A 144179-nucleotide genomic window follows, 5' to 3' on the forward strand; every position below is an offset into this window, starting at 1 on the left:
ACGGGACGATAAACTTGAAAGTCTGTGAATCTCCTTGAGAGCTAGTCTTTCTCCTTTGGTCTATTTTTAGTCTTGAGTGAATTGAAGATACACTGATAAGATTCAGTGTATGGCAAAACCCACTACAATATTGTAAAGTAATTAGCCTCCAACTAATAAAAATACATAAAAAAATAATAGTAAAAAAGATTCTCTAAGAAAATAAATGATCATAAATGAAGAATGAACTGACTCTTTGCGACCTCATGGACTATATAGTCCACCAGACTCCTCTATCCATGGAATTCTCTAGGCAAGAATACTGGAGTGAGTAGCCATTCCCTTCTCCAGGGGATCTTTCCCACCCAGGGATCAAACTTGGGTATCCTGCATTGCAGACAGATTCTTTACCATCCGATACACCCGTGAAGTCCAATATGAATATATATATATATATGTGTGTGTGTGTGTATTATAATAATCTAGTTAGGTATTAAAATGCAATCAGCATTGGGGAGGGGGGAGTGTTACTCTGGCACTGAGAAAAAAATAGTGTCCCTGAAGTTAAAAGACAGGAGTGTGAGATGATTGCTAGTTCTTCTATATTGAAGAAGTCACTTAATCATCAGTAGGCCTCAGCTTCCTTAACTGAAAAATGTGCTGCATTGTACTAAATAGACTATAAGTTATCCTTCATTTCTGAATTTAGATTTTAAGTCAACTAAGAGGCTAAGTAATGTAATATCTCTTGAAGCTTCTGTCTGTTGTTTTTATGTTCTGGCACCTTAGCTCTTGTGGAAAGAGCTTTCCACAGGGAGTTGTCTAGATTCTTTTTAATCAGTCAAATGTGCATTGTCAGTATTTTCTATAACCAACAGAATTCAGGTATCTCAAATTCTACTAGGTTTATTGGCTAAATGTAATTTTTATGCCCAAACTATCACCTAACTACTTAGATCCAAATAGTTTGTATAAAGCTGGCATTTATATATGAAGATATTTTATATTTTAAAAGACTTAAGGTAAATCAATTAATATTTTTTAAAAAGTCTATTAGAGTGGCCTTCCTTGGTGGCTCAGTGGTAAAGAATCTGCTTGCAATGCTGGAGACTCGAGTTTGATCCCTGGGTCAGGAAGATCCCCCGAAGAAGGAAATGGCAACCCACTCCAATATTCTTGCCTGGAAAATCCCAAGGACAGAGGAGCCTGGCTGGACACAGTCCATGGGGTTGCAAAGAGTTGGATATGGCTTAGTAATTAAACAACATCTACTACTTACAGTAAATCAATGCACTAAATTTTGTAAAACATGAAAAATAGCTTCTGCCCCCAAAGAATTTAGCTTATCAATACACACACACACACAAAGATAAATTCTAATGAAAGGGATAAATTGATTACAATGGTAAATGGCAGAGAAGGAACACTAGAAAATGAGTTACATGTCCTTTCAAGACTCTTGACTCTAACAAATACCATATCCTCTCTCTCAACCTCACTCAATTCATATGTAAGGCTGATGTAACACCTGCCTGATTCTCATGGATTTATAAAATTTTCACTTTGTACTAGATACCTTACTATATCTTAATAATAAACAAAAATGAATAAGACTAGTTTAACTCATTGAAGAAAGTGTTAGCTGCTTGGCAACTAACACACAGAAAGTGTGTCCGACTCTGCAACCCCACAGACTCTAGCCCACCAGGCTCCTCTGTCCATGGAACTCTCCAGGCAAGAATATTGGAGTGGGTAGCCATTCCCTTCTCCAGGGGATCTTCCCCACCCGGGGATCAAACCTGGGTCTCTTGCATTGCAGGCAGATTCTTTACCATCTGAGCCACCAGGGAAGTCCAACACATTGAGGAGTTCACAGGTAAGTATAGGTTAATATACATGAAAACAAAGTTAATACAATGTGATTAGCACTATTCTTGAGCATATCTAAAGGAAGAGCAAAGATTTACTTCTTCCCTCCTAAACTGTGGTAATTTCCTCTAATTCAGGGGTGATGCAATATAAAATATACAGTATCGCTTTTGAAATATTTTGCCAAAAGCATTAAAATCTAATCAAGTATTTTAGATCTAAATTTAAACTCACAAGAAATGACAAATTAAACGAGATCACACGAAAACATTCAGAGAAGTTCAGAAGCTGGTCATTCTAAGGGAAAATTGGCTTGATCTCTTCAACAAGTCAATGTCATTAAAAATTAAAAAATGATCAGTACTCAAATATTAAAAAAGACTTAAAAGACATAACAACCACACCACTATGAGGTCCTTGATTTGTACAAACCATCTCTAAATATAATAGAGACAAAAAAGGAAACCTTAAGATGGATTTGGTATTATGAAAATCATGATCTTCTATTTTACATTAAAATACAGAAGAAAAAAATGAGTAAAGCCATTATAGCAAAATGCTAACAACTGATAAAACAATGTTCTAGTATAATATTTTTTCTAAATTTCTGTATCTGAAAATTATTATAATAGTTAAACATGAAAGATTAAAAAGTAAATAAGACAACAGATTTGAAATCACTTTGTAAACTTTAAAACTATAGATAAAGAGATTTTTTAAAAGACTATTAGATAAAGAAGGAATAGTTCTTTCTCAAGCATAGGTACTACTTTGTACCACATGCTAAGACTGGCCACCACAGAGATCCATCCAATGCCTCTAGAAATAGAAGCTAGGAGCAGTAGCATGGATTCTCAGATCCTGATCTTCTTAATACCTCCCTTAATGCCAAGGTGACCTTGATTAAATGCTCAGTTGCTCAGTGGGGTCCAACTCTTTATGGCCCTATGGACTGTGGTCCACTAGGCTCCTTTGTCTATGGAATTTTCCAGGCAAGAATACTGGAGTGGGTTGCCATTGCCTGCTCCAGGGTATCTTCCTGACCCAGGGATCAAACCCACCTCTCTTACATCTCCTCCATTAGCAGACAGATTCTTTACCACTAGCACAACCTGGGAAACCCCAACCTTGACATAAATTCAAGACAACTGTCTTCTTGATGAGGTAGGCTAAAGCAATATGTGCTTATCCAAGAAGAACCAGAAAGCCTGTAACCACTGCAACATGAGAGTAACTGGTGAGTTTTCCTTTTTGCAGAGCGGCAGGATTTGACACCCGAAGCAGAGGTTTGAAACCATGGATGATTGCCCTTCTCACTGTACTGTTACTGACAGTGGTGGTTGTGGCTATCGGTCTTCTGGTTCACTTCTTAGTCTCTGGTAGGTAAAATTATGGATTTCGCTCAGTTTGATTCATTTTTTTCTGTAAAGCTTCATTGTACATATGCAAATTTAATTCCATCCAAAAATAATGTACTTTCACTAGTAAATGTCCACATTTTGAATTGTTTAATTTATTCAATCATTTCATCACCGACTGTCTATTATGTTTGAGTATTTTTCAGGGCACCAAGAAATAGCATTAAGCAAAGTAGATAAATTTCTCACCTCCTTGGAGCTCACAATCTAGTATTCTTTTGAGCATCTACACAAAAGATCAAAATATTAATTGTCTAAAATTTACCAATAATCATAGCAAACTCTAATCATTCATATATATGCAAGTTTTGATGAATTGGTGATTAAAATTGGCTTTTTAACTCAGTATTTTCTGTCTATTAGCATTTCTAGAGAAAAACAAATACATGTTTAATGAGATAATGAACTTTGAAATGATTAATACACTACAAGTGTGATGCAATATGATTACTTATTTTTACAGAAAAAAAGTACTCTTTCAAAAACAATATCCAGGGATTATTTTTTTATTACCAGATATATTTATAATTCCACAAAAATTCATTTCAGAATTCTCTTTATATTTTATAACTCTGCAGAATGCAAAAGCATTTTGGATAAATGCCCACAATGTCAATCTCCCACAGATATATGTGATTAAAAGAACTAGTTTTTACTGGAATGGACTTATCTGTTGTCATCTTCCCCAGACTTGGTGGAACAGTGAAGATTCTTTTAGGAACTTTACAGGGCTTCTAAAAGCATAGTTCTGAGCCTCATATAATAACCCTATCCATAGTTTACACCAATGGCAAAAGATTCTCAGGTCAGTTCACTTAACATATAGAAGCCCCTTCACTATGAGTATAATGTTCAATTATAAGATGGACCATGTAGATTAGTTATTGGAGAGGCCAAAAAAAAAGCGCTACCAAGTCCAGAGATGTCCCTCGGAGACAGACCATCCTGAGGCCCCCTTTCTTAACTAGATCCATGGCTCCCTAAGGAGAGAGGAGCTCTGTGTTTCTCCATTCTCTGTCTTGAACTCTGCAGGTTTCTTGCCCACTGGTACCAAACTCCTAAGATTACCATGCTCCTCAGGAGTCAAAGTTTTCTTACCTTTCCTGAGGGACAAGCAGAGATCTGACTGATTCATTCCTATTACACACTCTTCTCACCTCCAGCCTCAGACCGTCTTTTCCCTGCCTTTCTTTTCACATCTTTCTTAGTGTCCCTTGGTCTTCCATTACAGATCAAAATTTACAAAAATACTCATTTACCTCTACTTTCAGTAGGGTATAAGGTGGTATACATTTCACCTCAGCAAGAAGCAATATAGTAATTAAATATACCACCTCTAGAGCTACACATGTCTGGGTTTAAACTTGGATAGTCACTCACTAGTTGTATAGCTCAGAGCAAGTTATTCAATGTCTCATGCCTCACTTTCTTCTTATGTAAAATGAAGGTGATGCCAATCTTAGACTTGGTGATTGAACAACAACTACTATTAACATAGAGCATTAATCATTATTTTTATTGTATTTATTATTATACTAAAGTAAAATCTCAGATATATATTCAAGACTTCGTAGTTGGACCTTAGATCCCAAAATCTATCCTTAAAATCACTTAATTTCATGACTTTTCTTTTCATCACAGATAAGAAAATGGAATATTATCATGCCACTTTTAAAATTTCAGATCTACGAGTCAACCGTAATTCTGAACCAAATAGCCAATATCAGTTTATGGAATTACGGGAGATTAGTGAAAACTTGGTAAGTCAGATAAAATTCTATCATAAAATAATGCAGGTGGAAGGAATTTTTGTTAGCTGTTTACCCTACTATTTCTTAAAACATGATTTTAAGACCACTTGCACCATAATCATCTTGCAGATTCCAAGGCCCCACTCCAGACCTTCTGAGTCGGTGTCTGATGGGATGGATGGGTGGGGAGAGGGGGCTAAGGGAATCTACAATCTGGCAAATGGGTGATTCTGATAAATCACTCTTTATAGAACTCAACCACCTCGCTTAAAAGTGAGAGAACAGAAGCCAAGGTATCCCAATCCATCACTCCTCCGTTCTACCACAATATTACCCAAATGAAAAGCTTAATCATACCAAAAGTGGTTATATGTAAAATCACACACTTTTTTAGACCACATTTTAAGATTTAAACTATTTTTTAAGAATGAAAAAAGAAAAGAGGATTATAAATGTTTATGTTATCTCACAAACATGCTAATTAAGATAGAAATCATAGACGTTGTGAAATACTGAAATGTAATGCCAACAACTTTGTTAAAATTGAAATACAGGACAGCCCTACATCCCCCCAAAAGTAACCTCATTTGTATAATAGCTCTGCTCATGATGTGTGTGAACCCTCACTCAAAAACTAAGGTCAAGTTAACTTCCTTGACAAGGAAGTTTTAGTCAAAGAATCTTTTTTTATCCAAGACATTTCCTTTCTTTCTCAAACCAATTTCATTTTTTCTATCACTATTTGATCTTTGTCCAGGTGGATACCCAGTTGCAACATATTTACAGTAATATTATTGATGGAGTTTATAAGTTATATTTTCAATACTCATTAAATTATTCATATATGTTCTGTCTTGCAGTCTCATTCCCCCAAATCAAAAGTTACATTTATAGATTGATATATACCCTCCATTCTTCTATATTCAGAGTACCTTAAAAATTAGCTTTAGCAATCATTTCTTGAGGAATGCCAGAAAAAACTTGGTTATATACCCCAGTACCCCTTTTCTTCTTCTGACCCTGCGTGACTCCACAAAACCTCCTCAATGTGAAAGTACTAATAATTAATGTTAGTTAAAAAGACACGTAATCTCTTTGAACATTGAGAGATAGTTACAATTTATCAGGAAAATTTTAAATTTGTTTTATGTTTTACAGCCAACATTGCTGGTGTCGCCTTAGGCTGACATTGTTTCTACTGAAGTAAATGGAGAGGAATGCATTGGATCTTTTCAAAGAAAGTGAAAGAAATGCACTTCTAGAGGTTCACCTATAAGTGTTAGAAAGTGGACTTCGAAACTTCAGTAAAGCATACATTTGTAGATGTGAAAGAACTTCAGATACAAAGGTTGTTAGGTGATAACATGAGATAATCATGTGATAAACAGGTGATAATCATGAGAGCATGCAAGTCCCTTCCTACTTGATTTTTGGTGGTTTTTTTTTTTTTTTTTTTTTTTGAGTTTGCGTGTGTGTTCAGTCAAGTCTGACTCTGCAGCCCTATGGACTGTGGCCCTCCAGGTTCCTCTGTCCGTGGGGTTTTGCAGGCAAGAATATGGGAGTGGATTGCCATTTCCTCTCCCAGATGATCTTCCCAACCTCAAGGCTGAACTCATGTTTCCTGCGTCTCCTGTATTGTCAGGAAGCCCTCCTTCTCTAGTTGCTACTATTTATTTCTTCTCCTTTATTCTCATTCACCTCCCCTTGCAGGAAACCATAATATATTTCACATATATTCTTTTGTTTGTAATAATTCTTACAAAAGTACAGTTTTTGTTTTGTGTATAGCTCATGCTTTTAATTTATTGTGTTATAGATTCCTTGTTTTAGTCAGTTTGGACTGCTATTAAAATGCACCATAGTGTGAGTGGCTTACAAACACCAGAAATTTATTTCTCACAGTAATGGAGGCTAGAAGACTGAAGTCAGCACGCTAACACGCTCGGGTCCTGGAAAGGACTACCTTGCAGATTGCAGACTTCAGACTTCTCGGTGTGTCCTTACATGGTAGAGAGCAGGGAGGCTGGAGGTCTCTGGGATATCTTTTACAAGGCACTAATCCGACTCATGACCTAATCACCTCCCAAAGGCCCCACCTCCTATGAAAGTTTAGTTGCTCAGTCGGGTCCAACTCTATGTGACCCCATGGACTGTAACCCACCAGGCTCCTCTGTTCATGGAATTCTCCAGGCAAGAATACTGGAGTGGTTTGCCATTCCCTTCTCCAGGCCATCTTCCTGACCCAGGGATCGAATCCTGGTTCTCTGCATTGCAGGCTGACTCTTTACTATCTGAGTCACCAGAGAGAAAGCTACCTCCTGGATATGGTCTTTATTATGTTAAGTTCCCTCTATGCCCACTATCTGGAAAGGATTTTTTTTTCCCAAAAAAAAAAAATGCCCACTATATGGAGAGGTTTTTTGATTTTTGTTTTTTTAATATGCTATCTAGGTTGGTCATAGCTTTTCTTCCAAGGTGCAAGTCTTTTAATTTCATGGCTGCATGAAATCATGGTGTATGATCCTTTTAATATATTCTTAGATTCAGTTTGCTAGTATTTTGTTGAGGATTTCTGTATCTATATTCATCAGTGATAATAGTCTGTAATTTTCTTTTTTTAAAATATATCTTTGGTTCTGGTATCAGGGTGATGCCAGTCTCAAGGAATGAGTTTGGGAGTATTCGTTCCTCTGCAAATTTTGGAATAGTTTCAGAAGAATAAGTGTTAAATCTTCTCTAAACATTTGATAAAATTCACCTGTGACGTCATCTGGTCCTGAACTTTGTTTGTTGGGAGTTTTTAAATCATAGTTTCAATATCAGTACTTGTGATTAGTCTGTTCATATTTTCTTTTTCTTTTTGGTTTAGTCTTAGAAGACTGTGCCTTTCTCAGTATTTGTCCATTTCTCCTAGGTTGTCCATTTTATTGGCCTATAGTTGCTTGTAGTAGTCTCTTTATGATCCTTTGTATTTCTGTGTCTGTGTAACTTCTTTTATATTTCTAATTTTATTGATTTAAGCCCTTTCCTTTTCTGTCTTGATGAGTTTGGCTAAAGGTTTATCAGTTACTTCTGTCTTTTCAAAGGACAAGCTTTTAGTTTCATTGATCTTTTCTGTTCTTTTCTTCTTCTCAGTTTATTTCTACTCTGATTTTTATGATTTCTTTCCTTCTACTGACTTTGGGTTTTGCTTATTCTTCTTTCTCCAGTTGCCTTGGTGTAGGATTAGGTTGTTATTATTTCCTGAAGTAATATTGTATTGAACTTCCCCAATATGTTTAGTAACATTTTGTTTAGCCTCCATGTGTTTGTAAATTTTAGTTTTTTTCTTATGTGCTTGCTAAGTCACATCAGTCATGTCTGACTCTGTGACACTATGAACCATAGCCCACCAGGCTCCTCTGTCCATGGTATTCTCCAGGCAAGAATACTGGAGTGGGTTGCCATGATCTATTTCTAATCTCATACTGTTGTGGTTGGAAATGAAGCTTGATGTGATTTCAATCTTCTTAAATTTACCAAGGCTTGTCTTGTGACCCAGCATGTGATTTATCCTAGAGAATGTTCCATGTGCACCTGAGAAGCATGTGTATTCTATTGTTTTCAGATGGAATCCTCTATAAACATCATTTAAGTCTATTTGTCCTAATGCATCATTTAAGACCTGTGCTTCCTTATTGATTTTCAGCCTGGATGATCTGTCCACTAATGTAAGTGGGGTATAAAAGTCCCCCATCATAATTGTATTACTGTCAATCTTTAGATGTGGCTGTGGGTTCAGGAAAGCTTTAGGAAGCCCGTCTGTTGATGGGTGGGGCTGTGATCCCACCCTGTTGGTTGTTTGGTCTGAAGTATTCCAGCACTGGAGTCTACAGGCTGTTGGACGGGGCCAGGTCTCCATGCAAAAATGGCAATTCTTGGGAGCACACACCAAGGAATATTCCCTAGGGCCTCCATAATCAAAGTCCTTGCCCTGCCAATGGGCCACACCTGATCCTTGGCTCCCCAGAAGACTCTGTAAGACTTGCAAGTAGATCTATGGGCTCCTGTGAAGTCACTGCTTTGCCCTGGGTCCCAGTTCATATGGAAATTTGTGTGCGCTGTCTCAGAGTAGAGTCTCTATTTCCTCAAGTCCTGCAGAGACCCTGCACACAAGCCCCGCTGGCCTTCAAAGATAAATGCTCTGGGACCTCCACTTCTCAATGCTAAACCCCCAGAGCATAATATGGGGCTCAGAACTCTCACTCCTATTGGACAACTTCTGCAATGTAATTGTTTTCCAGTTTGTGAGAAGCCTACCCAGCCAATATGGGGTTTGATTATATAGTAAATGTGCTCCTTCTAGTATCTTGTGATATGTTTTCTTTGTCTTTGCATGTAGAATATTTTTTCTGGTAGTTTCTACTCTTTTTGTGGATGATTATTCAGCAGTTAGTTGTGATTTTGGTGTTTTTGTGAGAGAAGGTGAACTCACATCATTCTATTCTGCCATCTTTTCTCCAATCTCACTTACTGGCCCCACCTTCTAGGACCTTCACATTTCAAGTTAGAACTTCAACATATGAGTTGAGAAGTGAAAGTGAAGTCGCTCAGTCATGTCCAACTCTTTGTGACTCCATAGACTGTACCTGCCAGGCTCCTCCATCCATGGGATGTTCCAGGCAAGATTACTGGAGTTGCTATTTCCTTCTTCAGGAGATCTTGCCAACCTAGGGATCAAACCCTGGTCTTCTGAATTGCAGGCGGAACTCTCTACCATCTGAGCCACAAGGGGGCTTCTGTGAATTGGGCAGGAAGCAAATATTTGACCATTGCATCATTTTTGTTTAATACTTTTTTACCCAGATCTGTTTTTTTAAACTCTATCCATATTGATAAATGTACATTTAAATCATTTCTTTTAACTCGTATATAATGAGTTATAGTGTATATCTTGGAGAAGGAAAAGGTAATCCACTCCAGGATTTTGTCTGGTAAATCCCATGGACAAAGGAGCCTGGCAGGCTACAGTCAATGTGATTGCAAAGAATCAGACATGACTTAGTGACTAAACAACAACAACAATAAAACCTTGTTTTCTTTGGAATCCTAACTATAATTACAGTCACTAAAATCCACAATGCAGGAAATGTGGGTTCAATCTTTGAGTCAGGAAGATCCTCTGAAGAAGGAAATGGCAACCTATTCCAGTATTCTTGCCTGGGAAAAAATTCCATGGACATTGAAGCCTGGTGGGCTATAGTCCATGGGGTTGCAAAAAGTCAGACATGACTTAGCAACTAAACAACAAGTGTATATCTGTAATACTGATCTCTTGTCCATCATCTCAAGAAAGACTGAACTAAACATCCTCCTACTTATCCCTTTATGGATCCATTCCAGTTCTTCTGGAAGCAGAATTACTGGCTCATTGGGTGTGCATACACTTAATCTGACTAATTGATGCTGGATTGCTCTTCAAAATGGCTGAATTAGGGTGCACTCCCATCTGTAGTGCATGAGTATTCCTATGTCCCCTTATCTTTGTCTTCACTTGGTAACATTTGGCTTTTTAATTACTTCCAGTGTAATAGGCATTAAAAGTGTATCTTATTCATAGTTTAATTTGCATTTTTCTGTTGTATATTTCAATTGTGTATCACAGCCATATACTTGTCAGCCTTTCAGACTTCCATTTCTAAAAACTACCAGTTCTTCGAATTTGAGTCAGTAAGGTGGATGTACTGTAAGTACATCCTGTAAGTAAGGTGGATGTACAGTAAGGTGGATGAACCTGGAGCTGGTTATATACTTGTCAGCCTTTCGGACTTCCATTTCTAAAAACTGCCAGTTCCTCGAATTTGAGTCAGTAAGGTGGATGTACTGTAAGTACATCCTGTAAGTAAGGTGGATGTACAGTAAGGTGGATGAACCTGGAGCTGGTTATACAGAGTGAAGTTACTCAGAAAGAGACAGACAAATATCATATATTCATACAGATATATGGCGTCTAGAAGATGGCACTGATAAACCTATTCACAGGGCAGGAATAGAGACTCATATATTAAGAACAGACTTATGGACGCAGCAGGGGAAGGAGAAGGTGGGACGAGTTGAGAGAGAAGCACTGAAATACATACATTACCATGTGGAAAACAGATAGCTAATGGAAAGTTGCTAATGAGCAGGGAGCTAAGCCTGGTTCTCTGTGACAACATAGAAGGGTGGGTTGGGGTGGGAGATGGGAGGGAGGTCCAGGAGAGAGAGGACATATGTATACCTATGGCTGATTCATGCTGCTGTGTGGCAGAAACCAACAAAACATTGTAGACCAATTGTCCTCCATTTAAAAGTAAATACACTTTAAAAACTGTTCTTATTGTTTGCCTGTTTTTCTATTATAGCTGTTTTATTAGATTATTAAAATCTTGCAAAGCAAGATTTTCTTATGTTTTGTACATGGGAACAGTTTTTATAGTAGATACTGCACTTATCCATTCCATTTTTTATTAATTTGAGCCATATTGTCCTTCATAAAACAGAAGTCCATAATTTTTAAGTAATCATATTTACCAGTTTTGTCTGCCTTATGGTTTTATCTTTAAAGTTTTTAAAAGAATGTATTTCCTCTTTTTAAGTCATAAAATTATTTTATCATACTTTCATTCTATTAAACTTATACTTTTACCTTTTACAGAAGGTTTTTAAATGCATCTTAAGTCTATCTTTGAATGTGATGTTAGGTAGGAACCCACATCATAAGCCAGTTTTCCCAATGTAACTAACTAAACAATCTATGAAATATATGATTATTCAGTTCATGACAATTCTTAGCCCCTGAGTCTTACAGAAAAGGAAACACAATCCACCTCTTCAAACTCCTTTCCATCTCTTTGGAGTGATGATAGTAACACACACTAAACTGAATAGCATGACATGATATAATTAAGGACTAACTTGTACATTGAGGATAATAAGTGCAGAAGAACTTCAAAGAGGATCAACTAGGGTTCAACGGTCAAGAAAGGCTGGGTATTATTTTCGCCCTGTTTAAGTTAGATGGTGTCCCTTTCCATTCACTCCCCATGAGTTTACCTTTAGGAGAATTCCAGGAAGTGTTCAGGCCTCATCCGGAGCCACCCCTTTGTATTGTTGCTAACTCCCAAAGAATAAACCAGATTCTTCTCTCTGATCTATGTGAGTGCTAATTAGACAGTCAAGAAAGACAGGTTGTAGATCTTGTTTTGCCTCGTAATTGGGGATTTACTGATTTTAATGGAAATGGAGATGCAAAACTAAAATGAGTTCATGCTCAGATTCTACTAAAATCCATTCCAGTTACTAGACAGTAGCAAGGACATATCTCATCTTTCGTATTATTCTTCAGAAAAGACTCCAGTAACCAGACACTATGATACTCCCAAATAGGTAGGTCTTTTCATTATCATTATAAGTTTGAGTAGGATCACTAAGGGAGCACCTCATTTGAAGAAATATATTTCAGAAATATTTTTAAAGTATCAAGTCAGTTCAGTTCAGTTGCTCAGTCATGTCCAACTCTTTGTGACCCCATGAATCGCAGCACACCAGGCCTCCCTGTCCATCACCAACTCCCGGAGCCTACCCAAACTCATGTCCATCAAGTCAGTGATGCCATCCAGCCATCTCATCCTCTGTCATCCCCTTCTCCTCCTGCCCCCAATCCCTCCCACCATCAGGGTCTTTTCCAATGAGTCAACTCTTCACATCAAGTGGCCAAAGTATTTGAGTTTCAGCTTCAGCATCAGTCCTTCCAGTGAACACCCAGGACTGATCTCCTTTAGGATGAACTGGTTGGATCTCATTGCAGTCCAAGGGACTCTCAAGAGTCTTCTCCAACACCACAGTTCAAAAGCATCAATTTTTCAGCACTCAGCTTTCTTCACAGTCCAACTCTCACATCCATACATGACCACTGGAAAAACCATAGCTTTGATTAGACAAACCTTTGTTGGCAAAATAAATATCTCTGCTTTTTAATATGCTATCTAGGCTGGTCATAACTTTCCTTTCAAGGAGTAAGCGACTTTTAATTTCATGGCTGCATCCACCATCTACAGTGATTTTGGAGCCCAAAAAAAAATAAAGTCAGCCGCTGTTTCCACTGTTTCCCCATCTATGTCCCATGTAGTAATAGGACCAGATGCCATGATCTTAGTTTTCTGAATGTTGAGCTTTAAGCCAACTTTTTTACTCTCCTCTTTCACTTTCATCAAGAGGCGTTTTAGTTCCTCTTCACTTTCTGCCATAAGGGTGGTATCATCTGCATATCTGAGGTTATTGATATTTCTCCCGGCAATCTTGATTCCAGCTTGTGCTTCTCCCAGCCCAGCATTTCTAATGATGTACTCTGCATATAAGTTAAACAAGCAGGGTGACAATATACAGCCTTGACGTACTCCTTTTCCTATCTGAAACTAGTCTGTTGTTCCATGTCCAGTTCTAACTGTTGCTTCCTAATCTGCATATAGGTTTCTCAAGAGGCAGGTCAGGTGGTCTGGTATTCCCATCTCTTTCAAATTTTCCACAGTTTATTGTGATCCACACAGTCAAAGGCTTTGGCATAGTCAATAAAGCAGAAATATATGTTTTTCTGGAACTCTCTTGCTTTTTCAATGATCCAGCAGATGTTGGCAATTTGATCTCTGGTTCCTCTGCCTTTTTTAAAACCAGCTTGAACATCTGGAAGTTCATGGTTCATGTATTGCTGAAACCTGGCTTGGAGAATTTTGAGCATCACTTTACTAGCGTGTGAGATGAGTGCAATGTGTGGTAGTTTGAGCATTCTTTGGCATTGCCTTTCTTTGGGATTTAAAGTATAGCATCATTACAAATGTGAAAACCAAAAACTTGTAACATTCTAACAATAACATTAGTTCATTAGTTAATGTGTTGAAAGCCAAGCTCTGAATTATCTTAGCACCTTAACCACTGTATCCGTATTATTTTAGTTAATCCTCAAAAACAAACTTATGAAGTAAGTACAATTATTATCACAGTTTTATAGATGAGAAAAATCAAGGTATCAAAGTTAATTTACCCAAGATCATTCATATAGTAAGCAATGTAGTTAGGATTTGATATTACATTTTCTTAATAAATTTTTGTCATCTCTAAGAATCATCTGCATGATTTTATTTCCTATCTGCCATCCCACAAAACACCAGGAATCAAGTAATTATTCATGTTATATTTTTCTCTTTCAATTACAGTTGACCCTTGAACAACATGGGTTTGAACTGCACAGGCCCACTTATATGCAGATTTTTTAAATAAATACATGCTGTAGTGCTACGAGATCAGTGGTTGGTTGAATTCACAGATGCAGAACCAGGGATACAGAGGACCAGCTATGAGCTACATGCATATTTTTGCCCTACCTCCCCACGTTGTTCAAAGGCCAACTATGTGACCACCATCTGAATTGACAATGGCAACAGTTAGAAACTTTCTGAGGGTTGTCTCAAAAAAAAAAAAAAAAAAAAAAAAAAAACACATGCCTCCTGTACCCAACGTAGTTCTAAATTTTATCTTCTTTGTGCCCAGGAACACCAGCAACAGGGCCTGAAATGATCCTCAAACTATCCTTGAGATTATGTGTCTAGAGTTGTAGAGACAAAGAACTTGGAAACAGAAAGTGATGTAAGGAGATGCCATAGTTTAGGAACACTCTATGAAGGATTTGAAGAACCAGTGAGAGACTTGGCTCTCTGAAGCAGGATGCTCTCCACTTGAGAAAAGGCAACCAGGTCAAAGTAAAAAATTTAGCAAAGATATTAGACTCTAAAGTTTGGAGTTGCATAAGGTAATAGGAATAAGAGGCCCAATGCCTGGTGTAGGGCTATGGTCCTGTTTGGAGAGGAGAGATTGAACTTGCAAGCCTAGAGAAGAAAATAAGCAGCGAGTATTTAAAAATAAGAACAAGAACAACAACAAAAGCTTTGTGTTCAGAGGTTCAGAAAAATTGGATGAAGAATGTAACTGAACTCTTACTTGGGAGCTCAAACTCACCTTCATTTTGTAAAAGATTAGGAATGACTAATAGAGGAAAATGTGTATCACAACCTCTGCCTTCAGTGTGTTTAATTTAAATTCTGAAAGAAAAAAGGTAATTGTATATTTCATGTCTGATCTTCAATAAAACATTGCAAAGGAGTCACTGTTATTCACACTTTATTGATAAGAGAATTAAGCTCCTGAAGTTAAAGTCCACAGTTAGTAAATCATGAAGGTGAGATTTGGAGCATATAGGTTAACTCCAACATGTACTCTGTCCACTAAATTTTACTACTTGTCAGGAAGGGACCCAACTATAATAGAAAGTTCAGTTCTACATCAGTTCTCCCATTTAATTTTTAAATCCATATATATTATAAATCGATGTGTTGTATTAGGTCACTTTTACCCAGCCAACATATTGGGATTACATTACTAATTATATAAAGCTGTATTCATCTTTAGTTTCTTCATTTTCTTGTATCAATTTTTTCATCTTTATTAAGATATAATTGACATATAATGTTGTGTAAGTTTAAGATGTGAAATTTGATGATATGATACACTTACATTGCAAAATGATTACCACTGTAACATCTCTATAATATCACGTAATTATCATTTCCTTTTTTGGGTGAGAACATTTAAGATCTACTCTCCTAGCAGCTTTCAGATATATAACACAATGTTGTTAAGTATAATCACTACAATGTACATGAGACCCCAGAGCATATTCATTTTATGACCAGAAGCTTGTACTCTAATCAATATTTCCCCATTTTCCCCATCCTCTAACCTTGGTAACTACCATTCTGCTACCTGTTTCTATGAGTTCAACTTTTTAGATTCCACATGTAAGTAACATAGTAAAGTATTTGCCTTTGTTTGACTTATTTCACATAGCATAATGCCCTTAAAATCCATCCATGTTGTCATAAATGGCAGAATTTCATTCTTTCTCACAGCTATAGAATGTACAGCTAACCTTTGAACAATGCAGTTTTGATTTGCATGGGCCCACTTATATGCAGATTTTTTTTCATTAGCAAATTCCATAGGATTACATGATTCAACCATAGTTGGTGGAATCCATAGATGCTGAGCCATGAGTAGAGAGAAAACATTTACATGGGGACTGTGGATATGTAGGGTGAACTATTTGTTTTATGGGGACTTTCAATTGCACAGAGGTTGAGCACCCCTAGCCCCAACATTTTTCAAGGGTCAGCTATATCTTTAACCATTTATTTTTTCATGAACACTGAGGCTGTTTCCATATCTTAGCTATTGTAAATAATGCTGTGAGGAACATGGGAGTGCAAACATCTCTTTGAGATCCTGTTTTAATTTCCTTTGAATATATACCCAGAAGTCGATCCAACCAGTCCATCCTAAAGGAGATCAGTCCTGGGTGTTCACTGGAAGGACTGATGCTGAAGCTGAAACTCTAATACTTTGGCCACCTGATGTGAAGAGTTGACTCATTTGAAAAGACCCTGATGCTGGGAAAGATTGAGAGCAGAAGGAGAAGGGGACAACAGAGGATGAGATGGTTTGATGGCATCACCGACTCAATGGACATGAGTTTGTGTAAACTCCGGGACTTGGTGACGGACAGAGAGGCCTGGCGTGCTGCAGTTCATGGTATCGCAGAGTCAGACATGACTGAGCAACTGAACTGAACTGAACTGAGGACTGCTGGCTCATATGGTAGTTTATTTTTAATTTTTTGAGGAATGTCCATGCTTTTTTCCAGAGTGGCTATATCAATTTACATTCCCAAAAAGAGTGTGCAAGGGTTCCTTTCACCAAAGTCTTGCACTTTTAGTGTTAAGATCTTTCACCTCCTTGGTTACATTTATCCCAAGGTATTTTATTGTTTTTGATGCTATTATGAATGAGACTGTTTTATTTATTCTTCAGATATTCTGTTGTTAGTGTATAAAAACAAAACTGATTGCTATAGGTGAATTCTATATATTTGATTTCTCCATTGCTATGTACACAACTTTGTGGAATTCATTGACTAGTTCCAACAGCTTTTCAGTGGCATCTTTAAGATTTTCTATGTAAAATTATATTATCTGCAAATAAGGCAATTCTACTTCTTCTTTTCTGGTTTTGATGCTTTTGTTATCTTTCTTGCCTGTTTCCTCTGCTAGAATTCCTAGTACCTCAGTGAATAGAAGTAGTGAGAGTGGGCACCCTTCTTGTCTAGCTCCTGATCATAGAGGGAAATTTTTCAATATTTTGTGGTTGAGTTTGGTGTAAATTGTGCCTTTGTCATACATGGCTTTTATTGTGTTATGTCCCTTTACATGTGACTTGTTTAGGGTTTTTATCTTAAAAAAAACTTGTATTTTTTCAAATGCTTTTTCTGCATCTACTGAGATGATCATATGATTTTCACCTTTCATCCTATTGATGTGTTGTGTCACATTTATTGTTTTGCATATGTTGAACCAACTTACATCCCAGAGATTGTTGTTGTTAAGTCACTAAGTCATGTCCAACTCTTTGTGACCCCATAGACTACAGTATGCCAGGCTTCCTTATCTCTCACCATCTGCTGGAGTTCACCCAAGTTCACGTCCATTGAATCGAAGATGCTATGCAACCATCTCGTCCTCTGCCACTCTCTTCTCCTTTTGCCTTCAATCTTCCCCAGCATCAGAGTCTTTTCCAGTGAATCGGTTGTTAACATCAGGTGGCAAAAGTACTGGAGCTTCAGCTTCACCATCAGTCCTTCAATGGGTATTCAAGGTTGCCTTCCCTTAGGATTGACTGTTTAATCAATTTTTCTCAAAGATAAGTCTCACTTAATTATGGTATATTATCCTCCCAATATGCTGTTGAATTGTGTTTAATACATCATTAGTTTTTGCACCAGTAATATTTATAGCTTTCTTTTCTCATAGTATCCTTACTGGCTTTGATACCAAGGTAAGGCTGGTCACTCAAATTGAGTTTGTGAGTGTTCCTTCTTCTCTGATTTTTTGGAAGAGTTTGAGGAGGAATGTCATCAATTCTTATTTAAATAATTGGTAAAATTCACCAGTGAAACCATCAGGTCCTGGATTTTCCTTTTGAGAAAAAGGCTTTTCCTTTTTTATTACTGCTTTATGTCCTTACTCATCATTGGTCTCAGATTTTTTATTTCTTCATGATTAAAATACAATCACATGATTAAAAATACAATTCTTCATTGTATTTTTTGAGGAATGTACCCATTTCTTCTAGAGTGTCCAATTTGCTGGTGTATAACTGTTCACAGTGGAAAATTCTTAAAGAGATGGAATACCAGACCACTTGACCTGCCTCCTGAGAAATCTGTATGCAGGTCAAAAAGCAAGTTAGAACTGGACATGGAACAACAGACTTGTTCCAAATTGGGAAAGGAGTACATCAAGACTGTATATTGTGACCCTGCTTATTTAACTTGTATGCAGATTACATCATTCAAAATGCCAAGCTGAATGAAGCACAAGCTTTAATCAAGATTGCCAGGAAAAATATCAATAACCTCAGATATGCAGATGACACCACCCTTATGGTAGAAAGTGAAGAACTAAAGAGCCTCTTGATGAAAGTGAAAGAGGAGAGTGAGAAGTTTGCTTAAAACTCAACTTTCAGAAAACTAAGATCATGGCATCCAGTCAGATCACTTCATGGCAAATAGATGGGGAAAAAATGGAAACAGAGACAGATTTATTTTGGGGGGCTCCAAAATTACAGCAGGTGGTGACTTCAGTCATGAAATTAAAAGACGCTTGCTCCTTGGAAGAAAAGCTATGACCAACCTAGATAGCATATTACAAAGCAGAGACATTACTTTGCCAACAAAGGTCCATCTAGTCAAAGCTATGATTTTTCCAGTAATCATGTATGGATGTGAGAATTGGATTATAAAAAAGCTGAGCACTAAAGAATTGATGCTTTTGAACTGTGGTGTTGGAGAACTCTTGAGAGTCCCTTGGACTGCAAGGAGATCCCACCAGTCCATCCTAAAGGAAATCAGTCCTGAATATTCATGGGAAGGACTGATGCTGAAGCTGAAACTCCAATACTTTGCAATACTTTCCAATTCTTTGCACTACCTGATGCAAAGAACTGAATCATTTGAAAAGACCTTGATGCTGGGAAAGATTGAAGGCAGGAGGAGAAGGGGATGACAGAGGATGAGATAGTTGGATGGCATTACCAGCTCACTAGACATCAGTTTGAGTAAGCTCCGGGAGTTGGTGATAGACAAGGAAGCCTGGTGTGCTGCAGTCCATGGGGTCACAAAGAGTCGGACACAAGTGAATGACTGAACTGAACTGTTCACAGTAGTCTTTATGATCCTTTGTATTTCTGTGTTATAACTTCTGCTCTTTCATTTCTCATTTTCTTTGTGCCTTCTCTCTTTTAGATATTCTCACTAAAGTTTTTCAACTTTAAATAAAGGATAAATATCCTTTCAAAAACACAGCTTAAGACAAATGCATAAGAAAGCTGTGGTACATATATACAATGGAATATTACTCAGCCATTAAAAAGAATACATTTGAATCCATTCTAATAAGGTGGATGGAACTGGAGCCTATTATACAGAGTGAAGTAAGCCAAAAAGAAAAACACCAATACAGTATACTAACACATATATATGGAATTTAGAAAGATGGTAACGATAACCCTATATGTGAGACAGCAAAAGAGACACAGATGTATAGAACAGTCTTTTGGACTCCATGGGAAAAGGCGAGGGGGGGATGATCTGAGAGAATAGCATTGAAACATGTATATTGTCATATATGAAACAAATTGCCAGTCCAGGTTCGATGCATGAGACAAGTGCTCAGGGCTGGTGCACTGGGATGACCCAGAGGGATGGGATGGGGAAGGAGGTGGGAGGGGGGTTCAGGATGGGGAACACATGTAAACCCATGGCTGATTCATATCTGTATGGCAAAAACCACTACAATATTGTAAAGTAATTAGCCTCCAACTAAAATAAATAAATTTTTTTAAAAAAAAAAGAAAGAAAGAAACCCTCGGTTCCGAAGTTGAGTGAGCATCAACCTCTCCAACTAAGGCAATACCTTTAGGAAGAAAAAATGGTTTCTAAGGATAGTGTTTTATTTTAAATTAAAACTTTTAGGTTTCCTGTGAGATGCTGCCTCTCGTTTCCGACTCGTTTGTGACCCCATGGACTATAGCCTACCAGGCTCTTCCGTCCATGGGATTTTTCAGGCAAGAATACTGGAGTGGGTTGCCATTTCCTTCTCCAGAAGATCTTCCCTGACCCAGGGACTGAACCCAGGTCTCCTGCATTGTAGGCAGACACTTTACCATTTGAGCCACCAGGGAAGTCTGAGATGCTGCATAGGTCATTAATTATTCAGTGCTGGTTGGATGTCTTGTCAGAGTGCACTTCTACTAAAAACATGTACTCTCTCGGAAAATCCTTCATTAACATGCAATGAATAAAACTGATCTATGTTGTGTCCACAAAAAAAAACAAAAACAAAAACACAGCTTAGTTTTGCTGATCTTTTCTATTGTTTTTATGATCTTTATTTTATTGATTTCTGTCCTGATTTTTGTTACTTTTTTCCTTCTGCTATCCTTGGGATTAGTTTGTTCTTTTCCTAGTTCCTTGGGGGCTAAAGAGATCAAGAGACCAATAAGTCTCTAAAATACTGTGAGCACCACCAGTGCTCAAGTTGCCATGTTCCATACAGGCTTAGGATAATTATTCAGTTTCTTAAATCTTGGATTTTGAAAAAGTCTGGATTTTATATAGATAGCTTAGCAACCTTAAAGGGTTTCAATAAGGACTATCAAGATTATCATCCTTATTTTTAAAGGGCAAAGAATATAGACTGCTTTGGAGAGGGGTAATCCTTACACATTGCTTGTACACGTCAGGAATCAAGTTACTGAAAAAGTTAACTAGGAGAAAAAATTCTCCTCAAATATTCATGGGAAGTTTTATTTTTTCTCTAGGAGTATTGATCTCGATCTGGCTAAATCTCGTTAAAAATACTAATAAAAGCTTCCCGGTAAACAAATGCAAGCGATACTGTTATTTAGTTGCTAAGTCATGTCCGACTCTTTTGTGACCCCCATGAGCTGTAGCCCACCAGGCTCCTCTGTCCATGGAATTTTCCAGGCAAGAATACTGAAGCGGGTTGCCATTTTCTTCTTCAGAGGATGTTTCCAACCCAGGGATTGAACCCGCATCTACAGATTCACCTGCTTTGCAGGCAGATTCTTTACCACTGAGCCATCAGGTGTGATCCAAATGCAAGGTAAACGCAAGGCTTTCTAATAAAATCTCACTTTCTTTTATTAATTCATTCAAAAAGCCATGCTGCACTCCTACATATTGTAGACTATGAAAAGACTGATTGTCCCTATCCACAGAGGGTTTCCAGTTTAGTAGAGGGCTTCCCTTGTGACTCAGCTGGTAAAGAATTTGCCTGCAAGCAGGAGACGTGGGTTCGATCCCTGGATTGGGAAGATCTCCTGGAGATGGGAAAGGCTACCCACTCCAATATTCTGGCCTAGAGAATTCCGTGGACCATATAGTCCTTGAGGTCAAAAGAGCTGGACACTCTTGAGCGACTTTCACCTTCCAAGGAGATAATGTATTTGCATAAGCAACTATATTAAGGAGTAAAAGACATAATAGGGATAAGAACAATTAAGGGAGGAAAAAGCAAGATTACTCTGAGGTTTAAGGAATTAACCCAAGGTAGGTCTTACCTGAAATAGACCTTGAAGAAGATTCAGAAAAGCAGAGCTAGCAGGATGAGAGAGGGAGCCACAGACCAAAGGAATAGTCTGAAAAAGGCAAGTATGCAGGGAAACAAGAGCCATGCCTGAGAACAGTGCTCCCAGGCATGAAAGATGATGGTGGTGCCGATGGGTGGCAGGGGGGGTTCAGTAGCAGATGGTGAAAGCATCTAAAATGAAAGATAGGCTACATGTGTGAACAGAGTTAGTTTGGGAATGAGAGTTCAATGGCTGGGTGTGTCTGTTTGAGCTGAAAGCCTCTCCCTAACTCTTTCATTAAACACACAACTAACCTTCAATTGCCCTCTTAATTCTCAGTTCAACTTCCAGTATTTCAAAATCATCAAAACATAAAGAGGTAATACCCTGAAAGAGGGTCTTCTGTTCAATGTTAGAAGACTAACTCCAATTACAAAACTCTGCAAATGTCCCCAAAAGGGAGCAAGATAGATTTATAAATCACTGAATCTATTAAGTTATGCAAATAATAAATTCATAACAAACTGGCACACAGCTTTAAGAAAAAAGTGTCCTTTGAAACTTCTGAGAATTCAGAATTAGATTGCCAAAGTGAAGGCAGATTATTTGATGAAAGAGGCCTTAATCTGCCAGGGAAACATCTTTAGGGGGTCTCTAGAAAGCAGGTTCATATATAAACTCTATTCAGCAAAGAAGTTTACATTCATGTTTTCTCTGATTTCCCCTGTTTAAATTCCTTTGGCATAGGAACTTCTTAGCCAGTCTCTGTGCCCCAGTATTTCTCAAACTGTTTTCCTGGCTACATGGATCACCTTAAGATTTTGGACTTCTCACTAGACCAGGCTATATGGATCGCTTAAGATTCTGGACTTCACCCCAGATCCAACCAGTGAGACTACAGGGACAGGTCCTGTAATTTGAACTGTAGAGAAGAAACGTCTATATTTCTGTGATTACAAAAGTTACTTCTACCTAGATTCTTCCTGTGTTATTCTTTTATCACTTGCCTTCTCAGACACCTGAACTACTCATAGAAGGAATGGATGCTGGGGCTGTATATTCTTCTCAGCGGGCGCTTTGCCAGGCAAATGATGTCATCTGGAGTCAAAAACTTAATCCAATACTTTTACCAACAAGTCACAAAGAGCCAAGGGATTTACTGTGGGTAGAATTTCAGAGGATAACTACAAACCAGACTTCTTTAAATGCCTAAAGAAATTAACTTTTATTCCTTTTAATATTGGTCACTTTTCTCCCCTTTTATTTTGGTTAGCCTTTTCTTTTCTTTTGTATTTGTATTCTTTTGTATTTCCCCCAGATGTTGAGTAACAGGACTGGCTCTGAGTACCACAAGAGAAATGATTAAAATAATATTGCTCTTACAAAAACATATCTTACCAAACAATTTCATTTCTAACATATGAACCCCACATTTCTTCAGTCCATTTAAACTTTTCTTATCTAAGGTCAAATAAGTATATATTCTGGATACAAGCAATTTCTCTGTTTTCTAAATACTGCCTTGGATGGAAAGTGTAAAAAATATATTACCAAATATAGCTTTACAAGTTTACACTTTAAGTCAATCAACTGTTTATGCTATAACTTATTGTCATATGTTCTTTGATAGAAATTGAAGTAAAATGTACATTATATATAACAAGGAGGTTGTGTGATTGATAAGAGATGACAGTAAAGACCAGACCGAAACCTACATTTAAGTCCCATTTATTAATCCACATGATGCTAGGGAAATTCATACAATGTCTCCAAGTATCAGTTCTGTCTTCAAATGAAATAAGAATCAAAACTATTCTTATTTCATAGTTATTATAAGGTGTAAGGGAGATCATGTATATTTTGTTTCCTAATTAAACTTTTTACGAATGCCTGATAGTGCGAAGTCGTAACCTGTTCCTTGATCCCTGAAACCGTCTTCTTTTTATTTTCATTAAGAGTTCAACTTTTCCTGTCTCCTCCTTAAGGATTTGGGAAATAGTTTTTTCACAGTCAGCTCATCAATCAAATATGAAAAGCAGTGCCTGGATTCAGATGACACTGGTCACTAGGGGATACTGGAAACCAAAATCTCCATGTGATAAGTCACAGCATCATTGTTGTTCAGTTGCTAAGTAGCGCCCTATTGTTTGCAACTCTATGCACTGTAGCTCGCCAGGCTCCTCTGTCCTCCACCAACTCCCAGAGTTTGCTGAAATTTGTCCGTGAGTCAGCGATAGATCTAACCACCTCATCCTCTGTCGCCCCTTTCTTTTGCCTTCAATCTATCCCAGCATGAGGGTCTTTTCCAATAACTCGGTGCTTCATATCATGTAGCCAAAGTATTGGAGTTTCAGCTTCATCGTTAGTCCTTCCAATGAATATTCAAGGTTGACTTCCTTTAGGATTGTCTGGTTTGATCTCTGCAGTCCAAGGGACTCTCAAAAGTCTCCTGCAGCACCATCATTCAAAAGCATCAATTCTTTGGTGCTCAACCTTCGTATGAACCAACTCTCATATCTGTTCATGACTACTAGAAAAACCATAGGTTTCACTGTATGGACCTTTGTCAGCAAAGTGATGTCGCTGCTTTTTAATATGCTATCTGCGTTTGTCATGGCTTATCTTCCAAGGAGCAAACATCTTTTAATTTCATGGTTGCAGTCACAGTCTGCAGTGATTTTGGAGCCCAAGAAAATAAAATCTGTCACTGCTTCTACTTTTTTCCCTTCTATTTGCCATGAAAGTGATGGAACTGGATGCAATGATCTTAGTTTTTGGAATGTTGAGTTTTAAAGGATCTTTCACTCTCATCAAGAGACTCTTTAGTTCCTCTTCATTTTCTGCCATTAGAGTGGTGTCACCTGCATATCTAAGGTTGCTGATATTTCTCCCAACAATCTTGATTCCAGCTTTTGATTCATCTAGCCTGGCATTTTGCATAATGTACTCTGCATATAAGTTAGATAAGTAGGGTGACAATATTCAGCCTTAACGTCTTCCTTCCCAATTTTGAACCAGTCAGTTGTTCCATGTCCAGTTCTAATATGATGCTTCAGCAGGTGATTAAAATTCTGCTCAAATAAACCCAAAACAGTAGCTTTCCTTCTACTTCCCCGTTGATATAAACTGAATAACACAACTTTGACCTAAACCTGCAAGACCACCTTGCCCTTTCTTCCTCCCTTGCCCACACTACTAGGGCTCACAGTCAACAACAATTAAAAAATCGTTGGCTCTTTCCTAAATCTCTAATATTTCTTCCCTGCAGCCAAAGACCTGCAAAGAAATCTGAGACCTGCAATGCCAGGATGGGGGCTAACCTGATCCACTGACAGGCTACTACCAAAATATACCCAGCATTTTGTATGTGTTTAATCTTTACAATCCTATGAGTAGCATATCAATATCTTTATTTTAGATGTTAGGATACTGAGGCTCAAATTGACTCAGTAACTTTTCCACAGTCACCCAGTTCATGAGTAGCACAATAGGTTGGCTGCAAACCTAGTACTAAGCCAGGGTTCTCTCCACCACCTCTCAAAGACTCCCGCTAGATCCCATCTCTGCTCTACATCGTTCTGCTTCACTTTCTATGGAGTTTTAGGAACATAATGTCTACCCCAAATACCTGCATCAGCATATTAGAGTCACCCGGGGGATTTTTACAACTACAAATGCCTAAGTTTCCTCGGGGTCATTTATAACCAAAACTCTGGCAGAGACACTAGCATCTTTAAGTCTTTTTTTTTTTGCTGCAAATGATTCTGTTGCATTGTTAGATTTAAGAACCACTGGTTTAAATAATGATATTACTCATGCTAAACATTTTTATATTGCTTTAACATTTAATTAGTGGTGTGTTCTTATTATAAAATATCTTATTAACACATAGTTTCTTTTTATTGTAATAACAGGTGGATGAGACATTTATAGATTCGGCCTTGAACAAGCATTATATCAAGAACCAAGTAGTGAAACTGACGTATGTATGCTTGGGCAAAGGTGACTTCATGGGCTAGAGTGACCAAAAGCACAGGACACAGGCACCTTTATACACTGTTGCCTCTACGAGACTGGCTTTTGGCCAGGATTTCTTATTAATATGATTGCAACAACAGTCTCAAGATATAGAGGTGGCCACCATTTTATAAATGCAAAAACTGAGACTCTAGGAGATTAAGTGAAATGTTCGAAATTCCCCAGGTGACGTAACAGGAATCAAATCCCATCAAGTGATGGTAAGGCCTGGGACTGACAGAAACCAGGGCCTTGAGAAAACCCAGCAGCATGTCACTGCATGCACCAAATTGTATTCTTTCAATATATATGTCATTTCAAAAATATTAAGGAGCCAAAGTTGACTACAAAATGGGATCACAAGTCTTTCCTGTATTGAACCCCTAGTGACAGGAGGCATGCCCAAACACAAATAAATAAACTTGAAATAAATGTTGAAATAAATTTCCATTTGTGGTGGTGGAGGAGGAGACTTATATAGGCTGAGAAATTGCTCAGAGGTTTCAGTTGTCTTATTTGGAAAGTTCATAGCAGAACATGTATGTAGCAGATACAAACCTATGGGCCTGTGTGACTCATCTTCTTTAAAAAAATGAGAATATTCAGATGGATATATTTGAAGGAAATAATAATCAGTTTTCTTACCAATAGTCTAATGTCCTATTGGTAGAATGACTCCAAGTTTCTTACATCTTTACCAAGTAACTAGGTACCTCCAGAAGGATTTTATGATATAAATTTGATACATTTTATAATACATCTAGGAGAGAAAAAGCGTGTTTTTGCTGAAACTGTCTAGATTTCATGCCCTCCATTTTCAAATTCTGACTTGCCCTAACATCCTAGCAAAATTATCATAGCCTTATGCACTCCTTTGAATGTATAGTCATTATCATTTTGTAAGTTTTTGTGTGGGTGCATTCCACCTGGTAAACAATGTTTTCCCTCTGATTTAAGAAGAGGAAATATTTGCCAATTTGACATAAAATTCTGACTATTTATATCTTCACATTCCATAGCCTAAATGAACCACAGTATATAAAATCCCTTCAAATTGATACCATTTCCTCTTTTTTAAAGTCAAGGGATTCAAGAAAATAGGGTTCTCATGCTTATTATAGCTTCGATCTTTTGAAGTGTAAAAATAAGAGATGTGGCAGATCAACATATAGGTTTCCATTTTGTAGAAGACCTTTACTGTTTGATTTTCATACTTTAAGCATATATGAAAATTCAGCCCCTCAAGTGAAGGGGCTTATACGTGTTTATATGAAAAAAGTTTAAGGAATTGGATATGCTTAATTTGGAGAATACTGAGATACCGAGAATATCACTGTCTTCAAATATTATACATGGAAGAGAGAATTGATGTTTTATGCATGTCTGAACTGGTAGACATAAGCCTATGGAGTGGAAGCTTTAGGGAGCTATGTTCAACTCCAAGTGAAGAACTCTCTTAAAACCAAAGCTGACCAAAGACAAATAGCCTCTTTAGGGAAGTAAATTTCTCATCATTTTAATTACTTGCTGGGGTGAGATGACCACTTATCATGGAGGCTGTAGAGCTGATGAAGGTATCACATGAGTGACAGGTCAAAGATACCACTGAAGTTTTTTCCAATCTTCAGGGTTTATGATTTTGCTGATAACATTTTAGAGTCTGAGTCTTATACAAATACTATAACAAGCCTTCAAATTAATGGGAAAATTCACTTAAAGCAAAAAGAGAACATGAAGAGGGAATATATGAAACAATCTTGAGTCAGAGTGACATAAATGAGTAGCAATATGAGATAATCAACTGTTGACACTTTCAATTGAGGCATAATTCAAGGGAATAAATTACAAAAAAAGAGTGTAAGATAATACTGGATGTATTCTTTGAACAAGCACATTTCTATTCTGTATCATAGTCCAGAGGAAGATGGGACGACAGTAGATATCATTATGGTGTTTCAGTTCCCCTCTGCTGAGCCAAGTGCAGTGAGAAGTAGGAAAATCCGCAGCATCTTAGATGAGAAGATAAGGAACACCAGAGTCTTGCCAATAAACACCTCATCAGTTGAAGTTAATGGTAAGTAGGTACCTTTCTACGTAATGTGAAGTTCTCTATTAAGTCCTTTTTATGTCTAATCATAAATTTATTTACTATTATTTCCATTCCAAATAATAGCTAGAATTCAGATGAAAAAAATATTCAAGTTAAAAAAGTGACTGTTAAAGGTTTTATTATTCTCTGATGAAAGCATATCTGAAATTAGTCAAGTGGCTTTTCCTATAGTAATTGACTGGCACTCATCCTGAAATAAAAGCAAACCTTTACCACTAACAGAGTTCATCTGACCCAGCCACTGCCTCCATGACTAAGCAAGTGAAAACACCAAGTGTTAAGCAATGGCTGTTTTTCTGTTTCAGAAACATAAACCCAGTTGCTGCCCTTTAGAAATAGGAATAGTTTCTGTGAATAGTGAAACTGTGAAGTTTGTGTTAACCTTTTTCCTGTGGGCATTTGGGAAAACGGTAAACTAACTTTGAAGCCACTAAAACCATCTTACAAGTAAGGAATTAAAAAATCATGAAACTAAAAATCATAGGAACCATTATATCATCATTGCTTCTTTAAAAGAAGTAGCTTTTATCAAGGTCCTTCTCTATGCCCTTTACATGGAGCATTTAACTTCTTTATTCTTATGAATTAGGCAAATTCATCTTTAGAGATGTAAAAGAGGGGCTTTAGACCTTCTATCTATAGTGAAAGGAGTCTGGTAACTAAAAAGGGCAAAGATTTAGTTAAGGACTCCAGTAATTTAAAAGAGCAGAGATTAAAGTCTATTGACAGATTGCTAATTTCTTGAGAGGCTTTATGGGGGGGGGGGGGGGGGCGGGGGGGAGAGTGTTCTTCGGTCAAACACTTTTTAGAAATGCAATCTACAATATTCACCTCTTAGAAATTCACCCCTTATATTAGCATACCAAAAACTCTCAGGAGTCCAGACAGACAGAAACCTGTTTGAAAGTGAAAGTGAAAATCACTCCGTCATGTCCGACTCTTTTCGACCCTGTGGACTGTAGTCTGCCATGCTCCTCTGTCCATGGAATTCTCCAGGCCAGTATACTGGAGTGGGTTGCTGTTTCCTTCTCCAAGGGATCTTCCCAACCCAGGGATCGAACCCAAGTCTCCAGCATCACAGATGAATTCTTTACTGTGTAAGCCACTAGTGAAACCTGAAAACCTGTTTATCCCTGTTCATTAAGCTGCTTCCACAAGCATCTATTCCTGAAAGACATGTACAGATTTCCCCTTCACATTCCAGTGGACACCAGACTTAAGAGTCACAGAAGAGAATCAGAATAAGTGTGATTCATATCAGACATGAAACAGAAAGCCCTGCCCTTTCAAGGGTCTGGCTGACTCTTTGGGAGGAAAGCTGACCAGGAAATAAAATCTGTGGGAAAGGGATGGGCAGGGGTTTGCTGATGAGACAAAGAGTCAGTTAATCAGGAAATGAACCTGGGGACCTCTCCCAACCCAGGAGGGAAGAACCTCTCAAGGGCTTAATCCACCTTCTTTGTTTTTTCCTTTATGGAGAAACAAATGAATGAGGTTGTGAAATACTGGAAGTTCTGATAAGTTACAAGATGTATTCTACCTAATTTTAAATAACCAGTTAATTTGCAAGGAACTTAATAGCCTGAGCTATCTGAAACCAGAAATGAAGCATGAGGTGGTCATCAGGTGTCTGGGCTTTTTATTTCCTATAGGTTCAGTCTGTGACCTGTAGTCTGTGTTAATGTCTATAGTAGATTAAAAGGCAGGACGTGCTGATAAAGAACCTGATTTGAGAGTTACCTGATTCTAACTCCACTGAGTCACTACAGGACTACCCAAGTTCTGTAAAGGACTTGTATTTACAAAGTCCACCAAAGGGCTACCATGCCTTTTCCTCCACTTTCTCATCTATAATCTTGCAATGATAACATTTGTTCTTCCTGAAGTCACAGAAATATCAAGAATATATACAAGAAAACAAAAAATATAATATTGAACATATAGGCTATTAGAAAGTTAGAAAATTGTGCATATACTTTGGAAACCTGAAAATATTAATGCAAATAATTGGTGATAGAAAAACTAGAAGCCTGGAGGTTTCCAAATTTCCAAATATGAAAAGAGCAGCGTGTACTAGCACTTAGGAAAGGCTCACTCGGTAGAAAACTGATTCGAATCCTCAAGGCAATCCTCGTAGACAAAAAAAAACTGCTCTCCAGCAATACTTAATTTGGGGGATTTCAAATGAATGGAAAATTGCAAAAATTCTAGACAAAGTCTAGAAATAACCTCGCAGCCCCAGATTTATCCATAATCTGGCAAGTATCTCTGTTTTGGTTTGATAACTAGCTGTGTGGTGTGCGCCTTCCTGTGATGGGATGTCAGAACAAAATTAATATTGACTCCCTTGAATTGCAAATGCCATGGCTGTGGAAGAGCAGCTCCTCACCCATGGGCTGTTGATGTGGGAAACATAGAAAGTAAAATCATTTTGCCAAAATTGGTAATTTGCAATAGTCAGTCACCTGTATATGGGCAGTTTACCTCCAGGTATAACCATTCTGTCTAAAATTCTTTCCTCAAAAATCCAATGAAACTCCCAATACTACACGTACCGTGGTCTCATTCCTGGAAAGGGCTGAGTTGCATCTTGCTCAAGCTAAGCAGAAGAAGCTCTAATTGAAGAATTCTAAATTTATATCATTGCAATGCATTATTAACATGGGGCATATTCAAATAACCTCATTTTATTTCACTTCACTTTATTGCACTTCACATATGTTGTGGTTTTTTTTTTTTTTTTACAAATTGAAGGTTTGTGGCAATCCTGTGTTGTCAGATGATAGTTAGCATGCTTTAGCAGTAAAGTACTTTTTAATTAAGGTATGTATATTGTTTTTTTAAAACATCATGCACACTTAATGGACTAAAGAATGGTATAAACATAAACTTTTAAATGCACTGGGAAACCAAAAAAATTTTGACTTTTCTTATTGTGATATTTGCCTATTGCAGTGGCCTCAAACTGAACCCATAATATCTCCAAAGTATGCCTATAGTTTTAAAAAAATAAAACAAGAAATTTACTACCTTAAAACTACATTTGACCAAAAATTGAGTTTCTTCTATAAATAAAGACTGAGAATCTGTACTGAACAACTGATTCTTCACCATATAATGACTTAGGCATGCCTTTTATGAGTTTATTGGATATTCTCAAAAGCTTCCACTTTGTGTAGTTCATCATCATTAGTTTCCCAAGTGAAATTTATAGAAGATAAGTGGAAAGAAACATTCTCGTTGTGCATAATGGGAAGTTAAATGTGGAGAATATGGGTCTGAGACACATGGTTTTACACAAGTAAAACCATCCATCCTCATTCTACCTATTAAACCCTTTTGTTTTGAAAACCATCCCACTTTTCATGCAACCATTCATCAATTTAATTTTAAATGTTCATATTTCCTTTATCAGGTTACCAACTTTGCTGGAAATGACAGAATTTTATCTTAGATTCTGTCCAATAATTCGCCTCTACCAGTATCCAGCAGGTGTTTGATAACAATATATAGTAGTTCATTCATTCTTTGGGAGGGGGACATTTTGATAATTTAAGAACTGTGTTTTAGAAGTATTTTAACTATAGTTTATGTGGTAGTTTTCAAAGTTTTTTTTTTTCTTTCATCCTTAAACCCTTGCACCAAAGAAAGGCTTAAGTGAAATCTTAAACAGAAGAGATAAAAGCAGACTTGTTGTTGTTGAGGCTGAGTTTGAACCTAAAGACTCCATTAGTTGCTCCCTCTTTCCCTACTTTCTCTATATCCTTAAGTTAAATTCAAAGATTTCTCCTAAGCCATTGGAAAGCCACTGTTCCATATTACTACAAACGATTTGTGGGTTTTGATTATACATATTTGAGCCTTAATCACTCACTGCTTATTGCCTGTATGTGCAGTGCTTAGTCACTCAGTCATGTTTGACTCTTTGCGACCCCATGGACTGTAGCCCACCAGGCTCCTCTGTCCATGGGATTCTCCAGACAAGAATACTGGAGTGGGTTGCCATGCCCTCCTCCAGGGGATCTTCCCAACCCAAGGACTGAACCCAGATCTCCCGCAGTGCAGCAGAATTCTTTACCATCTGAGCCGCCAGGGAAGCCTAGAGTTTGCCGATAAATCTCTACAAAAACCACACATATATCCTGTTATATCAGCTGTTTTCCTGACTCATCCATAAGCTCAAATTTCTGGATTCCATTTATGATGAGTACTCTCTGATAATTTCTGGTCACTGAGACCAACTAGGAGAATATCAAATTATCATTCTTTGTTCTATCTTGTTTTTCAGCAATGAGCTCATCAACAGGGAAGCTAACTGTCCAAGCATGTAAGTCTAGTTAGCTTATAAACACAAGTTCCATTTCCATCTCAGAAAGGATAATATCTTCAAATATTAACTCATAATTTCCCACTCATGTTCCACATTTTCTTTTGGAGAGAATAACAATTGTGTAAAAAATGAAAATACTTTTTTTCTAACTCTAAAATCAACCATTTTGTCATCTTTATCAAAAATATTTTACATGGTGGAAATCTAGGAGCAATTTGAAGAAATTTTATATTTCTGATTTGGAATAAATGGACTTACCTTGATAATTTTTAAATGCTACTAATTATGCTTTCTACTGAGAAGTAAAATTATGAGAAAGTGAGAAATGGGAAAGAGATAGACCCCTTTACTTGTGATTGTCTATACAATATACTGACCATACTCTTCTTCATTGTTGATAGCAGCTCCACTCACTCACTTCATATCATCATTTGCTTCATATCATTGTGACCTAAATTTTGAAAGAATTTTTTAAAAGTGGTGATGACTTCGAGCAAAGGGGTTCATTCATTTTCATCTCTCTTGCAAACATACTATACATTTTCACTCATTCTTTCAATAAATATCCTTTTAAAATCTACCAAGTGCCAGAAAGTGTCACTAAGACATGATTCCTCCTTTAAAATTAGAGGTTTGAATTTAGAGTAAGACATGAATCAACCAGGAAATGTTAAAAGAGCATGATAAATGCTATGGCAGAGATAGTGCAGTGAAAGTCAATCCACAGAGTCAGCTAACCTGACTTGGTCTTGTGGGGTCTGAAAGTGACCCTTGAGACAGGAGAAAAGAAGGGCCACAAATCAAGTGACAAGTGGGATGAATGTCCTGGGCAGGGGGAATATTATGTGAAAATGTCTTTGGAAAAGCAAGCAGACGATCACTTCCTGTAAATGAAAAATGCCGGTGTGGCTGTGATATAGGATTGGGCGTTGAGGACACGAGAAAGGGGTGTGATTAAGTCATCAAGGACCAGAATCACGCTAACACACTTCAACTTTATCTGGAGGTCAGTGAAAAGTCACTAACGGGTTTTAGACACATCAGAAAGGCCACCCAGGTTTCAGGGTGGAGAATGGATTGGAGGAGCAGCACTGGAGGCAAGGAGATGATCAGGGAAGCTGGTGCAGTCCTCCAGCTGAGAAAAACAGTAGTTTAAACTAGAGATGGCAGCGACAGGGATTTCTCAACAACTGGCCACAGTAGCAGTGTCATCAGCACGAGTAAAGTGAATTTCCTCTTTGATACCTAATTTTTTGGAATAAATATTGAATCTTCCATATTTTCTTTATTAGCAGCATGCTTTATTATTTTATTATTATTTATTATTAAACAGGCTTCATTCTTAAGCGGGAATCCTAAGCAGCAAACTAATCTCTGATCTGACGCACACAATAGAGTACTTACTTATCCCCACTTATAGTGAATGTGATATTTATGTGGAAACATAGAATCCTCCACCCTAAAGAGTAAGAGACTGGTCATGATGCATTAACCATGCCCCTTTAGGAACTAGTCATTCAGAAAAATGTATGAGAGAAGGAGTTCCAAGGAATTGGCAATTACTTCTCTGATCAGTTCTTCTGTTGAGGACTTTTATGTCAAAATAACATGGTGGGATCACCTAAAGCTAGGAAACAATAATCTTAGCAGGAGCTCCCAGAACATCTGGATAATTGACACTGCAAGTCCTCAAGACACACACTTTGTGGTGTGTCAATACTTCTCAGACTTACATAGCTTCGGTGGGCAATGTATATCCATTCTATAAAGAGAGGGAGTGAGCAAAACATCAAGGAGGAGGAAATACAGAAGGTGGATATTAACATTGTACATGTTTATATGATGACAGATGCAAGCATTGCATGGCAGCACTCTACTAATTTCTCTGTATCAAGAGTTATGGAGGCATTTTTTATCAATTAATGATCGCATCTCTTTCAGGTTGTGGGAAACGAGCTGTTCCATTAGTAAGCAACAGAATAATGTCCGGAGAGATCGCGGGCAAGGCTGCCTGGCCTTGGCAAGCTTCGCTTCAATATAAGAACATACATCAGTGTGGGGCCACCTTGATTAGCAATACTTGGCTTGTTACTGCAGCGCACTGCTTTAATAAGTAAGTGATTGATATTAACTCACTGCTACTACTTAAAAAACCATCTGAGTTTTATTGTCTTCTGAGTAAAAATCAACGTCCCCAAGTATTGCTGAGGTACAATAAGAGAAGCATCTTTCACGTCTTTTTCTAAAGTATAGTGTTGTACTTGAACTTATTTGGAAAGTTCGTAGGGGTAGTAATCACTATTCAAGTATATGCTAATCAAGTCCTTAGGGTTTTAAATAAAGAAATTATGGCTAGAGAAGGTTTGGATATAAGGGGACCCTCCTACACTGCTGGTGAAAATGTAAATTGGTGCAGCCAGTATGAAAAACACTATGGAAGTTCCTTTTAAAAAAACTGAAAATTGAGTTGCCACATGATCTAGCAATCCCACTCCTGGGCATATATTCAGAAAAAAACTTTAATTCTAAAAGATACGTGCACCCCAATGTTCATTGCAGAACTACTTACAGTAGCCAAGACATGGAAGCAACCTAAATGTCTATCAACAAATAAGTGCATAAAGAAGATGTAGTATATATGTACAATGGACTAGTATTCAGCCATAAAAAGGATGAAATAATGCCATTTGCAGCAACACAGGTGGACCTAGAGATTATCAGTCTAAGCAAAAAAAGTCAGAGAAAGACAAATATCATATGATATCACTTATATGTGAAATCTTTAAAAAGATACAAATGAACTTATTTACAAAACAGAAGCAGACCCACAGACATAGAAAACAAACCTACAGCTATCAAAGGGAAAGAGTGGGGAGGGATAAATTAAGACTTTGGTATTAACAGGTACTCACTACCATATACAAAACAGATAAACAACAAAGACCTACTATATAGCACAGAGAGCTATATTCAATGACTTGTAATAACTTAGAGTGTAAAAGAATCTGGAAAAAGATTCAAATACTGAATCATTTGATGCATACCTAATGCATTTTGAGTGAGTAAAAGTCCTTCAGTTGTATCTGACTCTCTACAGCCCCCAAGGCTCCTCTGTTCATGGGGATTCTCCAGGCAAGAATACTGGGAATTGCCATGTCCTCCTCCAGGGGATCTTCCCAACCCAGGGATCAAACCCAGGTGTCCCACATTGCAGATGGATTATTTACTGAGCCACCAGGGGAGCCCAAAATATTACGCATCAAATATAATTCAATCTTTTTTAAAAAAAAGAAATAATTAGGGTGATAAACAAGTATCCATATGCACAGCATCTGTATCTTTGCCTATTCCTCTTCAATGATGTTATTAATAGTTCTCTTCACTTGTTAAGTAACATGCGTCAGTTCAGTTCAGACACTCAGTCATATCTGACTCTTTGCAACCCCATGGACTGTAGCATTCCAAGCTTTCCTGTCCATCACCAACTCCTGGAGCTTGCTCAAACTCATGTCCATCAAGTCGGTGATGCCATTCAGCCATCTCATCCTCTGTCTTCCCCTTCTCCTCCTTCAATCTTTCCCAGCACCAGGCAGGATCTTTTCTAAGGAGTCAGTACTTTGCATCAGGTGGCCAAAGTATTGTAGCTTCAACTTCAATATCGGTCCTTCCAATTAATAGTCAGGACTGATTTCCTTTAGGATTGACTGGTTTGATCTCCTTGCAGTCCAAGGAACTCTCAAGAGTCTTCTCCAACACCACAGTACAAAAGCATCAAGTCTTCGGCACTCAGCTTTCTTTATGGTCCAACTCTCACATCCATACTTGACTACTCGAAACACCATAGCCTTGACTAGACAGACCTTTGTTGGCAAAGTAATGTCTCTGCTTTGTAATATGCTCTCTAGGTTGGTCATAGTTTTTCTTCCAAGGAGCAAGTGTCATTTAATTTCATGGCTGCAATCACCATCTGCAGTGATTTTGGAACCAAGAAAATAGTCTCTCACTGTTTCCATTGTTTCCCCATCTATTTGCCATGAAGTGATGGGACTAGATGCCATGATCTTAGTTTTTTCAATGTTGAGTTTTAAGCCAACTTTTTCACTCTCCTCTTTCACTTTCATTAAGAGGCTCTTTAGTTCTTCTTTGCTTTCTGCCATAAAGGTGGTGTCATCTGCATATCTGAGGTTGATATTCCTCCCGGCAATCTTGATTCCAGCTTGTGCTTCATCCAGCCTGGCATTTCACATGATGCACTCTGCATATAAGTTAAACAAGCAGGGTGACAATATACAGCCTTAACATACTCCTTTTCCAATCTGGAACCAGTCTGTTTTTCCATGTCCGATTCTAACTGTTCTTCTTAACCTGCACACAGATTTCTCAGGAGGCAGGCAAGGAGGTGGTTAGTTGCCACGGAATTTTAATCTTATTATATTAGTAATATATTTTACTGGGAGATGGTATTCCATAAAGAACAGAGAGAGGCAAACAGACATGTGATACTAGGCATATAATTTAAAACATCTAGGCTCTATTTTCCTTAAGTATAAAACAAAGGCCTTACTAGATGATGTTTCATTACTAGATGATCTTTCCAGTCCCTGTATGCGCCATGATTCACCAACTGCTCAAGCCCACAAGCTAGAAGTCACTCACAATCATCTCTCATAGGACCTCTGACAGCTTTACCTAACCCACTCTTACCTTCTAACAGTCAGTCAGTCAGCCATCTCATCCTCTGTCGTCCCCTTCTCCTCCTGCCCCCAATCCTTCCCACCATCAGGGTCTTTTCCAATGAGTCAACTCTTCGCATGAGGTGGTCAAAGTATTAGAGTTTCAGCTTCAGCATCAGTCCTTCCAATGAACACCCAGGACTGATCTCTTTTAGGAGGGACTGGTTGGATCTCCTTGCAGTCCAAGGAACTCTCAAGAGTTTTCTCCAACACCACAGTTCAAAAGCATCAATTCGTCAGCACTCAGCTTTCTTCACAGTCCAACTCTCACATCCATACATGATCACTGGAAAAACCATAGCCTTGACTAGACGATCTCTGTTGGCTAAGTAATGTCTCTGCTTTTTAATATGTTATCTAGGTTAGTCTCTCAGTTAAAATCAACCAGTGAATTCCTATATTATTTGAACAAAATCTAAGCACTTTATTCAAGACCTATTTGTTGTCATTCAGTTGCTATATTCTACTCTTTGCAACCCATAGACTGCAGCATGCCAGGCTTCCCTGTCCTTAGCTATCTCCAGAGTTTACTCAAACTCATGTCCATTCAGTCAGTGATGCCATACAACCATCTCACCCTCTGTTGCCCCCTTTTCTCCCTGCCCTCAATCTTTCCCAGCATCAAGGTCATTTCCAGTGAGTCAACTGTTTGCATCAGGTGGCCAATGTCTTGGAGCTTCAGCTTCAGCATCAGTCCTTCCAATGAATATTCAGGGTTGATTTTCTTTGGTATTGACTGGTCTGATCTTCTTGCAATCCAGGGGACTCTCAAGAGTCTGCCCCAGTACCACAATTTTAAAGCATCAATTCTTCCACACTCAACCTTCTTTATGGTCCAACTCTCACATCCATACATGACTACTGGAAAAACCATAGCTTTTACTATCTGGACCTTTGTTTGCAAAGTGATGTCTCTGCTTTTTAATATGCTGTCTATGTTTGTCATTGCTTTTCTTCCAAGGAGGAAGCATCTTTTGATTGACCTATAAAACACTCTAAAATCTAGCCCCTGCCTACCTCGCCAACCTCATTTCCCACCATTTTTCCTTTGTGTTCTGAACTGCAGTCAGTCTGTTTTTGGGATATTTGCCTGAAAGTTTATCATCCCATCTTCCCATAGCTGACTGCTCATCAACCATGTCTCAACCCAAGCGCTATGTTCTCAAAAGTGACTTATTTAACTACCCCCTTGTACTCTAATCCACTGCCCTATTTACAGTCCTTATCGCTGCTGTAAGTTATTGATCTATTCATTCGTTTTGCTCTTTTTCCTTCCTTGAAATCAAACGTACCCACCAGCAAGGGCTTTTCTGACTTGTTCATCACTTTATTACTGGCACTTCAAATAAGTTTCAACATATAGATGATCGATAAATATTTACTGGAGAAATGAATGAACAACATTTTATAGGCTTTACAGTTCTAAAATTCAATAATTCTGTACTGGATTCCGGCTCAAAGATGCTCTTTGTACATATTTTATCTTTCAAAATAGTAGCAGTATGGTCAAAGAAAGCTATCATTGAATCCAAGTGTATTAGGGTAGAATTTTCTTTTTTAATAGCCTACATGAAATTATTGTAATGCAGTTCATACATTCTGTTCATATCTAAACTTTTCCAGTAAAGCAAACCCACATCAGTGGACTGTTAGCTTCGGAACAAAAATCAACCCTCCGTTAATGAAAAGAAACGTCAGAAGAATTATCGTCCATGAGAGGTACCGCTTCCCAGCAAGAGAGTACGATATTGCTGTCGTGCAGTTCTCTCCCAGAGTCACTTTTACTGATGACATCCGTCGAATTTGTTTGCCAGAAGCCTCTGCGTCCTTCCAACCAAATTCAACTGTCTATATCACAGGATTTGGAGCACTTTTTTACGGTGGTGGGTATCTAAACACGAATCACGGAGCTCTAAGCTCTATTTACGGCAGTGTTATTTAATGTCCATCAGTAATATCCTGTCAGACTTTTCCACAGAGTTTGGCTTAGGGCTCTTGTTCTGCAAGTGAGAGAAACTCCAGCCAAACTAACTGAAGTAAAAAATAATAATATCATGGCAAATTTGGCCCTTGTAATTTGGAATCAAGAGGTGAGGTGAGTCCGACTTCAGATACGTGTGGAGTCAGGACTCTGTGTGACGTCGTCAGGCTCTGACTCTGGGTTTCTCCACGACTTGGTTCGTTTTCCCCGGGTCACCTTCATTACACGGGAGTCTAGCGCCACATAGTGGTGAGCGCGGCCAACAGCAGCTCAGCGTGTGCATCCCCTAGCTGATGCCAGAGAGGAACATGGCTCTCTCTTTGCCAGAATCTATGTTAATCCCTGAAAAAGGTCTCTTTTGGCCCAGCTTGTGTCCAAGGGTACCAGACTGACTGGTTGACTCAATTCTCACTCTTGCGCCTACAGAAAGAAAGGCAGATATGTGACTGGAAGCCTGGTCAGAAGCACAAGTAATGAGGGAAAGACAGCTCCAACAGGAAAGGCCTCAAAGAAGATATGAAGGGAAAGAAGGTTCCCTCAGAAACACTGAGGTCTATCCCTAGGTACCACTGTCTGTGCCATGCAATGCCAGGTACACACTAGATATGCTCAAATACGCATGCCCACCTTCACTCTGACACCCTCACTTTGAGCCTCCTCTTTTTCACCTCCCCTTCCCCTTCGCTTGCTCCGTCACTTAGTTTCACTTTTCTCAGTCACCTCAAAAATGTTTCCTTTGCTCAGCTATAATCTCCAATTGCAGCAAAATCTGCCTCAGAACTAAAGAGGCTCATTAAGAGTGATTAGGGGTAAGAATACTGCATAGAGACAAATCATCTCTGATAATAAAGCTTCCACTGACCTCTCTAAAATGATTTAACTTGATATACTAATCTCCTAAGAAATAAAATTGGCTTCATGTTTTAAGGTTTTCAAAACATACTTAGACACAATCTGGATTCTAAAATCTGGTCCAGGCACATACATATAACAACAGAGACCGGGTTTCTTTGACTCTAGGCTTGAGAAAATAAGAAAGGACTTTTTGAGAATGACAAAATTCATTCACAGAGCTCTGTATAATTTATTAATATACAATAAACTCTAAAGAATAAATCATTAATTCTCATTCTTCACTAAAGAACCAGGAATACCTTTCACTAATGTGATTGATGATGAACTTGATGGTCTTTAGATTTTTCTCCAGATGTCCCGCGTGGTTTCTTTAAGGTTATATTTCCAATCACAGAAATTATTATCCATAGCGAAATAAGCCCAGGGAGCTGTAAGCCTGACAATAATATGTCTTCTCTCTCTCTAATGGATCTTCTCCTAAAATAGAGTTGCATTCTTCATTTGATGAGGGGAGCATCTCAGATTCCCTTTGGCTTGATGGAAAGAAATAATTTCTGACCTGGAGTCTAAGGTTGGCATAGAAATATATCTGCCATAATAGTTCTTGAATAGCAATAGAATCTGATTTATGTAGAACACTATAATTAGCAACGGGATACCTACTTTTTTAAAGCACCCATGGAACATTCACCAAGATACACTATATCTAGGTCTATGAGACAGTCTCCAACAAACTTAAAAGAATAGAAATCATATATACTACCCTCTCTGATGATAATGCAATCAAACTAAAAACCAGTAACAAAGAGATAATAGGAAAATCCCTAAATGCTTAAAAATTAAACAACACACTTCTAAATAATCCATAGATAAAAGAGGAAATCTTGAAGATAATTATAAGTAATAATAGAATGAAATGAATGCAGGATGCAGCTAAAATAGTACAGAGACAGGGAAACATAGCAAAATGCATGTATTATAAGAAAGCTCTCCTTTTAAGACACTAGAAAAGAGGAGAAAATAAACCTAAAATAAACACGAGGAAGGAAATAATATAAGAAAGAGTGGCAATGAATACAATCAAAATTTAAAAATGGAAAAAATTGAATTTAAAAACTGATTCCTTGAAAAAAGATCAATACTTTCTGGGAAATGTCATTAAGCATTATCACAATATTTAAGAAATAGTTCAGGGATGTACAGGATTTGTAGGCTAAGCTTTTTATAACTCCTTGCCAATGAATTTTATTAAAAAGTTATGAATTTACTCTGTCACCTATAATATGCATTTCATCTTACCTTTCCCAGAACTGGGCATGAATTATTTTTAATTGATAGTATAATAGTAAAAAAAATTACACTAATTGTACTCAAAGAACAGAATATCTTGAGCATTTTTAAACATTTTAGCAAATACCTGTCCAGAAAAAATCCTGAATTGACATTCTAGAGAAATTAGTGTCCATTATTAGCTTTCTACTGCTGTGTAACAAATTGTCACAAATTTAACAACTTGAAAGAAAATGCATTTATTATTTCACAGTTTCTATGGGTCAGAAATCCAGACATAGCATAGCTGGCATCTCTTCTCAACGTCTCACAAATTAGCAATCAAAGTATTGCCTGGGGCTGAGGTCTCATCTATGACTCTTTTCCAAGCTCACTGGTTGTTGATGGAATTTAGTTTCTTGCACCTACAGAGTTTATGGCAGCTTGCTTCTCCAACACCATTGGGAAAAAGTCTCTGAACTCAGGGAAAGCCTACTTCAGTTCAGTTCAGTTGCTCAGTCATGTCCAATTCTTTGCGACCCCTTGGACTGCAGCACTCCAGGCTTCCCTGTCCATCACCAACTCCCGGAGCTTGCTCAAACTCAGGTCCATTGAGTTCATGATGCCATCCAACCATTTCATCCTCTGTCATCCCCTTCTCCTCCTGCCTTCAATCTTTCCCAGCATCAAGGCCTTTTCCAGTGAGTCAGTTCTTCACATTAGGTGGCCAAAGTATTGGAGCTTCAGCAGAAGGCCTAAATCCCTTTTAAAAGGACTTATCCGATTAGGTGAGGCCCACCTTGGATAATTTCCCTTTTGATGAACTCAGTGTCAAGCTGACTACATCTTAATTAATCTTCAATATTCCCTCACCTGTGCCGTAGAATATAACCTAATCATGAAAATGACATCCATAATATTCACAGATCCCACTTAGACCTAAGGGAAAAGAGATCACATAGGAATCTTGGGCATCATAGTAGAATTTTGTCTACTGCAGGGTCAATTTCCCAATCAGCATGTGGCTGATGCAAAGAATCCCTGAATACTTGTAATATCATTGGTTTCTATCATAAATAGTTGTCTTCTGCATTAGTATCAGTTTCTATAACTCAGGCTCTAGTTTATGACCTGGGGTTACAAAATTATAATATATAATGAAATCATTGCCTTTACGTACATGTCATTATGTGTGTGAGTATTCCCCATAAAATGTAAAGGATAAAATAAAGATATATAGTTATTTTATCAAGCCAAAACTGTCTAGGCCTACAAAGTTTCTGGGAACAATCTGGAATCTACAAATAAAAACTTATTTAAAAAAATGAATACCTCCCTAAATATACAAACTGATTGTTTTTAAGTAAAGGTACAAAGGCTTTCCAGAAAAAAGAAACAAAATGTTTTCCTTGCTAGTATAGGTATTTAAAAATGAGAAAAGGACAATTTTCATTTATATTTTCCAGAGAATAAGTAGAACTTTTTTCCTTAAGAACTGCTTATATTAACTGCATCTTGTTTGACTATTTTTGTTGATGTTCAGTCGCTCAGTCATGTCCAACTCTTTGCAAACCCATGGACTGCAACAAGCCAGGCTTCCCTGTCTTTCACCATTTCCCAGAGTTTGCTCAAACTCTTGACCACTGAGACAGTGATGCCATTCAACCATCACATCCTCTGTCATCCCCTTCTCCTCTGGGCTTCTATCTTTCCCAGCATCAGGGTCCTTTCTAATTAGTCGGTTCTTTGCATCAGGTGGCCAAAGTATTGGAGCTTCAGCATCAGTCCTTCCCATGAATATTCAGGACTGATTTCTTTTAGGATTGACAACTTTAGCTTGAAATAAAAAGGTCTGCACTTCATTCTGGCTAAGAATATTGGTTGTAAACACTAAAATTACTTTGCTTTTTCTTAAGGGGAATCCCAAAATGATCTTCGAGAAGCCAGACTGAAAATCATAAGTGATGATGTGTGCAAGCAGCCACATGTGTATGGCAGTGATATAAAATTTGGAATGATGTGTGCTGGATATCTGGAAGGAATATATGATGCCTGCAGGGTAGGTGGAGAGAGATTATTTTGATGTCATTAACTAAAAAATATTTATTTGGCTCAAAAATATTCTATGCTCTTTAATATAAAGAGCATATTTTACTAATATAGTCAAATCCAGAGATTATGTCCATGCAAAAATTTATAAATGCTAATTTCAAACACAAACATTTTAATGTTTTATTAAGCAAAACAAACAAATTAAAGCAAAACAAACTAACCAAAAAGCTTCCTTGATGTTATCAAACTAACCAATAAAATTTAATTCTAATACCAGAAATCCAGAGTTTCATAAAGCAGAGTCTCTTTCCTTAAAGAGCTAACATCTAGAAAGGAAACAATCATGAATAATAAACAATGATGTAATAAGTTATATAAAGTAGAACAATTTTTTTATTTAAAGTATAGTTGATTTACAATACAGTATTAGTTTCAGGTGTGGAGAATAAACATTTTTAGCTTGAAGGGAACATCTTTGGAACAAATATTAGAGAGATAATATTTCAATGAGGTCTGAAGGATAAAGAACATTCAGCCGGTTATAGAATAAGCAGAGATATTATAGAGAAGAGATAAAGCATAGCCATGTTATGAAAGTGTGAAATTACAATTCATATTTGAGGCAACTGCAAGTAATCTGTTGGGTCTTAGCCTAAGGAGGATGAGAAGTGAGAAGCAGTTAACGGTGAGAAGGTGGATGAGGTCAAGTTGTATCTAGTCCCCTTTCCAGGGCCCTCCTCCTGTCCAGCATCTGTCCTGCATGTACATTTTCAGACAAATGCATTTGTAATATGTGTTTCATCCTGTAGGCACTTGCTTTATAAGTGTTTACAAGAACACGTGGGGGTTCTTGAAAACTCCGAGGAGGTGATTCCACATGGTGAAATGATGGGAATTGTATTGTCATCAGGAGGCAGAAAACCCTGCCCGGAGTCCCACAGATTACAGCGCATAGGCCACCTCTGTCAGAAAGCCATGGGCTGGGCCAGAGCAGAATCTGGTTCACATCTAGCCCCAGTTGCTAAGAGTGTGGAGGGAGGCAGCTAGCATTCAGGGATTCCAGAGAGAGGTGGATGCTATGACAGACAAGTGGAAGGCGGTGACTGGAACACAGAGGACATGGGAATCGAGGTGAATGGTGAGATTAGTGGTAAGTCTCTGGATAGACTGGTGGTCATAAAGAGCTTTCACTGCATTGGGGAGCATAGGTAAGATTCCTGCCTTGCGACTATGCAGTGCATAATAAGGCAGCTCTAGGCAGTTCTCGTCATAAAAAAGTGGGGAAATCATCAAGGAAGGGACTCAGGAACAATGGAAGCAGGAATACAGGGATGGCTACTAGCGTTCATGGGGAGGGGTTCCGTCTATCCGTTTAAACAGAAGCCCAGGCACCCTACTTGGAGTCAGGGAAAAAACACCACCACAGCTTGACTTTGTGTGTTGTATACTTGAAATTTGCTAAGAGTAGACCTTAAGCCTTCTCACCACACACACACACTCATGCACACTTGCACACATGCACACCAAGTAACTATGTGAGGTGATGGATGTGTTAATTAACCTGATCAGGGTAATCATTTCACAAAGTATATATGTCAGATTATCACAATGTACACTTTAAATATATATGATTTTATTCATGAATTATACATCTATAAAACTGAAAAAAAAACTTAATGTGAAAATTGAACTCTAAGACTTTTATAACTACTGAAACCCATGTTTCAATGAATTATCCTATAATTGGTAGTCTAAAAATATACTTTCTAATAATATGTGGCTCATCAAAATATCTAAAGTAATAAGTTTCATATTTAATTCATTTTCTTTCTCGTTTTTTCTTTTCAGGGTGATTCTGGGGGACCTTTAGTTGGAAAGGACATTAAAGATACCTGGTATCTCATTGGAATTGTGAGCTGGGGAGATAACTGTGGTCAAAGAAACAAACCTGGAGTCTACACAAAAGTGACTTATTACCGAAATTGGATTACTTCAAAAACAGGCCTCTAATTCACTATACAACTTAAACACTGAGAGCTGTATGCAGGTCATACGTGCATGTGAATCCATATATTCTGTGGTTGTAGTACAATGAAGTGAGATTAAATGACATGATTTATTTCCAAATCACTTTAATCAACCAAAAACCCCATGGCCAATTTGTAAAGGATTTAAATTTATAAGATAGTGAGCCAGTTTAGCCTGGTTTAAAAAATACAACAGAGATATTGAGCTTTTTAAGTCAGTGAACTAGAGTATAGAAGAGAAGCAATGCAAATTTTTGAGGATAATCCATAACATTTTTAGGGTGCCTTTGTTAGGGATGTCTTCTTAAACAAGAAACTTTTTAAACTCTCAGAGTTTAGGAAACCCATGTATAATTTTCTATCATTTCTCCAGAGTTCACAAATACTTATTTCCCCCTTTTTTTCTTGTTCTTTCATGTTTTCCAAAGAGATTTTACATATTTTCCACTTACAAATCCATTGGAAGGATTTTAATTTTTTAAAAAGTTATATCTAAGAAACAAAGTCTGGTGATAAATCAAGCCAGAGATCTTCTAACCTTCGTCTGCTGTGAAATCTCCCTGCTTTTTCAGTGATAAAGATAGCATAAACACACACATACCCCACACACATGTGCACACACAGAATATCCCTATCTTCAGATATTCCCAGAAAAGCATGATTGATAAATAGAGACAGTAATTAGCTAGTCAAAAATGTATTTTTGTTTCAAATATTTGGGGGAATGTGATAGTAACTTCAGGAGCTGTCCCAAAACAATGGCACAAAAAAATTGAACATTTTATAGATGCATTTACATGCTTTGACCACCAGGGGGAAGCTTTGTAAATTATTGTTAAGATTAAATGCCTAGAAAAAATTGAGAATCTGTTAATATGTTGAAGAATTAATGAGCATTATCTTTCCACATGGGATTCCCAGGTTGCTCAACTGGTAAAGAATCTGCCTGCAATGCAGGAGACCCTGGTTCAATTCCTGGGTCGGGAATATCCTCTGGAGAAGGGATAGGCTACTCACTCCAGTATAAAAGTTTATTCCTTTGTATTACTGTAGCCAATTGTCTCCTAAGGCTTGTGGCAATAGCCTATTGCAACCATGAAATACTAGGTATTTTTTGCTAATTTAATAAATGTAGATTTTGATGACCTACCATACAGAAGATATGAACAAAGTGATTTGAAATAGCCAATGAACCCACCAAGTGTCTCATGAAGATATTAAGAGAGTCATGCTCATGTATTCCATAATATTAATACAATTAGATGATGATTTTGTAGAAACTGTTACTCTGTGTGACAATACTGGTTAGACATCAGGGTTATGCACCATTTACTCATGTAACCCAAATATAAACCAAGCTATTAGAAAATTGAGCTATTTTATAATTCCCCTCATGTGCTATTGATAAGGCATAAAAATAATGCTAAAGGAGATTTAAAATTTATTCACCATAAAAATTAATCCATAAGATAGACTCATAGTATTTGAAGCACAGGTAATACTCCAAGTCCCGTAGGCCAGTACACTTAAGAGTTCAGAGAACTGAAGCCAGGAGAAGTAAATGACTTAGTGAAGCTGTAGGTAATTTGTATCCCCAATGGGCCTAGGACCCAAGGCCTAGGACCCACCAATTTCACATACCCTTTTCTTACAAAGTATCTTTATGATCATCTATATTATTTAATCATCAGCTGTATAGAAATTTCAGTGAGTCTACTGAATCTGTGTTAAATTAAGAAACTCAAGAATTTTAAATGATGTGATTCACTAAGGCAGCTGGCTGCCAATTCTCAGAACTCACTTAAGGATAAAGTTGCTTCTTCATACATAAAGATATACATAGGCATATAAATTGTTCAATATTATGGTGGTAAGATACAATTCTGATTTCTGGTGTTAAGATTCAAGGAAGGATCTTAGAGTTATAACTTTGTGTTTCTAAATAGTCTTGTGAAACATTTAATCCTGGATCACATATAAGCAAATATTGGTGTATCATTTAAAATCTAATAATAAAGTTGGTGATCAGAGCATTCTACAAATAATATCATTGAATCTGTGTTAGGCCAATTGAATAAATCTTTCTTTCAACTTTTGTTTAAAATTACATTTCTTTTAATTAACTAGCTTCGGTTACTCAAACTAGTTTGGGACCTAACAGAATCAGAAGATATTAAGAAGAGGTGGCAAGAATACACAGAACAACTATACAAAAACGATATTCATGAATGAGATCATCACAAGGTGTGATCACCAACCTAGAGCCAGACATTCTCGAATATGAAGTCAAGTGGGCCTTAGGAAGCAACACTACGAACAAAGCTAGTGGAGGTGGTGGAACTCCAGTTGAGCTATTTCAAACCCTGAAAGATGATGCTGTGAAAGTGCTACACTCAATATGCCAGCAAAAAATCTGGAAAACTCAGCAGTGGCCACAGGACTGGAAAAGGTCAGTTTTCATCCCAATTCCAAAGAAAGGCAATCCCAAAGAATGGTCAAACTACTGCACAATTGCACTCATCTCACATGCTAGTAAAGTAATGCTCAAAATTCTCCAAGCCAGGCTTCAACAGTACATGAACTATGAACTTCCAGATGTTCAAGCTGGTTTAGAAAAGGCAGAGGGACCAGAGATCAAATTGCCAACATGCGTTGGATCATCAAAAGAACAAGAGAATTCCAGAAAAACATCTGTTTCTGCTTTATTGACTATGCCAAAGCCTTTGACTGTGTGGATCACAGCAAACTGTGGAAAATTCTGACAGAGATGGGAATACCAGACCACCTGACATGCCTCCTGAGAAATCTGTATGCAAGTCAAGAAGCAACAGTTAGAACTGGACATGGAACAACAGACTGGTTCCAAATCGGGAAAGGAGTACGTCAAGGCTGTATATTGTCACCCTGCTTATTTAACTTGTATACAGAGTACATCATGGAAAATACCATGCTGGATGAAGCACAAGCTGAAATCAAGATTGCCAGGAGAAATATCAATAACCTCAGGTATGCAGATGACACCACCCTTATGGCAGAAAGCAAAGAAGAACTAAAGAGCCTCTTGATGAAAGTGAAAGAGGAGAGTGAAAATGTTGGCTTAAAGCTCAACATTCAGAAAACTAAGATTATGGCATCCAGCCCCATCACTTCATAGCAAATAGATAGGGAAACAATGGAAACAGTGACAGACTTTGTTTTGGGGGACTCCAAAATCACTACAGGTGGTGACTGCAGCCATGAAATTAAAAGACGCTTGCTCCTTGGCAGAAAACCTATGACCAACCTAAACAGCATATCAAAAAGCAGAGAGATTACTTTGCCAACAAAGGTCTGTCTAGTCAAAGCTATGGTTTTTCCAGTGATCGTGTATGGATGTGAGAGTTGGACTGTGAAGAAAGCTGAGCACTGAAGAATTGATGCTTTTGGTGTATTGAACTGTGATGTTGGAGAAGACTCTTGAGAGTCCCATGGACAGCAAGGAGATCCAACCAGTCCATCCTAAAGGAAATCAGTCCTGAATATTCATTTGAAGGACTGATGCTGAAGCTGAAACTCCCATACTTTGGCCACCTGATGCGAAGAAATGACTCTGGAAAAGACTCTGATGCTGGGAAAGATTGAAGGCGGGAGGAGAAGGGGACGACAGAGGAGGAGATGGTTGGATGGCATCACCAACTCGATTGATGTGAGTAGGCTCTGGGAGCTGGTGATCAACAGGGAAGTCTGGCGTGCTGCAGTCCATTGGGTCACAAACAGTCGGACACGACTGAGCGACTGAACTGAACTGAACTGAATTTGGGTCACTCTGAAGCAGGATTTTTCAACTTTAGCATTCCTGACATTCTGGACTAGATAATTCTTTGTTTTGAGAGACTACTCTGTGCATTGTAGAATTTTAGCAGCATCCCTGACCTCTGCCTTCCACACATCTGAAACACACTTCTCTCAACTCTATCCAAAGTGTTAACTGAAAATATCACCAGATGTTGGCAAATGTCTCATAAGGGGTGAACTTCTTCCTTGTTGAGAACTATTATTCCAAAGGCATTTGATTATTTTCAAAAATGCCAGAGATAATCTGAAAATTTTTATAGTTATTCCAAAACTATAGTCTGCTGGTCGAACTGTATGTTCACTATCATGTTCCTAAAAGGAATGGCAGAATAAGTGACAGATACTTTAATCAGTGACCATTTCAGATGTAGAGTGATCTCCTCACACACAATGTACTTGAGAGTTTCTCATACTCCCGCTTACAGCAAATTCATAGAGCACCATCAGCTATTGCTATGAAGACAGGCTTTCTATGAATACATCCTCTGGTAAGAATGTCTCTACAATGACCGCAATTCACAGGAAGAAATATATCTTATATCACAGATCCATAAATATGTAACAAAATACATACATAGATTAAAAATAGAGACAAGATTCATAAAACAATGCCTCTCTTACTAAATACAATAAAATGTAATATTTATATTCTATTTTGCTTTTTAAAAATGCTTGCCCCACCAACTAAATTGATTTCACAATCTATTAATAACAGGTTTTAACCTGCAGTTCCTATAACACATTCTGAGATAATCATTCACCATTATTAATGCCATAGTGTTATGATCTCACCTGTTCCCACTACATTCCCTACCTTCAAGCTATTATTTTTAGCAATCTGTAGCTAGATTATGGGGCTTCCCAGATAGTGCTAGCGGTAAAGAACCTGCCTGCCAATGCAGGAGGCATAAGAGACCCAGGTTCGATCCTAGGGTTGGGAAGATCTCCTGTAGGAAGGCATGGCAACCCACTCGAGTATTCTTGCCTGGAGAAGCCCATGGACAGTGGAGCCTGGCGGTCTAAGGTCCCTAGGGTCACAAAGAGTTGGACATGATTGAAGCGACTTAGCACAGCTAGATTATGACGCTGTTCAATACTGCTATTCCCATGCACTCAAATCCACTGATTTCCCCTTTGCCTGATAAACAGCGTATAAATCCACATCACCATAGCTTGTAAGGCCCTTTACAATCTGCCAGCAACCAAGCAAAAGTTTGTTTCACTTGTTCTATGTTCTTGTAACACTGAATGTTACTCTTTATTTCCTAAACACATAGATAGTAGGTTATGCAAGATTTTCTTCACTCTATAAGATCTAGCTCAAATATCACCTCCATCAATAATACCTTTACTATCCAATAAAAATTACTCTTCATCCAAAGTTTTTTTGAATGCTTTTTTTCTTTCCCTAGAGCTTTTCTCATACTTCACTTTGTATTATAATTTTTATGTACATTTATTATCTCTAAAAACATATTAAGTTCCACAAGGCTAAAGACTGCTTTATTCATTTTTGTATTCCCTACAGCTTTTAGGACAATAATCTGTATATATTATGGTTCATGAAAGAATAAATTAACAGACTAATTATAATTTCTATGAAGGAAAGACACCTCAGTTCTAAGTTACTAACTACTTTCCCCAGCTCACTTTCTTTTGCACTGCTTTCTAATCTGTGCTGGGCCCACCTAGCATATTCTTGAATGTTTCTAAGGAGTTTCAGCTCTCTGTCTATACTAGAAGCAATCAAAACACAGTAAGACAAGTCACTAACCTTTCAAGAGACCCTCTAAATCAAAAACGTTGCCCCATATTCCCTTAACTGAGCACATTCCAAGCCTATAGGGATATTTGGAGATAAGATCAAAAAGCACATCTCCCATTTTCTTTTTTGTGTTTTTATTTGATCTACAAGGACTGTCCTTTCATCTTTTTTCTTTCATGGACCTCACAAATATGGGTGCTTGCAAAAGGTCACCTTAGATCTCCATGATTGTATTTTTGCAGTTTAGGCTCATCTTTGTTGAATTTGCCCAATGAGAGATAACAAAGATAAAACTAAAATTCACATACAATATCCACTTTTGAATGCTCACAGAAATAAAAGAATTGGAATTTCAGGGGAAAAAAGATGACATTTGGTTCACCAACGTTAATTATCCATATGCCTGTCCTTTCCTTTCCATTAGTAATCAAGATTTAAGTGATAAACTAACATTTTTAAACTGATTTTGTTGTTTTCTAAGTTCAGGAGACTCATTCCACACCAGAAGTCAATAAAAAAAAGTGAAAAGAAATCCCAAATGTCACTTAGAAAGTGAAGTAAAATCAAAGATAAAAATGTAGGCTTCAGGAGTCAGAAAAAGAAAGAACTGAAGAGCAGTTCTTCAGATCACCCTACACTGTGTTTCGCCTTGAAACAGGTGTTACAGGTTAAAGCATATAGATGATGTTATGTCATGTACAGGGCCCCTGAAAATTACTGCATAACCTGTTGAATATTTTGCATGGGCTATAATGATCAATTAGGGTAACATCATGGCACAGAAAAAAAACAGTAGATTGAGCACCTCTCTGATTGAATTATGTGGTAACTGCCCTCACAGAGTGGACCAACCACCTCTGCACTCTGGGCCTCCCAGGATCATCTCAGGAGGATCTGCCATGTAGAAGCTCATTGCTGCTTTGTTTAAGTGACCAAAGCAGAAAAGTATGAAATGACTCACTGGGGAGCCTTAAATTTTTTCACTCAATCTTGACGATTCCCACATATTAAACTGTTGTCAGTCATCTTGCTGGGATCATGTCTGGATAGAGACAGCATTCAAGATTCCTATCAGTGCTCTTCTTGAAACTGTACTATGCTGCTGCTGCTGCTAAGTCGCTTCAGTCGTGTCCAACTCTGTGTAACCCCATAGACGGCAGCCCACCAGGCTCCCCCATCCCTGGGATTCTCCAGGCAAGAACACTGGAGTGGGTAACGTACTATAAACGGTAACATAATCTGGCTCATGATACACTGCACAGTGGGGGTCAGCACAGCCTTTAGCTGGGCCTCCAACACCTGAGGAGAAGGCAATGGCAACCACTCCAGTACTCTTGCCTGGAAAATCCCATGGACGGAGGAGCCTGGTGGGCTGCAGTCTATGGGGTCGCTAAGAGTCAGACACGGCTGAGCGACTTCACTTTCATGCACTGGAGAAGGAAATGGCAACCCACTCCAGTGTTCTTGCCTGGAGAATCCCAGGGATGGAGGAGCCTGGGGGCCTGCCGTCTATGGGGTCACACAGAGTCAGACACGACTGAAGCGACTTAGCAGCAGCAGCAGCAGCCAAGACCCGAAGCTCCTCTTTCTTTTCCTGGAGGGACAACTTGGAAGTAGGATGGAGACCATTCTAGGTCAAAAGTCACACCACGGCTGACCACAGTTCTGTTTCCTCTCTCTCTCTCTCTCATGCAATGAACACTACTCCTGGTACAAAGGCACAACCTTTTCTTCTGGCTTTTCATGAAAACCACTCCAAAAACAGCCTAACCCCCACATTTCCTTTCATGGGGTCATTTTAAGAACCTAACCATCAAATAGGAGATGCTTACGCCATCTCCTAATTCAGCCACATTCCTTATTTCCTTCTCATTTAGATGCCTCTGGAAAAAATCAGATCAACAGATTCTAGCACAAGAGAAATAAAACAAACAAATAAAAAAAGACTAAATTCCAAGGTGAGCTGGTAGCTTTTCCCTGTTCCATGACTACAGACTATTCCTAATCCTCAAAATGATCATAGTATTAAATGTTCTTGTTCAAATGCCTTGGAAAACAAGTAAGGATGAATCAGTAGAAAATCACCAGTATTACTGAAAAAAAAAAACAAAACTCAAGTACAAGCTATTTAAACAGTAAGTGAGAATTGTTATCTTTATGTCAAAAGAATGTTATGATGCACCTTCATGGTTCCAAATGACCTCAAACTCTGTTCAAGTACCTCCCTACCATCACATATTTCACAGCTTGGTGAAAGAGTTCATTACTCATACAAAGTCAGTACACTTATGTTAATTTAAATCAAATGGATTGTTAAATATAGGTTTAAATAATCTTGAACAAACAAAAGCTATGTGGCAGTCTAACATAACACTATGTTATGCTAATGTTGCATGTATATATATTATATATACATACATGATGTTTTATACATGCATGTGGAAGGGGAGTTGGGGGAGAATGGATACATGTATATATGACTGGATCCAATTACTGTGCCCCTGAAACTATCACAACATTGTTAATCAGCTATACTTCAATACAAAATAAAAAGTCTTAAAATATTAAAAAAATTTTAAAAACAAAATCCTGTCTAGACTTTAAAAAATAATAAAATAAAACACAAAGCAGAAAAAATAAAACCATCAGAGAGCCTTTACTTTTTACTACATCTGTCAAAACTACTCATGTATATTGGCATAATTTTTACATTTGGTATAACGCTATCAACTTTCTATCATTTATCTCATGTTCTTGAGCTAATTTCTTCATAATCTTTATTTTATTCCCCAAACACGCACCCACTCTCAGCAATAAAGACCTTAATAAATATTTCTAGGTACTTTCTTCCTTTGGTGGGAGATTTTATATATCTTAATCCTAACAGGGTAATCATTCTGTTTTAGACATGTATATACTGTTTCCTTTAAAGCATCTAAAAACAAAAATGAAAACACATGTTTTTAGCTAATACTTAATGTAATTTTATCTCACAAAATATTCCTACTTGCCTCACCTCTCCAGAGGAATTTCCGCTACTGTGACTTAAGCTTGGTAACTGGCCTGGCAGCCAGGAGAGGAGATGCCTGCTGCTCCTGGAGAGAATGGCTACCAAGTTGTAAAGAAGAGGCCTGTGTGGAGTCTCTGCACAACGTGAATGCATGCTAAGTTGCTTCAGTCTTGTCCGACTCTTTGTGACCCCATGGACTGTAGCCCACCAGGCTCCTCTGTCCATGGGAATCTTCAGGCAAGAACACTGGAGTGGGTTGACATGCCCTCCTACAGGGGATCTTCCCAGTCCAGTGATCGAACTTGTGTCTCTTACAACTCCTGCACTGGCAAGCAGATTCTTTACCACCTGGGAAGCCCATGCCTGGACAATGCTAGCTCTCAAATGAGAGAAAACTCACTTCTGCAGACTCAGAAGGCTCAAACAACAACAACACAAAAGTCTACAGAGTCAAAAACTTCAGGTTATCTAGCCCAGTCCCATGTTCAGGTCCCAAGTTTTACCAACTAGCTCTCTGACTCCAGATCAGTAGACCTGTCTATGTTGAGCATCCAACTATCACTGGAGTTCAGACACTCTATCCAATCCTGCGCTTTGAATTCAGCTTTTCCTGCTCACCCACTGCATGAGATGAGAGCTTCTCAATCCACTGAGGATAATCTCTGGATCTCATATTCAGCTTTCAGTTATGTTAATTGCCCTTAACTTTTCATTATCCACCTCTTGCACACATATGCAAACTAGTAGCAACCGTACAGTTCCACTGTCTTTATGTGTATCATCCTCACCCTCATTCCTTTCAATGCATAAATTGGCCCTGGTCCATGCACTCACATTTACTGTCATGTTGGCCTGGTACCAGGGCTGAAAGTTGTAACAATCATACAATCATACCACCACCTTGTGCTGGAAGCTATTGGCATGTCACCTAGTATCCAGTTCTCACTACCAGCTGTGTGGTGATTGATCCAGTTCCCAAATCTCATCTTAACTTCTGTTTCCTTGGAGCTCTTTCAGTACTACCTACTACAAATTGGCCTTTCTGGGTAGCAGAAACTGACAAAGTAAAAGAGAAAAGGTTTATTGAGAACTAAAACCTGTCAAAGGAGAAGAGAAGAAGGATCTGTCAGGGAAAGTCATCAGATGGCAACACCAACCTGACAAAAATTCAGATCATCTGGGAAACTCTGGAGTAAATATTCAGTTCCATTCAGTCACTCACTCATGTCTAACTATGCAACCCCATGGACTGCAGCACACCAGGCTTCCCTGTCCATCACCAATTCCCAGAGTTTGTTCAAACTCATGTCTATCGAGTCAGTGATACCATCCAATCATCTCATCCTGTGTCTTTCTCTTCTCCTCCTGTGTTCAATCTTAGCCAGCATCAGGGTCTTTTCTAATGAGTCTATTATATGCAACAGATGACCACAGTATTGGAGCTTCAGTTTCAGCATCAGTCCTTCCAATGAGTAAACATTCAGCTCAGTTCAGTTCAGTTGCTCAGTTGTGTCTGACTCTTTGCCACCCCATGAACTGCAGCACACCAGGCCTCCCTGTCCATAACCAACTCCTGGAGTTTACCCAAACTCATGTCTATTGAGTCGGTGACACCATCCAGCCATCTCATCCTCTGTCATCCCCTTCTCCTCCTGCCCCCAATCCCTCCCAGCATCAGGGTCTTTTCCAGTGAGTCAACTCTTCTCATGAAGTGGTCAAAGTATTGGAGTTTCAACTTCAGCATCAGTCCTTCTTCCAATGAACACCCAGGATTGATCTCCTTTAGGATGAATTGGTTGGATCTCCTTGCAGTCCAAGGGACTCTCAAGAGTCTTCTCCAATACCACAGTTCAAAAGCATCAATTCTTCAGTGCTCATCTTCCTTCACAGTCCAACTCTCACATCCATACATCACCACTGGAAAAACCATAGCCTTGACTAGATGGACCTTTGTTGGCAAAGTAATGTCTCTATCTAGCATAGATAGATATGCTATCTAGGTTGGTCATAACTTTCCTTCCAAGGAGAAAGCATCTTTTAATTTCATGGCTGCAATCACCATCTGCAGTGATTTTGGAGCCCAAAAAACTAGACTCTGATAGACAGAGTGCCTGATGAACTATGGACGGAGGTTCATAACACTGTACAGGAGACAGGGATCAAGACCATCCCCATGGAAAAGAAATGCAAAAAAGCAAAATGGCTGTCTGAGGAGGCCTTATAAATAGCTGTGAAAAGAGAGAAGCGAAAAGGAAAGATATTCCCATTTGAATGCAGAGTTCCAAAGAATAGCAAGGAGAGATAAGAAAGCCTTCCTCAGCGATCAATGCAAAGAAATAGAGGAAAACAACAGAATGGGAAAGACTAGAGATCTCTTCAAGAAAATTAGAGATACCAAGGGAACATTTCATGCAAAGATGGGCTTGATAAAGGACAGAAATTGTAGGGACCTAACAGAAGCAGAAGGTATTAAGAAGAGGTGGCAAGAATACACAGAAGAACTGTACAAAAAAGATCTTCATGACCCAGATACTCACGATGGTGTGATCACTCACCCAGAGCCAGACATCCTGGAATGTGAAGTCAAGTGGTCCTTAGAAAGCATCACTACGAACAAATCTAGTGGAGGTGATGGAATTCCAGTTGAGCTATTTCAAATCCTGAAAGATGATGCTGTGAAAGTGCTGCACTCAATATGCCAGCAAATGTGGAAAACTCAGCAATGGCCACAGGACTGGAAAAGGTCAGTTTTCATTCCAATCCCTAAGAAAGGCAATCCCAAAGGATGGTCAAACTACCGCACAATTGCACTCATCTCACAGGCTAGTAAAGTAATGCTCAAAATTCTCCAAGCCAGACTTCAGCAATATGTGAACCATGGACTTCCAGATATTCAAGCTGGTTTTAGTAAAGGCAGAAGAACCAGAGATCAAATTGCCAACATACACTGGATCATCAAAAAAGCAAGAGAATTCCAGAAAAATGTCTATTTCTGTTTTATTGACTATGTCAAAGCCTTTGACTGTGTGGATCACAATAAACTGTGGAAAACTCTGAAAGAGATGGGAATACCAGACCACCTGAACTGCCTCTTGAGAAACCTGTATGCAGGTCAGGAAGCAACAGTTAGAACCGGACATGGAACAACAGACTGGTTCCAAATAGGAAAAGGAGTACCTGTTGAGAAATCCACACGAAGTGGAAATGACCTTTATGCCACTACATTGCTCAATCACAGACTGAGGGCTACCCAGAAAAAAAAAAAAAGTGCTTTGAGCTTGAAAACTGAGGCAAACCTCTACAAAGTTAACGGCTAGAGTCTGTCAGGTTATTTTAAGCATATGTTTTTATTCTGATACTTCGATATCTGAGGGCTTGTCGACCCTTGGAGGAATTGCCTCTTCCAGGGCTAGCTAATTCCCAGAGACAGCAAATAACAACACAGTGAGTATGTACTCCACAAACACAAGCTGACCGATCCAGAGCCTATACCCCTCCTTTTTTGAAGTCTTACACTCTGGGCCATTATTCCTTTGCCATGGAACAGTGTACTCACAGTTACAGTGTACCCATGCCAGAGTCAGGTACCAGATAACTGGGCACAGCCCCTGTATCACAGAGCCCACGGAAACTATTCAAACAGTCTTAAGCCTGTTCTTCTGATGGAAATCATGATGGAGGCTCTAGTACACAGTTGCTCCTTTTTCCCTCTGACTCTGAGTGACCCTGTGCTTCCCCGTGTGACCCTGCGTGATGTGCATGTCCCCTTCTCGGGAGCAATAAATAACAAACTATCTTTTCTATCAATGGCAATCATCTTTTGATCTACTACCCTCACTTTACTAAATAAAAATGAAATCTGTGCTGTAAAACACACGCCCTCATACTCTCTGCAGCTGAGTAGGTTGTCTCGAAGGATGATCTGAAGGCGACCTCCTTGTGTCTTACAGGAGTGATTTTTTTAAAGCGGATCAAATATAGCTATAATACCTCAGAGAGAAGTAAATTTTTATTCCTTATTTCATTCAATAATTCTTTTAATTAACCTAGTTATACATGCTAGTTACAGATGATTGGCTCTCAAAGTATAGCAGTTCTTTTTCCCATAGGCCATTATGGTCTACTGTAGAATGATTTCAAAAATGTGCTGAAGGAAACTATAAGCAAGGTGAAAAGACACCTCTCTGAATGGGAGAAAATAATAGCAAATGGAACAACTGACAGAGGATTCATCTCCAAAATATACAAGTAAATCATGCAGTTCAATGCCAAATAAACAACCCATCAAAAAGTGGGCAGAAGATCTAAACAGACATTTCTCCAAAGAAGACATACAGATGGCTAACAAACACATGAAAATGCACAACATTGTTCATTATTAGAGAAATGCAAATCAAAACTACAATGAGCTATCATCTCACACTGGTCAGACTTGTTATTCAGTCGCTAAGTCATATCCAACTCTTGGCAACCCCATGGACTATTGCAAGCCAGGCTTCCCTCTCCTTCATAATCTCCCTGAATTTGCTCAAACTCATGTCCATTGAGTCAGTGATGCCATCCAATCATCTCATCCTCTGTTGCCCCCTTCTCCTTCCCTCAGTCTTTTCCAGCATTAGGGCCTTTTCCAATGAGTTGGCTCTCTGCATCAGGTGGCCAAAGTATTGGAGCTTCAGCTTCAGCATCAGTCCTTCCAAAGAATATTCAGCGTGGATTTCCTTAAGGATTGACTGGTTTGGTCGTTTTGCTGTCCAAGGGACTCCCAACTGTCTTCTAGACTCTTGCTTCAAATCAAAATTTGAGAACATCAGTTATTCGGCACTCATCCTTCTTTATGATCCAACCGTCACATCTGTACAGGACTACTGGAAAAACCATAGCTTTGACTATATAGATTTTATAGGCAAAGTGATGTCTCTGCTTCTTAATACACTGTCTAGATTTGTCATAGCTTTTCTTCCAAAGAGCAAGGGTCTTTTAATTTCATGGCTGCAGTCACCATCTGCAACGATTTTGGAGCCCAAGAAGATAAAATCTGTCATTGTAGAATCTGTCACATTCTGTCACCAGTCAGAATGGCCATCATCAAAATTTGTACAAACAATAAATGCTGGCGAGCATACGGAGAAAAGGGAACTCTCTTGTACTGTTGGTGGGAATACAAATTGATATAGCCATTATGGAGTGCAGTAGGGATAATCCTTAAAAAGCTAGGAATAAAACCACCATATGACCCAACAATCCCACTACTGGGCATATACCCTGAGAAAATCATAACTGAAAAAGACACATGTACCCCAATGTTCATTGCAGTACTATTTACAACAGCTAGGACAAGGAAGCAACCAAGATGTCCATGGGAAGTTGAATAGATAAGGAAGCTGTGGTACATATATACAGTGGAATATTATTCAACTATAAAAATGAATGTATTTGAATCCATTCGAATGAGATGGATGAACCTAGAGCCTATTATACAGAGTGAAGTAAGTCAAAAAGAGAAAGACAAATATCATATATTAACACATATTTTGAAATCTAGAGCGATAGTCCTGATGATTCTATTTGCAGGGCAGCAAAGGAGACACTGACATAAAAAACACACTTTTGGACACAGTAGGGGAAGGAGAGAGTAGGATAACTTGAGAGAAGAGCATTGAAACATATACATTACCATTTCTAAAATAGATAGCCAGTGGGAATTTGCTGTATGATGTAGGGAACCCAAAATTAGTGCTCTGTGACAACCTAGAGGGGTGGGAAGGGAGGGTGGAATGGGGGGTTGTGGGATGGGGGTGGGGGGAGGCCAGTTCATGAGGGAGGGGACATATGTACACCTGTGGCTAATTCATGTTGATGTATGGCAGAAACCATCACAATATTGTAAAGTGATTATCCTCTAATTAAAAATAAAAATAAAAGTGTGCTGTAGTGAATATGAAAGGAGAAGCAAACAAATATGGGATCACATCAGAAAGAAGCCAGCCTATCCTAGGGACTTCCCTGGTGGTCCAGTGGCTAGGACTTCACACTCCCAATGCAGGCCTGGCTTTAATCCCTGGCTAGGGAACTAGATCCCACCTGCCACAACCAAGACCCGGCACATCCAAGTAAATAAGTAAATAGTGAAACATTGGAAAAGACCCTTATGCTGGAACAGATAGAAGGCAGGAGGAGAAGGGGATGACAGAAGATGAGATGGTTGGCTGGCATCACTGACTCAATGGACATGAGTTTCAGCAAGTTCCAGGAGACAGTGAAGGACAGGGAAGGAAGCCTGGCATACTGCAGTCCATGAGGTCGCAAAGAGTTGGACACGACTGAGTGACTGAACAACAAAAACAGTAATAATAATAAATTATTTGTTGGGGCTTCCCAGTGGCACTAGCGGTGAAGAACCTGTGTGCCAGTGCAGGAGACATCAAGACATGCGGGTTCAATCCCTAGTTGGAAGAGCCCCTGGAGAACGGAATGCCAATCCACTCCAGTATTCTTGCCTAAAGAATCCCATAGACAGAGGAGCCTGGCAGAGGCGGACATGACTGAAGTGACTTAGCATGCAACCTATCCTAAGGGTGAAGAAGCCTTCATGGAGGGAAGTGTACAAGCAGTCCTGACAGACTATTCAGAGTTGGAAACTAAGAAATGTATCACAAGAGACATAAAGCAATGGGGAGAGCTGCAGGAACAGAACTGAAGGAGACACAGAGGGCAGTGTATTCAAGTAACAAAGGATATTCAGTGTATAGACTGTAGAGTTCTATAAGAGGGTGGGATGGAGGGTGAGAATGTAGACAAGGTTCAGCTCGCTTCAGGACTCTGCCACCTGAGTTAAGGAGAATAAACTCTCTTAACTGCAAGGGAAGCTACTGAAGACTTTTTAAGAGGGTAACAACATAACTCAATCTGTAACAATCACTCTCGTAGTGTCAAGAAGAGACTAGATGATTGGGAAAATATTATGGGCAGAAAAGCCAATCAGAAACTGTGGCAGTAATCCAGCTGAAAGATCAGAGTGGCTGGGGTCGTGTACTAGCAGTGGGTATAAGGACAAGGGGAAATGGTTTCAATAGCTGTTTATGCGCATAAGGCACTGAGAAAGAGATGGAGACAAGGATGACACCCAGATTTCTAGTTTGAGAAACTAGGTGAATGGGAGGTGACTTATAGAGATGGAAGGTACTGCAGAAGCAGATTAGGAAGAAGAAGCACAAAGATGTGCATATAAAGAACAAGTGAAAAAAATAGCCTCCCAACAAAGGACAAAAACCTCTTCCACTATAAAAGGAAGGATACAGGCAGAGGCATAAAATTCAATGACAAGTAGTTGATGGAGTGTCCACCTGGAGGCTTCCATCTTTTTCTCCAATGGTAGAACTCTAAGTCATCTGTTGAAAGCAAAGGTAGAAACAAGGGATAGAAAATAAACACTTGCAGAAGAATAGATAAGATACAAAATGGATTTTTGTAAACACTAAACCCTGAATATTCATTGGAAGGACTGACACTGAAGCCGAAGCTCCAATAATCTGACCACCTGATGTGAAGAGCCAACTCATTGGAAAAGACCCTGATGCTGGAAAAGACTGAGGACAGGAAGAGAAGGGGACGACAGAAGATGAGATGGTTGAATTGCATCACTGACTCGACGGACATGAGTTTGAATAAGTTCTGGGAGATAGTGAAGGACAGAGAAGCTTGGCATGCTGCAGTCCATGCAGTCACAAAGAGCTGGACACAATTTGGCAACTCAACAACAACAAAGCACTGATCAGAGAAACCTGGCTGTATCGCTGGCTAGTACTGAAGAGCCAGCTAAGACTAAAAGTCATAAATTGATAATGGGATAAATTTTTAAATAGATACTTACAATGGTTATGTGTATTCATAGTGTTTCTGCTGATGATGATTCGTTTTAGTCGTGTCCAACTCTTTGAGACCATATGGGCTGCAGTCTGCCAGGCTCCTCTGTCCATGGGCTTCTCCAGGCAAGAGTACTAGAGTGGGTTGCCATGTGCTCCCCCAGGGATCTTCCCAACCCAGTAATCAAATTCCAATCTCTTACATCTCCTGCATTGGCAGGCAGGTTCTTTACCACTAGTTCCTATCATCAACCAAATAAAAGATCACTTAATTTGAGTTTACCAACTAGACCTTTGAATTGATGAGATAATTTACATTGTGTATTAATATGTATTATATTTATTTGCCCTGATTGTCCCTCTGAATGTGAAGGAAAACGGTAAGAGTCAAATTTTCATATATATGTAGGATGATGGAAATTACTCTTTATAGGAGAAAACAAGTCTAGGCAGCCCAAGGGCAACCGATGTGTAGAGCTTAGGCGAAGGGTAAAGAAAACAAGTTTCTTCCTTTAACAAGATAAAAAGGCTTATGACCAAGATGCCTCTTTGACCCCTTACTATCAGAAACTGGCTTAAAAAAATTTACATGTGAAAAGCATAAGAAAATAGCTGGCTCTCAACATAAAAGCAATTACAGATTTTTAGTAAGCTTTGGATTTCTTAAACCATGTTTGAAGGAATGCTATAGAAATAAAATTACTTTGGCAAATCACAGTCAAAAATGTGAATCTAAGAAAGAGTGTATTTTAGAAACACCCAGGGCCATTTTCAAACTGTCTGTGCTTTCCACCTCTCAGTAATTGTGACTTCTACACATGTACAAAAATACTGCCTTGAGACTCAGTGCAGAATGAATGACCACATAACTGTTGCATTGCCAAGAGGTTTATCTTGGTTAGTTCATTTGATTTGATTTCTTAGAATTTTCACTTCTCCATGAGAATGGTACTTTAACATCATTTATACATGTAAGAAACCTGAGGCATACACAGATAAATAATTTTGCTGAATCCTGTTGGATGGTAAGTAGAAGAACAAGGATTTGATTCCAGGTATATTCTAACTCCAAAGAATGTACTCTATCACATGCTTTTTGAATAGACAAAAGCCTTTGAAACATAGTCCATGCATGTGAGCTCAGTCCCTCAGATGTGTCCAACTTGCAATGGACATGGACTGTAGCCTGCCAGGCTCTGCAGCCCCCAGGCTCCTCTGTTCATGGATTTTCAAGACAAGAATGCCGAAGTGGGTTGCCATATCCTTCTCCAGTTGAAACATAATAGAACATACTTATCTGCATATGTCCCCTTACCTCTCACTGCCTACAGGTCATAACCCACAAAATAAAACTTGTGAAAAAATCAAGTTACTAGCCAACTTTTAAACTTACAGTAAATATAAACGTGCATATTTAAACAACACTTTACAACTTTCAAATGGTGAGCACATCCATTATCTTTTTTTCTATCTATATAATAACTCTATGAAGGAGGTCATGACAAATTCATTACCAACTATAGCCGTATGACTGTGCCGCCATGGACATGATGACTAAGCAAACTCCAAATTTAGAGAAAACACCCTGGCCCACACCTTCTTAGATCATCTGCCTTTTGGTTGCTTTCTTCTGCTCTTATTATTATGACAGGTTCAATTGAATGACTCATACATCTCTCAAAGCTAGAGCTTTTTTCAGACATTTGTGTACCTGGAGATACTATCTTTGCCATAGTCTCCCCCCTCAGCCATGGCAGGAAAAAGAACCAACCTCAGCAGTGTGTGCACTACATTATTTATCCTCCATCTAAATAAGTGAGCTCATCTATTTCCTTGGAGCCTGTCCCTGTCAGTCCTAGGTCACACTTAGTCTTATGAATGCACAGCTGTAAGAATAAAATCAAGCCCATGGCAGACAAGAAGAGGATTCTGATGTTTTTTGTACAATGTCGTTCTACACACTTTATTCTTGCAATGGCTGCCCCTTGTAGAATAGAAAAGGTCAAGCCCTATCCTGCCACTCCTTGAGGATCTGAAAATTAAGAGTCAACATCTTTTGAAATAGTCCTTGTTAAGAGCAATCGCTTTGCTTCACAAACCGTAATTTCATGCCCCACCTCTCCTTCCGTGTTGAGCTCATCACAGGAAAACAGGAAGATGCTTTCAGACTGAATGCAGTTTTCCCCATACCTTTCCCCTGACTCATTCCCAATTTCTGTGTGAATAGTGAGGGGACACCAGAATCTGCATTAATTCATTTAGTTATTAGACATTCAAACAATATGTGTTGACTAAGCACCTTCTCATTAAAAAGGACTTTGCTGATTGTTCTAGGAAATACAGAGATGGAAAAGAAAGAACACGTATAGTTGGAGGAAAAGTGCTGTCAACAAAAACCAGAAGACAATATAATTCACATCTTTAAAAAAGTACTGAAACAAAAGCAAATTTTAAAGGTCATTAAAATATTTAAATAATTTGCCCCAATAAACAGTTTTCATTTTCATTTATTTCAAGGAAATATTTAGCAATGGGGTTACAAAAGCATGTTCATGAAGGTGGTCAAAATACTTCATATTAGGAGATGGTTTCAGTATTTTATGATGAATCTATTTGGTGTGATATTCCATATGGCTGCATGTGATTAAAATAAAGTCATTAAAATTCTTAACAATTGATGGATCTAGGTCCTATATTTGCAAGTTTTCTGTAAACTTGAAATTGTATTAAAATAAAAAACTGTAATATTGCTTCATATAATACATAGTATATATATAATTTAATATAATGTATAATGTTATATATAACTTATATAATAAGTTATAATACAGTTAAACAGCTACTGGATACATACATAGCTACTAGAAATAATATGAAGCCATTAGAAATAAAAATTAGTAACACAAGGATATGCCTATGAAATAATATTGAGCATAAAAAGCACAATACAGAGTTATACACTATAATATAACTTGTGAAAAAGATCTGTTCAGTCAAAGCTAACATGTAAAATAAAAATGGTTTGTTTAGGTAACTTTGTTCAACTGTTTTGATATATTGTCTTATTCTTTTTACTAAAAAAAACAAAGGTCAGAATGTCAGGTGTGAGATATGAAAATGTATGCAGGAATGGTAGGGAGGAGCCCATGCATTCCTATTCCTGTTTGTTTTTCTTTTTGTTTTTGCTTTTGATAAACTTTTTTAATAATTTTGATTTTTTTTTCTTTTTTTCCCCCAATTATTTTTATTAGTTGGAGGCTATTTACTTAACAATATTGTAGTTGTTTTTGCCATACATTGACATGAATCAGCCATGGATTTACACGTGTTCCCCATCCTGAACCCCCCTCCCACCTCCCTCCCCACCCCATCCCTTATATCTACCTATTCCTGTTTTATGCAAAGCTTTGCACATTACATTTTAAAAATGCATAATTGAACACTTCTTGAGTTACAGTTCTGGAGTGAATTCATTAGCTAGCCATGATTTACATGATAGTTATAGAAGACCATGTAATCAGCATCTAATTTTTTCAGCAAGTAAATGAGACTCATAAAGGCCTAAGTAATTTTTTGCTTAAGCTTCACAATTAATTGGTGAAAATGTTGAAACCCAAATTCAAATTTCCTAATTCTGTTATACAATTCCAATAATTTAGTATTCATTATTTCTCACAAAGTAACTTCAGCATAACTTTCCAAATTTATCTCCTATCCTTCCCAATACAATAAACAGAAATAGCTTTTCTCACTTCCATGCTATTCTACATAGAATTCTCATTCTACACTCTGCTGCCCACTCATCTATTGCAATACTGAGTTAGAATATTTTTTTAAAGATATACTCAGAGAAAGACTAAATGAATTTTAGTTTCAATTGTTCTTCTTACTTATTCACAAATTTGTATAAATACTCAATTACTTCTCTGAATATTTCAAATGCTATGAGAAAAAGAGAATTTTATCAAAGAGAAAGGAGTATTACCAATTAATCTATGGAAAGCATTTTCTGATAGCCTTTGGCCTGCTGTGGCAAAAAATAAGGTGTGTGATAACATGATAACATGTGCAAGAGTGTCACATCCTTTTTAACTTAAAAACTATGATGCTGCAGCCTATGGAATAGTTATAGCCTTTCACGAAATATGTATCACCTGTTATGTTTAATTACAAGTTACCAGTATAAATAAAATTTTTACTGATTTGTAAGATTTCCTGTCTCTTTCTGATCCATTCCACAAGTCATATGATTGGTTCAAGTTGATTCCTTCAGACTTGTTTAACAAGTTAGGTTTTAATTGTGTGGAATTTCCTCCTTTGCTTCAGTTCTTTCATAGATCACATATAACATATGAGAGTCATTCATTTGAGTGGAAACCTCAGAGCAGTTGCATAGGCAGAAAAAAAGGACTTCTTCGTTATTAAGGATTAAGATGTATAGGTAAGTTCTGTTTTTGTTTTGAAATTTTGACTGTATCATAAAGCATATGAATACAGAAGCTTAAGAAATTTTGGTTGGCAGTTACTTCTAGTTATTTTTATCAAAACTTCATTGAAACTCTTATTAGTTAATGTTTAGGTAATATGCTTGATATTGTTTAAATAAGGTGCTTGGCTGCTTGACTGAATTTTTAACAAACTGAATAAATCTAAATAGGTGACTTAGTGTTATGAAAACATATATTTAAATAAGGAAGTGTTTTTGTTTTCTCATGTTTAACTTCTCAGAAAACTGATGTGTGGCTTTAAAATGTAATCAGAAAAAAATTCGTTTGTTGTTTTAAAGTTTTTAAGGGTTCTGTATTTTTGCGCCTGTCACAATATCACTTTAGCTATTAAATACAAAGTGAATTCTGAAGTCCTCTTGAAGAAAGCAAAAACTGTATTTGTCTACCTTTTATATACTATGATATCATTACTTTCAAGCAAGTTTTTGTTGATACTTAAGAAAAAATAGTATTTGCCTAGTTTTCTTTTCAGCTAATAGCTGTTTATCTTTATATACTTTCACGTTAAAAAGCAAAAAATTGTAGCACAATCCAGAGTCAGATAGTACAATTTCAAAATTATATAATTTGAAATGTTTGTGCTTGCATCTGTGACTATATTGTTCATTTTGTTTTCCCATGAACACAAAAATGTGTGATACAAATAAGTCATTTCAAAAGGGAAATAAATGAAGTATGGATAGTTGGCCAAGTCAAATGTAGTTGAGTTTATTTTAAATCTCCTGAACTTTAGGAAGGAGGAAATCCAATCAAAATTCAAAAATTTTTAATAAAATATATGTACAATTATATGCATTTAAATATATATATAAAACAATAAAAAATGGGTGGCAGGAACTTCCCTGGTGATCTAGTGGTTAAGATTCCATGCTCCCAGTGAAGCAGTTACAGATTTGATCCCTAGTTGGGGAACTAGGACCCCACATGGTGCAGCCTTAAAAAAATAAAAATGTGTAGCAGCCTAAGCTTTAAAAAATCAGTATTAATTAACAAGTAATAATATATGAAAATAATAAAAATAATTTCATATTCATACAAGGGATAGTATAAGAACCTATTAAACTAGGATAAAATCTATGAAATAGCATATATTGTATGCTCTCATTTATGTGAAAATGAATCACAAAATTGTATTCACTCATTGACTTACCTCTGAAAAACTATACATATGAAAATGTCTAATGAGAAATATAAAATATTAATCATGTTTGTTGTGTTACAGCGGTGAGCTTATGAATTACGTTTTCCCCATTGTTCCTAAACATTTTATAACAATGTGGGATTGCCCTAATAATCACAATACAATTTGAAATGATTTTACTGAAACATTTTTAATTTTGTGAAGAAATTCCTCTGATTAAAAAAAAAGTATCCTCATAAATAGCTAAATGTCTTTCAAAGGAAAATAAAAGGAAACTTGTAAACAATGCAAATAATGAAAGTGATGTACAATTTCAGAAAGCCTTGAATCAATCTAATTTCTAAACTGATCCATCCTTATACTCAATAAGACCCAAACTTTACAGTTACAAAAAACAAAAAAAACAACAAACAACAGCTCTTCTTCGGAACTTGGTTTCTATGCAGCATACTTTAAAATATTTTTTCTCTTAAAAATAAGCTGCATCTACAAATAATCAGTTTTTCCTTTTTTATTAACCTAAAAGTACGTAAGTAGAAATTAGTTTTGCTCATTGGTTGGCTGATTTTTATTGTAAGAAGATAATCAGTGTCACTATGCCAAATTGGTGAATTTTGAGAATAACTACCCTTGTTCATCAGTTTGAGGACCCATGACTAGGAAACAATGTCCCTGTCAACCTGAGTAAACAGAATTGTCAGTGGAAACAGGAAAGTTGTTATTCAAATGGCATGGCTAATTTAAAAACATCAAATTTTTATTTTGACAAGACATATGCCTGAGTTTAATGGTGGGAGGAATTAATTAAAACTTTCAGTTTCCTTTTACTGGAATATCCCCAACAGCATAAAGACACACCCTACTATCTTCAATTTAAAAAATAAATAAATAACTCAAGTTTCACTATTTTCCAGTTTCTCCATATGCTCAGAGGGAGCAATTGGGTAGGGGAAGGGGTATGAAAGTAATGTTTTTAGGTAATTCTAGGTCACTCTTAGGTAAAATAATCAGGTAATTTTTTGATACTTTTGGTTGACAATTCAGTTCAGTTCAGTTGCTCAGCTGTGTCCGACTCTTTGTGACCCCATGAACCGCAGCACGCCAGGCCTCCCTGTCCATCACCAACTCCCAGAGTCCACCCAAAGAAAAAGAAACGCAAAAAAGCAAAATGGCTATCTGAGGAGGCCTTACAAATAGCTGTGAAAAGACAGGAAGCGAAAAAGCAAAGGAGAAAAGGAAAGATATACCCATTTGAATGCAGAGTTCCAAAGAATAGCAAGGAGAGATAAGAAAGCCTTCCTCAGTGATCAATGCAAAGAAATAGAGGAAAACAATAGAATGGAAAAGACTAGAGATCTCTTCAAGAAAATCAGAGATACCAAGGGAACATTTCATGCAAAGATGGTTGACAATGAGGTCTCTTAAATGGTTTGTGTGTGTGTTAGTTGCTTAGTCATGTCCAACTCTCTGCAACCCCATAGACTGTAGCCCACAAGGCCCCTCTGTCCACGGGATTCTCCAGGCAAGAACACTGGAGTGGGTTGCCATTTCCTTCTCCAAAGGGAACTATAGAAAGAAAGAAAGTGAAGTCGTTCAGTGGTGTCCAACTCTTTGCGACCCCAGGGACTGCAGCCTACCAGGCTCCTCCATCCATGGAATTTTCCAGGCAAGACTATTGGAGTGGGTTGCCATTTCCTTCTCCTTAAATGGTTTGATTACTTGCATATAAACTCTAAGACCTCTTTTAAGTTGTCCTCTCCTAAAGTTTGCAAAGATGGTGTGTTTCTTTTTTTACCTACCTGTTCACTTCTCTCTGAAAAGGGAAATTCTATCAGGGGACCCAGGAATCTGGGCAGTGGAGTTATCGTGATATAATTATTATTCTTTTCAAATCCTTAAGTATCCCAGATTTCCTCAGGTCCTCTAAGAGAGTGTGTTTTCCACTGGATTACATGAAAAGTGTGAAATGAAGTTTGGAAAGTAGGATGAAGATTCAAATTTGGAATTTAGCATGTAGTTAAGGAACGATTAAGATAAATGAGAATATCTCAGCTCAGGAACAGACATGTCTTAGAAGGACTCCTCCCACCATAACAAATCTTATATCCATTTTCTCCCTTTTTGTTCATGCTCATGTTATAATTAACTAACCAGATAGATGTGTCAGTCAGTCAAAAGACATGGGGAAAAAAGCTATAACTGTCAGAAATACTTTCCAAATTCTGCCTGTTGATTCAATTCTGGTTTGTGAATTGCTATTTTAATTTTCAAAAACCATGCTTAAAATTGTAAACCATTAGGCAAAGGATATACTTCTCAGTAGAAATTAGGCAAGTAGATACCAACTTATCTTTACAGTAACAGAGCCCAAAATGGTGCTTTTAGAGTACAAGATACTATGCATAAGAGCCTCAAGCCACAAGCTGAAAGAGTTACCCAATGGGCCAGGCCAGAGTATTTAAACAAAAAGGAATTGTCAAAGGTGTGAAATATTGCTAAAAGTCTATGAGACATGTGTACCCCAAAGTTCATCGCAGCACTGTTTATAATAGCCAGGACATGGAAGCAACCTAGATGTCCATCGGCAGACGAATGGATAAGAAAGCTGTGGTACATATACACAATGGAATATTACTCAGCCATTAAAAAGAATGCATTTGAATCATTTCTAATGAGTTGGATGAAACTGGAGCCTATTATACAAAGTGAAGTAAGTCAGAAAGAAAAACACCAATACAGTATATTAACGCATATATATGGAATTGAGAAAGATAGTAACAATGACCCTATATGCAAGACAGCAAAACAGACACAGATATAAAGAACAGACTCTTGGACTCTATGGGAGAAGGCAACGATGGGATGATTTGAGAGAATAGCATCGAAACATGTATATTATCATATGTGAAACAGATCGCCAGTCCAGGTTCGATGCATGAGACAGGGTGCTCAGGGCTGGTGCACTGAGATGACCCTGAGGGATGGGATGGGGAGGGAGGTGGGAGGGGGGTTCAGGATGGGGAACACATGTATACCCATGGCTGATTCATGTCAATGTATGGCAAAAACCACTACAATATTGTAAAGTAATTAGCCTCCAATTAAAATAAATAAATAAAAACCTAAAAAAAAAAAGTCTGTATCTTATCTGCCCTTAGAATGTCATGAGAGCCTTAAAGCAAGGACAATTGGCCATTTTATAAATGTCCCCACTGTCTTACAGGGTGACATAATAAGTACTCGCTATCTATTGATTTTTTTTCCAACATTCATTCAATAAACATTCAGTTTAATGTTTCTGTCATGCATTCTGTGTAAGAGAGTGCCCACAATATCCTAGGTTGATTAATTAGTTAATTTAAAAGAGCACAGACAAAAAAAGTAAGAGACAACTCGATACCGCCACTTAATCTCTGTTTAGATCAGTTTACTCATCTGGATAACGGATAAAGTGGAGTAGGTATTCTCGCAGTTCCCTTCTATGGCTAACGTTCTGTGATACTGCAGAAGGTTATCACTCTTACAAAATGTCATTACAAAAAAAATAAAATAAAATAAAATGATACCTGCAGTTAAAGTTGGGTTTTACCTAAAAGAAGAATATAACATTTGCCATTTACTGAACGCAGGCCAGAGTTCTAGGTACTTTACAAACAGAACCCCCTTTAATTTTCACAACCCTTTGAGGCGTGTGATTGACCCTATTCTATGAATGAGGAGCTAAGGCTTAGAAAGATTTTTTTGTCACTAACCCATGGTCACATTGTGTCCGTCTGGATACAAAACTTGTGATTATCATTACTGTACTACATTATCTTTCTTTATTACTTGTAAAATAAAATAGAAAAAAACTGAGTAAACAGATCCATTTATCCAGGAGACAGAGAAGGATCTCTTAACGGCTCTTTATGCCCACGCTAGAAGTCTTAACAATGTTCAGGGCCTCACTTCCACCACCTAACCCACTTCTCACTGTACAGATACACTTAAACACAGACCATCAGAAACTTCAGGGGACACAGTGGAGAACTAACCGCAGTCAGTCCCTCCCCTCATGAATTTGATAGGCTGCACGCTGACAATGGGCCGAACATCAGACAACAATAACCCTAGTTGTGTTAACGCAGTTTTAACTTCTTTATCCTCACAACCTGGAGGTAGGTACCATTATTTCCTCTATTTTGCAGATAAGGTAATAAGGAGAAGTAAGGTAACTTCCCAGGTTCATGCAGCAAGTAGATAGCAAAAGTAGAACTCATGTAGTCCAGCTTCAGAGTCTATACTCTCAACTGTGGTTCCTCTCACAGAACTTAATCTACCAGGAGGGGAGGGAGGTGATGTGGGAATGGGGAGATAAGAAAAATGTAAGCAGACAGACATTCTTTAGGGAATAAAGTATTTGCAAAAATTTAGTGTGTAGTAGATGTGAGAGAATCTACCAAACAGAGTGGTCATGGAGTGAAAAGGAAGCATCTATGCGAAGCAGGGGAAAAGACAGAACACTGTGAAGGTGATCGGGAAACTCGCTGATTCTTCATTCAATGACAAAGGAGAAAACTCAAGTTCTTAGAAGTGATTTGCCTAATGTCAAGTAGCTTTGCTGATCTCTTCAACAGTGTTTTCCCTCACACTCTGTAAACTGCTTCCCAAGAAAAAAGATATATCTGCAGCATTTTTACTAAGTTCTGAGGAATATATTCTACTGTGTAGGTTTCAAAAAAGTTAGTACCATAGACCTTGGAACGCTGCTCATTTCATTTGACACAGAATCCTCCTGGGAAAATGATACAGAGAATCTCAATTTTTTTCCTCTGCTTCTTTAGAAAATCTGGGCAAGAAGCCACTAGGATTAAGTTCTGAAAGGTTTGAGTACAAGATGTTGTTTTAAAAAATATACTGATGCAACTAAATATTACGCAAGAGCATTTGAAACAACTAATCTTGGGTTTGGTCCATGATTCATTAAAAGCTACTTCTTTTCCCTATAAGAACAATTATCATGTACTGGATATAGTTAAATAGAACTAACCATGAAGAATACATATGAGGTTCTGACTTCAGTCTCCACTCTTTCCAAGTTATGGGTGATAACACTTAACTAGTAGTTCTGAGAGAATAGTTCAGTCAATTTCCAGATTCTCTATTCTATCATGCCCACTAACTTATTCCATCCAGCTTGTGCTGAAATGTCTTTCTTGCTTTAGAACCTACACTAATACATTTTTACTTAACTTGTACATTTCTTTTTTCTTTCTTCCACCCCATCATTCACTGTACCTCCTCTGTCCCCCGACAAGTAAACAATGTTAAAAATCTAGTATATATGTTTCCACACAAATTAAACCGGATTGTCTCATTGGCAATTGTTAGAATTTTTAAAATTTGGGTCTATAAAGAATAATAATCAAATCAAACATGGTAGGATAAACACATTTAGAGCACAAAAAAAATGCTTCCTTGTGCTTCTCCAGAGTGTGATATATCAAATTTCTCACCTCACTGGGACATGCTTTGTAGAAACAATGAAACCAGAAATATCCTGATGCTCTCAATTTGGTATTACAAATCATATCACATTGAGTTAGGAGTAAGAGCCCCTAAATACTACACTCATTTATTTCCTATAGAAAACAAACACATATCTGGTTTTATGTAAGGATCAGTATATTTGACAGAGCAGTAAATTAGGTTTTCAACATTTCATAATGATCTTATAGGAGGATTGTCTCCATTGTGCTTGGACTTTAGGAAACAGAGAAGAAACTAGGATGCCTTTACTAAAAATCACTCTTCTCTGCCTTGGAGCTATTCTGATCTAATTGTATCCAAAACCTTTGTTCCACAAAGTGTGGTCTTTGGATCAATAACATCAGCATCACCCTGGAACTTGCTAGAAATGCAGAATCTTGGGCCCAACCCCAGATTCACTATTTAAATTTGCATTTTAACAGGCAACTCATATATACATTGAAATATAAGTACCAAACAAACCAATTGAAACTAAACAGCTACAAGGCAGTTCCCCAAGTATTATTCAAAATGGAAAGAGAGTTACAGCAAGACATATTTCTGTGTATTTACATATGAATGAGCATGCTCTCCAAGCTGGGTATGCAGTAGCTCTCCCATCCCTTTCCTGCAGAAACACTGAGGGACTTAGGCAAGTCAGGACTCACAGAGAAACATTTTCTTAACTGAGTTCCTGTGCTCCTCAACATGTTAGGTATTTCAGAAATGTTTCTGCACTCAAATAAGCCTGGGGGACACTCTTATTTAGTCAGTTCAGGCTGCATAAGAAAGGAAGAAATGGGAGAATTGGGAAATGTGTAGAAAATGAATGGGGTTTTTTGGTCATTTAGCAGCTGGAATTTAAATATAAGTTTTTCTCTAGGACTTCTTACCTTTTTTTTTCTACCCTGACAAATAACAATAATATGTGTGACAGACTTCTGTAGATCTAACCAGGCTTATAAGCAATGCCCAATGCACTCCTTGTAATTCCACTCAAAAAATAAATAAAAGGAAAACACAAATGAGTGACAGCAATGTTATGGTGGAATTATGCTTTAAATTGTGTATAAATAATTTTAAAACTCTGATGCTTTAACTATTACTTGTAACGATTCACTTGCTATTGTTGCTGTTGTCATTAATGATAATGCACCACTGCATTCTAAGACCTACCTGAGAATTGCTTTGGAGGAAACGGCACTGAAACGAACTGAATGGGTTATTGAGTCCTTTTTTGTCTCTGTGAGTTCAAGTCCATCCTCAGTGTCAACCATTCTTTGAAAGTTTGGTAATTTTGTTATTGCAGTAAGTTGAGAATCATAAAAGATAAACAATTTTAACAGCTTTACTGAAATTTAACTATATATAATAAAGTTTACCAAAGTGTACAATTCAGTGGTTTCTAGTATACTTACAGGGTTATACAACCATCATCAAAATCAAATTTCAGAACATTTTCATCATCCTAATAGATAAGATTTAATTTTTTAAAAACTAATTTCAAACATACATTTTTAAAAGAGCATGTTGACAATAAAATATCACATGCTTGACATATATACACTACCATGTGTAAAACAGCTAGCTAGTAGGAAACTGCTATATAACATAATTTGTTCAGCTCGGTGCTCTATGATGACCTAGAGGGGCAGAAAGCGGGTATTGGAGGGAGGTGCCAGAGGGAAGGAACACATGTATACACATAGTTGATTCACTTTGTTGTATAGCACAAATGAACACACTATTCTAAAGCAATGATACCCCAATAAAAAATAAAATATCACATGCATATAGTATCATGAATATTTATTTGCAATTTGCAGAAAGATGGCAAAATAATGTTGGTGCCAATAAAGTTTAAATATTATCTTTAGGCTTCCTTTGTGGCTCAGCTGGTAAAGAATCTGCCAGCAATGCAGAAGACCTGGGTTCAATCCCTGGCTTCAGAGGATCCCCTGGAGAAGGGAAAGGCTACCCACTCCAGTATTCTGATCCAGAGAATTCCATGGACTGTATAGTCCACCAGGTCACAAAGAGTCAGACGTGGCTGGGCAACTTTCACTTCACTTTAGTTTAAAAAAAAAAAAATTTAAGGAAAGGAAATAAAAGGAAAGAATAAACAAAAAAGACAAAAATCTAGTTTTTAAAAACTAAATCTATATAGAAAAAAATACTATTTGGAGGAATATAGGCAAGCAAATCTTCAACTAAATAGTTACTTCTTGCTCTGAAACTACTTGGGCTCAATGACTCAGTCAGTAGCTACCTACACTTTCTAGAGATCAGATGGAGTTCTAACACGGGGAGCAGGGCCCTCTAGAATACATGCTAATCTTTCCCTAACATTAATCAGCCAAGAAGACAGGGAACCTGTGTCAGGACTTTCTCTGTTACATTGTCTGTGCTGAAACACCAGGGACATGCATTTCAACAGTGGTAGAGTCAAGAGAGCATGACTCCATGACTGTGGGTTTGGTGATTCCTAGAGAAATATTCTTAAAATATCGGCATCTCAAGTTCCGAAGTAGCTTACTGTTCTGTCGTTTCAGATCACTGAGGCAGGCTCACTTTTGCAGACCGTGTCCCTGTGTGCCACAGCGCCACTGTGCCTGTTTGCACACGGAAAAGGCTCCATCATCTCAGCTATGAGAGCAGACCTGCCTCTTGGGCAGCGTCCAGTTCCAGCAAGTTCTTCCCTTACAGAAGCACATATATTAAACTTAGCAGCACTGTGCTGAATCGCTCAGTCACGTCCCTCTCTTTGCGACTCTACAGACCAAAGCCCACCAGGCTCCTCTGTCCATGGGATTCTCCAGGCAAGAATACTGGAGTGGGTTTTCATTCCTCCTCCAGGGGATCTTCTAGACCCAGGGATCGAACCTGCATCTCTTATGTCTCTTGCATTGGCAGATGGGTTCCTTACCACCAGTGCCACCTAGGAGGCCAGAGTTTAGCAGAGCAGTAACTTTAAAAAAAAAAAAAAAAAAAAAAAAAGGCCTTTAAGTTAACTGACTCTGTCACTTGAAAAGTGAAAGTGAAAGTGAAGTCGCTCAGTCGTGTCCGACTCTTTGCGACCCCATGGACTGTAGCCTACCAGGTTCCTCTGTCCATGGGATTCTCCAGGCAAGAATACTAGAGTGGGTTGCCATTCCCTTCTCCAGGGGACCTTCCTGACCCAGGGATTGAACCCCGGTCTCCCGCATTGCAGGCAGATGCTTTAACCTCTGAGTCTCCAGGGAAGGGACTCTGTCACTTAGGAGTCATCAAATACCTTCTGTTAATAATTATACAAATCTAACTCTATTACTGAATATGGTGGTATATTCTGAGTAAAGGAAACCGGGCAAACTTTACTGATCTCAGTCCAGCAGCATCCCTCAAATCCTCCTCAGCGACCTACTCCATTAGACTAACCAGACTGTCTGCTTGAGAAAAATGAAGCATGAGTGGGACAATTCAGATAAATCATTTCCTTCCTTAGTCTAAATTAAGATAAATAGCAAACAAAGCTCAGAAACAAGCATCTGGAAATGCTTACTTTAAAATAATGGGAGCAAGGCTGTATTAGACCTCTGATTTGAAAAAGAAGAACTGACTTTCTTTGGATAAGTCTTCCACAGTCAAGAATTTATTCCCCTGAAAAGGTCTTTGAAACCAGCCTAATTTATGAACAAAGACTCTTGTTTTTGGTATATGTCACATTCTTTTATAGTTTTTTCAATATTAGAATCAGTTCCTGCTTCTAGTCAATGCCTTTCTTAAAAGATTTCTTGAATATGTTGAACACACAGAAACCAGAGTAATGGGGCCAGTCTCCTGAAAATAAAGACATTATTCATGAAAAGGAAGGTAGAAGGAAACGTGGGAAAGAAGGAAGGAAAAACCTGGAGAAGGAAGGAAAGAAAGAAGGAAAAAGTCCCACCTTTATGAAGCTTCTAAACCAAAACAACAAATAAGCAAATTTTCAGAATAGCAAATAAGAACAGTCTCAGCCTATAGCTGTGAACTGGTTGGGAAAATCTATCTACAATGAAATTATTACGATCTTGGTCTCATTATATCATGCCATAAGTAATAAATTCGCTATGAAGGGCCACTCCTACTCCATTAAGCCATCAATCAATTGTTTAAATCATCATACACCCAAGCACCCAGCATGAGTAGTCATTTATGTTGTTTCATTCGACTATTGTTGCCTCTTTAAAGCATAGGCTAAAAAATATATAAATAAATAAAGCATAGGCTAGTAAAAGAAGTACAGAAAACAATTTGTATTTCTTTTCTATTTGTAAGCCACAATAAAAGTTCATTTCTTCTGGGTCATGGTTTATTGCATTTTTAGCCTCACACATAGAAATTATTTCACTTAGGATAATGGTGCAATTACATGTATTTTGTTGTTGTTTTTTGTCACCAAATCAAGTCCAACTCTTTTGCAACACCATGAACTGTAGTCTGCCAGGCTCCTCTGTCCATGGGATTTCCCAGGCAAGAGTACTGGAGTGGGTTGCCATTTCCTTCCCAGGGGGATCTTCCTGACCAAGGAATGGAACCCATGTCTCCTACATTAGCAGGCAGATTCTTTACCCCTGAGCCCCTTGGGTTACCCTTACAAGTGTTTAGTAAGTATTAATTGATGGCTGCCTAAATTATACGTACACACTGATTTCATAACACCAGGTGCTTTTACTTATTATTGGATACCTAAGGCTGTGATAATAGAAAGCTCTTTATGACATCAAATTCATGTGTGTTTGCATATCTTCCTGGACATTTACATTGTAGTTTTTTTTTTTAAATCAAATTTAGTGAGGTGAGTTGGTTTCACACTCTCTTTTTCAGAGCTTTAAATTACTCTCTCTCAAAGTAGCTTCAAAAAGGTTACCTCCAGTCCCAATATCTTTTCCCAGGCTAATTACCTTTCCAGCTAACTGCTGGAAATTATCATACAGATACTATTAGTTACTAAAATTAAATATTATTAAAATATCCCAAAAAACCTCAAATTGCCTATTGATATAACTAGCATAACTAATTCCTAAGTTACTCAGGCTGAACTTTCAGTCTCATTGTGGGCTGCCACTCTTGCCTCTGGCACTGATTCCTCTATCAGGAAATGGTCCTAGTTTTCCATCTTCCATGCATCCCACAGTCTCTACAAGGTCCAAGGCCCATCCTATCCCATTCATGGATTAATGAGTTAGTCTCCCCAGTAAGACCTCCTGCCTCCCAACTCCCTCCCATTCAGCCCAACCAAGCCACCAGATTGGCCTTTCTACAATATTACTGTTTTGCTATAACTCATTTCAAAAGCCTGAGTGATGTTCTAAAGCAAAGACTCCAAATCTATCACACTTAATCTCTTCCATAATCTCGACTGATCTCATTTTTCTAGATTATTTTCCGTTTACTTTTCTATAAGTGCACCACATGGCCAAGTACTCTTCCCCAAGCATACTTTGTACTTTCTATCTCTTTTGTCTTTGTTTATTTGTCTGCTCAGATCTCCTGTTCACTCCATAAAGCAGAGCTCACATGCCACATGTTCTATGATGAGTGGAAACAATTCCTCCTTCCTCACCCAAAAGTTACTTCTCTGACCTCTCAATTTTCTATAGCATTTGGCATCCTTACATGCCACTATCACTCTAAAGTCATTGAAGGACTTTTTTGCATGTCCAGCAAAATAATAGGTATGTAAAATCAACACATATTTCTGAGTAAAGCAACTGATGACTATAGAAGAAGATGAGAAAATTAATATTAAATTTCTTCTACTACAGAAAGTACCTCAGTAGAGGTACTATGGACATACCTCAGTATGCCCATAGCTATGAACATGTCCCTTTCCATCAGTATAAGGCATATGTGTGATAACATCCAGGTGTCAGTTGGAAGATACTGAAGTTCCATGAAAAGCATTATAACAGACGTGTAGACACGGGAGGGAAAAGGAGGGTGGGATGAATTGAGAGGTTAGAATTGACATATAGAGAGCTTGTGTGCATGCTAAGTCACTTCAGTTGTGTTCAACTCTTTGCGACCCTATGGACTGTAGCCAGCGAGGCTCCTCTGTCCATGGGGATTCTCCAGGCAAGAATACTGGAGTGGGTTGCCATGCCCTCCTCCAGGGGATCTTCCCCACCCAGGGATCAAACCCAGGGCTCCCGTGGCTCTTGCATGGCAGGCACATTCTTTACCACTGAGCCAACTGGGAAAGCCCTGTGTAAACGGATAGCTAGTGGGAACGTGTTATACACACAGGGAGCTCGGCTTGGTGCTCTGTAAGGAGCCTGAGCTCCAGGACACAGCCTGAGTCCTAGGAAAGGAAGAACTTGACTAGCCTATGAAGTGACTGAACCCATAGTTTTGACTTCCCTGGCAGTAGGTTCTCCTGAGCCATCATCTAATTCAACCATCTCCCAATTCAACTACAATATACACGCCAACATACACACAAGCTTACATCCATACCTATTAGCCATTTGTCTGTACCAATCTGCAAACTTTACAAGAGAAAAATGAATCCTAGGTGGGCATTTCCCACAAGCAGCAGATTCCAAATCTTTGATACATCATTTCTGCTCTGTTGTATACAGCTATACAGCTTGTATAATGCACAAAAATGCTGGTTCAGGGGGAGACTGGAAGTCAAGATTGTGCCTATGCTCCTTGCCAAGCTCTCTGGCTCAGACCAGAGCTGTACGTAGCCCAAGGAACACCTTATGTCTGTTTCCCAGAGAAGCTGCTTTTTCCCTAATTTTCACAAAAACGTTGTACAGGTTTGCTCAGGTACCACTTGCCCAGTCTCTGTTTACTCAACTGATATTAGTTCAGTTGCTCAGTCGTGTCCGACTCTTTGTGACCCCATGGACTGCAGCATGCCAGGCCTCCCTGTCCATCACCAACTCCTGGAGCTTACTCAAACTCAGGTCCATTGAGTCAGTGATGCCCTCCATCCATCTCATCCTCTGTCGTCCCCTTCTCCTCCCACCTTCAATCTTTCCCAGCATCAGGGTCTTTTCCAATGAGTCAGTTCTTTGCATCAGCTGGCCAAAGTATTGGAGTTTCAGCTTCAGCATCAGTCCTCCCCATGAATATTCAGGACTGATTTCCTTTAGGATGGACTGGTTGGATCTCCCTGCAGTCCAAGAGACTCTCAAGAATCTTCTCCAACACCACAGTTCAAAAGCATCAATTCTTTGGTGCTCAGCTTTCTTTATAGTCCAACTTTCACATCCATACATGACTACTGGAAAAACCGTAGCTTTGACTAGACAGACTGATGGCAAAGTAATGTCTCTGCTTTTTAATATGCTGTCTAGGTTGGTCATAGCTTTTCTTCCAAGGAGCAAGTGTCTTTTAATTTCACGGCTGCAGTCACCATCTGCAGTGATTCTGGAACCCAAGAAAAGAAAGTCTGGCACTGTTTCCATTGTTTCCCCATCTATTTGCCATGAAGTGATGGGACCAGATGCCATGATCTTAGTTTTCTGAATGCTGAGTTTTAAGCCAACTTTTTCACTCTCTTCTTTCACTTTCATCAAGAGGCTCTTTAGTTCTTCACTTTCTGCCATAAGGGTGGTGTCATCTGCATATATGAGGTTATTGATATTTCTCCCAGCAATCTTGATTCCAGCTTGTGCTTCATCCAGCCTGGCATTTTGCATGATGTATTCTGCATATAAGTTAAATAAGCAGGGTAACAATATGTGATTTATATCCTCAATGAATATAAACTTATTTAATTGTTACCCAAGATTAAGTTGGAAAATAAACCATTGAATTAAAAGAAAGTCATGCAGTGCATTCCAAAGGTATATGCACATAAAGTCTCATGGATATGTGATTCAAAGATAGGAATCTTACCTTCCATATGAACCCAGTGTTTTAAGAATGCATCATGGTTTTTGTTTTTTTTTTTTTTTTTTCATTTATTTTTATTAGTTGGAAGCTAATTACTTTACAATATTGTAGTAGTTTTTGTCATACATTGACATGAATCAGCCATGGATTTACATGTTTTCCCCATCCCGATCCCCCCTCCCATCTCCCTCTCCACCCAATTCCTCTGGGTCTTCCCAGTGCACCAGGCCTGAGCACTTGTCTCATGCATCCAGCCTGGGCTGGTGATCTGTTTCACCCTAGATAATATACATGTTTCGATGCTGTTCTCTCAAAACATCCCACCCTCGCCTTCTCCCACAGAGTCCAAAAGTCTGTTCTGTACATCTGTGTCTCTTTTTCTGTTTTGCATATAGGGTTATCGTTACCATCTTTCTAAATTCCATATATATGCGTTAATATACTGTATTGGTCTTTATCTTTCTGGCTTACCTCACTCTGTATAATGGGCTCCAGTTTCATCCATCTCATTAGAACTGATTCAAATGAATTCTTTTTAACGGCTGAGTAATATTCTATGGTGTATATGTACCACAGCTTCCTTATCCATTCGTCTGCTGATGGGCATCTAGGTTGCTTCTATGTCCTGGCTATTATAAATAGTGCTGTGATGAATATTGGGGTGCACGTGTCTCATGTTTTAATAAAGCAAATATATCAAAGAAATCTTAAAACTAGAGCCCCAACTCTACCATCATCCAGTTGTGCAATCTTGAATAATTCTGTGTCTCTCTTTTCTTTTAGAGCACAACTAAAGCTATCAAGAACAACAACAAAAAAATTTTTTAAACACTTAAGAAATTAATAAAAGTGTTTGGCTAGATCAGTGATTTGTTAGAAATAGGAAAGGGTCCTTTTCCCACAACTCAAAATCAAACAAAGAAGCTATTCCATTTTCATCTGTTTTAATCATTAAGCTTTCAAGTTTTTTAAGACCTTGTTTGAACAAAGCCTTCCTCAACTTAAAATATTAAATCATTGAATTGGATAGTCTCTAATGTCTGCCTCATGACAACCATCGAGATTTAATGAACGGGACTAAAATAGAAAAAGCCCCTCTTCTTTGGAACTATTTCTCATACTCTGCATAACTCCAACCTATTAACACGCACACTCAAATAACTGTCTTTGTATATCCTATAAGGGCTATAGAAATATTTTGAACTTTCTGTTTCTTAGTACCAACAAGGTAGTAAATGTGATAGAAATTAATAACAACATAATAATTAACAGAAAACTTCTTTCCATATGAAGTGGTCATTTTGTAGTTTGAGCTTGACAGATCTGGGTTTGCATTCCAGCCCTCTTACTAGCTGACTAACTAAGCTTCTATTCTATTATCTGTAAACTAGAGAACCTGGTGTGCTGCAGTCCATGGGGTTTCAAAGAGTCAGACATGACTGAGCACCTGAACAAGGGTTTTTAACAGAGATTAAATTAAATGATGTTGAAAAGTTCAGCCAGTACCTTGTAAGCACTCAATAGATGGCAGAGATTATTCTCTGAACTGTATTTTTTTTTTTTAGTATTTAAAATAAGAATGCACAGACTACAGTGTTAAAGTCCTTCCAAAAAATAGTAAAATTATTTTTTAAATCCCTCTTTGCAGTCATTCATCAATTTTTCTATTGCAATGCCCGATGTGGACTCACTCTATAATATGTATTGTATATGAATGAGGCATATCCTGGCAGAAAAGATGCATCTCTACCTTTCATGAGTTACTTCAAGGGTTACCAACCCCCCGGGCACAGACTGGTACTAGTATGTGACCTGTTAGGAACTAGACCGCACAGCGGAGGGTCAGCAGTGGGTGAGCAAGCGAGGCTTCATCTGTATTTACAGCCACCCCCCATCACTCGCATTACTGCCTGAACTTTGCCGCCTGTCAGATCAGTGGCAGCATCAGATCCTTATAAGAGTGTGAAAGAAAGTAAACCCTAACCCAGAAGTCAAGGCACAATATACTGAGATTGCCACAAAATAGAAATAAAGTACATAAAAATTGTAATGTACTTGAATCATCCCAAAACCTCCCTCCACCCCCGCCCCGCCATTTGTGGAAAAATTGCCTTCCAAAAAACTGGTTCCTGGTAAAAGAAAGCTTGGGCATTGCTGAGTTACAGCATCCTGGATGCAGGCACATGAAGGGATAAGGATTGTAGTAGAGAAATTCATTGAGCATTATGAGATCAGATGAGGGGCAGCAAGAGGAGAAAAGGGTAACTATGTGGTGGGAAATGAAAGATGCTTGAATTATTTTAGGATAAAATGAGAACTATACATATACGACATTCTCCAGGCAAAAGACATCACATGCAGAAGTGACTGTGATATTTGATCTGGATGAGGTCAGGTGGGCAGGTGAGGATGTGACAGAAGATAAAGTTGCAGAGGTTGGCCTTAAATGCCATGGATGGTTTGAATGCCATTTGAGGATTTTTGATGAGCTGTAGATAAATTTAAAATGAGGTATTATTGGAAGGGAAGATATCAGACCCTAAGATTCACATTTTTTTAAAGCACTTGAAGGATTTTAAAGGGTTGATTGGAAAGAGGCAAAAATCCTGAATTCAGTCTGGATTCCTCTTTTTCCCACATCTCATAAGTGAATCATCAGCAAATTCTCTAAGGCCTAAATTCAAAATATATATAGATTCTGACGACTTTTTACCATCTCCACTTCTACCACCCTTTTCTAAACTACCATCGTCTCTCACTCTAGTTATTTAGTGAACTCCTAAGAGGTCTCCCTGGAGGAGGAAATGGCAACCCACTCCAGTATTCTTGCCTGGAGAATCCCATGGACAGAGGAGCCTGGCAGGCTGCAGTTCACGGGGTCACAAAGACTCACAATTGAAGAGCACGCATGCAAGAGGTCTCCCTCTCCATCCCAGGCCCACTACTCCTCATGAAGTACCCAGAGTGGGAACCTATTAAATAAATAGATCTGATGTCATGCCTTTGCTCAAAACCCTCAAAGACCCTGTCTCACTCAGAATAAACATCAAAGTCCTTAAGTGCAAAACCCTAAATGATTTTCCCCCAACCACTGACTCCCTGCTCCTTATCTTTCTGACCTTGTTTTCTTTCAATGTCCCCCACTCCTGACTGTCTCACTCCACTCCAGTTCAGTTGCCTCTCTTAATGGTCCTCAAATTTACCCTGTGAATTCCTGACTCAGGGCCTTCAATCTGCTGTTCCTCCACCTAAATAATTCTCCCCCTGATATCTTCAAGACTTGCTCACTCATCTCCTTCTGATCTTGACTCAAACGTCAACTCCTCAGCAAGGCCTTTCCTGGTCACTCTATTTAAGTTTTCAGCATCCCATATATATTCCCTTTCTCATCTCTTTGCTTTTATTTTTCCTTTATTTTATTTATCTTACTCATTTCTCTCCTCTCACTATTAGGACTGCTATGATTGTTTCTTTTCATTGTATTTCCAGCAATTAAATTTTGCCTAGACCATTGCAGGCACTCACCAAATGTCTCTTAATTAGGTAATGGAAGAAAGGAGACCAGTTAACAGGCATTTCACATAATACAAGATGATAACATCAAGAATTAAGAGAGAGGGAATGAACAGAAAGATTTAGGCAATAGGATATACACCATTCAATGACCTCTCAAAAGTGGAAAATTATCAAGAGGGGGCAGGTACAACTAAATCTTGGGTCTTTAATTTATGGTACCAGAAAGATGGTAGGGACATTCCCAATATTAGAAATAGTAGGGAGGAGAAAAAATCTGGAGAAAAAGATAGCAAGTTCAGTTTTGAACTGAACTGTTATAGTTAAGGAGGCTGTAAAACATCCATAAGATGTCCGATGCACAGCTGGAAATAATGGTGTGGAGCTCAGAGACTGAGATCTGAGGGGGAAGATCTATCTCAGAAAGTATTACCTTATTAGATGCTACCTGAAACCAGGGTGTAGGATGGGATCAGCAAGGAAGAATATATATCATGAAATAACAATCATGGACTAAATATTTATATCTTACCTGAAATCTTATTCAAAGAGACACAAAACTGTCTAAAAGTCCTCTACAGACATACTATGTATATCTGAATTTGTAATTACCTTTCCCTGTTTTCCTCTGTTCTTACAAATAATGGAAAGCCATTGCCAACTGACTCTATTAATCAACAACCATATATTGGTTTTAACTATGTGTCAATGGACAAAATTAACTAGTATTCTTACATAAATCTGATATATTAATCTAAGGTGTACTCTCAAATAAAACCAACAATTATTTTATTGCACATATACTATGTATAAGAACAAAACTCTAGCACTCAATTTAATAAAAACTAAAAACTCAATAGATGTTGATTCTCTTTGCTTCCTCCAAGTGATATCAGGAAAGATAAGAGTCCCAAAGCTTTTCTGTCTCTTGAAGCGTGAGGGAGGAAGTGTACGTCAGAGGAAGTCCATGTTCTTACATTCTAACCGCCCTTTCTATTTCCAGTTTCTGTCACTCCTGAGAAATTATGAGTTATTTATGTTTCTCTGGGCCTCAGTTTTCCTGTCTTCCAAACGGGGGTCATAATATCCACCTTATAAGACTATTATGAAGATTGGCAATAAACATGTATAAAGTCTGCCGCTTAGGTTCTCATAAGAGCATAGAATATATTTTTCAACATTCTTGTAATTTTCCAAGTCAATGAGAGAAAGAAGGAGGCGGAAGCTGGTTAAACATGTCACAACTATGTATTTGTTTTGCTGTTTAAACACAAGCACTAAAAACTTCACTGATTAAGATCCTGCTTTAAAAGCAAAATATTTACTTGCAGATTTCCACTGCACATGAGTCAAAATTCAGACAGTGTTAGCAAACTTATTTTCTCTAAGAATTTGCAAAGCAAACATTGGACACAATTTAGTATGTGTTGTCATAAGCTTTATAATCAGCCACATACAGAGGTTCAATGACAAGTTGAACCTGTAGCAAGAGAGCAGATACCAACAAGAGAACAGATACTTCTTTAGTTGTTTCTACAAAGTGGAACAACACATTGTTATGTAATTAAATACAGCTTGTGAGATTAAGCTAATTTGAGGTCCACACCCTTTGTTTATTGAGTCATATGTCTCATGGTGCTTTTCAGCCACTGAGTTTTAAGATGTTTTCCATGAACTGAAGCAAAGTTGCCTCGAAAACCATTCCCATGAGAGGCTCATCCAAGCTAAAGCATGTGCTGACTCTAGCCTTCGGTTTGGGAGTTTGTTTGGGTTGTTTTTGTTGTTGTTGTTTCAGCTTCCAACTTAAGCTTAGTTCTTAGAAATTTCTCACTCTACACTAATAAATCTTGACACTTCTACTCATCTCTGGAAATACAGTTGGTTCCTGGTAGTTGAAGTGACACTTTGGGATGGCTTGCTTCCAGCTCTTCTTTTGGTTCTACCCTGCCAAGCACCCACTGACAATTCGCTGAACTTGCAAATGTCAAACAGTGTGCAACTGTGACCACAGCAAGACCACAAAGAAACAGAAGAGTAAATTGAGGCTTAAAATGTCAGCAAATATCAATGTACCAATTTTATCCTACTCAGAAAATGACTACAGTTCAGTTCAGTTCAGTTGCTCAGTTGTGTCTGACTCTGTGACCCCATGGGTTGCAGCACGCCAGGCCTCCCTGTCCATCACCAACTCCCAGAGTTTACTCAAACTCATGTCCATTGAGTCAGTGATGCTATCCAACCATCTCATTGTCTGTCATCCCATTCTCCTCCTGCCTTCTATCTTTCCCAGCATACAGTTAGTGATTCCCAGATGTTGGACCAGTGTTAGTGAAAGTCAGTTTTCACTAGCATAGCAAAATTAATAAGAGCAATGTAATAAAAAGACATCATTAAGCTAAGGCTAAATTATTCATCTTTTTTGTTATTCTGAGATTATGTTATTCTTATTTTCATGAATTTAGACGCCCTTTTATTAAACAATAATATTTCAGCTGGTCAATTTTTATAATGTTTAATGTGTTTATTCAACAAAAAAGTCAGCAAGTCTATGGCAACCTCCAATAATCTTCTGAAATGATGTGCTTAGCCATTCAGTCATGTTCGCCTTTTGCAACCCCATGGACTGCAGCCCGCCAGGCTCCTCTGTTCACGGGGATTCTCCATGCAACAATACCGGAGTGGGTTGCCATGCCCTCCTCCAGGGGAATTTCCCAATCCAAGGAAAAACCCAGACCTGAGAAACCCAGGTCTCTCACATTGTGGGTGGATTCTTTACCATCTGAGCCACCAGGGAAGCCCAAGAATACTGGAATGGGTAGCCTATCCCTTCTCCAGAAGAACTTCCTAACCCAGAAATCAAACCAGGGTCTCCCGCATTGCAGGCAGATTCTTTACCAGCTGAGCCACCAGGGAATTCCTCTGAAATGATACTGGTCCCATATCCAAAGCCTGCAATGTACAGGTGATACAAGGTAAAACACCAGGAGATGCCCCTGCATCAGTGTGAGTTGTGTAAAACCCAAACACCAGGCAACCCTGCTGTGAAACCTACACTCTGACAGTCACTGACTCTCAGATCATCCCCTTCCCATATACACCAGAACGTTAGCAAAACAAATAGAAAGAAATGGAAGTCTGACTGTGTTCTGGCAAAATGTAACTGCTTTTCAGTTCTGCTAAGGCTTTTAAAACTGAAACACACCAAAGAGTTAACATATACAACAAATATTTGTAAATATCTTAAATCCTAGGTGGTCCTAGTAGTAAAGAACCTGCCTGCCAAAGCAGGTAGACATAAGAGATGTGGGTTTGCTCCCTGGTCGCTCCCTGGGTCAGGAAGATCTCCTGGAAGAGAGCATGGCAAACCATTCCAGTATCCTTGCCTGGAGAATCCCATGGACAAAGGAGTGAAAAGTCAGACATGACTGAAGTGACCTGGCATGCTTGCATGCACCACCTATATATGCCAAGTAGCCTACAAAGTGTGAGAAACATATGCATGAATACCAACTTTATCTTCAAAGTTCTCACAGCCTAGTAGATAACATATTTAGTAGAAATATCTACTTTATACACTTTACATAGCCTCTAAAACATAACTTCATTGATATTCAAAACAGCCTTATGAAGCAAGTATTAGTCCCATTTTTCAGATGAAGAAAATCTCAAATAAATGACAATATGATCTCCAAGCAAACGGGGATAAAATAGGAATTCATACACAGTAGTTCTGGTAACCTTCCCAGTGTGTGTGTGTGGTGGCAAAGGAGACAGTGAGGAAGTACTTGGATTATATGCCTAATATAATCCTAGAAATCAGATACTACAATCCAGAAACCAGATATTGTGTTAGTACAAATCTATTGGCTTACTCCTTGGAAGGAAAGTTATGACCAACCTGGATAGCATATTAAAAAGAAGAGACATTACATTGCCAACAAAGGTTCAACTAGTCAAGGCTATGGATTTTTCAGTGGTCATGTATGGCAGGCGAGAATTCTACCACTGAACCACCCATGAAGTGGTCATGTATGAATGTGAGAGTTGGACTGTGAAGAAAGCTGAGCACCGAAGAATTGATGCTTTTTTTTTTTCTTTTTTTTATTAGTTGGAGGCTAATCACTTCACAACACTTCAGTGGGTTTTGTCATACATTGATATGAATCAGCCATGGAGTTACATGTATTCCCCATCCCAATCCCCCCTCCCACCTCCCTCTCCACCCGATTCCTCTGGGTCTTCCCAGTGCACCAGGTCCCGAGCACTTGTCTCATGCATCCCACCTGGGTTGGTGATCTGTTTCACCATAGATAATATACATGCTGTTCTTTCGAAACATCCCACCCTCGCCTTCTCCCACAGAGTTCAAAAGTCTGTTCTGTACTTCTGTGTCTCTTTTTCTGTTTTGCATATAGGGTTATCGTTACCATCTTTCTAAATTCCATATATATGTGTTAGTATGCTGTATTGGTCTTTATCTTTCTGGCTTACTTCACTCTGTATAATGGGCTCCAGTTTCATCCATCTCATTAGAACTGATTCAAATGAATTCTTTTTAATGGCTGAGTAATATTACATGGTGTATATGTACCACAGCTTCCTTATCCATTCATCTGCTGATGGGCATCTAGGTTGCTTCCATGTCCTGGCTATTATAAACAGTGCTGCGATGAACATTGGGGTGCACGTGTCTCTTTCAGATCTGGATTCCTCAGTGTGTATGCCCAGTAGTGGTATTGCTGGGGCATATGGCAGCTCTATTTCATTTTTTAAGAAATCTCCACACTGTTTTCCATAGTGGCTGTACTAGTTTGCATTCCCACCAACAGTGTAAGAGGGTTCCCTTTTCTCCACACCCTTTCCAGCATTTATTGCTTGTAGACTTTTGGATAGCAGCCATCCTGACTGGCGTGTAATGGTACCTCATTGTGGTTTTGATTTGCATTTCCCTGATAATGAGTGATGTTGAGCATCTTTTCATGTGTTTGTTAGCCATCTGTATGTCTTCTTTGGAGAAATGTCTGTTTAGTTCTTTGGCCCATTTTTTGATTGGGTCATTTATTTTTCTGGAATTGAGCTTCAGGAGTTCCTTGTATATTTTTGAGATTAATCCTTTGTCTGTTTCTTCATTTGCTATTATTTTCTCCCAATCTGAGGGCTGTCTTTTCACCTTACTTATAGTTTCCTTTGTAGTGCAAAAGCTTTTAAGTTTCATTAGGTCCCATTTGTTTAGTTTTGCTTTTATTTCCAATATTCTGGGAGGTGGGTCATAGAGGATCTTGCTGTGATTTATGTCAGAGAGTGTTTTGCCTATGTTCTCCTCTAGGAGTTTTATAGTTTCTGGTCTTACATTTAGATCTTTAATCCATTTTGAGTTTATTTTTGTGTATGGTGTTAGAAAGTGTTCAAGTTTCATTCTTTTACAAGTGGTTGACCAGTTTTCCCAGCACCACTTGTTAAAGAGGTTGTCTTTTTTCCACTGTATATCCTTGCCCCCTTTGTCAAAGATAAGGTGTCCATAGGTTCGTGGATTTATCTCTGGGCTTTCTATTCTGTTCCATTGATCTATATTTCTGTCTTTGTGCCAGTACCATACTGTCTTGATGACTGTGGCTTTGTAGTAGAGTCTGAAGTCAGGCAGGTTGATTCCTCCAGTTCCATTCTTCTTTCTCAAGATTACTTTGGCTATTTGAGGTTTTTTGTATTTCCATACAAATTGTGAAATTATTTGTTCTAGTTCTGTGAAAAATACCATTGGTAGCTTGATAGGGATTGCATTGAATCTATAGATTGCTTTGGGTAGAATAGCCATTTTGACAATATTGATTCTTCCAACCCATGAACACGGTATGTTTCTCCATCTGTTTGTGTCCTCTTTGATTTCTTTCATCAGTGTTTTATAGTTTTCTATGTATAGGTCTTTTGTTTCTTTAGGTAGACATACTCCTAAGTATTTTATTCTTTTTGTTGCAATGGTGAATGGTATTGTTTCCTTAATTTCTCTTTCTGTTTTTTCATTGTTAGTATATAGGAATGCAAGGGATTTCTGTGTGTTAATTTTATATCCTGCAACTTTACTATATTCATTGATTAGCTCTAGTAATTTTCTGGAAGAGTCTTTAGGGTTTTCTATGTAGATGATCATGTCATCTGCAAACAGTGAGAGTTTCACTTCTTCATGCTTTTGAACTGTTGTGTTGAAAAAGACTCTTGAGAGTCCCTTGGACTGCAAGGAGATTCAACCAGTCCATCCTAAAGGAGATCAGTCCTGGGTGTTCATTGGAAGGACTGATGCTGAAGCTGAAACTCCAATACTTTGGCCACCTCATGCGAAGAGTTGACTCACTGGAAAAGACCCTGATGCTGAGAGGGATTGTGGGCAGGAGGAGAAGGGGATGACAGAGGGTGAGATGGCTGGATGGCATCACCAACTCAATGGACATGAGTTTGAGTAAACTCCAGGAGTTGGTTATGGACAGGGAGGCCTGGTGTGCTGCGATTCATGGGGTCACAAAGAGTCCAACACCACTAAGTGAGTGAACTGAACTGATTGGCTTACACTGCTATTGATAAACTCATAGGTGAACAAAATCACACAAATCCTCTGCTGCTAGTACAGTTCTAATTAATTATAAGTGCTTGTTACTCTCCTGGATCTCAGCTCTCAGCCCCTAGCCATATCCTCATTTTAATAATATAGAGGCTATTACTGTGAGAAATGCTACTATTCTGACTCCCTCTGCCCCTCTCCCCACCAAAAATGATCTCTCTTCAGCATATCCCTGGGGACGGTGCCCAGGTAAGGGAGCTTACTACAGTAGTGTCCAACAAGGGTCTTAGAAGTTTTAGTAAAACAGAAAAGCGTTGTTATTCTTGAGAAACTTACTATCAGAAGAAGAAAAGGCAGTTGTAAACCATAAATCATATTTTCTTATTCTTCTATTAAACTACCTAAATATCAACATTGTAGTGCTTAAAAAATGGTAAGAAATATCATTAAAGAGAGTGTTCAGTTTGATTTCATTTCAGAATCATATTCCTATTTATATGGTGGAAACCAACATGATATTGTAAAGCAATTATCCTCCAAACAAGTAAATAAACAAAAAAAAGAACCAATCAATTTTCTATAATAGAGCCATGAGCAACCTAAGAGACTTCAGCAGTGTTGAAATGATGGCTTCTCTGAGTGAAATGAATGGGCTTTGATCTTTCCCCCTTGTTCTAAGGCCAGCACGAGTGGCATCAACCTCAAGATCCCTGAATCCATACGTAGTATTTTTTGTTGTCGTCGCAGTGGTGGCAATCCTGGCAGTGATCATAGGTCTACTTGTCTACTTTTTAGCTTTTGGTAAGTACCGAAAGATTGGAAATACCACTTCTCAGATGAATTCACTAAATATACTTTCAGATTCAAAGTTTGGCCTTCTCTCTTTTATTACCACTTTTTTTTAAAATACATTTTATTTATATACCTCTAAATATATTCCCATGTTTATATTCTCTATAATTCAGTATTTTTTCCTCTTCTAGTTTTATTTATTTATTTATTTATTTATTTATTTATTTTGGTCTTTTTTAGTATACCAAACAATATTATTACCCAAGCAAGGATTATTCTAGCCGACAAAAAAGACAATATTTATCCGATGCTAGAGTTCACTTGTTTTGTTTTTCATTAATCCTATAATTTCTTTCTTTATTTAAAATATTGCAAAGGACCTTAAGTTTCAAAATCTAAAAGTTGGATGTACCTAAATATCATTAATTCATGATCTGTGTCCTGAAAACAATCTCAGGAGCAGGACAGTTATGATAGGAGATGAATTTGCAGTTAAGAAGTAGAAAGAGGTTAAAAACAAACTTTAAAAATGATTCTGTTCTTTTTTGTTTCTCTTATTTTCTTTAATTTTTTATTAAAAATATGAAACAGAAAGAAACAATATTAAGAATGCATATGCACTATTCATTAACACACAACTTAATATCCCAGTGAATATTCTTTCAGAGGTTTTAATGTAGATAATTGTGCCAACTTTCACTAAATAATATATGATATAATCTGTTGTTTCTTTTTAATTTCAGCTATAATCCCATTGTATTATTTAAATCATAGGGGCTGGGATAGGGGGAGAATGAAGGCATATGGGTATGTGTAAAGGTAGAGACTAAGAATAAATTTATTCCAGTAACTAGTAATAGTCTTTTCAGTCAACTGAATAATAAAATTGTAGCTAAATTTTACTTTGGACTATATTTTGCTATCAAATCACCTAGAGACTACTATGTGCAAGGTGGATTACAGAAGTAGGAAAAACCAACATCAAATATCAGTTTTAATGAATTTTCCCTCCTAACAACACTGTATTATCACACTTGAACACAAAGACAGGAGCCTAATTTCTCAAATAATGCTGCTCTGATTTTCATGCATTTTTAATGTTTCAGCTTTGCCAATCTTTTTAAAGACTGAAAGAGAAAATAATTTTATTATAGTTACATTTTTACTAAGTTTAGAACTTTTTCCTTTTAAAGGAATTAAATTTTTTTAAATTATATAACATAGCCTAAATAATCCTATATGAAATAAAAATTAAAGTACTTAGTAATGTGAGACTGATTCTGCCTTTTCCTTGTTTTACAGATCAAAAACCTTCCTTTTACCAAAGCAGCATTCAAATCCTGGGTGTTCAATATAGTGATGAATTTAGTTCACCAGCTACAGAGAAATATAGAACTTTGAGTGGAAATATTGAATCTATGGTAAGTTAATATTTGCCTTTGTTCTTTATTTTATCATAAAACAAATATGATAATAAACCTAATGTTTTGTGATATATTTACAACTGCTAGATGCATATTTTCCTTCCCTGAATGGTGAAGGATGTGTTTCATCATACTTCTTTCAAGTCAATTTGCTTGTACGTTCGTTCTTATTCACATTTTCTTACATTATGAGTGAAGAACTTTAGGTCATGAGTAAGTATATTTTTTTGATTATGGCTTCAAAAATTGGAAGTCTATTGTTTGTGCAATTTGAGCATTTCTCTATCTTTGAGTTTGTTTTTTTAAATCATTTTCATTTTTCCTTCTTTCCTTTTTTCTTATGCAACTAAACACATAGGTATTAAGTGTTAAAATACATGTTAACATAGTTTGGACAAACAATACTTTGATTCAGAGATCAACATAGAAAATAAACAAAGCAAGTCTGGTTTCTCAAATGAAGAGGCCCCGAGGCTGCCTGCCAAGAAATCTCACAAGCAGACCCTTAGTTTATCATCATAGACCAGGGTTTGACCTTCAGTCCTGCAAAGTCAGCGCTGACCAATCTCAGCTCACTTACCTTACCTTTTCTGAAATTCTTAAGAATATAGATTAATCCAGTGGTTCTAAAACTTCGGCATGTAACAAAATCACCCGGAAGGCTTATCAAAAAACAGATCTCTGGGCCCCGATGTCAGAGTTTCTTATTCAGTAGTTAGAACTTGCATTTCAGCAAGTTCCCAGGTGACATTGATGCTAATTGTCCAGGGACCTCACTTTGGAATCACTGAGTTAAGCTATAACGAGGCCTATGATGGACAGGGGATTGAGTCATCTGCCTGTCTGACAACCTTTACCCCTAGAGACAAATTACACTGGGAGCCAAGTTATGAGAAAAGTGCTTCATGAGCATAAAGTTAGAGCAAGGGAAGTTAGGTATATGGTTTAAGTGTTTGATGAGATCAGAATAAACAACTGAACCACAACAATTTGGAAACAGAATCTAGGCCAGGAGGCAGAGGTAGGGCTAATATTGGGGAACATCAGTTGGTTATGTCAAAAGTAGAAGCCTCCTATTCCTTCAATAAACATTTACTAAACATTAATCCTGCCAAATGCAGTGGACACACAGAAAGTGGAGTAGGTATTAGATACTGGATGTAAGTTTGTGCTAAGAGGATAAATTATGTCCAATCATGGAGATGAGAGATGGTTTCTTATAAAAGATGATTTTCAGGCTGACTTTTAGAATGAAAAAAGGCATACCACAGCTAAAACATGAGCCGAGACATAGAGAAGAGAATGTCCTTAGCTAATAACAAATTTGGGTTTTATTTTTTAGACAAAAAGTCTTGAGCTACAGGCAGAATGATGCAAACAGGATCCAAGAGATTCACGTTCAGAATGTAAAAATTAGATTATAAAGAGAAGAGACCGCACCCAGTAAGACTGGTTAGAAGCTCATTACCCTGGTCCAGAAGAAAACCAAGGGGTTGAAAGCTTGAATTACGGCATATTCCTGAAAAGGTGGAAATGCATTTTAGGCTTACCTCCCCAAATTCCTACTATCTCTTCCCAACCTGTTGTTAAAAAATCATTAACAATATTTAGTCATATCATTTGCGTCATGAGAGCCCATCGTTTAGGCTTCAAACCAATGGTCGTTCTTAAATTTCTTGAAGAAGCTGCTAGAGATAAACATCTCAGGAGGCCAGTCTGAGGACCGTTATTCATATTCAAGCCCTCATACCCACACAAAGACACCTTGTAATGTTTTGGCTGTGTACCTAGTTTAATAAAAGTGAGTAAACTGAAAGTGTGTATTTTGAGAATTCCAGCTTCATTCTAGTGAATTAGAACCTGGCTACCAGTCATTAGAGCAAGATGCCAGAGATGTCCTCAGCCCTAAAGAGGTCATTCAGTTTCTGTCAGAGAGGATAGATATGTTAGGTGAGTTCATCCTTCATAGAGCACATGTAAAATTGCAAAACACTAATTTGGAGAGAAATGGCGTAAGGCATAAAGCACAACATACAGCACATTCAGCAATGTGAAAACATAAGCTAAATAAGTTTCTTTGAAAAGTACTACCAGCACCTTTGAAAGATATTCAGTAAGTCTTTAAAATACAATCTCCAACACCAAAAAAGTTGTACAATCTAACTTGTTATTTTTAATTTATTCTCAAAAATGGTCTATAAAGTAAATCATAACATATGTATAAATTTTGTTATCAAAATAAAAATAATTTTAGTAATGTCTTTTGTGGTAAAGATAAAACACAAATGTAGAAAATTCAGTGCATTCAAGAAATATAAGAAAACCAGAAACATGCACAAAATCTCAATACTCATATATCCATGATTAATATTTTGATGTTCCAAGTATCTTTCATGTAAACTTCACAATCAAAGATGCATAAACACACACAATTTTCTGTCAATGAAATAAGACTATACATGCCTGCTTTTTCCTATTTTTTCTCAAAAATGTGTCACAGAAATATTTAAATATCAATGAAGAAATCTACCATTTTAAAAAACTAAACAGTATTATAGTGCAAAAAGATACAATATTTCATTTAACCACTCTTCTGTTGACAGATGTTTACACTGTTTCCAGTTTTTCACTATTATAATCAATATTCTGATGACCATTCTTGTTGATACATACTTGTACACCTGAATGATTATATTATTGGGACATATTCCCAGAACCAGAATTATCAGAATATAGGTTTATGCATTTATTTCTCTCTAAAGATTTTCAAATTTTTTCTTCAGTATTAACAAGTATTTTGGAGAAGGGAATGGCAAACCACTTCAGTATTCTTGCCTTGAGAACCCCATGAGCAGTATGAGAAGGCAAAATGATAGGATACTGAAAGAGGAACTCCCCAGGTCAGTAGGTGCCCAATATGTTACTGGAGATCAGTGGAGAAATAACTCCAGAAAGAATGAAGGAATGGCGTCAAAGCAAAAACAATACCCAGTTGTGGATGTGACTGGTGAGAGAAGCAAGGTCCGATGCTGTAAAGAGCAATATTGCATAGGAACCTGGAATGCTAGGTCCATGAATCAAGGCAAATTGGAAGTGGTCAAACAGGAGATGGCAAGAGTGAATGTCAACATTCTAGGAATCAGGGAACTAAGATGGACTGGAATGGGTGAATTTAACTCAGATGACCATTATATCTACTACTGTGGGCAGGAATCCCTTAGAAGAAATGGAGTGGCCATCATGGTCAACAAAAGAGTCCAAAATGCAGCACTTGGATGCAGTCTCAAAAATGACAGAATGATCTCTGTTCGTTTCCAAGGCAAACCATTCAATATCAGGGTAATCCATTCAATATCACGGTAATCCAAGCCTATGCCCCAACCAGTAATGCTGAAGAAGCTGAAGTTGAACGGTTCTATGAAGAACTACAAGACCTTTTAGAACTAACACCCAAAAAAGATGTCCTTTTCATTATAGGGAACTGGAATGCAAAAGTAGGAAGTCAAGAAATACCTGGAGTAACAGACAAATTTGGCCTTGGAGTACGGAATGAAGCAGGGCAAAGGCTCATAGAGTTTTGCCAAGAGAACACACTGGTCATAGCAAACACCCTCTTCCAACAACACAAGAGAAGACTCTACACATGGACATCACCAGATGGTCAACACTGAAATCAGATTGATTATATTCTTTGCAGCCAAAGATGGAGAAGCTCTACACAGTCAGCAAAAACAAGACTGGGAGCTGACTGTGGCTCAGATCATGAACTCCTTATTGCCAAATTCAGACTTAAACTGAAGAAAGGAGGGAAAATCACTAGACCATTCAGGTATGACCTAAATCAAATACCTTATGACTACACAGTTAAATTGAGAAATAGATTTAAGGGACTAGATCTGATAGACAGAGTGCCTGATGAACTATGGACGGAGGTTCGTGACATTGTACAGGAGACAGGGATCAAGACCATCCCCATGGAAAAGAAAAGCAAAAAGGCAAAATGGTTGTCTGAGGAGGCCTTACAAATAGTTGAGAAAAGAAGAGAAGGGAAAAGCAACGGAGAAAAGGAAAGATATTCCCATTTGAATGCAGAGTTCCAAAGAATAGCCCGGAGAGAAAAGAAAGCCTTCCTCGGCAATCGATGCAAAGAAATAGAGGAAAACAACAGAATGGGAAAGACTAGAGATCTCTTCAAGAAAATTATAGATACCAAGGGAATATTTCATGCAAAGATGGGTTTGATAAAGGACAGAAACAGTATGGACCTAACAGAAGCAGAATGTATTAAGAAGAGGTGGCAAGAATACACAGAAGAACTGCACAATAAAGATCTTCATGACCCAGATAATCATGATGGTATGATCACTCACCTACAACCAGACATCCTGAAATGTGAAGTCAAGTGGGCCTTAGAAAGCATCACTACAAACAAAGCTAGTGGAGGCGATGGACTTCCAGTTGAGCTCTTTCAAATTCTAAAAGATGATGCTGTGAAAGTGCTGCACTCAATATGCCAACAAATTTGGAAAACTCAGCAGTGGCCACAGGACTGGAAAAGGTCAGTTTTCATTCCAATCCCAAAGAAAGGCAATGCCAAAGAATGTTCAAACTACCGCACAGTTGCACTCATCTCACGCTAGTAAAATGATGCTCAAAATTCTCCAAGTCAGGCTTCAGCAATATGTGCACCGTGAACTTCCAGATGTTCAAGCTGGTTTTAGGAAAGGCAGAGGAACCAGAGATCAAATTGCCAACATCTGCTGGATCATCAAAAAAGCAAGAGAGTTCCAGAAAAACATCTATTTCTGCTTTATTGACTATGCCAAAGCCTTTGACTTTGTGGATCTCAGTAAACTGTGGAAAATTCTGAAAGAGATGGGCATACCAGACCATCTGACATGCCACTTGAGAAATCTGTATGCAGGTCAGGAAGCAACGGATAGAACTGGACATGGAACAACAGACTGGTTCCAAATAGGAAAAAGAGTATGTCAAGGCTGTATACTGTCACCCTGCTTATTTAACTTATATGCAGAGTACATCATGAGAAATGCTGGGCCAGAAGAAGCACAAGCTGGAATCTAGATTTCCAGGAGAAATATCAATAACCTCAGATATGCAGATGACACCACCCTTATGGCAGAAAATGAAGAACTAGGGAGCCTCTTGATGAAAGTGAAACAGGAGAGAGAAAAAGCTGGCTTAAAGCTCAACATTCAGAAAACTAAGATCATGGCATCTGGTCCCATCACTTCATGGAAAATAGATGGGGAGACAGTGGAAACAGTGGCTGACTTTATTTTTTGGGGCTCCAAAATCACTGCAGATTGTGATTTCAACCATGAAATTAAAAGACACTTACTCCTTGGTAGGAAAGTTATGACCAACCTACATAGCATATTAAAAAGCAAAGACTACTTGGTCAACAAAGGTCTGTCTGCTCAAGGCTATGGTTTTTCCAGTGGTCATGTACAGATGTGAGAGCTGGACTGTGAAGAAAGCTGAGCGCTGAAAAATTGATGCTTATGAACTGTGGTGTTGGAGAAGACTCTTGAGAGTCCCTTGGACTGCAAGGAGATCCAACCAGTCCAACCTAAAAGAGATCAGTCCTGGGTATTCTTTGAAAGGACTGATGCTGAAGCTGAAACTCCAATACTTGGCCACCTGATGCGAAGAACTGACTCATTGGAAAAGACCCTGATGTTGGGAGGGATTGGGGGCAGGAGGAGAAGGAGACGACAGAGGATGAGATGGCTGGATGGCATCACCAACTTGATAGACATGAGTTTGAGTAAACTCTGGGTGTTGGTGATGGACAGGGAGGCCTGGCATGCTGCGATTCATGGGGTCGCAAAGAGTTGGACACGACTGAGCAAATGAACTGAACTGAGCTGATGGATATCTGCCAATTAATCAACTTTCTTTATGTTGCTTATTATCTTCACTAAATTACCTCAATATTTTCCACATAGCAAAATGTAATAATTAAAGTGGTTTTTTAGCCCTTTGATCAAGTCTAACCTGTGCTGGTACAATACTAAATCATGAAATACAGTTACAAGAAACATTTACTTAAATTTTAGCAATTCCTTCAGTTTTAGGTCAGTTCTTTCTACTTCTGTTAAAGTCAGGTAATATTAACCTTAAATCAGTTTACTAAACCTCCTCCTACAATACACCATATAAACAAACACATTAAAACCCATCCTCTGCAAAGTTAACTAGAATATGGCTGACCAAATGGTAGCATCCTATAATTCTAGATCATAGAATTTTGAGTGACTTTTTGCTTTCTTCTTAACACTTACTAGTACTTCTTGCATTTTTAAAAAAGGAAATTATTTTGATAAAACTAAAAGCCTCATAATTCTTAAAAATGTTCAAGACTTCTAGAAAGAAAAAAAGTTTTCATATATTCTAACAACTGGTTGGTCCAATATCAGCCTAAATAGATGGATATTGAAAAAATAAGATGTAATATGGTGTGACAGAGATTATGTAAACTTTACAGTCTCGAGAATTGACTTCAAATCCTGGCTTAATATAATATTCAGCATGCTACTTAATTTCCCCACTTGAACTTCTTCATGTTCACCTCAACCTTAGTCCAACCTCACAGTACTAGCCAACAGAATCCACTCCACAATATGATGGCTTAGTACATCTCACCCTGCATCTTGGTAGAACTCTTCCAGAATCTACTTCCAGAATCACTATTTCTCTAGTTCTCTGTGAAGCTAAACCTTATAACTCAAGAGAGCCATCCTTGCTGGCACTGGGCAATGATTCAGGGGGAAGGTTAAAGTTAGGTCAGGAAATAACAACTGACGTTAAAAATAACTTAAGATGTTTAGACATTAATCAGAAACAATAAGGAAAAGACTGTCCTTTATTTCTCTTCCTCCTTTTCGTCAGACTCTCCCTTTCTACTCATTTTAGTCTGGTTTTAACCTATTTAAGAACAGTTGTTGCAGGATCACAGTGTAAGTTGTAGAGTGTTGGGTTGGCTCATGCCCCCAACCTCTTTAGGAACAGCTACAAAATCACATAACACGGGCTCTCATTGAGCAAAGTGTCTGCTGTGTTTAGAATGGCTTCTAGTGAAGATGCATCCTGTCCATTATGATCTTTGTGTAATAGATGAAGAACAGACACTGCTTCAGAAGGTTTTTAGCCTGTCTAAATCAATCCCAGATGTTCTGAAGTGGAATTGAACTAAATTGAACTAAAAAAACTCTAGTCTATATTCCTCATTAACATAGTCCCATGTTTCAGTGTTGGAAAGAGGAAGGAGAAAAAGAACTGTAATTACAAGGTTTTTTTTCCCCCCCTTTCTGCAGATTACTAGAACATTCAAAGAGTCAGATTTAAAAAATCAGTTCATCAAAGCTCATGTCGTCAAACTGAGGTAAGTTTGACTACAATATATATAAGCCTAGATACAATTTGCTTCATTAGACTTTGTTCATAGCATAGATAATGAAAGAGACATATTCATACAATATGTTGCAATATCATGAAAATAGTATCACGGGCAGCTTAAAAAACAATGTCAAATTGTCACATATGGTCTATATATCTAGTAATGTGAATGACTATTGCTTCAGTTCTTCATGGGAAAAGGCAGGCAGTTGGATGACGGTACAGTAAGAAGGCTATTTGTAAATTCAGGGGATACGATTCACAATGCAGTCTGTGTAGACAGTGCCTTGTGGAGATGTGCAATGCTGTGATCCCAGGCATATTCATCCAAGATCGGAATGCTAAACCAACATCAAAAGTGGCTTTTCAGTTTTTGTCTCCCTGGAATGTTTTAAAGGATGCTGTGGCCAGATACAGACATGTATGCAATGAATCAGTAATAGGGGAAGTAGCAGCATGCATATTTATTATTTTCCATTCCTACCTGAATGGAATACAGACCTATTCTTGTGATGTGATGTGATATCTCTCCTAACTAAAATAGTTCCCCTTACTGAGGTGAGAGTAAAAGTGACTGGCCCTACCACAAATGTCTCAAATGTCCACACTGCTCAGTCCTTCAAATAACATAAAAAAATTATTCAGAAGAAAGAGAAATTATACTTTCTTTCTCAAATACTAACACCACAAAAAGGTTAATTTTTCTTATTCTTGATAGAGTCACCTAGTTAAATACAAGCATGGCACTCTGGCCTTTTAAGTTTGCTGAGGAGCCCAAGAAGTAAAAAGAATTCATGGGAAGAGATTGTTTCAAAATGTATTTCAGTCAGTTCAGTGCACATTCACCTTAGTACTTGCTTGAGCAAGTCTCTGTACTAGCCACTAGCTGGCAATACTTGCTGAACTGAATTTGTATTTTTTTTCTTTTTCCTTTTGTTCACTTCCCACTTACTGCTCAATCCACTGCCCTCTGGCTTCTGATCTCACCACAAAATACTAACTGTTCTTCCCAAGTTCAACAATGACATTTGAATCACAAATTCCCAAAAAAATCGTATCAGTCCTCTTCTTGAACCTCTCAACAGAACTTAGCACTGTTGAGTTTTTATTCTTTTTTGAAACAGTGCCATCCCTTGGTTTCCATGACCCTCTACACTCTGACTTTCCTTTTACTTCTCAGTTTTATTTGTTAGCTCTTCTTTCTTTTTACATTCCTCAAATGTCTGACTGTGCAGTAAGCCTCTCATCACACTGAAGCTCCTTTTAGAGGCTTCCCTGCCCACTATCCTGGGAAAGATTGAAGGCAGGAGGAGAACAGGATGACAGGATGAGATGGTTGGATGGCATCACCAACTCAACGAACATGAGTTTGAGTAAACTCCAGGAGTTGGTGATGGACAGGGAGGTCTGGGGTGCTGCAGTCCAGTCCATGGGGTCGCAAAGAGCCGGACACGACTGAGTGACTGAACTGAACTGAACTGCCCTCTATATGCTAATTATTATCAAAGTTGTATCTCTGGGGCCAGACTTTTTTCTCCTCTCTAGATGTGAACATATACAGTCATCTACTTGATATCATAATATGGCTATCTTGCAAATAACACAATGTTAATACATCCAGATCTGAACCTATCCTCTGTCCCCAATCAAATATGTGACTCATTTAGTGTTACCTACCTCTGTCAGTGGTGTCACCTTCAACCTAGTTGCTCAAGAAAGAAATAGGAGAGTTATATTTAATTCCTGTTTCTCCCTCAACCCATACATCCAATCATCTAACCTTCACAGTCCTGTTTCTTACAATGTTTAAGATCCGTAACTTCAAACACTCTGTTCTCAGTCATCTCTCCTCTGGACTTTCACCACTTCCTGATGAATCTCCTCTTCTCGAGTCTTTCTCCATTTCACATTTCACATAGCAGCCAGTCAGATTTTTTTGAAATGATAAAGCTAAACATAGTATTTGCTTAAAGTTCTTCTAACTGCCACTCCTTACCCCTATGATATATAAACATATATTATGTCTGTACATAAAACATTATATGTGCATATATGTACATGTGTAATAGTATATTTTAAAACAGAAGAGGAAGGGGGAAAAGTGGTGTGAGTGTGTTTATGTGTATTTCAGGCAGAAGGAATAGCTTATATATGAAGTTTTTGATGTTAGAGAGAGTGAAAAACTGAAAGCAGTCTAGTGGGACTGGTGAGTAAAGAACATCAGTTCAGTTCAGTTCAGTCAGTCAGTCGTGTCCGACTCTTTGCGACCCCATAAACTGCAGCACTCAGGCCTCCCTGTTCATCAGCAACTCCCGGAGTTTACCCAAATTCATGTCTCATCCTCTGTCGTCCCCTTCTCCTCCTGCCTTCAATCTTTCCCAGCATCAGGGTCTTTTCCAATGAATCAGTTCTTTCCATCAGGTGGCCAAAGTATTGGAGTTTCAGCTTCAGCATCAGTCCTTCCAAAGAACACCCAGGACTGATCTCCTTTAGGATGGACTGGTTGGATCTCCTTGCGAGAGATCTCCTTGCGAGAGAGTTCCAAGGAACTCTCAAGAGTCTTCTCCAACACCACAGTTCAAAAGCATCAATTCTTCAGTGCTCAGCTTTCTTTATAGTCTAACTCTCACATCCATACATGACTACTGGAAAAACCATAGCCTTGAATAGACAGACCTTTGCTGACAAAGTAATATCTCTGCTTTTTAATATACTGTCTAGGTTGGTCACAACTTTCCTTCCAAGGAGTGAGCGTCTTTTAATTTCATGGCTACAGGCAACATCTGCAGTGATTTTGGAGCCCAAAAACATAAAGTCTGTCACTCTTTCCACTGTTTCCCCATCTGTTTGCCATGAAGTGACGGGACTGGATGCCATGATTTTAGTTTTCTGAATGTTGAACTTTAAGCCAACATTTTCACTCTCCTCTTTCACTTTCATCAAGAGGCTCTTTAGTTCTTCTTCACTTTCTGTCATAAGGGTGGTGTCATCTGCATATCTGAGGTTATTGATATTTCTCCCGGGAATCTTGATTCCACCTTGTGCTTCATCCAGCCCAGTATTTAGAGTAGTAAAAGACTAGCCCAGAAATAAGAATGGTAGGTGCAAACTTGACATTGGAAAGTTTAGTAAACTTTATAAACACACACCACTTTTTCTCCTTTCTCTTCTTTTTAAAAATACACTGTGTTACAAGGAACTATACTGAATATCCTGTGATAAACTATAATGAAAAAGAATATGAAAAAACGAATGCATTTATATAACTGAGTCACTTTGCTATACAGCAGAGATTGGCACAACATTGTAAACCAGCTATACTTAAAATATTAATTTAATTTAAAAAAAAATATTCTGTGTTATCAGAAAATCTGAGGTACAATGAGGCCAAAATATCAGATGATGACTTCTGAAAAGATAGCTTGTTATTCACAGTTTCCAAGAGGAAGGAATATGACTCTTAGACACAGTTGTTATTAAGATCAAATAAATGATGTATAAACAGAATCCTGTTTCATCTATTTACATGTTTACTTTTCACCAAAGATCCCTCTTCTTTGAATTATTTTTCTATTGTTTGTCTTTTCCTTATTAATTTGTAGGCATTCTGTGTTAATAGGAGGCACCAAACATTTCTTATTTTGAGCGCCGAATATATTCTCCGTCTATAGTTTATCTTTACAGTTTGCTTGTGGCATCTTTCGTTGTAGAATATCAGCTGCAAAATGTCTTATTTAAGAATCCCTTCCTTCTCCTATATATAAAGACATTCTCTCTTATCTGCTTGTAAATTTTAACTTTGTACTGTTCATATTCAAATGTTTTGTTTGTGTGTGGTATAAGCAGAGATTTCTTGCACGAGTTATTTTCCTTCAGATTTGTGATACTACTTCTATAATATATTGTTATACATGTTTATGAGTCTGTTTCTGGACTACTGTATGCTATGTACTCTTCCCAAAAGTTTTACATATATTAACTCATATAACCTTCTTGATAACCCATTTTAATGTGAGGAGACAGAGGTTAAGAAGAAAAAAAACCCACCTAAAGTCCAACAGTAAATGGTAGAGCTGGTGTTCAAACTCTGGCATTCTAACTTCAAAAACAAGCTATCCTGAATGGTGGGTACAGTGTCCTATGCACAGATATTAAGTGTTTGTAGGATACCATTGTGACACATCATTACATATACAAACACCGTGTGTGAATCTGTTCTAATGTTAAATTTCTTTTTTGTTGCTGTTGTTAAATTTCTTTTTTCTTCCATTTATTTTTATTAGTTGGAGGCTAATTACTTTACAATATTGTAGTGGTTTTTGCCATACATTGACATGAATCAGCCATGGATTTACATGTATTCCCCATCCCAATCCCCCCTCCCGCCTCCCTCCCCACCTGATCCCTCTGGGTCATCCCAGTGCACCAGGCCCGAGCACTTGTCTCATGCATCCAACCTGGGCTGGTGATCTGTTTCACCCTTAATAATACATGTTTCGATGATGTTCTCTCAAAACATCCCACCCTCACCTTCTCCCACAGAGTTCAAAAGTCTGTTCTGTATTTCTGTGTCTCTTTTTCTGTTTTGCACATAGGGTTATCGTTACCATCTTTCTAAATTCCACATATATGTGTTAGTATGTTGTAATGTTCTTTATCTTTCTGGCTTACTTCACTCTGTATAATCGGCTCCAGTTTCATCCATCTCATTAGAACTGATTCAAATGAATTCTTTTTAATGGCTGAGTAATATTCCATGGTGTATATGTACCACAGCTTCCTTATCCATTCGTCTGCTGATGGGCATCTAGGCTGCTTCCATGTCCTGGCTATTATAAACAGTGCTGCGATGAACATTGGGGTGCACGTGTCTCTTTCAGATCTGGTTTCCTCGGTGTGTATGCCCAGCAATGGGATTGCTGGGTCATATGGCAGTTCTATTTCCAGTTTTTTAAGAAATCTCCACACTGTTTTCCATAGTGGCTGTACTAGTTTTCATTCCCACCAACAGTGTAAGAGGGTTCCCTTTTCTCCACACCCTCTCCAGCATTTATTGTTTGTAGACTTTTGGATAGCAGCCATCCTGACTGGCGTGTAATGGTACCTCATTGTGGTTTTGATTTGCATTTCTCGATAATGAGTGATGTTGAGCATCTTTTCATGTGCTGTAAGCCATCAATTGTTAAATTTCTTAAGGAATTTTTTAAATGTTTAATCAAGAAGAAGATGTAAAAAGAACAGAAAATTATCGTAATTGTACACTTAAAATATTTTTATGGCTATTCAGGCAAAGTGGAAATGACCTGATAGCAGATATTGTCATGAAATTTACATTCACCAGAAGAAACAATGAAGCATCAATGAAAAGGAGAATTGAGTCTATTTTACACCAAATGCCGAATAACTCTGAAGACTTCGAAATTACTCCAACTCAGTTAATAAGCAAGTATCATTTTTTTACATACCATTTCATATCAGTTTACCCCTCTACAAGTTCTATTTCATGTTTTTATTTAATGAGGGACTCTTTTTTCCTGAATTAAATTTTGTGAAAACAACTTACTATGAAGTTAAATGTAATACATAGTTCTCTAATATAAAATATTCTGATGTTTCAAAGAATCATATGCATTTCATAACTTTTATTTGCTAAAAATTCTTTATTATTTTTCCCCTGTCAATACTCTTTATGAGGGACACTGCTGTCAGATGCTCAATTGATAGATATGTTATAAGAATGGTAAATAGCTGTTCAAGGTCAGAGAACAGTTTAATTTAGGATCACCTCACTGAGAAAAGAGTATGCAATTGGAAGGTGTCTGGTAAATACTTGTAGAATAAAGAAAGAAATTAGAAGATTTAACAGTATCTCTATCTCCTCTCTGAAAATCCACACAACTTCTGCCTGGAATGGAATTCTAGTTCCACTGTTTTCCATCCCTATTGTGATCACTGTGGTCTAAGCCAACATCATTTCTTACTTGAACTATTGTACTAGCCTCCAAACTATGCTCCTTCTTTACTTTCACAGCCCTTCCAATGTATTGTCCACATATTGATAAGGAAATATTTTAAAATATAAATACAATCTTGCTTAAAAGTCTCCCATGTATTCCCACAAAATGAAACAAAAATACCACCTGTAAGCAGAATACTATATTTCCTGGTTTACTCAGGACAGTAATGGGGACCATGTCAATTGCCTAAGAACCATTATTAATATTACCCTTTACATGTTCTGATTTGGACAATAAATGATATGGTGATCTCATCTAAAGCACTGTATGATATTCATGCTTCCCCCTGCAGCCATTTATTATGCTATTCTCTTTCTCATTTACCACAATCTGGCCATACCTTTACTTTCTCCATCTGCAAAGATTCTCTCCTTCCTGCCCCAAGCGTTTGTATACATTGGTCCAGTTTCTTATAACACTTGCTAGATCACTCCCTTGCATCTGTCAAGTTATTATCTGGATCATTTCTCTCTAACCTAAGCATTTTCTGACTTCCACTACTAAATTGTTTACCTCTATCACCGACATCTTCATTTTCCTTCACAGCATTTATCATAATCAAAACTACAAACTTGTTTCCATGAATTTGTACTGTCTTCATCCTACTCTTAAGTTTTCTGAAGGCAAGAACCAGTCTGCCTTGTTAATCCTCCTTACTTCTCTTACTCAGCATCTAGTACATAATAAGTACTCTATTAATACTTGTCACATAACTTTTAAAAAAGAAGTTATTCAATTCATGTATAGACACTCCTCCAACTTTGTCATGTACTATTATCTTAGGATTCACCTCATAATAAGCTCCAGATTAAGGGGTTTTGGTGACTCCCACATTGGACTAGTAGTTAATCAACATACACTTGTTATAATTTTACCAGTGGTTAAAACAATGAAATTCCTTCCTATCTGTTGGCAAATAACCACTGCACCAGGCCCACAAAGTTGCCTCCCTAACCCCTCCAAATTCTCCTGTCTCGATCCTGGACTCCCAGCTCCTGACCCTGAAACTACAGAGTTGATGCTTAACACAGCAAGGACCTCTAAGACACTGCTCCAGCTCTGGGGGTGGTTGGGTACTGCCTGACTTGCTGACGCATATCAAGTTTGTTTAATTCCCACAACAACCACATACTATAGATCCTTCTATTGTCCCCACTCAGAAAAGATAGATAATTGTCCAGGGCATATAGACAGGATGAAGGCTATTGTTAAAAGTAAAGGTGTCAAAAAGAAAATACAGGTGTCGAATGATGAAAGCATGTACTCAAGTAGTAGCTAAAGGGATGGGAAAGATGGGGCTAATTCAAAGGATAGTTAGATGCTAGAAGGTACAAAATCCGGAAGCCAATAAGATGTGGGAAATAGTGAGAAAGGAGTTAGAGACCGTTTCAGATTTCTAGCTATTGGTGGAAGTGATGTCATTTACTAAGTGTGTGTGTGTGTGTGTGTGTGTGTGTGTGTGTTAGTGGCTCAGTCGTGTGCAACTCTTTGAGACCTCATGGACCGTAGCCCACTGGGCTCCTCTGTCCATGGGATTTTCCAGACAAGGATATCAGAGTGGGTTGTCATTCTCTTCTCCAGGGGATCTTTCCAATCCAGGGATCAAACCTAGGTCTCTTGCATTGCAGGCAGATTATTTATCATCTGAGCCACCAGGGAAATAGTAAATTGGGGCTAAAATTTGGTGACATTGTGTTTGAGATGGCTGTAGGACATTCAGAGGAAACAGCTCTGTAAGCAGAAATTGAACTGGAATAGATAGGCCTTCAGTGTCTGGCACCAACATAATTTCTTTCTGTGCTCTCCCATCACTTTCCTACATGAAACATTTGTATTATCTCTACTGACTTCATTGCTCCACAAACATCTTATATTTTCATGCATTTGTGTCACTATACCTTTCACCCGGAATGCCTTTCACATCTTGGCTGCTTGAAAAATTGCTTTTAGGTATTCAAAATACCATTCAAATATTATTTTCACCATAATAACATCCGTGAATCAGACAGCATTATAACTCTCTCCTTTCTCCTCTCTACTTTGCATTTAAATTTATTTGAATGATTCCTTAATTAATTTCTTTCTATAAATTATGTGAGAGCAAACCCCCTATGTTTTGTTATACCTGCAGTACTACAAATAGTATCAGTCAAGGAATACAGATATAGTTATATGTATATATATATATATATATATTAGAATAAGTGAAAAATTAATTTCTCTTAGAGAATTTATCACTTTGTATCTCAATGACTATGGTTCTGTTTTCCTAAGTAAACTGAGTGACTTGAGAACAGAAATATCTTTTAAACATCTTTTAACTGTTTGATGAGAAGTTAATGCACAAACTTTAGTGTGATTAATGACAAATTGGGGCAATATAATAAATGCAGTTTTTTGCAGCCTGTGACTCAGATTCTCTCAGCATGTCTGGGGTGGAGCCTAGGAATCTAAATTTAGCAGTCCTACATATGATTCTGATTATGGTTGTTTTAGGACTACACTTTAAGAGATTAATGTGAAATGATATACAGTCTTTTTTGTATTGATCTAACTCTCCCTCTTTTTTAACACTAGCAATAACTGGCCAGGATACAGTACAATTGTTCACTCGAGGTAAGATTTTAAATTACTTTGTAAATGTGGTTTACCAAAATAACAAGAGTAAATGTTCAAGTGATTTGTACTCTTTGCCAAGGAAGTATCTATTGAGATGGTATTCTTAGTTTACTCATGTAGGTTGTTGTTGAGATTAGACACTGCTGACTTCATTGGGCTATGAAGTGATGTTCTGGTTTTCCCCTATTTTTAGAAGGAGGAAGAAGTATCGGTGACATTCCACCCACTCTGTATCAAGTTTGGTCTCATTAAAGTTTTCTCGGTAGCTTTGGGAAGTTTCTCCAAACCTGATTCTATGGTAGCATTTTAGCAGACTTGCAAATTACGTTTGGCTGCCCCATTTATATACCTTTTCCTAACTACCAGAATAGTTTGCTTTGTGATAGATTTAAGTTAATCATAAAGTATAATTTAAAAAATTGCAAAAAGCATTATCAGTTTTATGTCTATAACATAACATAAAAGTCAGGACTTTCCAATGTAAGTATATATACTCTTAGGATTGGATAGCAGACATATAACCCCTAGAAAAGAGTAGTTTGCTCCTTGGGCTGATAACATGTAGTTAGAAATTAATTTAATATATCTTGATAGCTGGCCTATCTCAGATACTTAAGTGATGTTATAAGTTAATACTTCCTTTATGGGTGTTTTTCAACTTCATGTGTATTTAACAATTAATGCTTCTTTTTTATTAGAATGTGCTTAAATAATTTACTAGGGCCTTCCCTAGTGGCTCAGATGGTAAAGAATCTGCTTGCAACTGGGAGATCCAGGTTCGATCTCTGGGTCGAGAAGATCTCCTGGAGAAGGGAATGGCAATCCACTCCAGTATTCTTGACTGGAGAATCCCATGGACAAAATAATTTACTAGAGAACTTCCTTGGAGAATGCAGCAAAGGAACCTATATGCCATTTATATTCTTAATAGAAGTCTATTCATCCTCCATCTGGGAGATCTGTTAGAAAATAAATGCCTTTGGATGGCATCCTATTGAAGTAACATCACTTACTTTAGAGCTGGTTCAGCAACAGAAATTTTTCATGGTGATTTACCTCTAATTTCTTAGTAACATACTAACCAAGAGAAAATAAACCATGAAATTAGGAGTTGAGTGATCAAGCCCACTCCAGCACATTTCAGCTCTGGCCACTGGAGTGTCATGGACCTTCTTAAGACGTTTAAATAAACCTAATCTAGGTACTTAAAAATCCTCAATCACCCTCAAGAATATTCTGTGGACCTAAAGTAATTCCTTTTCTAGGGCCCATTTGGTAAGACAGAGTCAGTTATGGATGTGAACTGGCTCGTCCACAGTAAACTGTATTACCACTACACTCTTCATGATAAGAGCAGGTTCCCTCTAACATCACTATGCACATGAATCACTTGTTAAATGCAGCTGCTCAGAAGTTCTGGGAACCTAATGTATGGCTAGGTGACTCTAGTTAGTAATATGATATTATACATTTGAAAGCTGCTTAGAGTAGGTCAGAAGTATTCTCATCAAACATACACACAAAAATAAAAAAACATACACACAAAAATAAGTTAACTGTGTTAGGTATTGTGGGCTTCCCAAGTGACTCAGTGATAAAGAATCCACCTGCCAATGCAAATATGCAGGAGACCTGGGTTCAATCCCTGGGTCAGGAAGATCCCCTGGAGGAGGAAATGACAACCTACACCAGTGTTCTTGCCTGGAGAATCCCATGGACGGAGGAGTCTGACAGGCTACAGTTCATGGGGTCTCAAAGATTTGGACACGACTAACTGACATGCCCATGCATCCATGTGTGAGGTGTTAGATGTGTTAATTATCTTGAACTTGGTCATCATTCTGCAGTGTATTTGTATATCATATCATGACATTGTATACTTTAAATATATACAATTTTATTTGTCAATTCCTTAGTAAAGTTGGAAGAAAAATGCAAATTTTTGATTCGTTCCCTAATGTGAGTCTGACAGTCAACATTGCTTTTTGTTGTTCATTTTTATTGTGGTACTGCTGACAAATAAAATTGTAATATATTTAAAGTGTACAATGTCATGATTTGATATATGTATATACTACGAAAAGAGTTCCCTCATCTAGCTAATTAACACATTCATCACCTCATGTATTTATGACCTCCCTCCCTTTTTTTGGCAAGAACATTTAAGTTCTACTCTCTAGCAAATTCCAATTATACAATACAGTGCTGTCAGACATAGTCATAATGTTCTACATTTGATTCTCAGACCTTATTCAGCTTATATCTGAAAGCTTATATCCTTTAATCAAACTCTCCCTATTTCCCCTGCACCTGGCAACCACTTTCTACTGTTTCTAGGAGTTTGACCTTTTTTTATTTTCACATAGAAGTGGTACCATGCAGTATTTGCCTTTGTCTGGCTTATTTCCTTAGGACAATACCCTGCAGTTTCATCCATGTTGTTGCAAGTGACAGGATTTCCTTCCTTTGTAAGGCTGGAAAACATTCCAATGTGTGTGCATGTTTCTATGTGCATATATACCACCATTTCTTAATCCACGCATCGACTGATAATCACTTAGGTTGTTTCCACACAGAGTCAACACTTCTATCAAGCTTTTTGCGGACACTCATGTTGCAGGTCCACAGACCACACTTTGAGCAGCAAGCTTATTGAGAAGGTGGATATTGCCCAGGGAACCTGTGGCCTCAGCTAGTTGCTCTAGCACTGACCGACCTTAACTCCCACTTATGACGAATTCCATAGAACTCTGAATCTGCTCCACAGTTTGAAGCCTCCATGACAACCAAGTTCAGCAATGTTCTCTAAAATGATGTCTATAGGTAACAGTCAGATAAGTACTCTGAAAGTATAACATATTGATCGTGCTTTTGGAAAGCCCAGCATGTCCTGAGAAAGAATACATAAAAGACATAAAAGTCATAAGCTATGGTGAAACTCTTAGAGCATCTCCCAGATGTAAGCGTCATGATCTTCCTAGCACGTTACTTCCCTTTCCCCATTAGAATGTGGGGTCCGCTCGGGCCTGATAACCTTGTCTGAGGAGAGAATCATGGGAGGCAGTAAAGCTGAGGAAGGAGACTGGCCTTGGCAAGTCAGCCTCCAGTGGAGCAGCTCTCACCGCTGCGGAGGAGCCTTGATCAGCAACAGGTGGATCCTGTCAGCAGCTCACTGCTTCAGAAGGTAAGACTGCAGTGCCCTATCCATCTTAGCATGCCCTGTCTGTCTCAGTGAATACTTACATCTGTGCTAGAGGGTATGCATCAATCACACAGTACTAGAGACATTAAGTAACTTGCCCAGAACAACACTGCCAATGTGCAGCACAGGTAAGTTTCAGATATAAATTCAACTGGTTCCAAAACTTGCTGAAAGGAAAAGAGGGGTGGGAGAGAGGCAGACAGAGAAGAAGAGTGCCTTTTAGCATCGTCACTAAAACGACCCGAGTAAAAGAAGTTCAGTGTAAAAAAATCCATGTATTTGCTTGTTGTCAAATATTTTTTCTTTAGAATTTCTAGCTAGCACTTACTCTTTTGCAAACTGCTATACCTGATAAACGTATCTCCTGGATAATATATATAATCTCTATTTTTCATATAACTCCACTATCAAAACTCCACAAAACTCTCCAACTATTTGGTTACATTTTGTTTTTAGTCAACCTTAAGAGCATGTTGAAATTATCAGCTTCCAATTCACAGAACCTTATTTTCATCAGTTTGTATAAGACTTTTCTCTCATTTTATTTTTCTCCTCTCATACTTGAATTCCAATTCTGTTGCCTTCCCTGCCCCCGTAGGCCTCCCCCAAATACTTGACGTGTGTCTTTAAATATGCAGTTACCTGTAAAACCTTTAGTTTGTGTGTGTGTTTCTTCAATTTATATGAGTAACACTGTGTATAAGTCTCATATTGTTCCTTAATGTTTTTACTTAACCCTGGCAATTTTAATCTGGTCCACAACTGCATCCACCATATCTCTTCATCCAGCTAGGCTGCACCAACTTCCTACAGCCCCAGATTGAAGCACATAGAACTTTTTCTCATGCCTGCATATGTGCCTCTCTATAAACTTTCATCACATCACTGCAGATGGTGACTGCAGCAATGAAATTAAAAGACACTTGCTCATTGAAAAGAAAGCTATGACCAACCTAGACAGCATATTAAAAAGCAGAGACATCATTTTGCCAACAAAGGTCCATATAGTCAAAACTATGGTTTTTCCAGTAGTCATGTATGGATGTGAGAGTTGGACCATAAGGAAGACTGAGTGCCAAAGAATTGATGCTTTCGAACTGTAGTGTTGGAGAGGACTCTTGAGAGTCCCTTGGACTGCAAGGAGATCACACCAGTCAATCCTAAAGGAAATCAACTCTGGATTTTCATTGGAAGGACTGACGCTGAAGCTGAAGCTCCCCAATACGTTGGCCACCTGATGCAAAGAGCCGACTCACTGGAAAAGACCCTGATGCTGGCAAAGACTGAATGCAGGAGAAGAGGGGGACGACAGAGCATGAGATGGATGGATGGCATCACCGACTCAGTGGACATGAGTTTGAGCAAACTCCAAGAGATGTCGAAGGACAGGGAAACCTAGCATGCTGCAGTTCATGAAATCGCAAAGAGTCAGACATGACTGAGAGACTGGACAACAACAAATAAACATTGAAGAACTTCTCTGACACATGTACCCAGAAGTGTACATACAGTGTGCTAAATACACTGCAGTGCTTTCCAGAATTTTGTATCTTCACATTTAATGCAAAAGAGTTTGAACATCTTCCTCACCAACACAATATTATTCTTTTTCAATTTTTTTCCATTCTTATGTATATAAATTAGATGCTCATTACTGTTATAATTTCCACTTCTCCACTTACTAGTGAGTCTGAGTTATTTTTCATGTCTACTGGCTGTTTGGGCTTCTCCTCCCATAAATGCCTATTAATATTTTTTGATCATTTTATAATGGTTCTCTTTCCATTTATTGTTGGTTCATAGAATTCTGTTTATTCTACAAAAGTTTTAGATGTTAAACATTGCAAGTATTTTCTCATGGTTTTTCATTCATCTGATAAATATGCCAATGGTGCGGTTAATTTTGTTTTTAGTTTTATGTATCTTTTAATTGATTTGCTTTTTTACTGTTACAGACCTTTTTATTGAAGTATAGATGATGTACAATATTATATAAGTTATAGGTGCATAACATAGTAATTCACAGTTTTTAAAGGTTATACTTCATCCATTATAAAATATTGGCTACATTCCCTGTGTTGTACAATGTATTCTTATAGTTTATTTATTTTATACATAACAGTTTATAGCTCTTAATCTCCTGCCCTATCTTGTGCCTCCCCCTCCTTCTCCCCCTGGTAACCATTAGTTTGCACTCTATGTATGGCATACTTAATATTGATTTCATGAAATTCCTTCTTCTTAACTGTTCAGTTCGTATTTTGGGAGTTTGGCAAAAAGTCCCTATTCCTAGATCTTAAAGATAATGCCTTACATTTTGTATATATTAGTGCTCTGTCTCTGTATTCATACACACAAACATATGCACCAAAATCTTCAACAAGCAACATATTTAGTACAGAAAAATCATTTATCCACTGATAAGACAAGGAGCTCTTTCAGTACTACTATTTAAATGGAGCTTCTGCCTAAAGGAAAGGAAAAAAATAGCAGAAGGAATCAGTTAAAACTAAAGTGAACATTGTTTCAGACTTCTTGGTTGCTTGAATGGAAGGATGTGGAAAAGGGAGAAAGCAAAGCAAAGCTTTGCTATACTAGTGTTCATCAAAGTGTCAGGATATCCTCATTGGAATAACAGAACACCAGGATGTTCATCACCCCAGGATATGTTTGCTAAAGCATTTCTATGTTTCTTTAGACCAATGATCATTGTGCCAGTAAAGAACTACAGAAATAGATCCCAAAGAAATGTCGATCGAATAGTTCCTAGATTGGGGGCGGGGGAGTGGGGACAGGGCTGGATGGCAAATGCAAAAATCCCATCATTTGAAATTCTCACAAGTTCTCTATTCAAATGGCATGTTTTCATATTTTTTAGCTACTCTGAGCCTCGTCAATGGATAGCCACCTTTGGTACTTCCACAACATCTCCTCAACAGAGAGTAGGAGTAACGAGAATTTTAATCCATGACAATTATAACCCTGAAACTCATGAAAACGATATTGCACTTGTACAACTTGATAGAGAAGTCACTTATACCAGATATATTCATAGAGTGTGTCTCCCAGAGGCTAACCAAGCCATTTCACCCGGTTCCACTGCTTATGTAACAGGATGGGGATCTCGGAGTTATAGCGGTGAGTATCTCAGGAAGAATAAAGACAACAGCAATATCTCCTGGTACTTGCCACTGTGCATTTTTTTCTAATCAAGGGACACCTAAAAGGCAGGTTCTACAGAGAGAACCATCCTACAGTTTGATCATCCTAAGCTCTAACAAGAGTTCCCTCAGCAAAGGAAAGTGCTATCCCTAGAAGCTACAGGGAATTCTCAAATATAGTAATAGGGAAATGGGAAAGGAAGTGACAAAGAAATATGAGCTCTTCAATGATCCAGAGACTCTATAAGGACTCAAGTGGCTCCCCTAAAAAGAAAGCTTTAAAAATTTAAGATAGAATTTGGATAGGTATCCTCCAAGGGTTTTAACAACCTTTAAGGTATTGCCAGCCATTTAAGTTATTCTGAAATGAAATAAAATTCTGCCTTTACAGCAAGAGATTCTGTGTGTACACAAGTGTTTTTCACACTTGTTTTTGAAGTGAATAAAATCAGATAAAAAATAAGGATGACATGAAAGAGCAAATATGACCAAGGAGAAAACAAGAGTATCAGCTAGGGAGTGGAAGGGCAGAATTAACAATATGCGCATGTTTCTACCCATGTTGTAGACCATCTCTGCAAGGAATAAAACAAAAGCCTTGTTGTCCTAAAAAATAAAGTTCATTGTAATTTCATGGCCCAAAGTACTTTGGTATATAATAGATAAAATTTGTGCCAATAAGAAAAAATGGCAATGCCATTGTGAAGGAACATCGATATGAATAAATTTATTCTTTAGCCTTGAAACCAGATTGGTTACTCTTTTGTTACTCTTTTGTTACTCAACATGTAATTTTCTAATTCAGAGTCACTCAATGGATATTTCAGATTCTATTAATGTATTATAAGGAGGCAGATGCTTTTCCCTTAAGGTCTAAGGGGCACTATATCACAAAGCTAAAATAAAACAAACAAAACAAAGATACTGATGTATGTAAAGGGGTTATCTGTCTCTAATGCAGAAATCATTGCTATGGAAAAACCCCTAGGACATCTTCAATAGCCTTTTGCTGAATAAGAGATATATTTGGAGTATAAATATTCTTTTCTATATTCACCATAGCATCATTAATTCATCTGCCCTGAAGTCCATTTTCTCTCTCCCTTTATACATAACAGGCAGCACAGTTCCAGAACTAGAACAAGCACAGGTCAATATAATAAGTAATAATATATGTAATGCACCAGCTGGTTATAATGGAGCCGTCCTGTCTGGAATGCTATGTGCCGGAGTACCTCAAGGTGGAGTGGACGCATGCCAGGTAAGTCAAGACAAACTTATCCACGTCATTGGTCAAGTTTATAAGTGCTTCCTTGCCATGATGGGCACAGAAGAAGTAGTAATGTTAGTTGCTCAGTCGTGTGTAGCTCTTTGTGACCCCATGGACTGTGTAGCCAGCCAGGCTCCTTTTGTCCATGGGATTCTCCAGGCAAGAATGCCGGAGTGGATTGCCATCCCCTTCTTTAGGGGATCTTCCCAATGTAGGGATCGAACGCAGGTCTCCTGCATTGAAGGCAGATTCTTTACCATCTGAGCTACAACATAATTTCACGCTAAATGTCTAGATTTTACAGATTCTTATATGAAATTTTCCTGCATGCTCCACTCTGGGTCTCACTGATTTTCAGCTAAAATACTATAATGCCTAGAGTTTATGTCTCAAAATAGCACTTTACATAAGAATTTATGAGATCCTATTTGTTTTTGTTCATTCATTCTTTTTTTTTTTTTTTTATTGCATCACTTAATTTCTATGTGCCAGACTTTGTACTTAGACAACATCACTTGAGCTCAGCAGGTCTATGGTCTAGAAGAGACAGCACAGGCCTAAATGTCTGTTCAGTGAGGCTGTAGAGCTGGCCAAATATAGGAAACATTGCATCTATTAAACTAAGCCCTCTTAGTTTAATATTTGCTTGCCCTTTCTTGGTAACATGTTTTGCAGAGAAATCTCTTACTATAGAAGAAATAGCAGAAAAACACAGTGATGGGAAAGTGCTGAGAACTGACAAACTGGAGCACATATGCATTATCTAAAGGAGCCAGGAGCCAGTCAGCTCCACACAGGGCTTGTCATGCAAGCTGGTGATTCAGACACTAAACCCTTCTCCCCATATAAAGCAGTGATTAAGCACGCATGGAAGAACTAACTACCAACAGCAGTCAAATGAATACCAAACTATTCTGGAAGCATACTTGGTAATAATAGCTGACTTTTATTAGTACTGACCATTTAGCAGGATGCACTCAGAGTGCTAGGTGTGTTAAACTCTATTAAACACATAAAATTATTATTTACAGAGGAAGAAGCTGAAATACAGAGGGCTGTTATGTGGCTTACTGGAAACCATATAGTTATTAAGTAGAGGATTAACATCTAGATCAATTAAAGAACCTCAGATTTAACCCATCATGCAACATGGAAGATATACCAATTTTTCTCTCCATATGGACTATTACATGTACAAATATTTAGTTGGTTGGTTTATTATCAATATTATAAGTAGCTCGTAAACATTTCATAAGGAATGCTTTCCTCATTGCCATATAAATTTCTTTTCTATTATTCACCAAAAAGATATTTTTGATATATCAATACTATACATGAAACACTTTGCATTATGCTATGAATAGGAAGATAAAGGAGATTTCTAAAAACATGTTCATTCAATAAATATTTTCTTAGCATCTCCTTTGGGTTAGAAGCTTAGAGTATAGCAGTGTCCAGAATATGTATGACCCCTTCCCTTATGAACCTTACAGTATACCCTGAAAAACAGACACTGAACAAGTATCATAAATGCAGTGAGGGTTGCAGAGATGTGTAACTGCTACAACGGGGGGAGCTGACTCAGGGGGAGTAAATTCAAAAGGCATGCAAATGGCTAGGGCTAGAGCTAGGGCTTGTATAGAATAATGAAGTAGCAATGAAGGAGAGATACACAGGGTGTGGGAGCACCAGCAGTAATAAATAATCCAGCCCAAAGCTAGAAGGGGTGACACTGGGGAGGAAAGGTGGAAGTCAGGGGTAACCCCCTGGAGGAGGGGAGCCTGATCGGGGTAGCAGGCTGGTGAAGTCTAGGAGATGTGCTTCTCCTCTTCTCACACTTGCTGAAGGAACAACATGCGTACTTGAGGGATTTTTTAAATTTTTGCATGACTTAGTATACCGTATTTCAGCAGGAAATGTAAGACTAACTTTACTGTCATTGTGTATGTGATTTCTACTATCATAGATATCAACTTCTTCATACTTCAGGGTTGTCTTCACACTTAAATAATCTATCATTCTATTTCCTTCAGGGTGACTCTGGAGGCCCTCTAGTACAAGAAGACTCACGGCAACACTGGTTCATCGTGGGGATAGTGAGCTGGGGCTATCAGTGTGGTCTGCCAGATAAGCCAGGAGTGTACACTCGAGTGACGGCGTACCGTGACTGGATAACCCAACAAACTGGGATCTAGTGCCATAAACACATCTTGGTTCAAGAGTCTGAATGCAGACATGCCTGTCTAAAATTCTAAAACTTTCTAGCTGCAAAACAAACTAAGTGTCCTATTTTAACACTGTTACATAAATGTTTCACACTATTTAATCTTTCTCTGTTACTATGGGTTTATATTTTCTCAAGAAAATTACATGAATGTTGCATAGTACTGGGGCTATGTGCCAGAGGAAACATAGTAAACTAGTTACAGAGGTAACAATTATGCTATACTTGTGATGACCAAAGTACTACTAGTGAGAAAAGCAGGTACCCGGAGAGTGGAAACTGGAGGCAACTGCACAAGTCTCCAGGGTCAGAGGAGTTTCCTCTAAGGAAGTCTCATCAAAGCTGAGAAAGGGGCAAAGTATAGAAATTTGCAAAGGACAAACTTGTAGATAACATTCAGGACAGAATACCGTGAGGCAAGAAAAATACTAGTTTTTTAAATTTCTGGTTACTTAATATTTTATGTGAGGTGTGAGTCCTAAAAGTCATGTATGAAATCACTGTAGAGTCATAGAGCAATCTTAATTATCCTGTAGGAACATGCTCCCATGAGAACTAGCCAATGAATTTCAGGCACTTAATCCAAACTAGAATATTCACTCCTCCTCAGAGAACCAAAGAATTATAATCTTCATAACTATTATTTAAAATACCTTCATCTATGTGAATGAGAGAATTTGTCTCCTCCATAGAGAAACTCAGTAAATATACCTACACAACATTCTCAGGTAACTTACAACTGTGTACATACATGTTGCTTTTTAACAACTAAATATGAGTAACTTTAATATCTAAAGATCACCAGTGGCAGTTATTTTTGAAAGTTTAGGAATCCTCTGTAGCTAAACTCAAGCAATGAATTGAAAGCCATGAGGGGAAGAAATGAGAAGGATTGGTTTGCAAAAAAGTAAAAATAAAAAGGGTAAATAACTTTATTTCAATACAATTATCTTGGTGAAGAAACTTTTCTCTCTCTCCTTTTTCCTCCCTCTTTCTCCCCAGCCTCCATCCCTCCCTCTCCCTCTTTTATTACATGCACACCCAAAGAACATGCATAAAATGTATTAACATTTAATGGCACAGCAATTTATGTAATATGAGTTACAAATGTTACTGAATTTTTATGGGATTCTAGCATGATCATCTATGTGTCAGAGCTTCCTCCTTTTAAAGGCTAATTCATGACACCTGGATGTCAGAATAACTACATGCATTGTGATGAAAATGTCTTGTATTTACTCATGTAAAATTGTGAAGAGAACTCCACTGAAATCATTTACTTTACAGAAGTTGAAAATTTAACTGACTCTCAGTGAAATGTACAAATAAGTACTGGTACATGTTATTCCAAATAAACTATTTTAAAATCATTTCTCTGCCTAAGTATTTTTTGGAAGTTATGGTTTATGAAGGACAATCCAAAACAATTTATTTAATTGGGTCTCCAACAAGAGAACTGACAATTAGACTCTACAGTCTTGGCACTTTCAACTGCCTTATAATCAAGCTCTATAACTAAGCAAGCATCTAGCTTGATACTTTCTGGCTGCTCCCAATAAGAACAATATTAAACTGGTCATTTAGAGTAAGTCTCAAGGGAATGTATTTGTGCAAGAGTGTTGGTGTGTTTTCATGTCTGTGCGTGTGCCTTCACATAATCATAAACATACTAGTTTCTATTTAATGAAACCTATAAAGGAAAGTACTTATTTAACAGATTCGATTATTTCTTTAAAATATTTAGCAAATATTCATATTTTTATGAAGAGACATTTGAATAAATCTACCTCTCACATACCACTACATCTCCAAATTCTCTCGTGATGAAGCAAAAACTTTAAATTCACCAGGAACAAAACAAATTATCCAGAGCAAAGAAACCAAACTGATCAGAATTAAAATTAAGTAGAAAGCCATTGTGGTGAAAAAGAGAACTGAACTAAGTGAGAAATTAATTTAAAAAACAAACAAAGCTCAGGCAATTTCCTACCTCCAATCACATGAGTTGACGGGAATTACTTATGCAATAAAAATCTGTTGATACAGTATTAGTAAATGATTTTTTCTTGCAAAATTCATCCATTTAATGAGTCATTCATTTTTTTACTCATCTATTTGTTTACCAATAGAGTTTGAGCACTTCCAATTTGCTAGGAAAATTGCTGGCCAGCTGAGTCAACTTCAAGGAAAGAATAAGGTAAACAGAAGAAGATGCAAAAGTCCTGAGGTGATTACAAGTTTGGGTTTCCCAGGTGGCACCAGTGGTAAAGAACCCACCTGCCAATGCAGGAGACTAGGAGACGTGGGTTTGATCCCTGGGTTGGGAAGATACCCTGGAGGAGGTTTGGCAACCCACTCCAATGTTCTTGCCTGGAAAATCCCATGGACAGAGGAGCCTTGCCAGTTACAGTCCATGGGATCGCAGAGTCAGACATGACTGAGTGACTAACACACAAGTCAGGATGACTGGAACAAAACTGATAAAAGAAAGACTGGTGTTAGGGGAGGCTGAAGAAATAAATGCAAAGGCAAAATTCTGAAGGGGAATTAGATGATTTTTTTTTTTTTTTTTTTTTTACTTTCTAGACTTCCCTGGCAGTCCAGTGGTTAAGACTTCACCTTTCAATGCGGGGCAGGGCATGGGTTTGATCCCTGGTCAGGGAGCTAAATCCCATATGCCTTGAGGCCAGAAAACATAAAACAAAAGCAACATTAAAACAAATTCAATAAAGACTTTAAAATGGTCCACATCAAAAAAGTTTCAATTTTTTTCTATTTTCTGAAGTCTACCCAGGTGAAACTGAGGTTAATCATCAGTTGGATCCATTAAACCTGGAACCTACCTTCACTGATCCAACTCCCTTTAATTGCTACTACAAAACTTCTATGCCCTCCAAGTGGCATGTAATCTAAACAATATAATGTTTTCCCAAGTTGTGTCCAGTTCAAACTCCAGTTGCTTAAGACTGGTGGAGACGGCAGACCCTCCAACCTGGAATGCCTGAGTGACCACTTAGTGACATTTTGATGTCAGAGGGCCAGGTGCTCCACCCTCAGAACATGCCAACACCACCATCTCATGACCATGAGTTCTACGATGAAGGCTGCAGCTTAGCTACATCTGTGCAGAACCACAATTACCTTATCTTTTTCTTATTTCCAATCATCCTTCCCCATTCTTCCCACACTTCAGACCATCCTGTTTGCTTATCCCAAGTCCCTCCCTTTGGGAAGTCCAATTTGATATTTTGTTCTCCCATGTCCTCACTTGGTCATCTCATGAATATGAAACAAAGTCCCCCTGAAGCTGAGCTCCTCTGCAAAATTTATGATTAACCTCTCTGTCCAAAACTATTTTTCCTTTCTTGCCCCATACCTATTAAGGAGTTTCAAAGAAAAGAGAAGATTGATATTGAGCAGGACCCTGTGGGGGTCCTCCTGGAAACAAAAGCATTTCCTTGTCACCTGTGTTTCTCGTTCAAAGACTTTCCCTGAGCTCCAAAGAGCACATATAAACTGCTAATAATTAGGAGTGTGAGAGAAAGCAAAAACAAAGGAAAAGCAGCCAAGAAACAATAGTCTAATGATAAATAAGAATACTAGTTCTTCTAGAACAAACAATTTGTATGGAAATACAAAAAACCTCGAATAACCAAAGTAATCTTGAGAAAGAAGAATGGAACTGGAGGAATCAACCTGCCTGATTTCAGACTCTACTACAAAGCCACAGTCATCAAGACAGTATGGTACTGGCACAAAGACAGAAATATAGACCAATGGAACAGAATAGAAAGCCCAGAGATAAACCCACGAACCTATGGACACCTTATCTTTGACAAAGGAGGCAAGGATATACAATGGAAAAAAGACAACCTCTTTAACAAGTGGTGCTGGGAAAACTGGTCAACCACTTGTAAAAGAATGAAACTAGAACACTTTCTAACACCATACACAAAAATAAACTCAAAATGGATTAAAGATCTAAATGTAAGACCAGAAACTATAAAACTCCTAGAGGAGAACATAGGCAAAACACTCTCCGACATAAATCTCAGCAAGATCCTCTATGACCCACCTCCCAGAATATTGGAAATAAAAGCAAAACTAAACAAATGGGACCTAATGAAACTTAAAAGCTTCTGCACTACAAAGGAAACTATAAGTAAGGTGAAAAGACACCCCTCAGATTGGGAGAAAATAATAGCAAACGAAGAAACAGACAAAGGATTAATCTCAAAAATATACCAGCAATTCCTACAGCTCAATTCCAGAAAAATAAATGACCCAATCAAAAAATGGGCCAAAGAACTAAACAGACATTTCTCCAAAGAAGACATACAGATGGCTAACAAACACATGAAAAGATGCTCAACATCACTCATTATTAGAGAAATGAAAATCAAAACCACAATGAGGTACCATTACACGCCAGTCAGGATGGCTGCTATCCAAAAGTCTACAAGCAGTAAATGCTGGAGAGGGTGTGGAGAAAAGGGAACCCTCTTACATTGTTGGTGAGAATGCAAACTAGTACAGCCACTATGAAGAACAGTGTGGAGATTTCTTAAAAAACTGGAAACAGAACTGCCATATGACCCAGCAATACCACTTCTGGGCATACACACCGAGGAAACCAGATCTGAAAGAGACACGTGCACCCCAATGTTCATCGCAGCACTGTTTATAATAGCCAGGACATGGAAGCAACCTAGATGCCCATCAGCAGATGAATGGATAAGGAAGCTGTGGTACATATACACCATGGAATATTACTCAGCCGTTAAAAAGAATTCATTTGAATCAGTTCTAATGAGAAGGATGAAACTGGAGCCCATTATACAGAGTGAAGTAAGCCAGAAAGATAAAGAACATTACAACATACTAACACATATATATGGAATTTAGAAAGATAGTAACGATAACCCTATGTGCAAAACAGAAAAAGAGACACAGAAGTACAGAACAGACTTTTGAACTCTGTGGGAGAAGGCGAGGGTGGGATGTTTCGAAAGAACAGCATGTATATTATCTATGATGAAACAGATCACCAGCCCAGGTGGGATGCATGAGACAAGTGCTCGGGCCTGGTGCACTGGGAGGGCCCAGAGGAGTCGGGTGGAGAGGGAGGTGGGAGGGGGGATCGGGATGGGGAATACGTGTAACTCTATGGCTGATTCATGTTAGTATATGACAAAACCCACTGAAATATTGTGAAGTAATTAGCCTCTAACTAACAAAAAAAATAAAAAAAAATAAAAGAATACTAGTTCTTCTTTAAATTATATACATAACAATCTGATGCTTTTCTTTGAGTTCTTTGACAGGAAGTAAGGCCCTGACCCAGGTGGAGAATGGTAACTTCAGGCTGAGCACAAGCATGTAGACTTCAGATTGACTGCAACCAGAAGGTTGCTGATTAGGATTCCTGGACCACCACTCTATGACCTCACTACCAACCAATCAGAAGAAAACCTTGCATGCTGCAGCCCCCCACCTTAAGTTTGCCTTTAAAGATTCTTCCCTGAAGACACCTGGGGAGTTGATGTGTTTTGAGTATGAGCCTCCCATACTCCTTGCATGGCCCCTGCAATTAGCCTTTCTCTGCCCCAAATTCCAATGTTTCCATTTGGTTCCATTGGGCATCAGACACAGGAACTTGGGTTCAACAACAAATAAACACTTTCTCTGTTGCAACATTCAGTGGTCTCAGCATTTGACTTGCTATGCATCAGGCAACTGAACCTCGTTTGGTTACACTGGCTACTCTGTAAAGAAAGGTAAAGAGGACGAGAAGAAGGGAGACAGAAGACCAATGCAGTAATCGAAGGAAAAGATGAGACTGACTTGGATTAAAGAGCTAACAGTGAAGATGGTGACAAGTAATGCCATTCAGGAAATATATGTGGGGAGAAACAACAAGCGTTTCTGATAGACTAGATTTAGAGGCTGAGGAAAAGGAAAAAATCAAGGTTGACTCAAGTTAGGAGTCTGAAGCACTGAGATGAAATTTGAGAGGAGTAAGTTTGGCTCAGGGGTGGAGAATTGGCAATTTCTTTCTGAATCTGCTACATTTTAAATACACAAGTAATAAGGTCAGGTAAACAACTGTAAATGTAAATACCTATCTGTAGCTCTGGGGAGAGACTGAGACCTGAAATATCTCTTGGATGGCATTTACAGTTTCAGGGAAGTGGGGGACAAAAACCATGCTGGATGACTAGAAGAGGGAATGGGAAATACAGCTTTTGGAAAATGGAAGGAAATATCTTGACAATCAAGAAATATTTTGATAGCTAAAGAAGATGATTTTAGCATCACAACAGAAAGGGATTTAAATGAAAGAAGTTAAATTTGATTTTCTTAAAATTCAGAACTTTCTATCCAAAAGACACTATTAAGGAATAAAAAAGTCAAAATGACAGAGAGAGAAGATATTTGCAATATACATAATAGATACCATGTATCTAGAATGCATAGGGGATGACTACAGATCAAAAGTAAAAAGATAATTCAAAAGAAAAATGGAAAAAGATTGAAAAGGCATATCAGAAAAAAACAAGTTTAAGTGGCTGACAATGTAAGATGAGGGGTTTAACCTTATTAGAAATAAAAAAATGTAAAATAAAGCCACTGTAATGTATCACAGCTACACATTTACCAATGGATAAAAACGGAAAGTCTGACGATATCAAGCATTGGTAAGGATATTGTTGTTTAGCCACTAAGTCATATTTTGACTCAGTTGCAGCCCCATGGACTGTAGCCCACCAAACTCCTCTGTCGTGAGATTTCCCAGGCAAGAATACTGGCGTAGGTGGCCATTTCCTTCTCTAGGGGATCTTTCCAATGAAGGGATCAAATCCACCTCTCCTGCATTGCGGGTGGATTCCTTACAACTGAGCTGCCAGGGGCTCATTGGTAAGGATGGGTGAGTGTAAACTTCTTTAACTTGAAAAAAAAAATGACATTATCAAACAAAGAATATCATATGCATATCCTACAATACAGCAATGTTATTCCAAGGTGAAAACTCTAGAAATGGTTGCACATGTGCAGGAATATTCAAAACAGTATTATTCTTCACAGCCAAGCAGTAGAAACAACCAAATGTCCATCAACAGCAAAATGGATAAATAAATCTTATTTTTCATACAATGGAATACAATACAGCAATAAAAATGAACAGACTAGAGTCACACCTAACAACATGACTGAACCTTAGAAAAACACAAAGTTAATGAAAGAAGCCAGTCACTAAAGAATATAAACTATATTATTTGCTTAAAATTATATTTTTTAGGAATTCATTCTTACGTATTAAAATATATTTTTTAAAGCAAGTAATTAATTACCAAAAGACACAAGACAATATTTACCTTTAGAGTTGCCGGGTAGAATTGTAATCATGAAGGGAAAACCTAGTTTGTTAGCAAAGGTTTGTGGGTGTATCCTTTGTAGTAAGCCATTAAACTGCATATATAAGTTTTATTTGCTTTCTTATATATGTATTGCTTTTCACATCATTGATACAGAATATCCGTGGGCATTCCACACATGGTGAGGGAAAGTAATCTATAATTCTCAGATCATCCAGGAAAGAATGTTTGAAGAAAATATATGAAATTTTTTTAAGTATATATCATGATAGACAACAGAAAAGAGCATTTTATTTCTACTCATGATTCACACTAATCTTTTAAAACTTGTTTTTATTTGAATTTTAAAGATTTGGCAGGACTGCCTGGCAGTGTTACCACTGCTATTATGCATAAACATTCCTAATGTGCATGTACTGCTCTGCTTAGTCATTCAGTCATGTCTGACTCTTTGCTACCCCCATGGACTGGAGCCCGCCAGGCTCCTCTGTCCATGGAATTTTCCAGGCAAGAATACTGGAGCAGGTTGTCATTTCCCACTTCAAGGGGTCTTCCCAACCCAGGGATTGAACCCAGGTCTCCAGCATTGCAGGCGGATTCTTTACAAGCTGAGCCACCAGAAAAGCCCAAGAATACTGGAGTGGGTAGCCTATCCCTTCTCGAGGAGATCTTTCCAACCCTGGAATTGAACTGGGATCTCCTGCATTTGCAGGTAGAGTCTTTACCAGCTGGGCTATCAGGGGGGCACTCTAATATGCATAGTACTATTCAAATATCTGACTCTATTTCTTTCACAATTAGCAGTTTCCCTAAACTGTAAGTTTTTGAGTGTAAAATAAAAAGATACATAAAACCCCACTTTGTAACAAGAGGCCAGATCAAATGATTAGAGTTAAATCATATTCAATGCTTCAGGTTAAATAATTGTACTTGCAAAAATAAAAGTAAAAATGGTTTAACAAAAGATTCTTTTGTTTCTAAGTAGAAGGCTTCTTGAGCACTTCATTCTGCTTTTACTAACTGCCTCTGCCTTAAAATGTAAGCAAACTTCTCATTATAATAAAAATGTTCTGTTTCTGGCCTTGACTATTTAAGTATAGACAGTCCCAGGGACTTGACACATCCCCTGAACTCTTATCTAACCACTGCCTCCAGCAAAACTCCCTCCATGCAAGAAAAGAAAACTAAAGCTTACATAAGTGTCAGTGCAATGTCACAGGGAATCTGAAAGTACAGAGTGAAGTCGCTCAGTCATGTCTGACTTTTTGCGACCCCATGGACTGTAGCCTACCAGGCTTCTCCGTCCATGGGATTTTCCAGGCAAGAGTACTGGAGTAGGTTGCCATTTCCTTCTCCAGGGGATCTTCCCCACCCAGGGATTGAACCCGGATCTCCTGCATTGCAGGCAGATGCTTTACCCTTTGAGTCACTTGAGACAAAAGGTATTGGTAAACTGGGTTTTAAGTGAGTGGCCAGAAGGAGTGTTTTACTATAACTTTCAAACTACTGTACTTTTTTCTGCAATGTTTGCTTCCTTTCAATTCTAATGCTGTCCTAACTCAGTACCTCTCATACTCATCATGGGCCACCTGAAGAAAAAAGCAAATGCATTTTGATCTTTTCATGATGATTTATGCATCCTTATAAGGTAATTTCACTAACATTTTTTTGTCCTGAACAGGTTTAGGATGCAACCCTGCTTCTTTTCACCAGTAAATGTATCACTTTCTCTATACTTTTGACAGTAAGAGCAATTTCATGAACTCATCAACATTGGCTCATAAGATATGTGTTTATCACCCACTTAGGCTAATTTTTAAAAAAAGAAAAAACCTTTAAAATTATCCTACAGATGTCAAGGTCTGTATAATTATATTATTCTGGTTTAAAAAGGAAATCTTCACTTGGTTTATAGCACTTATCAGAAAAGAAAATATTTTTTCCTCTTAAACGCTGAAGCTTTTTACAATCCTTTCCCTAAAACCTTTCTCTATAGAAGACTCAGCAAGCAGTAGAAGCAGTCATCGTCGTGAGTCGCACAACTGTGTCTGACTCTTTGTGACCCCATGGACTGTATGTAGCCCGCCAGGCTCCTCTGTCCATGGGATTCTCCAGCCAAGAATACTCGAGGGGATTGCCATGGCATTGTTGTTATAAACTGACGGTGACTTCATTTTCTTTCCCAAACCTGACTCAGGAAACATCAATTGCAAAATGAAACGCCTTTAAATTTAGGGTAACACTCACCTACGGTGCTGCCGGCAACGCCCACAGGAAAAATAAGATGGAATCGAGGTGGTGAGGTCGACCGTCCCTTGGGCTTAGTCTAGCTTCGTTTGCCATAGAGGCCCCACAGCGACGCCTTGCGCCTAACACGCTGGATTAGCGCTCCCAGCACAGGACCCAAGCCGACCACTCGGCTTGTGTGCAAAACCTGCGCACAGCGCTGGGGTCCAAGACAGCGGCGGGGGCCGGTGCAGAAAGCACTCCTAATCTAGAGTGTGCGTCCTGCCAGACTAGCGCCCACCTTGCGAAAACTGTGCGCACCCAGCAAGATCTCCACCAGATGAGAAGAATCCTGTAAAGCGACCCTGCTGCCAGCCTGTCAGGGAGAACATATAGTCAGGGGCAAGAGCTTACAACACTCCATTCTTCTTGTTTAGTCGCCAAGTCATGGCAGACTATTTTGCAACCCCGTGGACCCCACCAGGCTCCTCAGTCCATAGGATTTCCCAGGCAAGACAGTGGTTTGCATTGCCTTCTCCAGGGGATCTTCCCAACCCAGGGATCGAACCTACATCTCCTGCTTGGCAGGTGAATTCTTTACCACTGAACCACCCGGGATCCTGGAATAATGCTTTTCTTTGCTTCTGAACTGAACTTGGTCTCTTATTTGTGAGCAAGACCCTGATCAGGAGGAACCTTGTTGGGATCTGACTGCGAAGGGTAACAAGGCATGAGACTGAAATGAAGACTTCTTTTCTAGATACCCAGATGTAATTGTGACTTTCACTTCTTTGTAGGTTCACATAATATGTGGGATAAATGCCAACATGGAGACATTTGTAGGACTCACTTCATGGCAAATACTATGAAAATTAGAATAACTCTTTCGTGAGAAAGACCCCTCTCATTAGAGGGATTTTTTTACCCTGACTCAAAATTAAGTTTCTTTATTATACTCCTCTAAAATATATTAAGTTTTAAAAGTAAAATTGAAAATTTCTAAATAATAATTCAAAATTGGACCAAATAAACAGGCTCGTAAATGAGACAAAGGGAGAAATAGTTTTTGAAAGTGTGCTAGCGTATATCATCACAAATGTTAGATATATAGACAAGACACTTTCAAACACATAAAACTACGGAGCTTAAAAAAATACTTAGAGTTGTAATTTCCATGTAGCATCTTCCTTTCAATGGCATCTTCCTTCTATATATTAATAATTTTTAAAGCTATCACCCTATGTCTTTCTTTGACACCTCTAAATATCTCGCTTGAAAAATAAAACCTTTATGAAAATGCCCTGGTGATTTTTTAATATTTTTACTGAAATATAGTTTATGTATAATATTATATGTTACCAAAGTACAGTATAGTGATTCACAATTTTTAAATGTTATACTCCATTTATAGTTGTTATAAAATATTGACTATATTCTCTATATTGTACAATACATCCTTGTAGCTTATTTTACACATAATAGTTTGTACCTCTTAATTCCATATCCCTGTTGCCCCTCCCCTCTTTCCTTTCCCCATTGGAAATCACTAATTTGTTCTCTACATCTGTGAGTCTATTTCTTTTTTGTTATATTCACTAGTTTGTTCTACTTTTTAGATTCCACATGTAAGTGATATCATACATCATTCTTTTCAGACTTATTTCATTTAGCATAATACCTTCCAAGTCCATCTTCTTCATTAATTTATTTGTTGATGGACATTGAGGCTACTTCTATATCTTGGCAACTGTAAATAATGCTGCTATGAGCATTGGAATGCATGTGTCTTTCCAAATTAGTGTGAAAATTCCCTTTTGCATAACAAAAATCTGCTTTTTAAAGCTCATACTCAAATCAGTTTCTTTATTGGCATGATAATTTCTTGTCATAAACTCAAGTGTATCCTCCAGAAAAGTAATTTTCTTGGTCGTATCTCTTTCAAGTCCCAATTCTGCCTCATGATTGCAGCTATATACTTTATTCTTGGTAGATTTAGCCAATTCAGGGTTTTCTTGGGCAGTTTGGGGTTTTCTTAGGCAGGTTGCTATAATTCCTCCCCCCTTCTTTGAGTTCCAGGTGACCCAGCTTACATCACCTGGGGCTGAGGGGGTTGACCTACAGCCAGCCAGACTGTCACCTCCTGAGATACACATTCCCCATCTGCAGGAATTTCAACCCTCCACACCTGTCCTCTCAGAAGCCTGGGTTGCATCTTGACTCAGACTCTAACTCAATAGATCTTGCTGTTAACTGCTGACACCATCTCCAAGAGGTCAGTTAGCTTTCTTATACATTTATTTCTACACACTGCCTAGAAGCATAGAGCAAATAGACTACTATCCTCTATTACTCTCAGTCACCATCAGACTCAGCAAGGCTATCTCAGGGACCCACTGCCTCAATACACTGTGAAGTCTCTCTACTGAAGGGCTTAAGCACCATGCTGGCACAAAGAACTCAGCAAGATGCAAGATCCCATGGTTTTATGAACTTCAGATGATAAAGCAATATATTTTGAGAACATACAGAGAAAGTAGAGACTGACCTAATCTTAAGGAATGAGTGGATTTATACAGGCAAGTGAGTGAAAAAAAAGCATATGAGTGACTTGGAAGGATTTTGAAGAAGTGATTTTGAAGCTCATTGCTTAAGCTGAAACTCCAGTACTTTGGCCACCTCATGTGAAGAGTTGACTCATTGGAAAAGACCCTGATGCTGGGAGGGATTGGGGGCAGGAGGTGAAGGGGATGAGAGGATGAGATGGTTGAATGGCATCACTGATTTGATGGACATGAGTTTGAGTAAACTCCAGGGGTTGGTGATGGACAGGGAGTTCTGACGTGCTGCGATTCACGGGGTCACAAAGAGTCGGACACGACTGGGCAACTGAACTGAACTGATTTTGAAGAAAAGCACACAAGCATGGCCTGGAATGCTCAAAGAAATCTAATTAAAATAGAAACTGTTAAAGAATGCAAATGTATCCAATCCGGGTCCTATTAATAACTGATATAAGAACTGCCTTTATGATTTTTCATTCTAATACAAATATGATTACTCTGACGACCTAAAGATCAGATCATCAGGTCATGTTTGGTAGGGGACAATGGCGGGGAGTCTACGTGGAACAATGTTTCCACTTGATCCTATAAGTTTGAGTCTCTTAACAAAGACTGTTATCCAAGGAAGCCTTTGCTCCCAGTGTAACTGGATTCTCCTTTCCTGCTGGTCCCTGGCCTCTGGCAAATTCTTTTTCTTCCAAGTGGCTAAACATTAGAATGTTTCCTATCTAGTCTCCACAACATTATCTAAATTGGCTGCTAAGCACCAGAATGATATATAAAATCTGAAAACTTACTGGTTAATTCCATATACACTTTTAATTAAAAAAATAATCAGCAACTTTTGGACTTCAGAGAATGAAAAACCCTTTAGTGAATGCTATTACTAGGTTAGCAGTAAAAATGTCAGGGAGGAAGTCATGAGAGGGTGATAAGAGTCTAAGGAAACAAGAGTTATGAGTTGTACAACATTAAGATTCTAGTGAAGGGTTAGAAGTTGGAGAGCCATTGGTCTTCCACCCAAAAGCAATAAAGAAATTGATGCAATCTAGGTGCAGGGTTCCCCAACTTCCAGGATCCATGCCTGATGATATGAGGTGGGGTTAATGTAATAATAGAAATAAAGTGCACAATAAATGTAATGCCCTTGAATCATCCCAAAATCATCACCCCCTCCCATCTGCTGAAAAATTGTCTTCCACAAAGCCAGTCCCTGGGGCCAAAAAGGTTGGGGACCACTGAAGGGAATGAGAAGTGCAGCTGTTCTCTTCAGATTCACCAATACAGAACTGGGTAAAGACTGTCCTTCTCAAACCAGGTGACCTTATCGCTTCCTCAATCACAACGACTGAGAGTTTTAAATTTTGCCTCTACTAGTGTTGAGTATTTATGATTTATGGAATGGCTCATGTTTTACTAATGTACAATTAGGAAATGCTCAGAAAGTGCTTTGAAGATGCAAAGTTGTATGAGTGCTAAGTATTACCATTACACCATAATCATAAAACACATAGTAGCCACAGAATCTCGTAAGCTAAATAGGTGGAGAATGACTGAGCTACACAGCACTCAGGGAGAAGATGGAGAAAGGACAACCTCCACAGACAGAGCAGGCGTGGACAGCACTGCAGAACAGGTGGGCTTGGGGGCCGGGCAGCAGGGGGGCTTGTCCTGCTTCTCAGAGAAATTTTCTAAAGGGACCAAAGTCATTAAAGTAGCTTCATTCGTATTTTAAAGTCTCAAAAATGAACTTTTTATGGAAATGGGAACAAAGTATATTCCAAATCAAAGAAAAACAAGAATGATTAAGATTGATACATTCTAATCATCAGAGTCTGTTTTGCTTCTTTTTGTGAGAAATTTTTCCATCACAGTTAAAACATTCATGAGAAGTGTATGTATAAATTGCTGAAGCAAAATTGGGCATTTTACTTTTTAAGATAACTTCACTTTGAAAATTGCAAGATCACAAGATAGTTTTATATATATGTATATATTTAATGATATGTGTTGATACAGAGACATTAATGTTCATATTTATAATATGCTATTTTACCTATAGGAAGTGATACATAAAAGTTTAAGTCTTAATTTTTGATCATTGAAATATAAAGTGTTTCATTGCTATACATTTTTACTGGTATGATTTAATATTTTAGTTAGAAACAAGAACAGGAGGAGATTTTATTTTTTTTTATTAGCAACATCATAAGCTTAGATAGCAGTTGGCCCAAAAGTCAAAAAAATGTGCTGACTGGTTCCATGGCACACACAGATGGGCAGATAAGTTTTGATTAGCACACAAAGATAAATGTTCTCACACATATTACAGTCTTTTCTGTGATTCCAAAATGCATGCCTTAACAAGTCCATTAGGCCTGATCCAGATTTTTAAACAACTTTTCTGGTTTTGACATCTTTCCAACATCTAGATTCTAGGTGAACAGTTTAACAGAGGTCAGAATGCAACTTAATAATTGGTCACTTTATGCATTCACATTAATATTTAATGTAACTATTAGAGAACTCCGGAAATTTTTCCATTAAATTGTGACTGTTAATCCCTATGATTTAATTAACAAAAAGTCTAGTAAAAATGTTTGGCCTTGGCTCTAAGTAATATATTTTATGTTCATGTTAACTTGCTCAGTTCCTTATGCTCCATTAACAACATATGAGAAATAATGTATAGACACACCCTGATTTCATCCCTTCAAGGGAACAATTTTTAAATAAAACTCACCAGTTAAGTCACACTTTCTGAAATTGATAAATCATCTTCAATACTATTATTATACCTGAGGGGTTTAAAAATTGTTGTTGTTGTTATTGTTGAGTTGTCAAGTCATGTCCAGCTCTTTGCGACCCCATGGAATGCAGCATGCCAGGCTTCCCTGTCCTTCACTATCTCCTGGAGTTTGCTCAAACTCATGTCCATTGAGTCGGTGATGCCATCCAACCATCTCATCTTCTGTCACCCCTCTCCTTCTGCCCTGAATCTTTCCCATCATCAGGGTCTTTTCCAATGAGGGTTCAAGATACACTTGGTGAATAAATAAAACTCAGGAAAACTAGGCGTGTTGTTCAAATCAAAATGTTTTTCTATTCCTCATGCCACCTCCCACCTAAGACCCAATTTCTGTTGATAGTCTATTTTGCAACAGACAATTCATATAATAACACTTTATGAAAGTGGAATTTAATATGTCTCACATTGTTTTTAGAGACTACTTTAAAGAATCTGAATGGTGGCAACGTTTACTTTCTCTTTTGAATTTAGGAATACCCCCCCCACACACACACACATACACACAAAACACTCAAACAGAGGATAACTACTTTCCAAGTCAACAAAACCCATCTTCATCTTTGAAAACTCAGATAATGACAGAAATAAAGTTCACTTGCCTTTAAATTTTTATTAACTAACCATAATTTTACATTTGTGAATCGAGATAGTTAAGTCTTAATTACTACAGTGATCTTAGGTTTTGGCTGGAAGTGATGGAGAGTCCTATATAATTTAATTTTCTTTCTGGACATCAGGAAAGAATCTTAATCCAAACTCTAACCTTACCACTAAATATACTGCTAATAATCAAAGAAGAAATCTCTACCTACCTAGAATGCTTGTCTTCCCTAGATTCAGAAGGTCCTAAAAGAAAATACTGTCCTACAATTTCCACATTTTTAGTAATGAAACGGGAATGAATGATTTGCAAATTCCCTGCCAACTCCAAAAGGCCATGCATCTCTCATTCTACGAATTTTACATTGAAGAGAAATTTGAAGTCAAACAATCTTCCTCGTAAACAAGTTCTTGTTTACAAGAATAACTTTTTTGTCCTTATAGACAAAGAAGGAGAAAAAAATAAATGTATCTATAGGTTGAATTATTATAAAATTGGCAATATTCAAATTTTTTGATCCACAAAAGCAGTGTCTTTATATAGTTCAATATAGTTTTAAGAACACAGCTGAGGTAAATAGAAAATATATTGCAAGTATTTGCCACATCAAATTTCACACTCCATTTATCACATTTTCATTGAGGCTTATTCCATGTAACCTGTATTAAGGAAAACATACAGACATATACCTTTCAGTATGGAAGAGGATGCTTTAGGATAACATACTCATCTACAGGAATTTAAGTTACCAAGGTTTTACCAAGTCCTTTAGTCTTTTCTTTTTCCAAAACCCATGTCATATACTCTTCTAAACTCAGTAAGTGAATTGTTCCAACTGAAAAGTATTTTCCTTTAAACTTTTACATAGTCAGGTATCCTTATGGTTTTTTATTTTATTATGGACCAAAAGAGTTCATGACTATCATATTTCTACAGAAATATTAAGATATTAATTTTATGTGCAGGATGCAAACATAATTTTGACAAACAATATTTAAATAGTCAAAGTGAGTTTTCTTTTTAAGTAAAAGGAAATATCTAAAAAGCTTAAAATTTGGACATATATCTGTACCAGGGATCTAGTAAATATTTCTCCAGGGAATATTACCTTTCAGGGAATGACTGTTAACTAACTAAAAAATAAATTTCTGATAGATACTTGACTCTATTTACAAACTAAAAATCAAATTAATATGAATGCTTTTAAACTAGTGAAAATTTAATATAGTCATTTTAATGTATATATTTCAATGACATATATCAGCAATGTCTTTCACACATACAAGCATACCTGGAATATCATACATGTGGGTATATGTAAAATATATAATAGAAATGAAAATGCATATTATATTATCAATATAAGCATGAAGTATTTTATTTTCTTAAGTAGAACATTCTATAGCACAACTGACCCAGTAACTTCAATAAGTCAATGTCACAAAAAATTTAAAAAGGAAAGCAGGATATGAAAGGTAATTTAGATTAAAAGAGATGTAAGCAAAATAATAAACAAATGCAATGTGAGTGTTTTGATCTGATTTTTGTTCAACAACAAAAAAATGTAAAATATATCTTGAGGAATATGAACTTGATATTATAGTATGTTAAAAAATTATTACTAATTTTATTAGAAATGCTGATCATTTTTAAATGCCCTTATTTTTTAGATAGAAAAAATTTTAAATTTCTTTTCCATTGTTAATGTCATGATGCAATTATTTTCTATAATTATTGCTTTCTGTAACTACTAATACTTCAGAAAAATAATGAAAACTTACAAAATGTTTTTAAATCTATGCGATGGATAAATTGAGGTTTATTAATCTATTTTCTATACTTATGTATATATTAAAATTTTCCATAACAAAATAAAACTTTTCTTGATCCTGTTTTCTTCACTATCTATATATTCCCATTTCTTTACTCCCTTTTTCAGCAAAATCTTTGAAAGTGTGGTCAGTGCTTACTATCTTTAGTTCCTCTATTTCCATTCTCTCTCAAACCATCTCCAGCTACTATCATACCCCTTCTATTCCTAAAATTTTTTGCCTCAAGGTCACCAATAACCTCATAATGGTAAACCAATGATCAGTTTTCAGCACTCATCAATTTTATGAGCCATTGGCAATCATCTGACACAGTTGATCCCCTACGCAATCCTTGATACACTTCTGTTGTCTCCCAGGACATCAATTTTCTTGGTTTTCCTCCTACCCGCATTGGTGGCTTCCTCTCCATCTCCTTTGCTTGGTCATCGTCTTCTCCCTGATCTCTTAAAATGGGAGTGTCCCAGTGATCATCTCTGGATCTTTTTCCATAGTTACACTAGCTCCTTTGGTAATACCATCTAGTCCCAGAGCCTAATCTCTATGTTGAGGAGTGCCAAATGTATATCACTAGCCCAGACCTCTATTCAAATCTCCAGACTTGTATATCCCACCTGCATCTTCACTTGGATGACTAGTGAACATCTAAAGCATAAAACTGAAATAATAATCATCTCCTCAAAAACCTGCTATAGCAATAGCCTTCCCATCTCAGATGTAGACAACTTCCTCCTTCAAGCTTTCAAGCTAAAGAACTGGAAACAATCTTTCACATCTCTTTTCCATCCACTCCACCAGTTCACTGGAAACTTCTATCAACTCTGTATTCAGAATATATCCAACTCAAACCTTTTTCATTTTCTCCAGCTCCAGCACTCTGGTCCAAGTCAACATCATATTGTGCCCCAATTATTATCATTTCTTATCTTGTCACTCTGCTTCCACCCTTGCCATCTATAATTTACTTTCCACAAAGCAGTCAGAGGGATCTCATTAAGAAATTAGGCCAAATCATCATAGTCTTCCATTCAAAGACTTCCAAAGTTCACGCTTAACTCCGAGGGAAAAAGAAATTACAATGACCCACTTTCCCTATGTGACCTGGACCCTGTTACCACTAAGAATTACTCTTACCACTTTCCCCCTCATTCACATTCCTGACGTAGCTCTACTTTTCCTACAGTACTTATTATCTTTTTACCAGTTATGTATCTTATTTATTAAATATACTCTATTTATTGTCTATATCCCCTTAGTAAAATGTAATCTTTATAAGGAAAGAGGTTTTTATTCCTACAACTATGCCTAGTAGTCTATCTATAAATATTTGCTGAATGAAGTAAGTTTGATTTTAGTAATACATTGTTTATATGTGCTGAAAAATTAGCAGGTCAATATTAATTCACTAGTTCTATATATTGTTCCCCAAGCTCAGCAGTCTACTGAGTCCATAATTAATGTAAAACAGTGCACTTTTACATTTTACATCAAAGTCCATGTTTATTTCTGAGAATATCCTATACTTTGCTCATATTAACACTTGCTTCCCTATCCTTACTGCTCAAAAGAATGGATTCAAACACAAAAATGAACATCATAAGGTGTGGAAAAATTGCCCTGGGTATCTTAACGATGGTCATCGCCGTACTAGTCATCGGACTCATTGTCTGTTTTGTCACTTATGGTGAGTACTCAATATGTCTGACTTTCTGATCATACAGAATTATTAGTCCCATTATTGGGAAAAAGGAATTTTGAGAATGAAGGAAGGAAAGCAGTCCAATAAGATTACTAGACAGAATTTCTTATGGCTAATAACATTTAATGAGATTGTTCTTTAGCAAACTTTGGCTTAGGGCATTCTGCATCTAAAGATTTGATGTGGTGGTTTCTGGGTAAAGATTTATGTTCTCAATTCAATGTATTATTGAATCAAGTAGTCATAACCCCTACCTTTGCTGAACATAGAACTTTCTGAAGAGAAAGTCAGTGAGTTAACAAATAAACATAAGTCTATAACATGGGATTCTCAGCTTTCTTATCCCAAAGTCTGTAATTTTTTCTCTATACTAAGTTTTCTTCTCATAAAATTCTTACTTAAAAGTAGAATTTTCCCTATTTCTGAGGAATAAAATTTAAAAGGTCAGTACAATATTTCTCTATATTTTGCATACTATAGAAAAAATGTGGAGTCATCCTGGGGGCTTTCCTGGGGACTCAGGTGGTAAAGAATCTGCATGCAAAGCAGGAGACCAAAGTTTGATCCCTGAGTTAGGAAGATCCCCTGGAGGAGGGCATGGCAAGCCACTCCAGTATTCTTGCCTGGAGAATCCAATGGACAGAGGAGCCTGGAGGGCTACCATCCATGGGGTCACAAAGAGTAGGACACAGCTCAGGTACTAATGCTTTACTTCCAGGATGTTTTTCTTAAAAACAGCTTTTTGTGCCAAGTTTTCTGTTCTATTTTTGTTACTGTCTTTAACCTACTCTTTCCTAACCTTTTTAAGAATGAGGACTTTTTATAGGGAAAATTTTTTTTCCTATGTTCCCTCAAGAGAGTAAATACTTCTTGAATTAAAAAAGGCATAAACAATATAAATTTAGTAATGCTTTTAGTTAACCTGTTTAATTACATCTATATATGTTTGAAAATGACTGATATATATATAAGAATCATTTTTTATTAAGTATAGAAAAAAATGCCTGGTGTATATATATACATATATATATGTGTGTGTATTTTCTCCAGAATCATCTCTGCTGCCAACTTACCTCTACTCTATATAATTCATGGCTTACAGGATGGAAACAACTGCTATAAAGCATAGCAGTATTTTCTCAAAAAGTATATTTAGAAAGAGGCTTTCTGGCTAGGTAAACATTCATTTCAGTTTATAAGAGGACAAGAACTTGGATAAAGAGAAATTGAGTTCTGTGTATAAATAAAGAGAAATAAAGAGGCCATCTCCCCAGTAACTATGTGTTTTACTACCATATGTTTCATCTTCCAGAGACAGACACAATTGTGTGAATACCATCATTAGGTAGGTTATGATGCCAGCTGCTACCACAGCCAAAACAAGAGTCATAGTCATGATATATGCCCGTAAACCTTTGAGTAAGAGGTGCTCACTCAAGACAGACTTGTTGCCTTTCATCAAGTGTGTGAAAGTGCCAGAAACTGCCGGATAAGGGAAGGATATTTGAATAGGTTATCTTTAGAGATAGGTGTGCTATAATTTCCCATACAACTACAACCACCCTGATATGTGAAGAACAGGTGATGTGTTTCCCTTTACATCAAGCTGAGAGAAGGACTTTGAAAGATACCAATGAGACCCTAAGAAGACTTGAGGATCCAAGAAGAGAGTGGACTGGACTCTGACTCACACATGGACATTCTAAAAGGCAAGAGACGTGGTGCTTGTTTAGCAGAGTGACGAGAAGACAGTACCCTTGGGCCCTTCGAACAGCTTGTCTTTGAGACAGATAATGCATAAAATGTTTCCTGTGAAACAGATATAGACCACCCCAGGAAAAAATCCCATCACCTTAGGTCCTTTTCAAGAGCACACCTCGAGGGGTAATCGGATCTTCAGTTAAAGAATGGGAAATATCTCCAGCTACTTAAATGCTAAGGAATGAGTAAAGTCAAGCTGGAATGATTACATTTGTTCACGTAAAGGAACTGTAGTTGAAACATCACCAGTAATGAGTAGAAAAATGAATGTCAAAATTCAGGGGGAACAAACTAGAAAGAAGTTAATTTTAAATACAAACTAAGTTCCTAGAGCACAAGAGCTAGATGCCAAATTCTTAGCCTTTCAAGTAGGTATCTACAGGAGTCCAAATCCTGTAAATTAAGTGGAAAAGGAGGAATAGTCAGACTTGGTGGGTAAAGAGGTTGGGAAGGAAACTATCTCAACTTTAAATTAAGTTCAAGTTTTCATTATTAAATGGGCCTGAATATCTTACTTTCCAAATCGAGATCCTATTTTGTGTTTATAGTGACTGTAAGACTTTTTAATACTAAAGAATTAAATCAAATTTTTATGGTTACATCCTATAAAATATACTTGTTTGAAATACCAGTCTATATACATGTGTATATAGTACAAATATATGCATCATGTTGCATATAATTTTTATATGAAAGTGAAAGTGTTAGTTGCTCAGTCGTGTCTGACTGTTTGTGACCTCATGGACTGTAGCCCACCAAGCTACTGTGTCCATGGAATTCTCCAGGCAAGAATACTGCAGTGGTTAGCCATTTCCTGCTCCAGGGGATTTTCCTGATCCAGGAATTGAACCCAGGTCTCCTGCACTGCAGACAGATTCTTTACCATCTGCGCCATCGGGGTAGCCCAATGTATATATATTACACATAGTTTATACATTATATGCATATGATATGCATATTGTATACATAATCACCACTTGCCATTTATTCTAAAACAATTAAATACAGATAATTTCAGTGGGCCAGGAAGAAACTACTCATGGAAGAAATTAGTATGAATTCTAATATGTTTAAGATACACTCTTGGAGTTAGTCTTAGTAATACCTATTTCCCAGAAATCATAAAAGTTAATGGCTTAAGGAGAAAATCCAAAATTAAATACCTTTGTATGAAAATAATAAGTAATTTTTGTTAATAATGTAAGTTTTCTCAAGTCATATTACACCTGTAAAAAGAAGAATAGAATATACTGATACTGTGTAAAGTACTTTGATAGAGTTTCCAAAGTCCTAGATTTTACTTCTTTGTTTTTTTAAAGACCATTGGTTTTTAATTTTAGGCCACCTACCTGATTCCACAATGTCTTGTATGAACTAAAAAATTAAGTCAGAAAGACCCTTTTAAGAATCTACCTGTTTGTCACTAAATAAACAAAATCTCAATCTGATTAAATGAATTTTATACTTTTTATCCAGGTGTTTTGGTATCATTTAAAGGCAGTCTCTTAAATGAGGCTTCCATCACTATTTTAAGATTTTCTAGTTCACTATTCCAGATACCAAATCTGGAAGTAACTACTCATCTCCTCTCAATAAGGACTCATTCCCTTGGGCCAATGACCAGTTAAACAAGGACAGCTGGACAAACCGAAGCACAGCACAGATATTAACTCCAAAAACCTACCTTTTTCTACTTGACATGACTCTATGCAATGATAATGTTGTGTTGTCTATTTGGTTAACTTTTTAAGAGATGATACACAGAGTGCCTTCTTCTTTCTCTCATTATATCTGAAGTCTTAGTCACTCAGTCGTATCTGACTCTGTGACCCCATGGACCAGGCTCCTCTGGCCATGGAGATTCTCCATGGTAAGAATACTGGAATGGGTAGCCAATCCCTTCTCCAGGGAATCTTCCCAACCCAAAGATCAAACTCAAGTCTCTTGCATTGCAGGCAGATTTTTTTTTTACTATCTGAGACACCAGGGAAGCCCATATATCTGAAACTGGATACAAATTCAACCCAACAAGCCACTCACTGGGTGACTGGTGGTGGTGGTTTAGTCACTAAGTGTCCAACTCTTGCAACCCCACAGACAGTAGCCCACCAGGCTCTTTTGTCCCAAGGAATTCCCAGGCAAGAATATTGGAGTGGGTTGCCATTTCCTTCTCTAGGGAATCTTCCCAACCCAGGTCTCGTGTTGCAGGCAATCCCTGCATTGCAGGCCAATTCTTTACCAACTGAAACACTAGAGAAGCCCCACTGGGAGACTACTATGTACTTAATGCACATAGTAGGGTGGGTGCTCTAAAGGGAGTATACCATGGTGGAGGAGAGTTTCTAGAATATCACATTAGTCTTTTCCCTAAAGTGCTCAACTTCTAGTACAGGGTCAGCACCCTTTGCCTGTGAAGGGTCAGACAGTATACAATTCCCTCTCTGTAGGTGATAATAGTCTATCACAACGCGAGTCTAATGTTGCAGTGCTACTGTAGCCAATATGTAAATAAGTGGACATAGCTAATTTCCAATAAAGCTTTACTCATGGACATTGAAATTTGAATTTCAGGTAATTATCACATGACATAAAATATTATTTTTACTTTTTTCAACGTTTAAAAAATGTAAAAGCCTTCTTAGCTCATTTGCTGTGTTCAGTAGCTCAATCATGTCCGACTCTTTGTGACCCCATGGACTACAGCACACTAGGCTTCCCTGTCCTTCACCATCCCCCAGAGTTTACTCAAACTCATGTCCATTGAGTCGGTGATGCCATCCAAACATCTCACCCTCTGCCGTCCCCTTCTCCACCTGCCTGCAATCCTTCCCAGCATCAATATCTTTTCTAATGAGTCAGTTCTTAGCATCAGGTGGCCAAAGTATTAGAGTTTCAGCTTCAGCATCAGTCCTTCCAATGAATATTCAGGGTTGATTTCCTTTCTGATTTTGGGTTTGATCTTCTTGCTTTCCAAAGGACTCTCAAGAGTCTTCTCCAGCACCGTGGTTCGAAAGCATAGTCCTTCAGCACTCAGCCTTTTTTACTGTCCAGCTCTCACATCCGTACATAACTACTGTAAAAACCACATCTTTGACTATAGGGACTTTTGTAGACAAAGTAACATCTCTGCTTTTTAATATGTTGTCTAGATTTGCCACTGCTTCTCTTCCAAGGAGCAAGTGCCTTTTAATGTCATGGCCGCAGTCACCATCCACAGTAATTTTGGAGCCAAAGAAAATAGTCTATGAGTCTTAGCTCATAGGCCATACAAATCTCAGCAGCAGGCTAAATTTCATAGTTTGCTCATCCCTGATCTAGAATAATAAATTTTAGCCCTGACTGAACCTTAGAATCACCTGGAAAGCTTTTTAAAAGAATACTAGTACAAAAGCCCAACTCAAAAATGCTGTCTGGAATGGAAATTTTAACTTTAAAAGCTCCCCAGATGGTTCTACTGTTCGGCCAAAGTCAGAACTACTGGTCTGGAAGGCGACAGATATGAGATTCAGAGGTACAAATAAGATACAAATAAGTTTAGAGGTCAGTGACCCAGGTTCAGTTTGTCACTTCAAGATTTCAGGGAGCCAATCTCCTTCAATCTTGCTATGCTACCATAAGCAACATTGTCCAGACCTTAATGTTCAAAGTGATGGTGTCAGGTCTGACCATTAAGTTCTCATTCCAGCCAGACAGAAGGCAGAGTAGGAAGGAGATGAGCATGCTTTCTATCAATAAGAAAACATCTCAGGAGCTGCACATACCATTTTCCCTTTCACTCCATTTGTCAGAACCTAAGTGCACTCCATCACTCCCAGATGGAATAAACAGGGGCAGAAAAATATAGATTTTTATTTCTGGATAGAATCTCCTCAGTTAAAAATCACAAACTATATTGCCATAGGAAAAGAGAAGGTAGAATATCAAGAAATAGCACCTAATGTCTTCCTCAGGAAGTTAAAATTCTATCTAGGTTAGGCTGTGAGTAACTGATGAGGAAATGAGCAGATGAAATTTCCAGGGAAGTTTCGGAATATGTCTGGATGGTTTTCTCACTACTGGTAATTCAGGAAATTTCAAATATTCCTGTGCCAACTGTAAATGGAAACAGTTAATCCCAAAACAGCAATCTCACTTTCAAGGAACAGGAAAAGAAAGGGAAAACAGAATCAAAGCAAAAATTATTCCTCCTTGAACTAAAATTTATTTTCTTTGTTTTTGTTTTTGCTTCTTAGCAAAGAACAAAATGATATTAATAAATATGTGAGTTACTTTTCCTAGACTTTCTCTTCAGGGCTAAGTTTAATGTTAACTAGTAGGCTTTGGAAAAAAGCATTTCTTTGACTCTCCAGATCCTAGTCTAGAGAACTACTTTTAACAAGTCCTAAACATTGAGAACAGAAACCAAGGACCAAGCTGGTAGTATTTCAGGTGATTCATTTTTTAAGATAATAGCAGCCAAAAA

General features: G+C 37.9%; 2 protein-coding genes across 2 annotated transcripts; both read left to right on the plus strand.

Annotated features, from left to right (window-relative positions):
* The first annotated feature begins 3148 nt into the window (after positions 1–3148).
* TMPRSS11A (transmembrane serine protease 11A) lies at positions 3149–45147 on the plus strand. Its single transcript, XM_065914611.1, has 8 exons — positions 3149–3227; positions 4908–5026; positions 25705–25772; positions 27721–27881; positions 34189–34360; positions 38604–38863; positions 43002–43144; positions 44986–45147. The coding sequence occupies exons 1-8, from the start codon at positions 3149–3151 to the stop codon at positions 45145–45147; spliced, it is 1164 nt and encodes a 387-aa protein (XP_065770683.1).
* A 20921-nt stretch (positions 45148–66068) lies between these two features.
* TMPRSS11D (transmembrane serine protease 11D) lies at positions 66069–118826 on the plus strand. The gene is made up of 11 exons (XM_065914133.1): positions 66069–66076; positions 91404–91525; positions 92819–92937; positions 100281–100348; positions 105650–105796; positions 105857–105867; positions 108957–108995; positions 112005–112182; positions 115079–115338; positions 116480–116622; positions 118665–118826. The coding sequence occupies exons 1-11, from the start codon at positions 66069–66071 to the stop codon at positions 118824–118826; spliced, it is 1257 nt and encodes a 418-aa protein (XP_065770205.1).
* Positions 118827–144179: the final 25353 nt, after the last annotated feature.

The sequence above is a fragment of the Muntiacus reevesi genome, chromosome 22, assembly GCF_963930625.1.
Source record: "Muntiacus reevesi chromosome 22, mMunRee1.1, whole genome shotgun sequence".
In the NCBI taxonomy this organism is placed as follows: Eukaryota; Metazoa; Chordata; class Mammalia; order Artiodactyla; family Cervidae; genus Muntiacus; species Muntiacus reevesi.

What these genes read in the sequence shown, in the direction of transcription:
- TMPRSS11A (XM_065914611.1), top strand. Translation starts at nt 3,149, where the DNA reads ATGATTGCCCTTCTCACTGTACTGTTACTGACAGTGGTGGTTGTGGCT. An exon ending in GGTTCACTTCTTAGTCTCTG is followed by an intron (nt 3,228 to 4,907) that starts GTAGGTAAAATT and finishes TTTTCATCACAG; the next exon opens with ATAAGAAAATGGAATATTAT. An exon ending in GAATATATGATGCCTGCAGG is followed by an intron (nt 43,145 to 44,985) that starts GTAGGTGGAGAG and finishes TTTTCTTTTCAG; the next exon opens with GGTGATTCTGGGGGACCTTT.
- TMPRSS11D (XM_065914133.1), top strand. An exon ending in AGTACAATTGTTCACTCGAG is followed by an intron (nt 108,996 to 112,004) that starts GTAAGATTTTAA and finishes TTTCCCCATTAG; the next exon opens with AATGTGGGGTCCGCTCGGGC. An exon ending in GTGGAGTGGACGCATGCCAG is followed by an intron (nt 116,623 to 118,664) that starts GTAAGTCAAGAC and finishes TATTTCCTTCAG; the next exon opens with GGTGACTCTGGAGGCCCTCT.